The sequence below is a fragment of the Apium graveolens genome, chromosome 6 (genome assembly GCF_009905375.1).
Source record: "Apium graveolens cultivar Ventura chromosome 6, ASM990537v1, whole genome shotgun sequence".
Taxonomy (NCBI): domain Eukaryota; kingdom Viridiplantae; phylum Streptophyta; class Magnoliopsida; order Apiales; family Apiaceae; genus Apium; species Apium graveolens.
This window is the reverse complement of record NC_133652.1, coordinates 21,215,097-21,359,275: the sequence shown is the minus strand read 5'-3', so window position 1 is coordinate 21,359,275 and position 144,179 is coordinate 21,215,097. Positions and strand designations below refer to the sequence as shown.

The 144,179-nt window shown below is 35.4% G+C and overlaps 11 protein-coding genes and 1 non-coding gene across 14 annotated transcripts; 8 read left to right on the top strand and 4 right to left on the bottom strand.

Annotated features, from left to right (window-relative positions):
- Window positions 1-15,178: 15,178 nt before the first annotated feature.
- On the bottom strand, window positions 15,179-18,570 carry LOC141664738 (uncharacterized). The gene is made up of 6 exons (XM_074470692.1): window positions 18,232-18,570; window positions 17,540-18,103; window positions 16,302-16,772; window positions 16,080-16,178; window positions 15,821-15,995; window positions 15,179-15,480 (listed from the first exon to the last, which is right to left on the bottom strand). The coding sequence occupies exons 1-6, from the start codon at window positions 18,568-18,570 to the stop codon at window positions 15,179-15,181; spliced, it is 1,950 nt and encodes a 649-aa protein (XP_074326793.1).
- Window positions 18,571-20,742: 2,172 nt separating this feature from the next.
- LOC141664737 (uncharacterized) lies at window positions 20,743-21,240 on the top strand. The gene has a single exon (XM_074470691.1). The coding sequence runs from the start codon at window positions 20,743-20,745 to the stop codon at window positions 21,238-21,240; it is 498 nt and encodes a 165-aa protein (XP_074326792.1).
- Window positions 21,241-30,583: 9,343 nt separating this feature from the next.
- Window positions 30,584-30,904, top strand: LOC141664736 (uncharacterized). The gene has a single exon (XM_074470689.1). It carries the CDS (start codon window positions 30,584-30,586, stop codon window positions 30,902-30,904), a length of 321 nt encoding a protein of 106 aa, XP_074326790.1.
- A 24-nt stretch (window positions 30,905-30,928) lies between these two features.
- Window positions 30,929-32,320, top strand: LOC141664735 (uncharacterized). The gene is made up of 2 exons (XM_074470688.1): window positions 30,929-31,510; window positions 31,631-32,320. The coding sequence occupies exons 1-2, from the start codon at window positions 30,929-30,931 to the stop codon at window positions 32,318-32,320; spliced, it is 1,272 nt and encodes a 423-aa protein (XP_074326789.1).
- A 77-nt stretch (window positions 32,321-32,397) lies between these two features.
- Window positions 32,398-32,784, top strand: LOC141664734 (uncharacterized). The gene has a single exon (XM_074470687.1). The coding sequence runs from the start codon at window positions 32,398-32,400 to the stop codon at window positions 32,782-32,784; it is 387 nt and encodes a 128-aa protein (XP_074326788.1).
- A 21,961-nt stretch (window positions 32,785-54,745) lies between these two features.
- TRNAG-GCC (transfer RNA glycine (anticodon GCC)) lies at window positions 54,746-54,816 on the top strand. Its single transcript has one exon. It is a non-coding gene; the product is annotated as a tRNA-Gly (tRNA).
- A 262-nt stretch (window positions 54,817-55,078) lies between these two features.
- Window positions 55,079-59,335, bottom strand: LOC141668368 (bet1-like SNARE 1-1). Of its 2 annotated transcripts, none has more exons than XM_074475227.1 (6): window positions 59,202-59,335; window positions 58,924-59,000; window positions 56,898-57,048; window positions 55,989-56,045; window positions 55,840-55,899; window positions 55,079-55,354 (listed from the first exon to the last, which is right to left on the bottom strand). In XM_074475227.1, exons 2-6 carry the CDS (start codon window positions 58,947-58,949, stop codon window positions 55,265-55,267), a joined length of 384 nt encoding a protein of 127 aa, XP_074331328.1. In that variant the 5' UTR covers window positions 58,950-59,000; window positions 59,202-59,335; the 3' UTR covers window positions 55,079-55,264. The 2 variants fall into 2 exon arrangements, with proteins under 2 accessions (XP_074331328.1, XP_074331329.1); XM_074475228.1 differs by having other exon boundaries at window positions 58,924-58,981; window positions 59,202-59,311.
- A 565-nt stretch (window positions 59,336-59,900) lies between these two features.
- Window positions 59,901-64,111, bottom strand: LOC141668334 (uncharacterized). 2 transcript variants are annotated; one of them, XM_074475178.1, is made up of 7 exons: window positions 64,046-64,111; window positions 63,480-63,572; window positions 63,279-63,346; window positions 62,473-62,545; window positions 61,123-61,331; window positions 60,670-60,769; window positions 59,901-60,246 (listed from the first exon to the last, which is right to left on the bottom strand). In XM_074475178.1, the coding sequence occupies exons 2-7, from the start codon at window positions 63,564-63,566 to the stop codon at window positions 60,070-60,072; spliced, it is 714 nt and encodes a 237-aa protein (XP_074331279.1). In that variant the 5' UTR covers window positions 63,567-63,572; window positions 64,046-64,111; the 3' UTR covers window positions 59,901-60,069. The 2 variants fall into 2 exon arrangements, with proteins under 2 accessions (XP_074331279.1, XP_074331278.1); XM_074475177.1 differs by lacking the exon at window positions 64,046-64,111 and adding an exon at window positions 63,817-64,036.
- Window positions 64,112-66,298: 2,187 nt separating this feature from the next.
- LOC141664732 (zinc finger BED domain-containing protein RICESLEEPER 2-like) lies at window positions 66,299-69,370 on the top strand. The gene is made up of 3 exons (XM_074470686.1): window positions 66,299-66,373; window positions 66,981-67,045; window positions 67,900-69,370. Exons 1-3 carry the CDS (start codon window positions 66,299-66,301, stop codon window positions 69,368-69,370), a joined length of 1,611 nt encoding a protein of 536 aa, XP_074326787.1.
- Window positions 69,371-81,625: 12,255 nt separating this feature from the next.
- LOC141666419 (pentatricopeptide repeat-containing protein At1g06140, mitochondrial) lies at window positions 81,626-88,798 on the top strand. Its single transcript, XM_074472414.1, has 3 exons — window positions 81,626-83,834; window positions 86,091-86,176; window positions 88,233-88,798. Exon 1 carries the CDS (start codon window positions 81,626-81,628, stop codon window positions 83,480-83,482), a length of 1,857 nt encoding a protein of 618 aa, XP_074328515.1. The 3' UTR covers window positions 83,483-83,834; window positions 86,091-86,176; window positions 88,233-88,798.
- Window positions 87,722-90,158, top strand: LOC141666420 (LOB domain-containing protein 16-like). Its single transcript, XM_074472415.1, has 2 exons — window positions 87,722-88,415; window positions 88,794-90,158. Exons 1-2 carry the CDS (start codon window positions 88,128-88,130, stop codon window positions 89,172-89,174), a joined length of 669 nt encoding a protein of 222 aa, XP_074328516.1. The 5' UTR covers window positions 87,722-88,127; the 3' UTR covers window positions 89,175-90,158.
- A 187-nt stretch (window positions 90,159-90,345) lies between these two features.
- Window positions 90,346-98,731, bottom strand: LOC141666418 (microtubule-associated protein 70-2-like). Its single transcript, XM_074472413.1, has 11 exons — window positions 98,302-98,731; window positions 98,063-98,148; window positions 94,590-94,655; window positions 94,337-94,507; window positions 94,058-94,228; window positions 93,809-93,964; window positions 93,558-93,704; window positions 93,358-93,429; window positions 92,736-93,266; window positions 92,472-92,659; window positions 90,346-90,890 (listed from the first exon to the last, which is right to left on the bottom strand). Exons 1-11 carry the CDS (start codon window positions 98,537-98,539, stop codon window positions 90,851-90,853), a joined length of 1,866 nt encoding a protein of 621 aa, XP_074328514.1. The 5' UTR covers window positions 98,540-98,731; the 3' UTR covers window positions 90,346-90,850.
- Between the last annotated feature and the right edge of the window lie 45,448 nt (window positions 98,732-144,179).

Sequence of the window (144,179 nt, the reverse complement as noted above, 5' to 3'; positions counted from 1 at the left end):
ATCTGGATAAATTCGTGGTGGTCTTCATCGATGATATCTTGATATACTCTAGGAGCAGAGAGGAGCATGAGGAGCATTTACGTACTGTACTTGAAATTTTGAGGAAGAGGAAGTTGTTTGCGAAATTTTCCAAGTGTGAATTCTGGTTGGAGGAAGTGGCATTCTTGGGGCATGTTGTATCTGGTAGGGGCATTGAGTTGGATCCTGCGAAAGTCGAGGCTATTACTAATTGGCCCAGACCTAGCAATGTGACGGAGGTGAGGAGTTTCTTGGGTTTGGAAGGCTACTATAGGCGTTTTGTGGAAGGTTTCTCTTCCATAGCTTTACCATTGACTCAGCTAATGAGGAAGGGAATTAAGTTCAAGTGGAATGATGATCGTGAGAAGAGCTTTCAAGAGTTAAAGAAGAGGTTGGTGTCAACTCCAATACTTGTGTTGCCATCAGGGAGTGGAGGTTTTCAGGTGTATAGTGATGCTTCTAAGAGAGGATTGGGGTGTGTTCTTATGCAACATGGGAAAGTGATTTCTTACGCTTCTAGGCAGCTTAAACCATATGAGGTGAATTATCCTACCCATGACTTGGAGTTAGCAGCAGTGGTCTTTGCTTTGAAGATCTGGAGACACTATCTTTATGGAGAGACTTGTGACATCTTTACTGATCACAAGAGTCTCAAATACATCTTTACTCAGAAGGAGCTTAACATGAGGCAGCGGAGGTGGCTTGAACTTCTTAAGGATTATGATGCAAATATTCAGTACCATCCGGGGAAGGCGAATGTAGTGGTAGACGCTCTTAGTAGGAAGAACTTGGGGAGTGTTGCATCTCTCATTACTCAGCCGCACCTTATTTCAGATTTGGAGCGCTTGGGTGTTGAGTTGTATATTAGAGGATCAAGTGGTAGTATTGCAAATTTGAAAGTGGAACCGAATCTTGTTTCAAGGGTTAAGGAAGCTCAGAAGAGTGATACAGGTTTGGAAGCTATTAGATCCGAGGTGGCAGGTGGAAAGCAAACACAATTTCATTTCGATGATGAGGGTGTGATGTGGTTGGGTAGTAAATTGTGCGTGCCCGCAGACCCGACGATTCGTGAGGAAATTTTGAAGGAGGCTCATAGTTCTTCATTTTCTATTCATCCAGGTTCCACCAAGATGTATAGGGATTTGAAGAAGCACTTTTGGTGGAGTGGAATGAAGGGAGATATAGCAGAATTTGTGGGAAAATGTCTTACATGTCAACAAGTGAAGATAGACCATCAGAGGCCTAGTGGATTGTTGCAACAGCTAGATATACCAGTTTGGAAGTGGGAAAACATTACTATGGATTTTGTAACTCATTTGCCGAGGACTTTCAAGAAGAATGATGTTATATGGGTGGTGGTTGATAGACTCACTAAGTCCGCTCACTTCTTGCCTATTAAAGAGACTACTCCTGTTCATGAGTTGGCAGAGATTTTTCAGCGAGATATTGTTAGACTTCATGGTGTGCCGGTGTCGATAGTTTCTGACAGGGATACGAGATTTACATCGCGTTTTTGGAAGGGATTCCAGCAAGCTTGGGGTATGAGGCTTAATTTCAGTACAGCTTATCATCCGCAGACCGATGGACAGTCAGAGAGGACGATTCAGACATTGGAGGATATGTTGAGGGCTTGCGCGTTAGAGTGGACAGGTGATTGGGATAAATATTTGTATCTTGTTGAGTTTGCGTACAATAATAGTTGGCACGCGAGTATTGGTATGCCACCATTTGAGGCTTTGTATGGTAGGAGGTGTAGGGCACCATCTTGTTGGGATGAGGTTGGTGAGAGAGTCATCGAAGGGCCGGAGTTAGTTAGAATTACTAATGAGAAGGTAGAGAAAGTTAAAGAAAGTCTGAAGGAAGCTCGATCTCGTCAAAAGAGTTACGCGGACCAACATAGGAAGTTTGGGGGATTTGAGCCAGGTGATCATGTGTTCTTAAAGGTGTCGCCTTGTAAGGGTGTGAAGCGTTTTGGTATGAAGGGAAAGCTTAGTCCGAGATATGTTGGCCCTTTTGACGTTATGGAGAAAGTAGGGGAAGTATCTTATAGAGTTGCGTTGCCACCACAACTATCTCATGTGCATAATGTGTTTCATGTGTCGGTTTTGAGGGGCTACAAATATCATCCATTACATGTAGTTCAGTATCCATTACATAAGATTAAAGAGGATCTTTCTTGTGAGGAGGAAGCTGAGGCTATCTTAGCTCGAGAGGAGCGAGTTTTGAGGAAGAACACCATTCCGTTTGTGAAAGTTTTGTGGAAAAATCATTCGGAAAGAGAGGCTACTTGGGAATTAGAAGAATCTATTCGTGAGAAATATCCGCATTTGTTCGATTCAGGTACGAGTTTTAGTTTCGTTCGATTCCGGGGACGGAATCCTTTTTAAGGGGGTATATATGTAATATCCGTATTTTTATTTTAATTATTATCTATTTAATATTTGTATTAGTTAGAAATAGATTAGAATTAGTAATAATAGTAATTTTTAATACAATTTGATTTGGAATAGAATTAGTAATTATATTATTAATTAGATTAGGGATAGGATTCTATTAATTGTGGGCTTGTGGGCCTATAAATATATATATATACAAGTTATGTCCTATTCTATGTCTTTTTAATTGGAGCCGCTCTTAGAGGCTAGGGTTTGAGAAGACAAGAAGATCTTAGAAGTTTATTCTTGTGTTATTCGATTGATCAAGGTACGAGAATCGATCTTTTCTTCTTCATAATCATATCATGTTCATCTTCTTATTTGTTTGTGCTGAAATTCGTATGTGATAAAATCAGCATCTCGTATCTGTTGTAAAATCCATAACTTATTCGTTTGTACACGGAATTCATTGATTCTTGATTTTCTGGAAAGCTTGTTTCGATACCTACAACTTCCATGTTTACATATTTTGTGGAATCAGCCTCTAACTATGTGCAAATATCCATTCTTTGTGACCCTTCAGATTTATGACGTGAACAGTTTTTCATACCTTCTAAAATTCGTTATAAATCGATCTTATGTCGGAAAATTACTCATGATATCAATCTGGAAAGCTTATGAAATTCTCTTTCATTATATGGTATACCCATTATATATTTAAATTTTTAAATTGCCTAAATTGCCTTACAAATATTCTGGTCTGTTTATACTTATCAGCATAGTTGTTTCATGTTCAAAAATTCATATCTTCTTCATTATTCGTCATAAAATTATGATCTTTATAAATTATGAAACCTCTGAGAATTCTCTTTCATTGTCTAGTTATAGTCGAAGTGAGATCAGATTGTCTTTATTGTCTAAATTTGCCTTCTTTGTAATCTGTTCCTGAATAATTTCTGCTGTGATACCTGAACTTCAAAAATTCATAACTAATTCGTTATCAGTGCGTTTTTGATGAATCTTAACATTTTGGAATCCTTGTTAAATCTACTTTATTTCTCCAGTTGACCATTATTTCAAATCCTTAACTTATCTGCTGTTAAAATTCGAATTAGTATAAGTTGTTCACTTTCAATCGTATTTCAACAATCCGATTTAATGGTCCATCAGATGAGGTACGGATTTCGTCCCCTTTCTTTCAGTGCTACTCCTTTTATTATTAAATATATCTGATTCTTTCCCTTCATATTTTTATTCATTCCGTTCTTATTCGTTTGATCTCTGAAAATTATTTTAAATCTGTTCTGGAAGTTTTAAATATTTAATCTTGCGAGCTTTAAAATTATGTTTGTTAAATATCTGTTTAGAATATTTGAAATATCTGCTGCAAGTGATTCTTAAAATTGTGAAAATTATTTTATTTGAACCCTTAGAGTGAAATAGGGTATACCGAGTTAACCAGCTGTAGGGGTACTACAGCCATGTCATTGCGGCACCATTGGCATGACACTTCCATGGCAGTGTGATTGGTCATGGCGTATCCTTTTGATAGCTCAGGAGGAGAGCTTTGGCCATTGTGATATTTGTTTCAGGATACGTGGGTGCACCCAGAGTTTGATTTGTGATTTGATTCGACAGTGACGTTGTATATGCCGTACTCGTTAACTGGTTTGTTGCACACATTAGGTACCCTATGATGTGTGTATTTGTTATTTGTTTTGCTCTCGGTATGAAATATCTTAGCCCTCGTTGTTTCAGCCTGTTTTATTTAAACTTGCTGTTTTATATTAAACTGTCAAATGTTCATCTTGTTTTATGTTTTATAAATTTATTCCAATCCGTACTGGGCATTTGGCTCATGCCGTATTCTTCTTCTGGCAGGTACTTAGGGGGACTTTTGGGGCTGTGTGATGGAGCGATACCTTTGTGACAATTTCTTAGGATCTTTGGACTTCTAGCATTTATTTTAGACATTTATTATTAGAGTATTTAATTTTCTTCGCATTTATTGACTTGGATAATTTTGGAGACTTTATAATATTATATGTTGGATTTTAGTGCTCTGTTTTTTTTAGGTTTAGATTTAATAAGTAACCCCTCGTCTCATTTTGGGAAGGGGGTGTTACAGTTAGTTAAGACACGAACTCTGAGTCTTGATTCCAAAGGTAACTGAGACTTAATATATTTTAATTGTAATTTGAAATCAATATAATAATCGAGGATCCCAAACAATGGTTAACTCTGTAATGATACATTTATATTATTATTCTCTTCGAATAATACCGCATGAATTTATCTTTAAACACAGTTGTCAAATTCATTATATCCCTTATATATAATAAGAAGTAAGCACTTCTTATCCAAAAATTTGATCATATACTACCAAAATAATATGATATAATAAAAAACAGACGGTTAAAATTATATTTTATTAGAATAAATATACTTTTAATACAATCATAAAGATAAAATAATTACATTTTGTTAATATTATTCAAAAACCCATTGTAATAAAATGTATTAATACTATCCTAAATATAATATAATTAGAGATTTAACCAATTAAAACATAAATATAAAAAGATTACATTATTCTACTAATATTAAAAAATCAAATTATGATATAATTATGCAATAGATAGAATATGATTAGAATTATTTTAATACTATTCAAACACCAATTGCGATACAATGTCCTAATAAGTTGAATATGATTAGAAAGTTAACCAATTATAAATATAAAAAGATTATATTGTTTTACTAATATTCAAAAAAAGTATGAGATACAACAATATATAAAATATGATTAGAAATTATCATATATATAGTTGTAATTCAATTAGTCATCGTATATTTCTCAATATATGTATTTTTTTGCACCAATATTACAACAAGCTATTAAAATTAAAAATAATATTACAATAACGTCAGAAATAGCATATATACGAACACTAAAAAAGTTAAAATAAATTTTTAAAAAATAAAAAAATAAAAAAAAGATAAATTTAAAAAGTCGTGCATCACACAGATTATAAACTAGTATTAATAAATAAACTAATCACTTATATATATTTCAAAATTTGTTTTAGTTTCTCAATTTTAAAACTTTGATATTTGACACCCACCAAAAAACCTTTCTCTAAATTAAGAACCACAAATTTAATTATTTTCTTACCATTTATTTGTAAATATCTTGTAATATTGTTGTATTCATACTGAATGTAGATAACTGAAAACTTAATGCAACATCCCAAATCTATAAGAATCCACGTGTCACTCCAAAAAAGATGAAGATTTGGTACATATTAGTTATTGACTTGTATTTATAAAGGTTTCCAACACTTAATCTATAATTATTCTTATAGATTCAATACCACAACTGAATGTATATTAACCCAACAATTTCCCACAGGTCAGTCCGAAAAAACTAGCTATATAAAAAATCTAAACACTCTTATTTTTATCGATGTGAAATGTTACACTAATTAACATATTAAGTCGAAATACTAATTAATTGGGGTTGGAAAATATAATCTAAATAAATTAGTGAACTTAACGACGTTAATGTATTTTTAAGCAATTAACGTGGCAATACATATCTTTGTGATTTATTAAGTTACAAAGACATATTCATAAATGAACTATGATATTATAGGCCTGCAAATAGATAAGAATTACAGATACGTATGTATTGGAATTTTACTTGACAGGGAACGAGATCTAATTAGCATGACAATCGTTATGCAGTCCAGGGTCGATTAATATAATAGGCTCGAGGGATCGTTACATTTTGTACACGCATTAAAGTTGTTTGACGTCTTCAAAGTTTAATACTAATATACTCTTTATTCTTTGCCCACGGAAATCGACCCTAGGTAGAGCAATTGGCACTTGAATAAACTAGGTTTTCTGAAATTCCCATGTAAATATTCAGTAGATTTACACTGTCATTTCAACGCTAAACATTTTCCTCATGTTTTGTTCACACCAGCTACCTAGGGTTCGACTAGAATATTTGACGTTTAACTTTTTTTTTATTATGGTTTATCATGAGCGTGATGAGGTAAATATTTTAAGGTAAAAATATTTTGTTTTTACAGTGTCTTAATTTTCTTTAATATATTGAGATTTTAGAGTAATAACTTGTTATATAACATATTATCATAGCTCATGTTTGGCGGAGCACTCGATTTCTATCCTTCCATCCCAGTATTTTTCACAATTTATTTTGAACACAAAATATAAATTAATGCATAATTGTTTATGAGTCATTATCCGACCTATAAATAAATTCTCGAATAAGAGAAGTGTTAAATTAATAATATAAAATTTTGAAAATGGACTTCCTTTAATACTGGTCCCCATGATTTGATTGGCCTCATACATTTGATAGAATGAATAGTCATTTATATCCCATATATATATATATATATATAAATATATATATCCAATTAAATGTATTGATACGCATGGTACAATTCTGATGATTTGCTAGTATTATATTTATTTATAAGACAAATATGTAATCATAATTGTTTATATATATATACACATATAGAGTAAAGTTCTATGGAGTCCACCTTTAATTGGAGTCCTCGGAGTCCACCTTTAATTGGAGTCATCGGAGTTCATATATGTTCTGCAAGTAAAATATAGCTTAAAATATTGCAAAACTTATTATTTTTCGACAAACATCACTATTCTATCAAAAATCTTGTAGATTGCATACATTTTACAAGCAGAACATTGCAAAAATATATATTCTACAAAACATGTTTAGTTTGCAGAATATAAATGTTCATGTTGCAGAACATATTGCAGAACATACATATTGTACCGTAAATATATGAGATTTGCATGATTTTGTTGAAGTTATGCTATTTGTGTAACATGTTTTGCAAAATAACACGTTTTACAATATATTTTATTTGCAGAACGTAGATGGACTCCGAGGACTCCGATAAAAAGGTGGACTCCATAGAACTCAGCCCTACACATATATACATATATGGACAAAGCAATTTATACTTGATTATGAAAGTATATACGTCTCATATTACGTTATTTAATGCGTTCGTATAAATAGTAAAAATTCAATATTGTACTAGTGTGAGCATGGTTATAAAATCGGTAATCAGTACTAATCGGTTTAGGTACCGATTAGAGATTAATTTGTAAATTGAGAATTAATTATAACACAAATTAGATATATTTAAATATTTCAATAATATTTAATATATTTATCTTATTTATTATAAAATATATAATTCAAAAATAATTTATAAATTTTAATCGAATTTAAAAAAAATAGATCGGTCAAATATTTTTTAAGAATTAATCGGAATTTTTTTTAAAAATCGGGATTTTTAGAACACTGTCCGAGAGTCAGGATCAAGGTTAATTAATGTGCCATGGGATAAAACAAATGAACCTACGTCGTGTACATATAATGCTATGCAGTAGCCTCCAGGAGAAGGTGAGAGTTTTCTTTTTATTACTGTTTGATGTAGCATTTTTACTTTTTAGGCATCAAATTCATTATATTTTAAATATTTCTTTTATCTCTTGAAGATATTCTTTTTGTTTACTTCTAAATTCTAATAAGATTATGTTGCTTTATATAATTGGATATTGCTAGACAATTAAAATTGATTTGATGCATCTGAGATCATGGCTCAGCTGCCTAATTGGAATCTTTAGTTTGCCCTCCTTGTTTTCCTCCTCAGCCGACACATGATTTTATTTATTTCAAACACAATTATATTAAATTATTCATTTATATACGGGACACAACTAGCTATGGGTGATATTGACTGTGGAAGGTGATGACTCGAGCTAAAATCTGTAGAGATATATCACATTATCACCGAGGCTAAAGAGAACATCTAGGGAGTACTTGGGACAAACATGTACTACAAACCCATGTTTCAACTTCTATTTTCTTCGCGGAAGTTTCCTCTGTTAATTCCTTGGCTGTCATAATATGATAAATTTTTAAAATGGATGAGTATATTATTATAAGAAAAATTTCCTATTATCCTATTTTTTACTGACACATTTTTTTATCAATCATTTTCTACCAATTTTCAAGTAAAAGGGTCATTTCCTTATATCTTGAAATCGGTAGGAAATAATATCTATTTCTTACTAATAGTGGTTGGAAATGGTAATAGACGAACATTGTAGGGAGTAATGTTTAGAAGTTACCTTAAATCAAGAATACAAGATTAAAATATCAAAAAACTTGTTCGAGGCACGTGAGCACCACGCTATCCTTAAAACAGATTAGCCCCTTCCGTGGGTGCTTGAAGGTGATGCGGCTTCCGTATTCCAGGATATAACGAACAAAGGTAGTCTTCGGCACTACAAGACCCGTCTTCTATGAGCCGAACAAAAACTACTTTCTATCTCACAGAAACAAGAATTTAGAACTCTAAGAGGAATGCAAGAAAAATAATGCTTGTATGTATTTTTTGTGTTCAAACCAACGAGGCAATGCTTCTTTATAGGGGAATTAATAAACTTGTAACTTACAAATTATTCAATTTTGTAATATCAAAATTAATAATCAAATTAAAATCATGACATTAATATAAGAGTTACAAAAAATCAAAATACATAAGTTACAAATCAAATAAAATAAATACAAATAAATTCTTATGCAAATAATTTTCAACAAACACGACATTTTAGACAATACATTTCTTAATCGGTAGATTTTGTGTGTCTTATCTAGTACCGGTATCATGTCATTTCCTACCAACTTATAGTTTGTATCTTTGCTTTTTGTTTCTTATTTTTGTTTGGGGGAGAGAAAGAAGAAGAAATTGAGAAAAAAAAAAGAAGATATATATTCAATATATGTAAGTATAGATTAATTACAAGTTACTTAAATTATTGATTATATATTGTTCATAACGTAGGATAGCTGAGATGTTAATTCTTAAAATGTTGGATTATAAAATTATTTATGTTAGATATTAGAGATGATGTTATTGCTTAAAATGTTTATTTTAAATGGTAGATAATAAAAAGTGCTAGATATTACTTTAAGAGGGGTGTTAAAGAGTTTAAAGAGCTCGTGAGGGTAGTCTTTTTTAAATTAACGAAATATTATGTTCTTGTCATATTACTGTAGATGTCGATCGGAAATAGTCGTGATTGAATTAAACGACGTTTACAAAATAATTGTATTACACTAACATTGAAGCACAAAAATGGTGTTAATGAATTTTTAGATCTTGTAACAAAAGATTTGATTGGAGGTAAAACTTAATGTCCTTGTATTAATTGTAACAATTCATATTGATAAATTATAGATGATGTTACCTTTTACTTGTATGCCAATGAATTTTTTTTTGCCACATTATATGGACTTTTCACAGGAGGAAAGAATCATGAATGAAATCCCAACGACCACAGCGTCGTCACACCATACCAATTGGGGTAGAACCATCGATTGATATAGATAAGATGTTACGAGATGCCGCCGGTAAAGATTATTATTATTATAACTTCAATGGTAAGATGGGTACTAGTACTCATAATGTCGAACAACACCAAATAGTGATACTTTTGATTTATACCGATGTTAATGAAATTCAAAGACCCAGTCGATATAACAATAATCTAACTGATATGGAAAATGGGACAGTCTCTTATGTAAATGGGACATACCCTTTACGAATGAGATAGGTAATGAGACAGTCTCAATTAACTGCAGAATGTAAAATGCTGAAATATAAATGCAGTAATATAGAAAATAAACAATATAAAAACACCGGGAGTTTTCACTTGGTTCGGCCCTTAATCCTAGTCTATGGCCTACATCCAAGTCCCTATGTCAACTAGCATAGAGAATGTATTATATCAATTTCAATAAAAGAACTTACAATCGTTTCCTTGATTACAAATGGATAACACCTAAAGAAACTCTTTCCCTAGCAAACCTTGCTACCTAGCACACTTGTTATACCTTAGTCTTTTGACTACCTTTGTTATCCTTCTGCAATCAAGCCTTGCCACAACCCGACACAAGTTGATATGAATACATGTTACAATGTAAAGATATGAGATTTACAACTCAAACTATTATCTCGTTCAACTGGATATTCGAGTGTAGAAAAGGAGAACAAGAAATGTATTTCAGAAAAAAAATTAGACGTGTAAGCATTGGTCACACTTTTGAAATCATAAGTTGTATATATAGTAACAAGATATAACATATTTGTTTTTCAAACAAATGGATAAGATATTTTTGAAAATTATTTTATTTGAAAATGATTTGAATAAGTCATGAAAGATTAATCTGTTAGTTTGTTAAAAGAGATAAACTTGGTTAGGGATAAGTCTTGAATAAATCAAGCTCAGTTTATCAGATAAGATTTGTTTAAGATGGAGTATAAAGATATATTCAGTCAAACAAAGATATACAATAAACCGTAACTAACTCGAACTCGAGTTACACAGTCTCCTGAAATATCTGAACAAACTGCATTGCTTGTCTCGGATAAGATTGTTGATTTATCATTCTGTTTCTGAAAAGAGATCATCATCAGAAACCTAGTAGATTAACATTCTCCCCCTTTTATGATGATGACAAAGAGAACATAAAAACTCCCCATATCAAAAACACTTTAAGCCTGTAAAAGAGAGTTAGTAGCAACTGAATATACTTTGCAGTTTATTACATATTTGTGCAACAGATATATGAATGAGATAACAGATTCTTAAATGAGACACTAGAGTTATGAATGAGACTACAGATATAAAGTGAAACAATCTCAAATATTTAATGACTTAACATAACGACCCATCCAAAAACCAGGATGTCCACTTGCTATCTATGCAAAACGCATCAGTTAAACACATAACACATGAAACCAAATCATCCAAAAACCAAAGAAAGTCAAACAACCAACACAATCAAAGTCTTAAAACCAAATTAGACAACGTCTTAAAACTTAAAAACATTAAAACTTCTCCCCCTTCATCATAAAAGGGTCCTTCAATCGGAGTCATTAGAAGAAGAGAGATCCACTTGAGTCTTTCCCTTGCCCTTGCCCTTGCCTGAGGGCTTGTCCCTTGAGTGAGGATAAACCAGAGCCTTTCCATACTCAGAAAACAGCTTCTCAAAGTCATCTTGATCAGGAGCTTTGACATCTTTTTCCTTCATCCATTCAAAAATCTTCGACTTATACTTTTCTCTAGTCATTCCAAACACGGACGGAGGTGGAACTGCTAGAAGAGGAAGATGCGTCGTAATTTCCTTAAGGGTACAATCTCCAATCCAATTCTTCTTCTTATGCCAATATATTTTAGCTTTATCCTGCATGGCTGATAATTACTGTGACAAGAATTTCGTTTCTGAACCGAGTTGGAAAAACAATTTCACGAACTCTTTCCCCCAGGATTTTTTTGTTGAAACCATACCTTCTTGTAACGACCGAACTCAAGATTAATGGTCTTAGCAATTCTTTTGTTATGAGCATACAAAACAAAAAGCTTGGCATTTATACCATCAAGAGATTGACACGTGTGTGTGTTAAATAGCTCGTATGATGCTCGCTTCATACTCAATTGAGAAGTCAAGGAAGCAAGAGACTCTATTGATGCAAAATGTTGGTTCATGGATGCTAAGGCTTCAGAATTCTCATTGAGTTTGGCTAAAATGGAATTTAACAAAATATTTATGTTCTGATCAAATGGGTCTGAAGCATAGTTTGGTAATTTAGGCAGACCACCAAAATCATTCGGGGTTTCATCAAACAAAAGCTCATTAGACTCATAAACTATTATACCATCAGGGTCAAAATAGACATATTGAAAATGATCGAAATCTTATCAGAAACAACAGATGGGGTCAACACTCTAAAATACTCAAAAATTCGAGATAACAGACCGGGATAAGGAAGGTGCATAGACTCGTGCTTAGCACAATGACTCATATTGGAAATAATCAAAGAGGCCAAATCACAGGGAATCTTCTTAACAAAAACAGATAATAAGACACAATCTTGAAACGTGACCCTATCACGACCACTTTTTCCAGGGAGGACATTTGAATGAAATAAATGATACAAAAGTAAGGAAGTAGGAGTAAGATCGGATACCACAGGTTTTATAGATACTGAGATAAAGTTGTCTCCTAGAATTACCTTGAGTTGCTCTTCGTACTGAAGGCCTGGAATCTCTTCAAAAGCCTAGTGAGTCGTGAATGGACAGGGACCTTTTTCCGAGACACCGGTAAGCGTCGCGAGTAAATCGTCTTTGAAACACACAGGACTTCCTTGAACCTCATAGAAAACAATATTGTTTGAAAAAATTCTAAAATTGGCATAGCACTCCTTGACTAACTCAGGGTAGATCACATCTGGGGGCGACAGCAACGAAGCACAACCGAATGCTTCAAACAAAGACGAAACTCCAACCCGAGTGAGAAGTTCTAAATCACAGAGCCTTTCTTTTAAAATCGAATTGGACAAAACTTTGGAGCCGATCGCTTTTGCATGTCGATGAGACGAATCGTGAGATGCTCCGCTGGAAAATTCTGATTCAAATTACCAATATGGCGGCGTTTGGAGCCCGAGGCACCAGCGGTTGGGTTTTGGTGGGCTGCGGACCTCGATTGAGTATTATGGGTTGATTAGCAAGCCATTGTTATAGAAAATTTAAAGGGTTAATAGAAATAGGGTAAAATATTTAGAGGGAATGTGTGTAAGCAGTGAAGAAAATGAAAAGATTAGAACAAGAGAATATATAGAGATGAGAAGAAGAAGAGGTAGAATATGAAATGAAGTGTAGAATTAACCAAAGAAGAGGAGATGTGCAGAAATCAAAAGGCATGCATAAAAACCATTGAGAAGTGAAATGATAAGTCAGGTCTTGTCAAGAGATAATCACAATCACTTTTGCATGCACAGGGTAAAACACGAAATCATTAATAATAAAATATTTACAAAACTAAACCATACACAACAACCACACATTAATACATATAAATATATATAATAAATATGAATGAGCAAAAAGAGAATATCATTGAATAAAAAACTAGAATAAAGAAAAATAAGAAAATAAATTAAAATCACAAAATAACACACATAAAAACACGTAGTAAATTAAAAGGAACACATACTAATTCACGACGCATTATACAAAAATGAACTTTAGCTAAGGGCTTAGCGAAGATATTTGAACGCTGTTTCTCAGTAGATATGTAAATAAGTTCAATATTACCTTTAGAAACATTATCTCGTAGAAAATGGTGACGAACATTAATATGCTTCGTACGAGAATGCATGACAGGGTTTTTAGAGATATTAATTGCAGAGGTATTATCATAATAAATAGGAATATTTGAGAAAAAAATACCAAATCCTGCAATATTTCTTGCATCCACAAAATCTGAGCACAGCAATTACCAGCTTCTATGTAATTTCCTTCTGTAGTAGAAAGAGCTATAAATGTTTGCTTTTTACTATGCCATGCAACCAAACAATCACCTAAAAATTCACATGCACCACTTGTACTTTTTTATCAACCTGTGACCCTGCATAGTCAGCATCTGAAAAACCGATTAAGTCAAAGGAAGAGGAGCTTGGATAAAATAATTCCAAGTCACTCGTACCTTTCAAATATTTAAAAATATATTTAACGGCATTCAAATGAGATTCTTTAGTTTGAGACTGAAAACGAGCACATAAGCATACATTGTACATAATGTCTGGACGAGAGACAGTTAAATATAAAAGAGATCCGATCATACCTCGAAATTTAGTGACATCTACAGGTGTACCTTGTTCATCTTTTGTGAGCTTAACTAAAGTACTCATTGGTGTAGCTTTAGGTGTAACATGTTCAAGTGTAAATCGTTTGAGTAGATCTTTAATGTATTTTCCTTGGTGAATAAATATTCCTGCATTAGCTGATTAATTTGCAATCCTAAAAAAGTATTGCAGTTCACCCATTAAACTTATATCAAATTCCTTATGCATGCAGTTAGAAAACCACTTACACAAAGATTCGTTAGTAGATCCAAACACAGTGTCATTTACATAAACTTGAACTAAGAGAAAATGATCATGTTTATGAAAAATAAAGAAAGTAGGATCGAGTGTACCACGGGTGAAACCATTGTTCACAATAAATTGACTGAGACGCTCATACCAACAGCGAGGGGACTGTCTTAATCCATAGACAGATTTCTTTAGCCTATAAACATAGTTATGATACTTTTCATGAACAAAACCTAGAGGTTGCTTAACGTATACTTCTTCTTTGAGATAGCCATTTAGAAAAGCGCTCTTGACGTCTATTTGATAAAGCTCGAATTTCTTGTCAGTTGCAAAAGCCATTAGAATGCGAATAGTTTCCAATAGAGCTACTGGAGCATAAGTCTCGTCATAATCGATTCCTTCCTATTGGTTGTATCCCTGAGCAACCAAACGAGCTTTGTTCGGAATAATGTTGTCATCTTCATCCTTCTTGTTCTTGAAAACCCAACGGGTACCAATGATTTTGGCATCCTGAGGAGGTGGGACAAGTTCTCAAACGTTACAACGTTCAAACTGATTCAGTTCTTCCTGCATTGCAATTGACCAGTGCTCATCTGCAATAGCTTCTTGAGCATTCTTTGGTTCGAATTCAGCAACAAAAGCACAGAATGCACACAGATTGTGAAGTCTGCTACGAGTTGAAATTCCTTGATCTAAATCTATAAGAAGATTATTTGGAGGATGATTCTTCACTATTCTGGAAGACTTAGGAAGATAAATATTACTCACTTATTCTTCATTAGAATTATCTTCCTGGAACTGAATAGAAGTTGTCTCATTTGAATGAGACGGTTTCATTTCCGCTTGTGAAGATTTATCCGAAGGAGAAGCAGTGGATACACTTGGAGAAGTATCATGAGTCTTTGGAAAACTAGAAGAATCAACAAAATCTTGAGGAGAACCTGGAGAATCACCAGAAGACCGAAAGGGACCAGGAGAATCTTGACTGCCTGAAATGTCTGAAGGAGACTGACTCTTTTGAGAAAAAGGTTGTTTCATTTGAGAATGAGACGACAGATTTGCATCATCTTCTTCAATTTGAGAGAAATTACGAGTAGATTCATTAAAAGCAATTTTAATAGATTTTTTCCACTTTGTTCTTGTCAGGATTATAGACGCGATAAGCTTTGCTTGTAGTAGAATACTCTAAGAAAATTCCTTCTGTCGATCTTGGATCGAACTTACCTCGATTATTCTGAGTATCTAAAACAAAATATTTTGAACCAAATACTCGAAAATAACTGATGTTAGGAGTCTTTTTCTTAAGAAATTCATAAGGAGTTTTAAGAAATATAGGACGGATAAGTACTCTATTTAAAACATAACAGGAAGTGTGTAACGCTTCAGCCCAAAATTTTCTTGGAAACTTACTCTCATGGAGTAGAGTTCTAGTTGTTTCTTGTAGTGTCCGGTTCTTTCGTTCAACTACTCCATTCTGCTGAGGAGTATGAGGAGCTGAGAATTTATGAGTAATCCCTCCTGATTTGCAGAAGGTTATTAAATCCTTCTCGAATTCACCTCCATGATCGCTACGAATTGTTTTGAGCTTAAAGGAATACTTAGTCTCAAGGTTAGTAATAAGAATTTCAAACTCAACAAAAGCTTCATCTTTAGTACGTAAGAATAATACCCAAGTAAAACGAGAATAATCATCAACTATAACAAACACATAATTCTTACCACCAAGACTCATATAGCGTTTAGGACCAAAAAGATCAAAATGGAGTAACTGCAAAGGGTCGTTAGTTGATACTCGATTCTTAGCAATAAAGGAAGTTTTAACCTATTTTCCAAGCTGACATGCCGAGCAAGGTTCCAACTTCTTGTATTTAAGTTTTGGTAGACCTCGTACTAGACCATGATATGAAATCTTTCGAAGTAAATCCATGTGTACATGACCAAGACGCCTATGCCAGAAATTATCTTGAACAGTAGCAAGACATATTTCTTCGTGTTGTTCATCGAAATCTTGAACAAAAATATTTCCTTTTCTTTTAGCAACTGAAGCAAACTCGTTAGTTTTAGTACCAATATTACAAACATCTTTATCGAATTTGACTTTTTGACCAGCATCAGTAAGTTGACTTACACTAATCAGATTACATTTTAAGCCATAAACTAAACGGACGTTAATAATAGCAAACATGTCATTACCAATGATGCCTTCACCAATGATACGAACGGTGTTAGAATCACCAAATGTAACTAGACCTCCCTCTTTAGCCATAAGTGAGAGAAACTTGGTTTTATCACCGGTCATATGGTGAGAGCATCCACTATCGATTATCCATTTATTACATGGAGCATGGACCTTCAAGCATACCTGCAACAATTTTTTTATCTCTTAGGTACCCACTTAACCTTGGGTCCTTGTTGGTTAGGATCACAGATCTTATATAAATGTCTATCTTATTTCTTACACATCTGAACAATATTAACTGAGGCATGAACAGATTTATATCTAGTAGACGATCTATAAGATGAGTTAGAAGAGTGGCCCTTGATACCACATAATCTGGATTCAGAAGTAGTATGACCAGATTTGCCACAATCTCGACATTTCTCATAAGGCATCGTGTACTTCATTGGAGTTCGCTTGTAACCACCTTGAAATGCACGCTTCTTGATTGATTCACATCATAATCCTCCTTTATCAAGAGAAGATTTTTTTTGATCAAGTAAAGCATTCAGAGTTCCTTCATCATGAAAACACTTTGCTAAATCTCTTTCAAGTTGTGCCACTTTCTGCTTCAGTTCAGGAACCAAGGGGTCAGGAGCACTGTCTCTTTTGATAGTTTTTAGATCAACAGAGGCTGACTCTTTCTTTAAAGCTTCAAGACATACATCCTTCATCTCAATCTCATTCTTGAGATATTGATTTTCTTCAGAAAGCTTAGATATCTTTTCAACGAAAGATCGATTTTCAGCAGCCAAAGTTTCATCCTTCATAAGATCATCCATTTCACTGAGAACCTCACTTAATGCTTATTTTAAATAAGCATCCTTTTCTTTTAGTTTTTTAATCTGAACCTGCAAGGTTAGCACAGTCGAGGATGTAATAGAATTTACATTATATTTAACATTTTGTACCTCATCATGGTTACTAGAGCTATCTTCGAGTCCAGCAAAACATAGTTGAGCAACTTCATCATCTGAATCGATCTCGACATCAGAATCATCATAAATCCAGGTAAGTAATGCTTTCTTCTTGTTCTTGAGCTTGTAGTCGTTCTTTTTAAAATTCCCCTTTTTCTTGCATTCGAAGCATGTATCCTTGCTCGAATTAGCCTTAGTATCTTTGTTGGGATTAGATTTGAAATCCTTCTTTGGAAACTGAGACTTCATTGGCCGTTTTGATGCATTCCCTTTGTCAAGAAATTTGTGAAACTTCTTGGTCAAGAGAGCAATTTCCTCATCAAAATCATCAAGAGATTCATCTACATCTGCATTAAGTGCAAAAGTCTTTTTCCGAGGAGCATCATCTTCTTCATCATATCTGCGAAGTTGATTCTCGAATTCTTCCAATTCACTAAAGAGTGTAAGAGTGTCCATAGTAGAGAGAAGATTCGAATCATGTAGTATGGTGAGCTTAGGAGCAAATTTCTTTGGCATAGCTCTGAGAACTTTCTGATTGATTCGGATTAAGGAATAGTCCTTTCCAGAGGAGATATAGAATTCATCAAAGTTAAGAACCTTCCTTAAGCATCTTTGATACTTTCATCTCTTTCCAACCTGAAACCTTCATAGTCACTCATTAGCATACTAAGTTTGACTTCAGGTACCTTAGAAGTACCTTCATGGCTGACTTTAATAGTATCCCAGATTTGTTTAACCGTGGTACAAGCTGATACTTTACGCAACTCAGTAGCTACCATTCCATTTAAAAGTGAATTCATAGCTTTTGCATTAGAATTCATGGCATTGAATTCTTCAGGAGATAGTTCTTTGATAGACTTAGGCTTGCCTTCTTTCATTGGAACGGTAAAGCCATTTTCAACAGCACCCCACTCAAAAGCATCACGTTGGAGGAAGATTTTCATGCGGAATTTCCAGTCATTGTAATTTTCAGCACCTTGAAGCAATGGCGGGTAATTGTTTGAATACCTGTCTGGTTGGGCCATGGATCGGTAGCAAAATAAACACTAAATAGAGAATTAAATGCACCCGCTCTGATACCATTTGAAATTTAAAGCCCCAATCGATATAACAATAATCTAACTGATATGAAAAATATGACAGTCTCTTATGTAAATGAGACATACTATTTATGAATGAGACATGCAGTGAGACAGTCTCAATTAACTGCAGAATGTAAAATGCTGAAATATAAATGCAGTAGTATGGAAAATAAATAATGTAAAAATACCAGGAGTTCTCACTTGGTTCGGCCCTTAATCCTAGTCTATGGCCTATATCCAAGTCTCTATGCCAACTAGCATAAAGAATGTATTATATTAACTTCAATAAAAAAACTTATAACCTTTTTCTTGATTACAAATGGATAGCACCGAAAGAAACTCTTTCCCTAGAAAATCTTGCTACCTAGCACACCTGCTATACCTTAGTCTTCTGACTACCTTTGCTATCCTTCTGGAATCAAGTCTTGCCACAACCCGGCACAGGTTGATATAAATACACGTTATAATGTAAATATATGAAATTTACAACTCAAACTATTATCTCGTTCAACTGGATATTCGAGTGTAGAAATAGAGAACAAGAAATGTATTTCTAAAAAAAAAAATAGACGTGTAAGCATTAGTCACAGTTCTGAAATCATGAGTTGTATATATAGTCACAATATATAACAGATTTATTTTTCAAAAAAATGGATAAGATAATGTTGAAAACTGTTTTATTTGAAAATAATTTGAATAAATCCTGAAAGATTAATCTGTTAGTTTGTTAAAAGAGATAAACTTGGTTAGGGATAAGTCTTGAATAAATCAAACCCATTTTATCAGAAAGGGTTTGTTTAAGATGGCGTAGAAAGCTATATCCAGTCAAACAAAGATATACAATAAACCCTAACTAACTCGAACTCGAGTTACACAGTCTCCTGGAATGTCTGAACAAACTGCATTGCTTGTCTCGGATAAGATTGTTGATGTATCATTCTATTGCTGAAAAGAGATCATCATCAGAAACCTAGCAGATTAACAGTTAATATTTGTGGAGCTCCCATTTATTTCGAAAACAAAGACTACTTTCATCTGAACATTAATATAGTCAATTTTGTGATAAAAACAACCATCAAACCCAAAAACTTGTCAATAACTCATCTGAAGTTGGACCCGTCAACTTAAACCGATCAATTTTCAGAACAACAAAATCGACTATCTAATTTGATCGTATACACAGTCGATTTTATGTCAAAATAAATACTCACACCTACGGCACATTAGTTGGGGATAAAATATTATATGATGATCGGTTTTGTTTATAGCCTAAGTGATTGGGCAATGGCGCGTGTTTTGGGTTGCACACACGTGTTGATAAATGTGGCAGTTGGTCGAAGAATTACGTCAGCTGCCCAGACACGTGTCAGTACACATGAATCTGATCGTCAAATAAGGTCAAAGACGATATTGATGAAATCCAACCAATTTTGTCTGAAATCAACGTTAGAAAATCCGACCAACATTTACGGTCCGGTTTATACAAAACCAACCTTTTTTTATGAAAAACGACTATTTTGGTGTTCGATATTTTTTACTTTGTTTTTTCTGGTATTTCCTCTCAAAATTAACAAGTTAGATTTGGCCTAAAAATGTGAAAATTTCATTGTTCTGGTTTGTTCTTAACATTATATAGTTGGATTAGTAGTTATCACTACGCATATACCCTATCTCTCAATTGTTTTAGGATGAAATAATTTCATTTGAAACATTACCTAGAATTTCGAGAGTAATGTTTGACGGATACAAACCACCAAATTAGCAACAAATTTTTACTAAAGACAATATATATGGCTTCAACTGGATCTCCAACATTAAATTGAAACCAAAATACCGAGTATACTTTTCTCGTATATGTACACTTAATGAATGATATTGTGATAGAGTGATCCCTTTATTGCCGGCAATAGTTAAATATCGATTTGATTAAATGGACCAGGACCTTGTCTTAATGTCATTTTTCAACAAAAAATGTATATTTTAAGTGAGCTCACATAGTCTATGACTCTATGTACTTATGTGTCCATAGCTCTCTATATATATCCACAAATACAATTGTATAAGTTCTATTATATTTACCTAGACAAGGATTATTGCTTGTATAATTTTCTTGTTATGGAGTCCAACCATCATGAGTGGGTAAATTCGGGTGATCAAGAGGTTGATCAACAAGAGCTAGACTACTCCGAAGGCGTGGATCGAAGATCGTACCAGTGTGTGTTTTGTAAGAGAGGATTCACTACTGCTCAGGCCTTGGGAGGACACATGAACATCCATAGGAAAGATAGAGCCAAGACCAGGCCTACTTCCACTAATAATAAGAAGGAAGAGAATTACACGGGTCCTCGATTTTACCAGCCGATTTCAAGCTATGCACCCTGTTATGCCGCAGGCCAAAGGGCACAGATTCATTACAGAACTTTTTTTCCAGCCTCCACAAGTTCACCTGATCAACACTCGCTGCGTTCAGTTTCATTAGGAGAGGATTGTCATATGAGCTTGAGTTTGCAATACGGGACATCGAAATATGTTGATGATGTGGAGAAGATGAGAACTGGGAATGGAAATGATGGACTTGATTTGGAGCTTCGCCTTGGCCATTATGATCCCTAGCTCAAAGTAATTTCGTTTACGTTTCTACATATGTTTGTGTATATTTATTCTATATGCCAATGCAAAAAACACCATTTTGCAAACTAGCTACTTGTAAAATGGTGTGTTTTGCATTTATGCATCTCCCTATTAATTAGGAAGCAGGTTAAGGGTTTGGAGGGATGATCAAGACATGTCTATGTACGGCTAGCAAGGTAAACTTCAATTAATTTGGAGATTCGGACAAATGAACAAATTAAAGTAATATATGTAGTGATCTAGCTAAAAGCTTAGTCCGGTCACAGATTTTTTTTTGAGGTAGCTATGTTGTTTCTGCAGGGTGAAAGTGTTATAACCCTAACTATAATAAGTGTAATAATTAGGGCTGTAATTTCACTTTTATGAGATATTTCCCTTCCTTAAATTGTTTTCCTTTAATTTTTTCTTTTAAAATTGTTTCCCTTTAATACATGTCAAATATATAGTTTATGCAAATTGATGAATGCCGAATTGTATGCTGTACTTCCTTGCTACTCGAGGTACACACAACTGATAGTTTGTATTTGTATGTGTTATTTATAAATAAACCTAGCTAGGAGCTAGATCCTACTAACTATTACGAAATGAGTGGGAGAATGAAACATAAATATAGTATAAGGCACTACTTGTGTTATGGGTTATGACATCTTTTCTGTGATGTCTTGATCCAGGGAACCGTGACAAGTTAAATCAGAAAGAGGGTATAATATCCCCTAGTAGTTTGGTAGGAGTACCTCTTTGTACACGCAAATGATAATCTGACAAAACCCTAGCTAATTATGTAGATGCAATTCCTTGATTACCACTTTTTCCTGGTAATCACCTAATTAATATTCTCAAATCTTTACTCTCTTATGTTATCAATTACTCTCCTTTTATCATAATAATAAGTTCACTAGCAAGTGATAATTATAACACTATGCTACAATCTTAGGGATCATCTTCATAATTACCATTTTAATTAGCTTTAGGTAATTAATGTCTAGCTTATCCTATATATCATTTTCGTTTCTAATAATTAGCTGCCAACTCCGATACAATTCTTTATGCAAACTTCCAATTAAAAGTCTCATCACATAATCATCTTGGGTATTGCTTACATATATATAGATAGATATACTATAATTAACCACAAAGGTAGTACTCTCCTATAGACAGCGATTCTGGTTTACAATTCTGCACATAATGTTCTGCACTTTCCGTATTTTACCACTGTTTTGGATTTTTTTAAAGTACAGAATAGTTGTTCTTGCCATTCTTTACTAAAATATATTCTGTTTAGTGAAGATTTGTGATTTAGATATACTCCCTCAGTCTCATTCAATTTTATACACTTTTTTTTTATATCTCACTCAATTCTATACATTTCCAAACATACCAAAAATAATAAAATTTTATAATATAAAAATCAACTACCTCAGCTATTTTCTTCCACTAGATTGATCTCACTACTTTACCAACTTTTTACATTTTTCTTTCTCTTTCATCTCACAATCTATCAAAAGTAATATTTATTAAATATTTTTTTTGTCCTCAGTGCCCAAACCATTTGTATACAAATGGCTGGGACGGAGGGAGTATAGTTAGAACTACTGATTTAGTGCAATTCTGTAAACTAAAGTGTAAGAAAAGCAATCGCTAATTCTTGTAAGAATTCCTACACAGAAAATGCTGCTGGATTGCTCCAGCTTACCTACTGTTATAATTCTGAGTTTTGGCATGATCATACTTTGGTTCTACATGTTGCCTGCTCGCCATTCTTTGCGGCCTCGAATTACCTCAAAAACTCTCATGCATCAACCACGAGCTAAATTCAAATGACCGTTTACATACAACTACACAAATCAGTATCTATTTTAACCCAAATCACCATGATTCCGTATGTAGTTCCCATCTTAAATTATTAGGTTTCATTTGAGCATACTCTATATGTGTGTGATGAACTGATAATTATTATGAAGTAAGAGGTTATCTACAAATTCGACTGATCTAGTCCGCAAAGTTAAACGTAAACTATTAACCTTGTTTCAAAAAGTTGAGCAGTCTTCATTGAAAACTCAGTCCCTCTGCAGGCTTGGACCGCGTGTGCCGAATAGCTCAGGCTTATTGTATTTTTTTTTCCAATTATACGAATGTAATAATAATAATATTTTTTTATTGTATATTTATCTGCTTAGCTGGTCTTTGCATCTCTGGTATATGCACTATTAAAAGCTTAATTAATTGAGTGATTATGAGGTCGTGATAAATCCCAGCTGCTAATTATGAAAGCTTGCTTTAGTTAGTAAAAAGAATAGAAAAGTGACCACTTTAGATATAGGTTTTGTTGGGGATTTTAAGTGGAAATGAAGCAGAAGGCGACGCCAGGACTGCAAACTAGCTAAGTCTGTGGCCAGGTGGAGCTATATATGTAGAGGGACGAAAATGTACTATATGTCATATGGAATTAAGAAGATATGGACATTTTTATAGTTGTCATCTTTTTTAATCATTCCACCTAATCTTTAAGTGTGCACTAGAGCATAATTTGATACAGTAGTACTTGTATTTTTGTACAACTAATTGTAAACACTAACTACTGTACTAATTACGTCATGCGTTTATAATAAGACCTAGTAAATCATCGGTGTCATGTATTTTTTATTTAGTGTACTTAAATATCAAATTCAAAATCGATATGTTTAGAATTCGTGTAATATTGTGTTCGTGTACTTTCGTTTCGTGTTATTTTGTATCATTTTTTCATGTAAAACTGAAAAATAACACAAGTTTAATTTTTTAATTAAATAAATAAAAATATAAGATTTTTTGGTTAGACCATATTTATATATAATATTATAAAATGAAGAATAATTTAAAAAAAGATATGCTTATATTTATTATAAATATACATATATTTATTATAAATATACATATATTTATTATAAATATTAATATTTATTTATATCGTGTACTTTGTGTCGTGTCGTGTATTCAAAGAATAATTATAAAATCGATACTAATTCTCGACCGTATACTTTTATGTCCTGTACTAAAAAAATAAATATAAATACTAAAATTTCGTGTCATTCATACTGTGACAACATGTCCAAAATTACAGGTCTATAATTAAGACACAGAGCGTCCTCAGCCGAAGCCGGTCATGTACGGACCATTTATTTTCAGTTGATCAACGTTGATAGTTGCAAATATTAATTATTATTTTTGTAGGCTAAATAATTTCACTTATTATAATGTTAACAGTTGAAAGTTTATTGTTCTGATCCGGAAAGAATACGAATGAATAAATAAAAATAAATAGAAAGTTTATTATGGTCGGTGAAAAGTTGAAAAACACGTATATATACTATTATATTAATGATAAAATTTTAAAATTTTGGTTTTTGGTACTTCGTCACTCAATCTAGAGTCGTCAGATTAAATTGATGAGTATGGTTAAATATAACTTTAAAAATTATTATTAAAGTGATATAAAATAAATCCTACAAGCAGCATATTATTAAAATTATATAATGATAAAAACGATCATGTATTGCACGAATTATATACTATTATTTATAATTTATAAATTATTTAAAAGACATTTCAAACGGAACGTATATCTATCACATATTCAAACCTACCAAATTATAACAAACATTCACTAATAGGCCGCCTATACTTGTACACGGAGGCGAAAAAATATACACCCTCCCCGCCTAAAAATATTTCTTATTTGTGTTACACACGCACACTTTTAATTGTTAATATCTTTAATTTCGTATTAGTTTTATGCCCAAAAATTGGTATAAACAATATTCAGATTGAGATTGATAAAAATAGTCAAAATTGAGTAAGAAATGCCTAAAATTAAGGAACATTTAAAATTATCTTTCCATAAAAGATTGAAAGGCGCGCCCTATGTGATGAAGACGCGCCTTATTGAGAAAGTGGTTGATGAAAAATTGTAGACGTTCATGTGTGGGAAGGCGCGCCCTTAAAAGGAAGAAAAGGCGCGCCCTGTGAAAATGGTAGATGATTCCTAGATTGGGTCCTTCCAAGAGGCAAAACTTAGGGCGCGCCCTGAGTTGATAAAATGTTTTAGGAAGACTTCAACATGATTACTTGGACGGGCTCTATGGAAGATTCAAGGAAGATGGAGATTATTATTACTAACCTATTTGATGCAGGTACTTTATTGAGGAACTCCTTCCTGTAGCATATCTACAGGAAAGGCGGTGTCCGTGGTCAGAGACCTCCAGGGGTATGCCTGGACTGAAGGCCTCCTCCTATAGTCAATGGGTGTCCTCATTGGGGATGTTAGGTAAAATTTGGTGTGTGCTTTGGGAGCTCTGTCTCTGTAGTCAACGGGTGTCCTCGTTGGGGGAATTTGGAGTATCCTGCACTTTGCACCCAAAAGTTTGGGATCACTTGTTCTGCAATCTGGTAGGGGCTCCTTATCGGGGGACAAGGATGCGTCCAACATTTGGGGTGAACCACGGCTATACCTGCGTCCGCGGGCTAGAGAAACAGCTGGTAGCGGAGGGTTATCCTTGGTCAAGGAGATGCCTTATTCGTGAAGTCTCGAAGCCGCGGACGAGTCTTGGGCCTTTGTGGTTGGGCCTCATTGGCGGACATTCCTAAAGCTAGTAGAAGACGGTTTCCAGTAGGTTTCCTACTGGGCCTCGGGATAAGAAATCTAAGCCCATTAGGTTTCTTGTTCCCCAAGAACTACGTGGACTTGATCCCCTATAAATAGGGGTACGTAGGCAAATTGCAAGGGGTCAGAAGCGAGAGCGCAAAGGATCCACCACTAACCCTAAGCAATCTCAGCCCCCAATAATCACCACCACCAAACACTGTTCATCTTTTCCGACGAATACTGTTTATCGGATCCACCAACTACTGTTCATATTTTCGACGAAGAACCGCCATCACAGATCTTATTTCCGGCTACGAACCTCAAATTTTGTTGCTACCAAATTCCTCCGTCAACAAATTGGCGCTAGAAGGAGGGGTTAATCAAGATCTGCATCTAGGAGGAAGGATGTCTCAATATCGTGATGGAAGTTTTTATGATGGAAGTTCTGAGGAAGATTCTGATCACGGCTATGAACATGAACCCTACGTTCCGCCAATGACTGATCGTCCTACTCCGGACGTTGGGGGACAGCCGCTTGTGCTCATCAGCAACGCCGACTTGTTGGAATAACTATATTGCATGGGCGATGCTTTGAATGGTTTTGATTTAAGGTTGAGCACCGTGGAGCGACGCAAGACCAGGAGGGGTCTTCGCTGCAGCCGTGCAACTCATGCACCTGGAAAAGCACCTATGACTGATAGGGATGCCTCAGCCGGCCACGGCCGCACCGGAGGAGGGCGTGTACCGATAACCCCGCGGTGCCTGGATTATTCCAATGACACGTCCCCAATCATCGAGCTAGTGGAGGAAGATGCTGATGGTCAGGAAATTCTGCGGGCGGATAACCAGGGAGCCACCCATCCGCACCGGTCTGGACGTAGTCTCGCGGAACGCCGACAGGCGGAGTCGATGCCGGAGAATCAGCAACGGGGCTTCGCAACTTTGAAAGATCGCTTGGGGATCCGCTTGGGCGATGATGATTTAAGAATTTTGTTGCTTGAATGGCAAAAAGAAGCTGATCGTGGAGATGTGAGACCCCATGATACAATGCGTGTTCCCTTGAATTCCCAGGAAAATCAGGAGCGGCACCGCGATCATGAGAGAGCTCCTCCCCGCAGACCGCTGGATCGATATGGTCGTGGGTATGGAAGCGATCATTGGAGAAGGCCTCAATGGAGGGGAAGAGGTGGAGGCCGAGGTAGATACTTAGATGGATACCGTCGCGACAATTACCGCGGTCACCTTGATTCCCGCTGGCATAATCGAGCAGACAGCTATAAGTATGCAGAACATGATGATCACAGAGGTGTGGAAAACTATGATCGCGGTACGGCTCGAGGCCGCGGCCAGGGTCAAGAAGAAAATCAGGGGAGAAATCAAGGTCGGAACCCCAAAGTAATTGTGATACCCGAAGACGCCCAGAACACGAACCAGCAACAAGCCCCTCCGGGGGGAATCAAGTAGAGGTACCTCCACTGCAACCCCAAGGTCCGCAAACTCAAATGCAGACCATTCCGGGTGTGGGAACTTTCAATGTGGGAGATCTAAAAAGGCTACTTAACCACCTGAAAGGCAGAGTGACGGCCACAGCTGAAATTCCTTCCCCATTCTCGATGGCGGTAAGAGAGGCACAGTTAACGATCGGGTATCGCAACACTACTAGCGATCTCCGTTTCCACGGAAAATCAGATCCTGTAGAATTCCTGGGTCATTTTAATATAGAGATGGATGTGTACCAAGTCCCGGACTTGGCTCGATGTCGTCTCTTGGCGGCAACCTTCAGAGAAAGCGCCCAATAGTGGTTTCAAAAGCTCGGGAAAATGAAAGCTTGACATCGTACTTCAAAAGGTTCAACGCTGAATCTACCAGCGTGAGGGGGCATCAGACGAAGCCCTAAAAATCTTTTTGATCGCAGGATTAAGGGTTGGCTTGGATTTTTGGAAGCACTTACAAGGGAAAGACCCGGCTACTCTAGCAGATGTCTTTGCTTTGGCATAATCATTTAAAGCCATAGAACAATCTCTAGCAGAGGTACAACCGACTTCGCAGGCAAGTCAGAGAAACAAAGCAAGGAAGAGAGATAGGTCTCCAAGCCCAAGGTACAGAAGGGGCAGTCGGAGCCCAGACCGGGTGAATACCGCGAACACGAGGAGGGGATGGAGTCCTCCCTCAAACTATGACTACAGAACAAGTCATTACACGCCTTTGGTCGCATCTATCGAGCGTATCTTCAAGGTAAACAAAAATAGAGGGTTATTTAGAAAACCTGAAGCTTTATCATCATGGCAAAGCAAAGACAAGAATAAGTATTGTGAATACCATGAATTATGTGGACATAACACGCATGAGTGTCGACATTTAAAAGGTGAGATTGAAGCGCTTATCAAAGAAGGATACCTTGGTGAATGGGTAGTCAAGGAAGTAAGGAAGCACAAGGATGACAGAGCAAAGGAAGAAGAAAGGCGAGCCCCGCGCGAGTCGAACAATGATATTCTAGAGGAAAATAAATTCGTCAGGGATGGCAGCATCCGAACAATCTACGGGGGAGATCCCGGGATGGAATGCAGTACCCGAGCCTTGGCAAGATACGCTAGGGAAGCTCAGTTCAGGCCTCTCACGGACATTCATAGGGTGGAAACTCGACCGCCCAAAGTATTTAAGGGCGAGTCCATGGATATTACCTTCAGACCAGCAGATGCCCAATGGGTACATCATCCCCACAATGATGCGCTGGTTATTTCCATCCAGATCGGGACCAAAAATGTCCATAGGGCCTTCGTGGATAATGGAAGCTCGGCAAATATCCTCTACTATAGCACCTTTAAGAAGATGGGGCTACCTGATCGGGATATGTCGGGGGAAGATTCGTGGGTCTATGGCTTTTCTGGCGCAGGAGTTAGAGTCATGGGATCGATTCGGCTGCCATGTACTTTGGGGGAAAGCCCGTTGTCGGTAACAAAGATGCTCGAGTTTAAGGTCCTGAATCAGGAATCGTCCCACAACGTGTTGCTGGGACGACTTTTTCTGCGAGAAATGAGGGTTATTACTTCAATCCACCACCTAACCATCAAATTCCCAACGCCAAATGGGGTGGAGAGTATAAAGGGTTCTCAGTATGACTCTCGAGAGTGCTACAGGCAAGCTATAAGAGGCTTTAGAAAAGACTCCCACGTCGAAGATACATCAGACGATGATCAAGAAAAGAGCATTGAGCAACCGATCGAGGAAATTTGAGTCCATTATTATGTCGAACAAGAAGATGAGCGTCCCTCCGGGCTGCACCCAGCAACGTTGTTCTTGGAAGACACAATCAGAATTGAGATGTTAGAAGAACAGGAGGCCTCGAACACCATAGTCCAAGCAGATTTCAATGGTGAACGGTTAGAAGGAAGATTTGACATCTTGCAAAGCCTCGAACAGGATGAGCGTGAGGTAGATGCCCTTCTTCCTGAAGGAGCGCTCTTGCCCGCAAAACATATCAAGGAAGTTGATCCCCCTGCTATGCAAGGCGCGCCTTCTAAAGAAGTCGACGCTCCTCCTAAAGGGGACGCGCCTTCTCTACAGGACAATGAAATCCATGATTCGCCCGACCTAGATCCCCGGATACCAATGCCAATGGAGAAGATGGGGCCAGCAGAAGATACAATTGAAATCCCTGTCGATAAAAAAGATCCAAGTAAAGTTTTAAGAATAGGATCTCAATTGGCACCAAGGTTGAAGGAGGGTCTTTCGATATTTCTCTTGGCGAACCTTGATGTATTTGCATGGAACCATTCTGATATGGTAGGAATTGATCCAGAGGTAATGTGCCACCGTTTGAATATCGATCCCAAGCATAAAGGGGTTCGACAAAAACGCAGGGCCGTAAGCGGAGAGAGAGCTATAGCCTTAGCAGAGGAAGTAGAAAGGCTCTTGGACGTCGGACTAATTCGGGAATCCTTCTACCCAGAGTGGCTAGCAAACCCGGTGTTGGTAAAAAAAAACAATGGTAAATGGAGAACATGTGTGGATTTCACCGATCTGAATAAAGCGTGTCCGAAGGATAGTTTTCCCTTGCCAAGAATCGATCAGTTGGTCGACGCCACGGCGGGACATGCCTAGCTCAGCTTCATAGACGCATACTCCGAGTATAATCAAATTCTCATGTATGAGCACGACCAGGAGCACACCTCTTTTATTACTGATAGGGGACTCTATTGCTATATCGGAATGCCATTTGGTCTGATCAATGTCGGTGCCACTTATCAAAGATTGGTAAATAAAATGTTCAAGAAGCAGATTGGAAAGACGATGGAAGTATATGTGGATGATATGCTTGTAAAGTCTAAAAAGGCGGAAGATCACATCGCCGACTTAGCTGAGATGTTCCATATTTTGAGAAAGTATAAGATGAAGCTAAACCCACAGAAGTGTGTATTCGGTGTGAAATCAGGGAAATTCTTGGGATTCATGGTCAACCACCGGGGAATTGAGGCTAACCCGGCAAAAATCAAGGCTATGTTGGACATGAAATCTCCCACCAGCGTCAAACAAGTACAGAGCCTGACAGGTTGGATTGCGGCCCTAAATCGATTTGTCTCAAAGTCATCAGATAGGTGCGAAGAATTTTTCAAGGCAATCAAAGAAAGGGGGAAGGATATTCTGTGGACCCCTGAATGTGAAAAGGCTTTTCTGAAAATCAAAGAGCAGTTGTGAAATCCTCCAATGTTGGCCAAGCCAGAAGACGGAGAAACATTGATTCTTTACTTGGCGGTATCTGAATACTTCGTCAGCGTGGTGTTGGTGAAGGAAGAAGCAAGCCATCAGTGGCCCGTGTACTATGTGAGCAAAAGGTTGTTGGATGCGGAAACCAGGTATACCAACATGGAAAAACTAGTGTACAATCTTATTCTTGTGGCACGAAAGTTAAGACCATACTTTCAGGCTCACCGAATAGAAGTTCGCACCGCTTATCCGCTTCGACATATTCTGCACAAACCCGAATCGTCGGGGAGAATGTTAAAATGGGCAGTAGAGTTGGGATAATTCGATTTGGAGTATTGTCCTCGCATGGCAATAAAGGGACAAGCGCTAGCTGATTTCATACTTGAGTTTGATGCTGAAGTTGATGACAAGGCCATAGTGTTGGCGGAGCCTTCCTCGCAAGGAAATTCTCATTATGGTAAGAGGGAGGAACTCCCACACCCTTGGGGGATATTACATGTCGATGGGGCCGTGAACAATAATGGATCAGGTGCTAGGATTGTCTTGGTCACTCTGGAGGGGCACCGTTTGATGAGTGCTATCCATTTCAAGTTTTATGTCACTAACAATGATGCTGAGTATGAAGCTTTGATCAACGGTCTAAAATTAGCTCAGGAGGTGGGGGCCGTGAATCTGATAGTTCGGAGTGATTCTGAATTAGTTGTAAACCAGGCCAACGGAGGTTTCCAGGCCCGGGGACCACGGATGGAGTTATATATGAGATGCGCGCAACGCCTATTGAAAAAATTTGAAAGTGCCAGGCTAGAAAGCGTTCCGCGAGAAGAAAATAGTAATGCGGATGCTTTGGTCAAGATGGGGTCACGAATGGACAGCGTCCAACTTGGACAAATCCCTTTGGGAATCCAAGAAATCCCGAGTATTCCGGAGGTATAGGTATTTTAGACGCAAGAAGTCCTGCGAGAAGGCTAGATGACCCCCATTCATAACTATATTCAGACAGGAGCTGTACCAGAAGACAAACTACAGGCTTGACGCCTTTGGTACCAGGCTGCAAAGTATGTTGAATATGATGGGATGTTATACAAGAGAGGATTTAACCAGCCACTATTACGTTGTGTGGATATGGAAGAGGGAAATTATATTCTCAGGGAGGTGCACGAAGGGATTTGTGGCAATCACTTGGGGGGTGGTTCATTGGCATTAAAAGTACTCAAACAAGGATACTACTGGCCAACTATGAGAGAAGATGCTTTCAATTTTGTCCGGGCTTGTGATCGTTGCCAGCGATTCACTAACTATTCCAATGCCACGGCATCTACCATTACCTCATTGGCAAGTCCTTGGCCTTTTTCCATGTGGGGAATCGACCTTATTGGAGAGTTGCCCAAAGCAAAGGGGGGTGTGAAATACGCCGTGGTAGCTGTGGACTACTTTACCAAATGGGCGGAGGCTATGCCACTGGCCACGATCATGGCAAAGAAGATAAGGGATTTTGTTTTCAATTCCATAGTATGCAGGTTCGGTATCCCCTACAAACTCATCTCGGATAATGGGAAGCAGTTTGATAGTAAAGAGTTAAGGAAGCTTTGTGAGGACTTGAAAATCAAAAAGGACTTTGCCGCAGTTTATCATCCACAAAGTAATGGTCAGATGGAGGCTATAAACAAAATTATAAAACATACCTTGAAGGAAAAGTTGGAAGAGAAAAAGGAGATTGGCCAGAGGAGATGCCCATAGCCCTCTGGTCTTACAATACGACTCCTAGATCGACTACAGGGGAAACCCCAATTCTGCTAACTTATGGGTATGAGGCCATGGTTCCCATGGAGGTAGGAGCTGGATCCCTCCGGAGAGACGTGTTTGTTGAGGAAGATGCAGAAGTTAACCAGAGGCTTCACTTGGATTTGTTAGACGAAGCCCGAACGAACTCTAAATTAAAGATTTCTGCATATCAGCAGAGAATCGTAAGGTATTTTAATAAAAAGGTAAAATCCGTGTCGTTCAAGGTTGGGGATCTCGTGTTGCGAAAGGTTATGCCTAACACTAAGATAGCTCAGCACGGGGTGCTCGGAGCTAATTGGGAAGGACCGTACAAGGTCAAAGCTATACTATGGAAGGAAACCTATCGCTGGGAAGATCTGGATGGTAAACTTATTCCTCGAGCGTGGAATGCGGAACATTTACGGAAGTATTATCAGTAGGGTGTGGCTGTGTCCCCCTTATTTTCATGCTTAATTCATATGTAATAGACTAGTAGAAAATAAATTCCTCCCAGCCTAGGGGGTAGTACATGTGACTGCAAACCTTGGAACTAGCAGAAAGAAGAAAATTTTCAAATAATTACCCCATAGAGCATAGTAGCCATGGGACTGGTGTAATTTATACAATAGAGCGCATTATCAATAAAAGAAAAAAGTTACTTCAAATTGCTTTATTTGCTTGGCATGAAATTTTTTTACCAGAGGTGCGCCCTATGTTCAGGAGCGCCCTATCGAATAAATTGTTACTTCATAATCAAGATAACATAGTATGCATACATGAAAGGACGCGCCTAAAAAAATGACGACGAAGGAATAAAAGTATATGGCTAGTCAAATAAGCTAAGGGGAAAGTCCTCCAGATTAAGGCGCGCCTTTGGGCTGGCACTTAAGTAAATTATCGCAAGGGAATCGCTAATAAGAAAAAGTAATTATTTGCAAAAGAAATAAGGCGCGCCCTCATTTCTAAATGCTACGAGAAAGGAGTATATAGATCTCAATGATATGGGACAACTTCGAGATCGCATAAAAAGAAAAACACCCACAAATGTGCTAAATAAATATTCTCTAAATATCAAAGGGCGCGCCTTGTAGTAACATGAGTCTTAACGAACTGGCTAAAGATTTATGGAAACATGATATAAAGGCGCGCTTTCATGGAAGTATAAGTCTCATATTTTTGGAAAAAGAAAGTCGAAGTGCCTTAACAAATTTTATGCATACTGAAAAAGATAAAATCATAGTAAGCCATACGAAATGTCAAGGTAAAAGAGTAGCAAAAAATAAGTCATACAATTTTGCACAACATCAAAAGAGGACTGACTCCTCAGAGGTATTTGGAACATAAGTACGAATGCAGGATAAAAAATTAAATTAGGGCGCGCCCTGAGACTTCTCCGTTGAGGGTATGGTTTGAAGAGGAACAATAGGGTCGGCTTCAGGCGCGTCCTTGGGGGTTTCCTTTCGTGGCGCGCCCTCACCTTCTTCTTCCTCTAACCCAAGCTCTACCCTCCTCGCCTTGATTTCAGCAGCATGCTCCTTCTTAAATTCCACCATCTCAGCAACCGTTTCTTCCCCAAACTTCTCGAAAGTGTAATCAGGGTCATTGGCCACAAAACCAACTCTGTAGAAGTGGAAACCATTGGCAAATGCTTCATCAGCCATTTCTCTCTTCTCATCAGGCCAGCCCATTTTCTGTTCTCCTCAAGATACTCAATCCTTAAGTTGGCTCCACCAAGCTCAGTGTGGAGAGAGGTAGCCTTTTCATTGGCAATCTCCAACTGAGAAGTAAGATTGGCCACATCATCCTTGAGAAAGGAGATTTCAGAGTCCTTGGCATTGATATCCTTGGCATGCAGAAAATCCTTGTCTTTGAGGGTGTTCTTCAAAATGTTATTGTCACCCTGCAGCCTCTCTAGGCGCGCCCTCTCTTTAAGAAGCTTGTCAACCACTCGGGTGGAGTGGATGAACAATTGGCAGGATGCTTTTATAGAAGCACGAGTGGCATCTTCCAAGTCCATGGCTTGCCACTGCTCCACTTCTTCGTCTGAAACATGAAGAGAACCTATGGGGCCGAGGGAATGTAAAGCAGCAGATGAGCCCGAAGGCGCGCCCTCTGCTCTATGCCTTTTGGGCGCGCCCTGTTTATCCGTGAGGTCAATCACGGGCCTTTTCAAGACAAGAGTTGTTTGAGGAATTGGAGTTGGATTTTGGATGGATGACTGTGCTACAGGAGCATCTTTCTTTGGCTTAGGTTTGGGTTTGTCACGAGGGCGCGCCCCGAAGGATTTGGGGATTCTTGGAGGAGCCATTTATGCATAAAACATTGAACATGTTAACTAAACGTGATAGTTAGGTGTGCTGAATAAAGCAATAAATAAACGCAATTGATAAAGATAACAGTGATAAATATGTATAAAGTGCTACGCCTAGAGTGAAAGGGCGCGCCCTAAGGGGCGGAAAAATTAACCACAGTAACAGGAATTTATATCTAGTATGCTAATACAAAAGCTAACAGAAAGGAAGCTAGGACGCGCCAATTATAGAAAGGCGCGCCTTTAGACTTTGCAATGATTGAACCTGAAGGATCTTGGCCTTGAAAAGAGCTGTCTTCTGCTTCATCATCTTCTTCTTCAACATCTTCTTCACTATCTAGGTCAATGACACGGGAAACAGGGGCACCTTTTCTAAATTTTACATATTTACAGTTCGTTCCTACTTGGTCAGAAAGGATTCCGACTCGCATCAAATTGGTTCGGGTGAATAAGATCTATAAGTTCCACCTGTCAGCAGCCACTCTGAGAAGGGCTTCAGCTCATTTTTTGGGCTCGCCCTTAAGTGGTTTGGCCACTGGTCTGTCTGATAAAGTAAAAGGATGTAAAAAAAAGAGAAGAAAGAACATAGAAATAATGTAGGGAAAAGAGAAAGAAATGGTGCGCCCTTACTTGGTGACTTGTTGAATCTTATCCTTAATCTGGGAACGTCATACAAGTAAAAGAAGTTTTCCTTCCAGCCTTTTTCATTGCTGAGCTTGCCAGAGGAGAAACCTTTCTTATTATGCTGCTTGTCTACAACCAAGTAGTAGTACCCGTGGTCAGACTTTCTCAGGTTGAAAAAATAAGTGACTTCAGCCATTGAAGGTTGGGGAAAACCCAGGTCCGTGTAGAGAATGAACAGGGCCAGAATAAATTTGTAGTTGTTGGGAGAGAGTTGGAGTGGATCCACGTCGTAAAGTTCTATCACTTCCCTAAGATAGGGATGTAAAGGCGCGCCTATTCCTAAGGATACCAGCTTAGGGCTGGTTACCATCCTAGGGATTTTGAAGTTCCTCCCATAGTTGAAGATATGGGGCCGCATCATGCTTAAAGGGCGCGCCCATATGCCTTCCATATCATAAAACTACATGAGCCATCCTAGTTGCTCATCTGAACAAGCTGAGGACAGGCCTACGCAGAAAAGCTTCCCATGCTCCTTCTTGAAGCGTTTCTTCACAGCTTCATTGCATGGTTCGAATTCATCCCAATCAAAGTCTAATTCGCTGTCAGAAACTTCCCAATGTTGGAAGGGGATTGGAGAAGGTTCAGGAGAGGTGGAAAACTGGAAGGAGTCCTCATCAAAGAAATTTGCTTCATCGCGAAGTGGCGATACATTTTCTTCAGGCGCGCCCTCAGAAATAGGAGAGATGGACGTGCCCTGTGTTTGTTGTGGAGATAGGCTTGGAGAAACAGCCCTGTACGAAACTTTGGAAGGCCCAGCATCTACATTGACGCCACTCTCAACACCCCTATACCTGTCAGCGTTCAAACTCTCGAACCAGTCATCGTCGTCCAGTTCTGTACTAATTGGGGCTGGGGATCTATCCTTTTGGACTAGTTTCTGCTTCCCATGTCTACGAGATAAAGGAATGTTCTCCGTGGAAGAACTGTCTGAAGGAGCTGCCATCAAGGTACCCTTTTTAGAATCTTGAACAAGGCGCGCCACCCGGTTCAAAAATTCAGGGGTATGGTGAGCGTTTGGAGGCTGAGGATCGAAGTAAGTGTTTGGAGGCGAATAGATTCCCAAATCGATAAGGAAGTTCTTGAAAGGGTGAAAAGGAGAGGACGCGCCCTCGTCTTCCAGCTGTCAAGAAAACCAAAAAAATTGTTTAGGGCGCGCCCAATTCGAAAGAATGAGATACGAAAGTATGAAGGAAATAGAAAAAGTAGGGTAGGCGTAAGAGAAGGGTATTTCCTATGATCTATGTCAGCTTCCTTCCAAGACGAGTCATATACTAAGAAGGCGCGTCCTATCAATTATAGAATCTATAAAGACTGCTATGAAGTATGAATGTTAATGTTAGATATATTTGATAATGTCATGGCTAATATGTTTTATTTTAGCTTTCAGATCTTACGTGAACAGGATAAATCAGTACTTAACTGTTGATCAGTACTTATACTGGAAGTCAGGACTTAAGGATATCAGTACTTATATTATCAGGAGATAATCATCAGAAGATAGATATCAGAACTTAAGTACTGAAGGACAATCAGATAAGGACAGTAGCTCATTAAAGGAAAGAAGATCGAGATAAACATAAGAAGAGATATGCATGAAGAAGGAATTTCGTGAAGAATGGAATACTTGGAAGAAAAGATATCTAATTGATATATTTTAGGAAGTAGAATTATATTCCATATCAATTAGCGATTATCTTGTAACTGTGTAGTATATAAACACAGACATAGGGTTTACACTATAAGTGTTTTCATTATTAGAAAAGATTATTCATTGTAACCCTAGCAGCTCTCGTGATATTTGTTCATCACTGAGAGGTAACAGTTCCATACTGTAACAGAGTTTATTGTTTCAATAAAGTTTGTTTTCTGTTACTTAAGTTCTTAAAGTTCGATTTGAGTGTACTATACACTGTATTCACCCCCTCTACAGTGTGTGTGTGTGTGACCTAACAATTGGTATCAGAGCCTATCTGTTAACTTACATACAGTTAAAGATCCAAACATAATCATGTCAGACACAGAAACTCCAACTAAGCCTACCACAACTGAGGAACCACCAAAGACACAAATTCAGAGTCGGTATGAGACCATCAGAGTCCCCATACTGAGACCATCTGAATATCCCATATGGAAGGTAAGGATGACCATGTTCCTGGAAGCAACAGATCCAGAATACCTGGATAGAATCAAGGAAGGTCCTCACAAACCAACCAAACTCGCTGTTGCAGTTGCAGGTGAAGCAGCAATGACCGTACCAAAGGAGAAGAGTGATTATACTGCTGAGGACATAGCATCAATTGCTAAGGATGCTAAGGTACGACACTTACTGCATAGTGCCATTGATAATGTAATGTCAAACAGGGTAATCAACTGCAAGACTGCTAAGGAGATATGGGATGCTCTGGAAACAAGGTGTCAGGGAACTGACACAATTAAGAAGAACAAGAAGACAATACTCACTCAAGAGTATGAACACTTTGACTCAAAGACTAATGAGTCATTGAATGATTTATATGATAGATTTGTCAAACTTTTGAATGATTTGTCATTGGTTGATAAAGAGTATGATCTTGAAGATTCAAATCTTAAGTTCCTGTTGGCTCTTCCTGAATGCTGGGATTTGAAGGCAACGACAATAAGAGACAACTACAATCTTGATGAAACAACTCTTGACGAAATCTATGGAATGCTCAAGACTCATGAGCTGGAGATGGAACAAAGAAGCAAGAGGAAAGGAGGAAAGTCAAGGACAGTTGCTCTTAAGGCTGAAGAAGAATTCCCCAAAGCAGCTTCCTCAAAGAAAGACAAGGGTAAAGCTCTTTTCATAAAGTCTGATACTGAGTCATCAAGTTCTGAGAGTGATGATGACTCAGATTCTGAAAGCTTGCCTGAGACTGATGCTGATGAGGAGATGATGAAGCTATGTGCTCTTATGGTGAAAGGAATCACCAAGATTGCATACAGGAAGTTCAGGAAGGGAAAGAAGTTTTCCAGAAAAAGCATAAGTTCTGATAAGAAGAATTTCAGAAGATCTGAAGGCAGAGGAGATTACACCAATGTTAAATGTTATAACTGTGGTGAGAAAGGCCACATATCTCCTGACTGCAAGAAGGTAAAGGGTGACAGAGGAAAGGCTCTTGTCACAAAGCAGAAAAGCTGGACAGACACTTCAGACTCTGAAAGTGAGGAGAACTATGCATTGATGGCAAATGCTGATAAAGAAAGTGTTGAGAGCAGTTCTGAAGCTGCTGAAACAAAGGTACCTCAGACTACTTATGCTTTTCATACTGATGATATTAATGAGTTGAGAAGATATCTTAAAACCATGTTTGTCAGCTATAGAGACCAAACTTTAACATGTGAAAGATTAACTTCTGAAAATCTTGCATTTAAGAAAAGGAATGATTTCTTAGAAAAAGAGTTAGTCATGTTCCATCAAACTCAGAAGGATAGAGATGATGCTTTTTATGTAAGGGATGAAGTGCTAAAAATGAATGAATCTCTAAAAACTGAGTTAGAAAAGGAAAGAGAGATAATCAGGACTTGGACTAACTCCGGCAGAACAACTCAAAATTTGCTAAGTAGTGAAAATTGGAAAGAGGGCTTAGGTTATGGAGAGAATAAGAATGATAAAGAAACTGAAGAAATTAAGCCTGTTGTTAAGCAAAAGCCAAAGTTAAAACCTGTTAAGTTTGTAATTGTAAAGTCTGATAATGAGAAATCAGAAGTTAAAGAGGAATTAACTTCTGACAAACTAAAACAGGAAAAGACAGCTGAAGTAAACATAGGCTTAATGACAAAGAAGCAGCTTAAGCATAAGCTGAAAGATGTCAAGAATGCAAACAAGGTAAAATCACCTAGGAAAAATAGGAATGGAAAGGAAGGTGTGAATAAAAGCAATGATTATAAACCTGTTCCTGATGCTCCTAGGAAAACATATCATAACTGTGGAAGTTCTAACCATCTGGCTTCTTTTTGCAGGAAAAATAAGAATATTAACTCCTTACCTTCAAAATTAGGAGTTAAGAGTCAGTCTGTTAGATACAAACCACAAAATCCTTGTTTTCATTGTGGTAGTTTATGGCATTCCATTTATACTTGTAAGGAATATCATAGTTTGTACGATGATTATTATCAAATAAAACCTTCTTTGAAGAAAGTTTCCATTGTTCCTTCTAGTGTAAATTCTGATTCAAAGTCTGATAATGTAAATTCTGATAAGAAAAATGTTAACATAAACTCTGATGCTAAATCCGCTGCAAATGTTAACAAACTTAATAAGGCCAAAGGATCCAAGCAAGTCTGGGTCCTTAAAACTAATAATTAGTGGTCTTTGTGATTGCAGGGCAACAGGAAAAATATTCTAGTTCTGGACAGTGGATGTTCAGGACATATGACTGGAAATAAGGCCCTGCTATCAGACTTTGTGGAGAAAGCTGGCCCAAGTGTTTCTTATGGAGATGGCAACATTGGAAAAACATTGGGATATGGCAATATCAATCTTGGAAATGTCATAATTAAACAAGTAGCTCTGGTCTCAGGACTTAAACACAACCTACTGAGTATAAGTCAAATCTGTGACAGAGGTTATCATGTTGATTTCTTTGAAGAACACTGTGAAGTTGTGAGTAAATCTAAAGGCAAAGTTGTTCTGAAAGGATACAGATGTGGTAACATTTATGAAGCTAAGCTTTCAACAAGTACTGATGGCTCTGCAATCTGTCTGTTAAGTAGAGCATCAATTGAAGAAAGCTGGAATTGGCATAAGAAACTCTCTCATTTAAATTTCAACAATATAAATGAACTGGTCAAGAAAGATCTTGTGAGAGGATTGCCAAACACAGTATTTGCTCCTGATGGTCTTTGTGATTCATGTCAGAAAGCCAAACAAAGAAAATCTTCATTCAAGAGCAAGACTGATTCATCAATTCTTGAGCCTTATCATCTTATACATGTTGATTTATTTGGTCCAGTAAATGTCATGTCTATTGCAAAGAAGAAGTATGCGTTGGTCATAGTGGATGAGTTCACCAGATACACATGGGTGTATTTCTTGCACACAAAAAGTGAAACTACATCTATCTTGATTGATCATGTCAAACAGCTGGATAAAATGGTCAAAGATTCTGTGAAAATTTTAAGGAGTGATAATGGCACTGAGTTCAAGAATTTGATAATGGAAGAGTTCTGCAAAAGCCATGGAATAAAGCAGGAATTTTCTGCTCCTGGAACTCCACAGCAAAATGGACTTGTTGAAAGGAAGAATAGAACTCTCATTGAAGCTGCACGTACAATGCTTGAAGAAGCAAAGCTTCCAACCTATTTCTGGGCTGAAGCTGTGCAGACTGCTTGTTTTACTCAAAATGTAACACTCATTAACAAGCATGGAAAAACACCATATGAGATGGTGAAGAAAAAGAAGCCAAATCTGAAATATTTTCATGTATTTGGATGCAAGTGTTTTGTTCTCAAGACTCATCCTGAACAGCTATCAAAGTTTGATCTAAAAGCTGATGAAGGAATCTTTGTTGGATATCCACTTTCCACAAAAGCCTTCAGAGTCTATAATTTGAGAACAAAAGTGGTCATGGAATCTATCAATGTCTCTTTTGATGACAAGAAGATCACTGGTCTTAAAGATTTCGTTGACCATGATCAGATGAGATTTGAAAATGAAGACTCATATTCTGATACTGAAAATCCTGACAGTCTAAGTCCTGATACTGCAAACTCTGATGGATTAAACTCTGATGTTATTGAAACTGTGGTGACTACGTTAAAGGAAGATGCACCTATGCAGGGGGAGCATACTCAAGATCCTACCATATCTCAAGAAACATCCGAACATGCATGTGGCTCTTCAAGTTCTGATTCGTCAAGTTCTGATAAGCCAAGTTCTGATAGTGCTGAAAATCTAAATACTGAAGAATCCAACTCAGAAAGCATAGTTTCAGGGGGAGCATCAGAAAATGAAAATGAAGATAGCATGGATCATGGGGGAGCATCCAGTTCTAGAGAAAACCTTCCATCTGCAAGGAAGTGGACAAAATCACATACACCTGATTTGATAATTGGAAATCCTGATGCAGGTGTCAGAACTAGAATAGGTACTTCAAATGAGTGTCTTTACAATTCTTTTCTCTCTCAGACTGAGCCAAAGAAAGTGGAAGAAGCTCTTCAAGATGCTGATTGGGTGCAAGCAATGCAGGAAGAGTTGAATGAATTTGAAAGAAACAAAGTCTGGACCCTAGTACCAAGACCAAAAAATAGATCTGTTGTTGGTACAAAGTGGGTATTCAGAAATAAAACTGACAGTGATGGCATAATTACAAGGAATAAGGCAAGGCTGGTTGCAAAAGGATATTCTCAACAGGAGGGAATTGATTATGATGAAACATTTGCACCAGTTGCTAGGTTAGAAGCCATAAGGATATTTTTGGCTTATGCTGCTCACAAAAAGTTTACTGTCTTTCAAATGGATGTGAAAAGTGTTTTTCTCAATGGAGAATTGGAGGAAGAGGTATATGTTGAACAACCTCCAGGTTTTGTAGATACCAAACCTCCAGACTATGTCTACAGACTTGACAAAGCACTTTATGGACTTAAGCAAGCTCCTAGAGCATGGTATGAGACTTTAGCTCAGTTTCTTCTGAAAAGTGGATTCAACAGAGGGACAATAGACAAAACACTGTTCTACCTCAACCATGGAAAGGACTTACTTCTGGTCCAGATTTATGTTGATGATATCATTTTTGGATCTACAAATGACAAACTTTGCAAGAAGTTTGCCAAACTAATGCAGTCAAGATATCAGATGAGTATGATGGGGGAACTTAGCTATTTTCTGGGCCTTCAAGTCAAGCAGAATGAGGAAGGCACTTTTATTTGTCAAACCAAGTACACCAGAAACCTGCTAAAGAAATTTGGAATGCAAGATTGTTCAAGTGCATCCACTCCAATGGCCACTGCAACAAAATTGGATAAGGATACCGGTAAATCAGTAGATATTACTGACTACAGAGGTATGATTGGCTCTCTACTCTATCTAACTGCTAGTAGACCTGATATCATGTATGCTACCTGTCTTTGTGCAAGATTTCAAGCAGATCCAAGAGAACCTCACTTAACAGCTGTAAAAAGAATCTTTAAGTATCTTAAAGGGACAGCTGCTCTGGGATTATGGTATCCTAGAGAATCAGATTTTAATCTAATAGGTTACTCAGATGCAGATTTTGCAGGTTGCAAAATTGACAGGAAAAGCACAAGTGGAAGCTGCCAATTTCTTGGAGGCAGATTGGTTTCTTGGTACAGCAAGAAACAAAAGTCAATTTCCATATCAACTGCAGAAGCAGAGTATATTGTTGCAGGAAGCTGTTGTGCACAGATTCTTTGGATGAAGAATCAGTTACTGGATTATGGGTTAACATATTTCAAAATCCCTATTTACTGTGATAATCAAAGTGCTATTGCTATGACAGGTAATCCAGTTCAACACTCAATGACAAAGCACATCAGCATCAGGTACCACTTCATCAGGGAACATGTGGATGAAGGTACAGTGGAATTGCATTTTGTTCCCACAGATCAACAGTTGGCAGATATCTTCACAAAACTATTATGTGAAGCTACTTTTACAAGATTGGTAAATGAACTTGGAATGGTTTCAGGTTCTTTCTCTAAATCTGCTTAGACTTGTTCTGTGTTATCAGACTTTATGCTCAGTATTTACAGAATTAATCTCATTGTGTATTCTGTGCTTAATTGATAAATGTCTTTAAGTACTGACTGTTGTCTGATATATGTTTCTAAACTCTGATAAGTGATATGTCTGTTCTAGTACCTATTCAATCCTATGAGGATAACTGTGCTAGATACTGACCTAGTAGTCTTCAATAAACAAATGATTCCATGGAAGAAGTAATTATTTCAGTGAAATCTTATGACACTAGCAAATTCTGATAACTGAGCTTAGTTAAGTTCACTTTGTATATCTTATTACTAAGTCACAAATTAGAATAATGCTACTCATCTGTTAAGTTCTGATACTAGTAAAACTGCTGAATGTACTAAGTGCTGATAGACCTCTCTTATCAAAAGAAAAAGCAAAAAGATCAAAGATTAAAATCAGGTACTCCTTTGAGATCTAGAGTAAAAATGTGGAAGGGACGACCCAAGTGCATTGCTGGTATTAAGTAAATATGCATCAAAAAGCTAAATATTTTCTTGGTGACTTTTCACACTCTATGATTACTGGAGAAATACTCTGAAAATAGCATAAATTCTGATAAACAGTCGTGACTCACTTACACTGAGAAGCCACTGTAAAATAGAATTTCAAAAGATGCATAAAATTAGCACAAAACAGTTGAGGTGGACTCAAGCATAAACTCATTCTTCAGTAGGTTTCAGGACAATGACAGATCTTTAGCAAAATTTTAGTTATGCCTTATTTCTAAGATGTACTGAAGTGAATCAGACTTTACTCTTTGTCTGTTTTTAGCTTAATGCACACACTAATCACTCCATCTGAATGATGAAAATTTCTGTGGTGGTCTATGTTATTTTAGATAAACAGTCATTGTGTCATTATTGCACAAATTCTGAGGACAAGTTCTAAGTTACACGTTCTGATGATTAAGTTCTGACGTCCATAAATCAGAACTTGTATGAGTATTTACTAAGATGGGCATTCCTTTTTCGAGTTAAGAAATTATGTTCTGATGACTGTTAAGTTCTGGTATAGGTCTAAGTTCTGATTTCTCATTCTAATCCTTTACTTGGCTTATCTGTGAATAAAATTTGCTAACAGTCTCAGTTCGAACTCGAATATGTTGAAGTGGAAGATTAATAGTCACTATGATTAGGATTAATGGTATTTATACTTGAACAGTCCATTGTTTCTTGTGTCTTGTGCAGTCTAGACCATGCTTCCTCTTTCCAATGACTGTTATTCTTTTTCAAAGTCTAGGGAGACGAGGTAGAATTAATTCTACCTGTCAGCATTAAATATCTTTGCGTCTCTTGGCATTCTCTTGCCTATATAAACAGCCACTTCACATTAGTCTTCTCATCACACTTTTATCACAAATTCAGTCTTGTTTTTCATTTACTATAACAAATGGCTGAATTTGGCTGGTTCTAAAATTACGGTGATGAGACTGTGCATGTCTTTTTGAATGGAATTCCAACTCCCTACCCTATCACCAACATCCCTCACAATCTCTGGATTCAATTTCCAGAGGTTATCAAACGTGATCTGGTGGCCGTTCGAAGAGACCTTCACCTTCGTCGTATCTGTCAGCAAGAGCGAATCATACGACTCGCCATCTTGTTCGTCGAAGATAGGAAGAGGAAGATGACTTAATCTTGTCTTCTTCCTGTTCTTCTTCATCCTCAGCTTTGTCAGGCTTCTTAGCTAGGACTAAAGCTGTTGATGTTAGGATTAGGAGCTTAGGGAAAATCTTGTATAAGTACTGATGTAATTTCCATTTCATAAATGTATTGTCTTGATATATTAATGAAAGTTGTTTTTACTTCAAGATTTTATCTCTGAGTTATTTCATCTTGTGTTGATAAATCCTGATTGATATTCTGATGACCATTTAAATTTTGTTTTTATTTAAGTTCTGATTCTCTGTCAGCACTTATTCATCGAAATTATCTCGGTCATTTTTAACATGATTTATTTTCAGAATATTAATGTTGCAGTGAAAAATAATTCAATCAGTGCTAACGGTTTAAATTTTGAATTAAAACTGTTTCTCTTGATTAATGGAACGGTTTTTCCTTGAAACAAGGCAACTGGGTAAGTAATCATTCCTGTTTTCTCGAGCCCAGTAACTATCCGTTATTACTGCATGTCTGACAGGTGTCCAACGGTAATATTTTTTTGTATAAGTACAGTAGAGAGAAGATTTCTGTAATCTTTTTAATTTCTTCATCTTTTATCTCTCTTCTTACTTTTACTCTCCTTCACTTTACTTTTTCCGTTGTTTTCATACAGATATTATATCAAACACCTATCAGGCATACTTAATTCTCAATTTTTTTCACATGGCACCAAAGGATTTAATCATTGATGGAGCTAAGTTTGTTTCAAACAACTATGCTGCAATTCTTGATCATGCTGAAGCTCCATCTGAATTGCACTTTGTGCAAGATCTTCTTGCACATAGTGAGGTTGGGTACGCCTTAACTCAGCCTAAATTATTTTCAAGTCAACAAGTTCTGAGGTTCTGGAGGACTGGCATTTTTGATGATGGTGGTAACCGTGGAACTCCCAGTATTATCTTCCAAGTGGGTGATTCATCTTTTGTAGTCACTCCTGGTACAGTACGCAGGGCTTTACATCTTCCAGAGGATTGTACTTTCTCAGTTCCAGAGGACTCAGCCCTTCGGGAGTTAATGGCTGAATTGGGATATGAAAAGAGTCTGACGAAACTTGGACAGTTGAAACGGGCTAATATCAGAAGAAAATGGAGTTTCTTCTTTGATTGCATCACCAAAGCCTTTGGGAACAAATGTTCAAATTTTGATGCTATCCCAATTCTGAGTCAGCACATAGGGTATGCTATTATCCATCAAACTCATTTTGATTTTGCAACTGGAATAATTGGTTTTATTGGGGATAGGATGACAGAGGATCGAGATGTTGTTTATTTTGCTAGATTCTGTCAACTTATTTACACTTACTGTACTGATGAACCTCATTTAGTCAGCACTCAAACCCCACCTTTTAAGGTTACAAAAAGGTACTTTAATGATCTGGTAAATGCTGATACTAAGAAGAAAATGGTTAGACCATTACAGATTCCTAAGTCTGTAAAACAGATCCTGGTAAATGCTGATCCTGATACCTATAGATCTGTTTACTCTGATGTCCAACCACCTCCAACCATCCAAAATCCATCAACCTCAGTACCTACCTCTCATTCTACTCAACCTACCCTCGGAACTTATCTCAAATCCTATCTCTCCACTTCACAGACTGCTCAACCTTCTTCTTCAGCACCTACTGTGAAGTCTCCATTCTCTAAGCCAAAGAGAACAAAAACTGTTCCTCAAACACCTCAAAAGAGGAGGAGATTTACTTTGAGAGATGAATCAGATTCTGAGGAACAGCTTCCTTCTTCAGAACCTGTGGTGATTGAAGCTGAGAAAGCAACTTCTCAGAAGGATTCTGAAATTGGGGGTTCTAGGCTTCTCAAGAGGCTTAGACGTATGATAATTCCTGAAACTCCCAAGGAATCCAAATCAACAAGGAAGTACAAGAAACAGAGGGCACAAAGGCCAGTTTCAGATGATGAGGAGGAAGCAGCTAAGGAAGGGGATCAGGAATCTCTGATCTCAAAAGGCAAGGAATTTGCTCCAGTCACTTCTTCTCAATCCACTCCATCTCAGGAAGCTGTATCTGACAAGGCTAACTCCCCATCTGTGTCTCTTGTTGATCCAGGCACAAGTGTTGAAATTGATATTCAGAACTTGGTTGTGCCTGCAATTCTTTTCTTAGAAGCTCCAACAGCAAATAATCCTTTCACAACACCTGTTACTGATGCTGTTCAAACTCCAGAGTTATCAACAACACCTTCTCTGCATCAAGATGTTGATGATCAGATTTTAGGTGAGCATCAGGATATGGCTGTTGATCAGAACTTAGTCTCAGATCAGCAATTAGAGGATGTTGAAGCCTCCATTGCTACTCACACTGTTGTCTTATCAGAAGATACTGATTCTTTAAGTTCTGACGCTGCAAATGTTGGAGATACTGGTGAAGCTGCTACAACTATAGATGCTGATGAAGCAGGTCCTTCAGGACATACTCCTCCACCGACTCTTCCTAAGTCTGAACTGGTAAAGGAGTTTGTTATCAGGGATGCACCAGTGCCTTGGAGTGAAACTCCTGCAGGTCAGGAGTGGACTAAGGAATGGAACTCAGTTTCATGTGTTCCTAATGCTTTACATCTTGCTGAGCACCTGACTAAAGCTGATGAAATGTTAAATTCTGATGATTTTAAAACCCAGCTTAGAGTCACTGCATTGAGTACTAAACATCTACAAGGTCTTCATTCCAATACTCATGCCGAGCTACACAAGATTCAGGAGAACTTTATCAAACAGGAACAAGTTTGGAAAATTGATAAGAAAAAGTTCTTCCAACCTACCATTGACAGGGTTGCTTATATTGAGAAAACTCAAGAGAAACAACAAGCTCAGATTGATTAAATTCTGACAAATCAAGCTTCTCAGCAATCGCAACTTACTGAAATCCAGACCTCAGTGGAACTACTTCTCTCTATTTTATTACCTGCTGATGCCAAAAAGGGGGAGAAGGTAATTAAGTCCAAATGCACAACCAACAAGACACTGCAAGGAAAGGATGATGGAAAAGATGACCAAGGAACCTCTGGAATGGGTAGTGGTTATAGTCAAGGTAGAAGGTTTACATCAAGACAAGCTAGTCACAGAACAAGTTCTGATACTGGGAAAAGAATAAGTTATGCTGCTGGTAAAAGGATAAGTTCTGATGAACTTCTAGATCTTGATGAGGAAATGTCAAGACAGTTATTTCTTCAAGAAAATCCAGGGATGGACTTGGAAAGTTTAAAGGAAGAAGAAGCCAGACTTAAATCAGAGAAAGTCACATCTAAATCTGAAGCTTCTGGTAAAAAGTTACTTCCAAAACCTAAAGGCATTGTGATCAAAGAAAGGACACATACTGAAGCGACTTTGGCTAGATCACAACCACAGATAGATCCAAGATCCAAGGGTAAAGAAAAGGTTGGTGAACCTATCAAGCCTTATGTACCTCCTGAGGAAGAAGAAATTACTGATAAAAAAGATGATCTTGCTCTGACTACAAGAAAAGTTCTTAAAACAACCTCTGACATGGCTCAAGTTGTTCAGAGTCAAGAAATTGTAAGTTCTGATATTAAGAAGAAGCAAGTAACCTCTGACAGTGCTCAAGCTAACTTGATATCAGAAAATAGATCAAAGACACTCCTACCAGGATTCACTAAAGCAAAACAGACTCAATCTTTGAAGACTACTGCAAGTGGTTTTGAAGCAAGAGTAGTTACTGGAAAGGAAGCTAGAGATAAAACTGGATTGGGAAGTGCTGATGAAAGAAGAGTACACAACACTACCAATGATCCAACTTCCTTGAGTGAACCAGGTATTGGAGCAACTCCTGAGAGATTGAATCAACTGGAATCTGTACAGATGGTTTACCATACCTACTTGAAAGAATACATCATGTTGTATTTCATGACATATGGTAGGGTTTATCATATAAGACAAAATGCCATTCCTTTGAAGTATTTTGAAGAATTGGAGCATGTACTTTTCTTATTTCAAGTGGATGACAGAATAACAGAGACTGCTGCAAACTACTTAAAAGAACAGATTCAGAGACAGAAAAGGCTTTATTCTGTTAAGTCTGACAGCAGATATGTTCCAAAGTACAGAGATCACAATGGTGATATTGTTGATATGAAGCCTAATACTGCACAGATCAGAACGTATCTTGGTATTAAGGGACTTGAATTCAATCTTGAGTCAGAAAAAGCTTATGTCATAAGACTAGATCAGGAGTTAAGAAAAGCAAAGATTAATGATCTCAGAGCTGCAATCTTTCAAACTGGTGAAGATACTGCAGAGCTTAAAGGTGTTAAAAGGAGAATGATTGATGAACTAAGATATGCTGAGAAATGTTTGTTGAAGAACTATCTCAGAACAACTCCTGACATCAGAGAGATCAGAAAATGAAGAAGCCAAGTCGAAGATCTACAACTGCTTAAATTCTGATATTTATACAGATTGAAGTTGTTATCAGAAGTTGAAATTGGTAAAAACTTTAAGGACTGTAAGTTGTAGTTATCTAGTCTATTTCTCATGCATTTGTACTTAATGTTTTTGACATCATCAAATATCTATTAAACTTGTATATTTTGTTAATTTACAAGTTGGGGGAGATTGTTAGATATATTTGATAATGTCATGGCTAATATGTTTTATGTTTAGCTTTCAGATCTTACGTGAACAGGATAAATCAGTACTTAACTGTTGATCAGTACTTATACTGGAAGTCAGGACTTAAGGATATCAGTACTTATATTATCAGGAGATAATCATCAGAAGATAGATATCAGAACTTAAGTACTGAAGGACAATCAGATAAGGACAGTAGCTGATTAAAGGAAAGAAGATCGAGATAAACATAAGAAGAGATATGCATGAAGAAGGAATTCCGTGAAGAATGGAATACTTGGAAGAAAAGATATCTAATTGATATATTTTAGGAAGCAGAATTATATTCCATATCAATTAGCGATTATCTTGTAACTGTGTAGTATATAAACACAGACATAGGGTTTACACTATAAGTGTTATCATTATTAGAAAAGATTATTCATTGTAACCCTAGCAGCTCTCGTGATATTTGTTCATCACTGAGAGGTAACAGTTCCATACTGTAACAGATTTTATTGTTTCAATAAAGTTTGTTTTCTGTTACTTAAGTTCTTAAAGTTCGATTTGAGTGTACTATACACTGTATTCACCCCCTCTACAGTGTGTGTGTGTGACCTAACAGTTAAGCTATTGGAAGATTAGATGACAATGGCGTTGCTGAAAATAAAGAGGACGCGCCTTGTATGAATGTAAAGGTGCGCCTTATCATCAGATATATGCTTTTAATTTTAGGGATAAACGATTGAGATTCCTAGAAACATAAAATTAAAAGTTGGACCCTATGATTTTGGATCTAAAACAGCAAAAAATCGAAATTACACATATACATACACAGATACATACATCATTTTATGCACATCATCAAGAACAGAAATGGGAGATAAAAGGGTAACATGACATGCAATGTGATTTACTTAACGGAATTAAGAAATACAAGAAGCTTTTCATACCTTTTCGAATGGAGAAGAAGTTGACCGGAAAAGATTTGGAGAATGGCAACAGAGAAGGCCGGTTCTGAGCAAAATAGTTCCGCTGGGGTTGAAGCTTTTGAATAGGAAGAGAAAGTGAAAAAGGGGGGAGAGTAAAAGTAAAAGAAAGTGACTGATTGTGACTAGTATTTATAGTAAAAAGAGGAGCTGTCGAAATCAATCACGTCAATCACGATTCCCGAAGAATAAGGGTAACCATTTCAAATCATTTCAAATCCTAGGACGCGCCCTCATGAAGGCGCGCCGTATTTTGTTATCATGACAATATTGATTTGTAAAGGAAAGCTAGAAGACGGGCCTTGTTCAGGGCGCGCCCTGTAAAAAGTATTGGGAAATTTGTTTATACAGATTTTGATAAAGATGAAGAAAAATTCCAATCTCATTTTCAATGGCATATGGAATTTGGGGGGTATTTGTTATGCCCAAAAATTGGTATAAACAATATTCAGATTGACATTGATAAAAATAGTCAAAATTGAGGAAGAAATGCCTAAAATTAAGGAACATATAAGATTATCTTTTCATAAAAGATTGGAAGGTGCGCCCTATGTGATGAAGACGCGCCTTATTGAGAAAGTGGTTGATGGAAAATTGTAGTCGTTCATGTGTGGGAAGGCGCGCCCTTAAAAGGAAGAAAAGGCGCGCCCTATTACTGTGAAAATGGTAGAGGATTCCTAGATTGGGTCCTTCCAAGAGGCAAAACTTAGGGCGCGCCCTGAGTTGATAAAATATTTTAGGAAGACTTCAACATGATTACTTGGGCGGGCTCTGTGGAAGATTCAAGGAAGATGGAGATTATTATTACTAACCTATTTGATGCAGGTACTCTATTGAAGAACTCCATCCTGTAGCATATCTACAGGAAAGGCGGTGTCCGTGGTCAGAGACCTCCAGGGGTATGCCTGGACTGAAGGCCTCCTCCTGTAGTCAGTGGGTGTCCTCATTGGGGATGTGAGTTGAAATCTGGTGTGTGCTTTGGGAGCTCTGTCTCTGTAGTCAACGGGTGTCCTCGTTGGGGGAATTTGGAGTATCCTGCACTTTGCACCCAAAAGTTTGGGATCACTTGTTCTGCAATTTGGTAGGGGCTCATTATGGGGGGACAAGGATGCGTCCAACATTTGGGGTGAACCACGGCTATACCTGCGTCCGCGGACTAAAGAAACAGCTGGTAGCGGAGGGTTATCCTTGGCCAGGGAGATGCCTTATCCGTGAAGTCTCGAAGCCGCGGACGAGCCTTGGGCCTTTGTGGTTGGGCCTCATCGGCGGACATTCCTAAAGCTAGTAGAAGACGGTTTCCAGTAGGTTTCCTACTGGGCCTCGGGATAAGAAATCTAAGCCCATTAGGTTTCTTGTTCCCCAAGAAGTACGTGGGCTTGATCCCCTATAAATAGGGGTACGTTGGTAAATTGCGAGGGGTCAGAAGCGAGAGCGCAAAGGAGCCACCACTAACCCTAAGCAATCTCAGCCCCCAATAATCACCACCGCCAAACACTGTTCATCTTTTCCGACGAATATTGTTCATCGGATCCACCGATTACTGTTCATGTTTCCGACGAAGAACCGCCATCACAGATCTTGTTTCCGGCTACGAACCTCAAATTTTGTTGATACCAAATTCCTCTGTCAACATTAGTATTAAATATAAAAACTTCATTGTGTTAAAATACTCATAAATACAAATCCAACAAGATCACTCATGACTATATTTGATTTTATAGATTAGACATAAATTAGTAGTCAGTAGCTTAAAATGAATAGTGTAAAAAGTCAAAACAGAAAACGTAATATGGGACGGAGGAAATATATCTAAGGACGTATTTTTTTCTAATAAATAAGATAATTTAAAAGTATATAGAAGTACAAAATTACTACCTCGTCCCTATTTACATGTCCATTTTGTGAAGTTGACCAAAATTTTACCGAAATTTATACTTATTATATGGTTGGCAAAAATAATAAAAATTATATCATTGAAAGTGTAGTTAGTCTATTTTAAAACGTAACGTTCATATTTGAAAAATAATTAATTAATAATTTTTAATGTAAAGCCAAAAATTGATTAATTTGACTCTTAAAAAAATAAAATGGATATGTCAATAGGGACGAAGGAAGTATATATTAGAAAGACATTTTTTCAAAATAGTGCCAAAAAAAATAAACAAATAAAAACTTATTATTTTCAAAATATTTCCAAAAATAATAAAAGTAACAAATAATATAAAAATAAATTACATGCATTCGATTTTAACTAATTAACTGAGAGATAAAAGTTTCTACTCGCTTGGAGCTTTCAATTATTCGAGACCCACCCTGCATCTAAATGTGTGTCACTTTTGAGGGGCTTCATGTCATCTTGAATTTGTAATATTTGATATACGTAGTAAACGCATGGTTCTAAAAAAGAGAAATCGGAATTCAGTAGAGTTTTTATTAATTGGATAATCGGTAATTAATCAGATTATTAATCGAATATATTTAATAAAATTTTAAAAAAAAATAAATTAAATATATTAATTTAAAAAAATGCAGTGAATAATCGGATTATAACTCCGAATTAGCAGAGCATATTGAAACGATTAATCAGCTAATTAATCGGTAAAATCGACACCTTTTGCTTTTAGGATACAGAGTAGAAGTAGAATAATTAATTTAGCATATTTTATTGAGTAATTTTAAAGATGAAATGTATATGTATTTTTTTAACTAACATTTCGTCGTTGCCGTAAGTTACGGAGAGTACATGAACACCGCTTCCTTTTCTTACCACCCGCAGAGCTGGACATGACTAATTCAATTGTACTAATAGTGGTATTAGAGATTGAAAATTGGGTATGAAAAAATGATTTTAAAATGATGCGAGAGGGGTGATATGTTATTTGAGTTATTTTGATTCTTGAAATGATATGAATGTAAAGTGAATCCATTTCATAAGTACATGATAATCAATTCAAATACATCACGTGATACTTTAAAACTGTTTTGCGATCTAATTTTGGATCTTACCATTTATCTGACACTAATATGTTCAAAATACCAACAACTTAGTTCATTAACTGACGTCTGACGACAAAAAGATGAGTGGAAGAAACAGCCTGATAATTTGACATACGCATATTACTCTATATTTACTTTGTATTTTATTGTTAAAAATAGGACTTTTAACTCCAGTGTTAGTTTGATTTGCCAACAAAGTATTGATGCAGTGGTTGAATTTGTGTCTCTCTTATGAGAAGTTACGGGTTCAACTTCTCTAACGTACGTGTTTTTAACTATAAAAAAGGCTATTTTTATTTTACGAACCAAATATTTTCAGATTTAATGAAGTTTTGTCTCTATCTCCTATATTTCATTTAAAACAAACATGATATGGTAATAATAGTTATACATATCTTTAATTTTAAATATACGATTAACTATCCATTTATGTATTTATAAGAATAAGTATAACTATGTATACGAGTAAAAAAAAAATTAGTCTTATATTATAACTGGAAAACAAATATAACTATGCATTAAACTTGCATGCTCTTCATGCTTAGATTGGTTAGGCCATAAACGAACTGCTTCAAAGTTCTAAAATTTCACAAATATAGTCGGGGCGTTCACGAATTGGTTTGGTCCGAATTTTTATTTTTTCAAACCGAACCAGTAAGAACAGTTTTTTGAAAATCAAAACTAAATCAAACCAGTTAAATGTCGAGATCAAACCAAACCAGATCATAAAATAACGGATTGGTTCAGTTCCGAATCACGGTTTAAACTTAATCATTTAATTTTATTTCATTTTTGTTAAACTTACAACCAAACAGTTAATTAAGTAAATTTAATAAAATTTATTATATATCAGCATTATATATTACATATAAGTATTATATAATATATTTATAAATATTTAGTTTACATATGAATTTCATATATTTAATTTAATTTAAATAATACTAAATATATAAATTAGAGTATAACTACGACATATTAACAATTAACTCAATTTTTTATCTAAAATGTAATTTGATGTTTTTTATATAAAATACACCAACATTCACAAACCATAATTTATAATCATGTATATACTAGCATGTTACCTGAGTTTGACGGATTTTTGCACACCTCTAATCCAGTTACAAATTCAACTCATAACTACTGTATACATGCACAGATTCAGTGACACTACAAATTCAACTCATAACTACTGGGTAAATTATCCAAAGTCAACTTGGCTGGGATACACCAGCCGCAATATTACATTGCGGGCTGCCACAATATTATATTGCGGGCTGCCGTAATGTTAATGCGGCTGCTGTATCCCATCAAACGGTGGCTGGGGATCAGTTCCCTAACTATGCATATTATATATGCACAGATTCAGCGACACTAATAAGTAAAAATAAACATAATATGAATTTACTTCATGTACTAGATTAATTTAAGAACACGTATTTCATTCACAGAGCACCAGTGGTCTAGTGGTAGAATAGTACCCTGCCACGGTACAGACCCGGGTTCGATTCCCGGCTGGTGCAATTTTTTCACATGCAAGCCTTGGGTTTTCTTTGTCGCTTGTACTGGTTCTCCAACAACAGAAAAAACAGATGAAGGGACTCGTTCTTACATGGTGAAAAATAATTAACTTTTTTATTATTTCCATCATTGGTATCAAGATGCCCTATAATCAGCTGTAATATTTTGTTTGGAAAATAAACTACTAGCTGAACTGTTAAACAGTTTCTAAGATGCAAGAAACAGTAGATATACTTGCAAATTGTGATGGAACACATAATTAAATGCAGGAGAATTTGTCAATTTTTTTACGATTGAAATATATATAACTTTCCACCCACATCAAAATCTTTCCACAGACTTTTTACACAAATTCACAGTGCTGTAGCGTTTTATCGACACACACCAACAGACTCAGGTAACATGCTAATATAATTCTAAGTGACAAGCATGCTACTTTACCAAATTTTATTATCTAGTAAGATAGTATATGATCAGAAATAACACCACGAAAGATGCCACAAGTGTCAACATTTTCCGGCTTGATTTGGTCTCAAACACCTGATGAATAAGAAATGAAAACAGTATCAGCAATAAATTGACATATATACAGCATTCTAAAAATTGCCCACCTAGCCCAAGTTGAAGTGGAATAAGCTTGTAAGCAGAATTTATCAAATAAATATTCCCCAAGAAACTACATATATAAATATAAAAGCAAATGTAATATCGGTTCTTACAAGGGATCTACAGACAGTAATGCTTGAAATGATTTCATTTCTAGCAAGATTGTCAAAATTATTTTTCTTCCCCTAGTTTCATATCTTGTACACTTCAGAACATTTCAATATAAGAAATTTTTATATAATATATATGTAAACAAATAAACAAGACCGCATATTGTTATAAAAAAATAAACATGGCCATTATTGTTATAGCCGATGTATACAAATTCTAACCAAGAAGGCAAGCATATATGACTGTGAGACAAGTGTAGGGAAAAAAACTAAACCAGTAGAATATACAAATACTGCAAGGGGGCATACCATCTTGAATTTGTCCATAGTTCCCGAGAGGATACCCCTGGATGAATCCATATCATTTCCCTAAATAACAAAAATAAAATCAATACAGCACTCGATTGAGAAGCAGCATCAACATTCAAAATTGACCTTCTGAATACAACCATACTTACCATTCTGTCCAGCATGCGATTGTGACTGTCAACTTCCTCATGAATATCACCTGTCAACTGCAGAGATGACATGCATTCGCAATAGTTAGTACAAAAGGCTCATGAAACTACAAAACTACTAGCATCTAAACTTAGCTTCTACTTTCTTTCCTGCTAAATTAAAACCGCCTTCTTTTGTCACTTCACTGTACATATATTAATGTGATTTGCATGTTCTCAATACAGATTCGTTTTTCGTTCATAAGCATGATAACAAAACAATGCAATTCATATTAAACCCTCAGAAAACCCAATGATCTTTTAATTGGGCAAGCCTGCCCCGGTATCCACTATATACCACAATAATTAAATGTGTCCTTCCTACTTGAGTAAGAAGATGAAATTTGATGGCTAAGGATTATGAAAACCTTAGTGTGATGCATGATTTAGGTGCTCAATGACTTAATTTTTATCCCAATTACCAGAGAAGTAGAAACTGGTGACAACTTTACGTAGGCTACAGAGAAGATACTAATCCTTACATCTCGTACAATGAACAAAAACCATCTAAATATGCAAACCAACAAACATTCAACAAAGTTTTCAATCCTTCCTGAAAGCAGATAAAAAACTAGACTCAGTTGTTCATTGTTCTTACCTTCGAGCAAAGCGACACAATTAAAGGTACAATAACAAAGTCAGTCTAAAATAGAACAAGCACCACTTGGTATAGCAGTATCATCCTCAGTGCCATTACAGCTTACAGGAGGTTGAGGGTTCAAGCCTTATTGAAGGCAAAATGGCTGTGTGAGTGGTGTTCAATAAGCAAAAGAGATAAACTAGCAGTAGTGCAATGCAATTTTAAGTCCATATGTTCTGCACTATTCAACAGATGCAAGAAAATTACTAAAGATATCCGACTTCACCTACCCTTTTAAGCATCAGAACTCTGTCCGAAAGCCCCTCGATTGCTCTATCATTTTCATGTTCATCGATTTCGTGGGAAGAGTAAGAAGCTGCTGCCCTAATGCCACCCTCCTCAACATCGTCAAAAAGAGCAGCTCTGTTTCCACGGTAGTCCCTGCATGTGCAGATTGTCAAATTTTAACTATTGACAATATGTGTGGCAAAAAATTATTATAACTGAATATATGGTATGGCCACAAAATGTTGAAAGCACAAAATCAATGTTAAAAAATTAATTCAAGGAAAGGGGAGGAAGATGGCCACAATCACAGAACTCGGTATTGATACCGATAACACAGAAAAGAATGTCGTATTATTGATTAAATTCATAAATTAAACTTTTTTACATCTTTGACTATCAACACATCACTAACAATATATAATGCCTAGAAGTTGTTAAAAGAGATGTATGCATTATATCTCCAAATTTCTAAAGAGCAAGCAATTCTTATTTGGGGGGAGGGGGCTTATAACATATAGAAATGAATCCTAAACTTCAACTATCATGTAAAGTAGGCAACAACACTGATTATAGTCCCTGCATATCAACATATACCCGGTGGCATATCGACCCATGCATTGCATTGCTATTATCCACTACCACAATTTTCTGGATAAAATGCACAAGTATCGAGGATCAAGGGATAGCCTGTATGCCTCCACAGGATAGGTCATGGGTTCAGATCCTCATCCCCACATCTTCTATCAGAAATTATACATGTAACAATTAAAAAAGATATTGCATAGGTACTTACCACGGTATTGCATAGGTACTTGCCACAGTTCAGTTTGTGTCTTATAGTGGAAGATATATGCCAAACAAACGTGTTGGATTTAACTTGACAATTAGGACAGTGATCTTTGTCGACTGTTCACTTGTTCAAAATATTTGACTGTATAAGGACTGACACCCTAAAGGGTAAATGGGCAATAACGAAACTAATTTGAAACAAGTGACTGACATAGAAGCAGATTTGCGCTTGAGAAATGGGCAGCTCCAAAGAAACAATATGAGATGTTAATATTGACAATATAGCACATATGCAGACATGCAATTTACTGGGTAAGATAATTTAATACTTAGTTTTACATTCCATGATTGGAGTAGAAACATAGGTATCTGCTCTTTTATAAGTAGAAAACTAACAACTTCATACAGGGATGCTAGCCAATCATAATTTCCTCACATGGAAATCAAATATAACTTTGACCCCATGATAGGCATATAATGAGGTAGCAATATTGTAAGACACGGACCTTGAAAGTATTAAATTCGTTCAAACAAAAGAAAAATTATGATCAAGAGATGCACAACAAAATCTAGTAAGTCCAGGTAGATTGGGAACTAGAAACTGAAAAGCGATACTGCAATAGAAATTCGACTGGTCCCAGTGAGATAGCAAATCAAATACTTATATAAATGCATAGAAACAGATATACTACATGACCATATCAGTCCTGAATTTTTCAGCATGCCTAGTGTTATTTCCAATATTTTAATTAAGCCATAAACAACCTATATGCTGCTTCCGATCTAAGGTGCTAATTTCTTTAAACTTCTATATAATGAATAGAATTAGTCATTAGTTGAATAATTTATGATTACTCTTTTAACCTTTTGGGATCCTTGATGAGGACTTATCAGGATCACACAAAAGACCTTAAGATCCAGGTGGGGGTTTATAGAGGTACTCAAGCGACTTAATGTTGTGATAACCATGGAGGAAGTTAGTTATCCCTTAAATTTGCTAAACTCAAATCTAGCAATCCTAAATCTCGAAATAACAAATCAACAATAGACACGTAAAACCGAAAGATCTAGACGAGTTTCCAGGGGGACAATTTGCATACTAATTGAAGCTCACTCACAACAATCATATCCACATCAGAAAATACGCACACAAAAGGGAAACTGAATTAGCTCCGAACAGAGAGATCGAAAACAAGCACAGGACACAGTGTATGTTAAATTGTGTGTATATATATATACCTTCTGGAATTCATAGCTAATGACATAGGCAGCAGGTGCGGATCGGACAGCTTGATTACTGTAAGCAATATCGAAATCTAAGAAAACAAAAAGTGTAATCAATTTATATATGTGTGTGATCTAATTTAACAAAGCAGCCTATGGTTAAAGATAAATTAGGGTTTTGTAAACAAACAATTCCCTCAATACATGAATCACTAATTACTTATACAAATGAACTAACAACAATGAATTAAAATAATAATAAATAGAAACGCAAAGCGAATTGAAGACAATACCTTAGTGATTCGGGAAGATGGAGAGAGAGAGAGAGAGAGAGAGAGAGAGAGAGAGAGAGCAGCGTTACTCGTACATGAGATGCTTGTGTGTCATACAATTATGAGTACATGTGGTTTTATTTTTTTTATTTTTTTTATTTACTTTAATATACTTATCTGTTCACAAATCACAACTATTAATTTTTTCACATATCAACTTGAAATTGAACTTTGAAGTTTCTAGTCGGTATTAAATCTAATAATAAATGTATTTTAATATGTTCTACTTTTTACATGTTGCCAGCCTAGCCCAAGAACTTGAACAAAGATTCCTTCTCCGTAAGATGAAACTGTAAAAATAAAAATAACTTGTAACTCCTGTTTGTTAAATATTATTGATACATATATCAAAACGCAGTGTTAGAGATTTAAGCTGAGTCCATATCGTAACTGTAAATCTTTTTAGGATGTATTCTACATCTAAAAAATCATTGTTCTGTCAGAGTAAAAAGTTTTGCTTGTTGGCTGAATTCAATTCTTGCAGTTGTAACATTTTACAAAACAAACTTGATCACACTGAACTTCAGCCCTTATTTCTAACTCTAAATCTGTATGTTAAACAAGAATAAAGAACGATCAGGGTAGAGAAGAGCACCAAACCAAACTACCAAACAAAGTTTAAAAGCTAATCCACCTCTGAATTTACCTTGTAACAAAATATACCGCAATGCTCATCTACTTTATGCTCATTTACTTTAAGAAACTCCAATCTTACACCACAACAAATGATAATAACTAGTTCATTGATCGAACTATGTAATATACAAAAACAAATCTTGGCTTCACTTGGTAAATCATACAAACACTTTAAGCTCATTTCCTTCCTGCCTTATGTGACCCGGATAAGGAGCACTACCATAATGAAAATGCAAGTCATTGCAAAGATCGCGAGCCATGTGAAGCAAGTAGTCTTGAAACTATGGGAGTACACCTCCATTGCTCGGGTATTTGCATGACCGGTGCTGGCCAAGCTATGCTCAACAGCCTTTTCTGTGGAGTCAAGTATCTGCAGTCATATAACATCCAATCAATGAGAAATATTGCAAGTACAAATCAAGGGTACACAATTTTCAATACCCCATAAATTGATAAACATATTTACATGAAGGGATGCAGAAATAATATTAATGGATGAATTGCAACACTCATGATCAAGGAAAATGGACTATAAACAATTCTCTCTCCTAACAACCACAGTCTGAATCTTGAGAATGCTTGTCAAGTGTAGAGCACACATCAACTTCTCTAATCAGATATTAGTTGGTTTGTTACATGAATATAACTAATAGCCAATCGCCTTTACCCAAATCCCTGAAATCTTTGCCTAGATATCTACAATTTTAAAGCATAGAAATGAGTTTTAATAATAGAAGAACTTAAGGTATCAAGTTCGAATTACACAAAGCCACATGGGACACTGCTGTCTTACTTTCTCAGTATTCTTCAGCGACTGGCTCATCATTTGACTACTCTCTTTAAGTTGACGTGCCAATACAACCATCTCATCGGTCAGATCTTCCTGAAGCTTCCTATAAAGACAATAAATTAAAAAAAAAAAAGATTACAAGCATTATACTGCTACTTGTTGAAATCAAATCAATCATCATTAAAAGCTCAATTTGAATAAATGAATCTTTCAAAAAACGGTACTGCACTTTGATGACCCAAATGAATATTACAACTTTGTAAAAGGAAATCATCTCCGTCGATTTAAATCATAATTATAGCTACTTGTGCAGCAGCAAGGCATTAACCTATGGTATGTCACGAAGTAGTTAACTAAATCCTAAAAGACATTTCTAACATAAAAGCAGCCCCAATTTGTCCCTCTTTTCTCTAATTCATATAATCAGAATAATTCTTAAGGAAATTTAATATATACCTATGCTTTGCAATATGTGTCTGTGCAGCAGTGTCCAGCTTTACAGGCCCTGATTGATCAGTAACAACATTATCATGAGATCTTTCCTTGACACTTGAAGATCTTCTCCTCAGACCTTGAGAATCAAGAATATTATTCCCATCACTTTTAGGAGAACTTTCACATGAAGAAGTCTCTGTGATAGGATCTTGAGCTATTTCCGTATGAGACTGAAATTGTCCAAAGAGATATTTATTTGCAATTAACCTGAACTGTCTAATAATAAATAATGATAAAGGACATAAAATAAGCCTTAAACATATGCAGTCTGAAACATGTGAATAAAACTTGCACATAGCAGATACCAGAATTAAACTGAATATAATTTCAGCAACTCGGGAAGGAACATATGACTCTAAAAATGTGACAGGAGGGGTATATTATTAAATTAACCAATTAGTGGTCGCATTTAATGGTGCTTAAAACACTTAAACTAAATTCTTCCAACTCAGTTCCAGTGATCCCAATAATAATGCAACCAGCAAATATAACGTGTTTGTCTGTGTACATATATTGAAAGTAATGCCACAGTTTAAAACTTAACTTTGATTAGTTGACTTCTAGTCGCATTAATTCCTCTTATAACTTGCATTTAACTAGTTGGATCATGCAAGTCCAAGCTATGTTAAATTATGTAAATTATTGAGCTCGACGTTAAGTAAAGAACCGCCTAACCAAATTCACGTCAGAACATCATTAACTAATCAAGACCCTTGAGTCTGATGAAAAATAAAGCTAGCTCAGTTTATTTATACAAACATTTTAAAGCTGGACTAGTGTGGTAGGGCTTCTAATAAGATAAGGTGACACACATGTAAAGAAGTACTATTTATTAGCCCGTGTCTTGAGCATGATCAAAAATCTACCTGGACACGAACAGTTGGTCTGCCTAGATATCACCTTGTCTTAACTATAATTTAGTCAAACCAAGGGTGAGAACCAAAACGTATTAACAGAATATCCGATCATATCTATGCAACATAAATCTCTATGCACACACACAACGCCATTTGCACACAATCACTGAAGAAATACTTGGCCTAGGCTGTGCACATAACTGAAATTAGTCGTGAGAATGCTAATTCAAAATTGAAGTTCACCAAAGGCACACTACACCTTCGTAACTTCTCTAAAATAAACATTCATACCCGACTATGCTTCACTGTAGATTTTTACAATTTATTGAAGGATTTAAAAGAGTAGACTACAAAGAATATGCTTTCAACTTCAAGCCTGTCAAAAACCTCCATATATTTAAAAATAGTGTCAAAAAACCTCCATATATTATGGGAAACTGGAGTATCCACTCACCACAGGTGTAGCTAATTTGGCAGCGACTGCTTCGATCTTCTCTGAATATTCGTTCACCTTTGTCTTCGATAACCTGCTCGAAGATCACACAAAATTGGACATACATACATACATCATGTTCTAATTTCATAAATACTTTAATCCATTGGAAAATTTGATAAATTCATCCAGTTCAATTGATAGTTATCTCAAATACTTATCATAAACAAATTCTTTTCTAAAAAACTGACGTTCAAAATGTTGCAACAGCAACAGAACATGTTAGCATATTACGTTGGTAACACATATTGTGTCAATCTTCTGCCAAAAACACCTAGTTAGCTCGGCTGCTTAGGTAATTTAAGAACACTTTCACAGTGACAACTATAAAAGTACCTGCTCAGGTGATGAGGCAGTGAAAGTGGAGGAATGACTAGTGATGATGAATTAAGTAGCAGAATGGAAGGTTATGAAGTTGCAGGAGACTTATGGCCAAAGCCGAATTAAAAGAAGTAGAGATTTCAAAATTCAATTTTGGAAGGTGATAAAAACTAAATAATACTTAGATGGAAGGGGATTGAGTGAAATCCAAATTTCTTAGATTGCCAGATAGGGGTTTTGAAGCAATTCAATCATTTTAAATGAATTCTTTGTTTCAAAACAGGTCATTATGGATTTGTACAGATCACCGACTGAGTCAATTTAAACCCATTAGAGAATTAATCTACTAAATCTTACAATGTTCCATAATACAATCTATACTGGCAAGTAACATTAATTACTAGAAAAAAAAAAAGACACTTTGGAGTTTGGAATTTAATTATTACCTCGGCAATCCTTCAGGAGTTCTCTCCTCAGTTAATTGTTCCAACAATTCTCTTAAAGTTGCAACATACTGCAGAGACCATTATAAAATTCACCAACGTAAATGCAATCCAAATCTTGAATTTAGACCATCTTTACTCTACAACTAAGTTAACAATTACTACTTCCACATTTTAAAATCACTGACTCAAGCGAATACCTACATGCACAAGCTTTGCCTGGTTTTCTTGGTGAGGAGCAGCTGCAAGCAATCTACGGAGGTTAACTTCAGTCTTAGACACCACTGTCATTGTTTCCTATAGTGTTTAAAATATATGCATTAAATACTTCACTAGGGACTTCTATCGAGCTGTTAAATGACAAGAATCAAATGCCTAGGTCTTTAAAGAAATAAAATCGCATGAACTACAGTTCATCTAATTTGATTACCAAATTGAAAATTCAAAGGATCGTACAGAATTAAAAACCAAACAGAAATTCAACAACAAATCACTATTAATTCAAAAATAATAAGTAAATCGTGTGTAATCTGGGTAGTACAAGTGCGGCTCCTAGGTGCCGCATCGCGCACCGGGTGCAGTTCGGGTGTGGCGGTGCGGCTGGGTGCGAACCGGGTGCGCCACCCGGCATATCCCAGTATTTCATAGGGGGGATTCGTGGGGGATACAAGAGGGCCATTTTTTGTAATTTTTTTGTCAGAAAAACAACAAGTATTATCCCTCCCAAATCAGTTCGAACCCTAACTACCAAGCATAAGACTTAAACTTACATCGACTTGTTGTTTAACTATGTATCGATTTGTTGTTTCACTTTCTTCTCTTTCTTCAACCGCGGTATGTGTGTATAGATAGTTCGTGTATGTATATATGGCTGATGTCTGTGTTCGGCTGTTACATGGGCCCAGCCCACATGTTTGACTAAATGTTAGACTTTTTTAGAAAAAGTTATTAGTTTTAATAAAATTAATAGTTAGTTAATATATGATGATTTATTTGATTGAATTTGTAATTAACTTTGTCAATAGAAAGTTAATTTGCCGAATTTATTTGTAATTATATATAAAATTTATAATTTTAATATTTTAATATTTGCCAAATCTCCATATTTTTAATTTTGCCGAATTTGTGTATCCCCGCATCCGCACCCGTGCTTCCTAGTGTGTAATACATTTGAAGGGTTATTGGGTATGTATTACACGAACTCCACATACGGGTAGATCGCAAAGAGTTAGGTATGCAGTCTATTGTTCTTTGACTTGGGTGATTACTTACTTTGAACCTTTTTTTCTTTCATTCTTATCATTATGCTTAACATTTACAACTTCAATAGTCATGCTTTGTATATTTGAACATGCAATGTAAGTTTCATGTGAATTTCCGGAACTACTAATATTATAAAAGTTGTTTGACTTTGTTCTGCAAGCAATGTGATAGTTCAGTAGCATTCAGGTTTGGACATGATAAATCATAATCAAAACTGATCAAGTTAAGAACTGACCATTTGATTTTAGACTATATGTTTGCGGTAGGATAGATAAAATTTAGGCGGAGACTATAGAGTTAAGTTCAAATGTGAAATTTCTAAGCGAATTAATACTTCTGAGTTCTGATATAAATATATTTTGTCTTGGCGACAGAATGGGAGTCCAATTTAATAAGTATGAGCTAATACTATGATATAATTATTTTTTGTATTAGTCAAGAGTACATATTATTAATGCTAAATAGGACACTGGACCTCCCCAAATAGACCTTATGTGCTATAATTATGTGATTCAGTTTAGTTTTTTACAACTCTAAAAAGAGTTGGTATACGGATGGTTCGCCTAAAAAATAAGTATTTATCTTTCGTGTATGATACAAATAGGCAACCCGTACCTATTTGGTCAAGATAGATTTAGCCAAAATTCCTTGATTATCTGAAGATTCATATGCACAGGTTAAAGACACCTCATGCTTATTGGTCAATAAAACCAGTTCAGTCAGAGTTGATGCAATATAATACTTATCAATTTTCGTTCGAACTAAATAGGTATACTATAATACTTGTGTCACATGTATAAACTTAGATAGATACAATTAATTGCAGAGGAAAGACAAATATCAGATGATACAACATCGTAGCTTAGAAATTAATTATAAAGGAAAGACAAAAAGCTCACAGTTAGCAACAAAATGATGCAACTTTTCATATATTAATTAGTTCCATATTACGTTGATAATCTGAAAATTTACTGGACACGGGATGTACCCCGGAAAGCTCAGAATCTCCACCAGGTCTGTTGTTATTTAAACATGATCCCTTTCAATAAAAAAAATGTAGAATGTTATGATCCCTACCCCCGTATTGTTTAATTTTTATTATAGATAAGTATCTATATGTACAATTATAAATCTTTACATTTACGTGGTTCCAGGACAAACACGCCTTTAACTGGATTAAGGGACTGGAAGCAACTTCTTGTACCTATTTTTTAACTAAATACTTTCCTGATCCTATATTCAGCCTTTTGGGTCTTTGGACTTCAGAAAAGTTAAGAAAAGATCAACAGTAAAAAGTTATCTTTCACCTTTCCTAAATGCGGTTTAAAGTACGGTACAGAGGAGTAGAGAACATACCGCAAAGTGATATAAGTGGGCAGATAAGGAAATAATAAGAAATGTCACTAATATGTTTCAAAAAAAAAGGAATTATAAGTGTCAAGAAAGCTTCTATTAATGATAATGACCAATAACTGAAATGCAAGTCTAAAATAATCCAAAAAAAATTCTTCTCTAGCTCTGATAGTGACCATATTTGAGGTTACACATCCCGACACTTCCAATACAATGGATAAGTAGCTCGAAAGACGATATTGCAAATAATACATTGATATACATGGATCTAACAAAACAAATCACTAGAGTATCGCAAACGTAAAAATTTTAGAACTGGGAATGTCTTGGACCCGATTCTGGAAAGTGGATTCTGCGGTTTCAACATGTACATGATTTTTCTCACATTGACGCAAACAATCAAACATATGGTGCTCATAACTATATTAACAAATTTAGGTCTGAAAAACCTGGATTTGTGTAACGGGAACATTGTTGTTAAGGTGAATGGGTCCATACATAAAAAATGTTATCAAAACGTTTAAGATAAAATTCAAACATTGTTTAAGTTTAAATGATCGAATCAATAGGCATGTATATTAAAAAGTAGGTAGAAGAGACATAAAGATTACCTGAGAAATATGCAGTAGAGAGTAGAGAAGTTGCGGCGAGGAGAAAGCAGATCACAAAGAGAGGACAGTGCTAATTGCTGAAATACCCACGCGCCAGTGGTAGTGCCCACGCGATAAGGCGGCGTATCACACTATCGTGTCAAAACAAAAAAACGTATAGGTCAGTTAAGAACAGGGGTGGACAAAAACCGACCAAATCGAATAAACCAACCCAACCCGCCCCTTATTCCGGCCGCCGATCCGCCGAAAATCGAGGTTTAAATGGTTAAATTTTTTACAACCCGAATATATAGGGTTGGGTCAGGGTTTAATCAATTTTAACTCTAATCCAACCCAACGCAACCCGCGTATAGTTAAACTACAGGCCCAATATATTTTAGTTTTACCCCATTACATACTATTCATTTCATCCCGGTCCAATTCCAGATTTACATTCATTTAACCCAGGTCTGGGTTATAACTTATATTTCAATTTCAGTTCCGCCTCTCTCTCGCTCACTCTTCCGAGTTCCATCTTCACCTTCATACCTTCAAATTATTCAGGTACATAATTTCCCCAATCCAATTTAACTCTTTTAATTGTTTATTCATGCTTAGCTTCACTGATAGTTTTTATATATGTCATATATGTTTGTGTTTGTTAATGTTTAAATTTCATGTTTTTTTGGTTACAACGTGTCAATTATATAATTGTTTCGATTATTTGTTCAGTCGAAAAACTTGTTAATTTCGATAATTTAGGATGTTATGATATGCTTAACCTCACTCTTCGATTATAATTGAGATTATAATTGTTTTGATTTGTTTTCTCTTATTTTTATGTATAATTCTTTGTGTGTTTATTGATTTCAGCTGCATAATTGTGTATAATTAGCTTCAATAGCGGGCGTAGTATTGAATAGTATGTTAGTGAATTGTTACCTTACATGAACAGACATCTAGCTATTTGGGCTTTGCTATTATTTCTAGTCGGCATAATTGGTAGCTTACATGAGATTATTATTTGTTAATTCCTGTTATTGAGATGTTCTTTTAACTTATTTTTGTTTAATTTATTTTTAGGAGAAAGAAATGGAAACTCAAATTGATCCCCCCCTAACCACTATCCCAGAACTTTCACTACCCAATACTTCCATTGTCCCAAATAATGTCCCAACAGCCCTAAACAATGTCCCAACAGCCCCAAACAACGACCCTATGATTATCCAGGATGATTATCCTAGTACTGAACTGAAATCGCCTAAGAAAGAGATTGATGCTGAACAAAACGCTTCCAAGAAGAAACCTATCTGAATCTCGGATGTATGGGATCATTTTACTAAGATACCAGGTGGAGATCCCCAAGACCCTAGGTGCACATATAATTATTGTGTTGCGAACTATGCTTGTCACATCAGAAGAGTTGGTACTAGTAGTTTATGGGGTCATTTCAAGAAATGCAAGAAAAATCCTCACAGGTTAGCTGATAAAAAGAAAAAGGTGTTGAGCTTTCATAGGACAATAGATGGAGGGTCCAACTTATTGGCTGCTACGTTTAATAAAGTGAGGTGTCGCAATGCATTGGCAAAATTCGTGATGAAGGACGAACAAGCATTCAGAGTAGTGGAGGGTGAAGGATTTAAGGATTTTATTAATGAACTGCAGCCTAAATTTGTTGTCCCCGGTAGAATCACTATTTCTAGGGACACTTTTAACATATTTGTTAAAGAAAGAGCAAAACTGAAAGAAATTTTGACAACTGATGGTCAAAGAGTCTGCTTAACTACTGATTGTTGGACAGCGCGGACTCAAATTTCATATATGTGCATTATTGCGCACTATATAGATGCAGAATGGAAGTTGCAGAAAAGAATTATCAACTTCTGTCAAGTGGCAAACCATAAAGGCGATACAATTGGTAAACTAATCGAGTTGTGTTTGCTTGAATGGGGGATAGAAAAAGTATTCACAGTGACGATGGATAATGCATCTACCAATGATGTGGTTGCTGGTTTTGTAAGGAGGAGAATAAATGCTTGGAAAGGTGCAGTTCTTGGTGGGGAGTATCTCCATGTGAGATGCGGTGCACACATTGTTAATTTAATCGTGCATGATGGGTTAACAAAATTGCATGATTTCATAGCTGCCATCCAAAATTCAGTGAGGTATATCCGATCATCTCCACCAAGGCTGCTAAAATTTAAAGCTTGTGTGGAAAAGGAAAGAATTGAGTACAAAGGGGGACTGATTTTAGATGTGGTTACAAGGTGGAACTCAACTTATATGATGCTTGAAGTGGCACTGAAGTTTGAGAAGGCATTTGCAAGATATGAAGAGGAAGATGACAAATTTGTTCGTTATTTTATGGAAAAAGAAAATGGCAAGAAAATGATTGGACCTCCCACCTCCAATGATTGGGAATGTGCTTCTATTTTTGTGAAGTTCTTGGCTACGTTTTATGAAGTAACTTTAAAGTTCAGTGGCACATTGCAAGTAACCTCGAATAACTTTTACCATGAGATTTGTGAAATCCACTCCCAACTGGTAGAATTAGCTGATGTGAATGATCCTTTACTATCCAAAATGGTTGTTAGCATGAAGGAAAAGTACGATAAGTACTGGGGAAATGCAGATAACATAAACCCCTTACTTTTCTTGGTTGTTGTCCTGGATCCCAGGTACAAAATGAAGTATCCGAGGTACTGTTTTGACTCTGTGTATGATTCTGAATCTGCTACAAGAATTATTGTCAAGGTGGAAGGGATTTTGCAGCGCCTATTCATATGTTATGCTGATGGAAAAGAGGGTGCACATAATAAGGTTAGTGATCTAATGATCTTTGTTCTCTGTTGTGCAGAGTCTGCAGAAAATAAGGTTTTGCATATATAGTTCATTTCTTGGCTTGCATTTATATTTGTCTCATATGCCTTTAATGTTTCAAATGTTTCAAATGTTCCAACATATTTGTTAAAGAATGTAGCATCCTGATTTTCTGATTAGATGTCCAATATCATGGTTGGTTTTAGAATTTAATACAAGTGGTAAATGACGACATAAAGCAATCTTACAGACATGTAAGATGAAGGATTTTGCTCACTAATTACAGTTGCTTTCTGATGCTACGTAAAGCAATCTTATAGAATTCTTGCAGGAGATGCAGGGATAATATTCATACTCGCTCAAAGATTATATCTTTATCCCTGATAATTTTCTGATAATTTTCTGATGTTGCATATCATATTTTTTGTACCTCTCCAGCTCTCTAGTCATGTTTTTTGATATGATACATGTGTCTATTAAAAGATAAATTATGTTTATCTATATAGTTCTCAGTTTAGTTGCATATATTTATGTCAGCTTTTATAATCTAAGATAAGTAGTTTCATACGCAGAAGGTCATAACATAATCTTGGTCCCATGTACATGTAGGAATGTTAAATATGTTTGGTCAAGTGTAATAAGTTAAATTACTTCTTACAGTTTGTATTCTATATTCACTTCATTTAGACATAATGCTTAAGAATCTGATGGTTATGTGTGTTTTAGATTGTAAATTAGCTTTTGCATACATAATCATGGAGCATTACAATATGTAGTTACATGGTAATTAATCAATGTTATTTTCTTCATTCTTTTTTATTTCCTATCAAAATTCTTACATTATTAAATCCCTAAAAGAAGTCATATGTACAAGTACAACAATTTTATCCCTAACAGAATCTTAATTGTTATGTATCTGCTGGAATGTGGCAGAATTTACTAATTTTATGCATTTTTTATTTTTGGATAAAAAATGATGATCTATATATACAGACTTTACTTATTATAGATTAATGTTGCTTGTAAATGATCCAAATATTACAGAGCCTATATTTCACCTGGTTATATTTGGGTATTTTGTTATTCTATTCTACAAATATATCTTTTCTTAAAGTTGAATCCTTCCTGTAGAATATAAAAGCTGTGTTTCTAATTCTGTTAATATTTTTACATTTGTTAAAATGTAATATATTTTTATTATAGCTCAAGTATCCTATTTACATTACTGTCTGTTAATATATTAACAGGATGTTGAAGGTGATTCTCCACCAAGGGTTGTTCCCAGCAAGGAAATTCGCAGAAGGAGAATACTAGAAACTTACATGCAGCAGCAGCAAATGGACACAGCTGAAAACAAAAATGATGTTGACAAGTACTTGAGTGAAGAACCTATTAGTCCTATGACATCTTCATTCGATATACTACTATGGTGGAAAGATAACTCAAGCAGGTACAAGACTTTATCGTTGGTTGCTAGAGATGTGTTAGATATTCCGGTGTCTACGGTTGCTTCAGAATATGCGTTTAGTACTAGCGGGCGCATACTAGACCCGTTCCGTAGTTCTTTAAGCCGTAGTATGTTGGAAATGCTATTGTGCACTCAAAGTTGATTGAATGAAGGGTGTGGCGGGATAAAACCAAAGATTTTTTGGATGACAATCAGTCATATTCCTTTCTAGAAGCAGGTAAAACAAATCTGATCAATTAGTTTAACCATGTTTACTTTTCCAGTATAGTCTTGTTTAACAATGTTATCTACATTCATATTTTATTCTTTGAACCTGTAGGTAACATGGACAAGGCAGCGCAAGACACAGTCAAGATTTAAGATGACGTTTGATGTTATCTACGGATAATTCTATTAAGATTTTTTATGTTATTTGAAGTTTGAACTTTGAAACTAAGTTGCTGCTATTTATTTGTGGACTGATGTAATATTTATATTTGAACTTAATATCTATTTTGAGTATTATTGTGTTAGACTATCAGGTTATTGTTAGTTGACAACTTGTTACCAACTTACTGTGTTAGGCTGTTAGCAACTTCACATAATTTGATATTATTGTATTTGCATGTTTGAAACCCAACCCGACCCGACCCGACCCGACCCGACCCAGTGTATCGATAATAGGGTTGGGTTAAAAAAATATTTTTTTAACTTAATGGGTTAAAATTTTACAAACCGAACCTATTAGGTTGGGTCATTTTTAGGGGTCCAACCCGCCCAACCCGACCCGCGTTCACCCTAGTTAAGAAGGCTTCCGACTTCCTCAACACAGGTGTATGAGGTGGATACGCCCTAGGCAGAGTGGTATTCGTACGATGCGCTCACGTATAACACGTATCGCAAGCCAGTAAAAAGAAAGCAGTCTCTACCACACTGTACAAGGGGTATTAGTTATCCACCAAAACACTTTCTTATCATTCACCTTCTTCAACCTCAAAACAGTTACATCACTGTACACAAACAATTGTAAAACAAATCACCAATTTTTCTACAAGTGTTGTAAAATACTAATTATAATAGTATTATATCGCACTTCTGTAAAACTAAATAGAGCAGAAAGGGAGTATTATATCACACCTCTGTAAAACTAAATAGAGCAGAAAGGGAGATAAAGAGAGCTGTGTAGGGAGAAAGAAGAAGCTATATTGGTGTATCTTCATCAGTAACAAGTGAGACTATTTATAGCCAATACAAGCAACATGTTTATTAAATGAAATGTGAAATTTCTACTCCTATGAATCTATCCTTACTATTTAACTTTTGATTACATGGCAATCAACTTATAACACTCCCATTTGATTGTCATGATAGTGTGGATCATAAATTGCCTCGTTAAAACCATGTCAAAGAAAAACACAGTGGGGTAAAAACATTGGCGAAGGAAAAAGAGTACGATCTCCCCTTGGAAAAATTAATCATTCTCCGAAGTTTTGTTGTAACAAATTCTTGAGTCGACGCATTCCAATGTTATGTCGTAACTTCCCAAATTTTGAATTCGGTAATAATTTCGTGAATAAATCTGCAAGGTTGTCACATGATCGAATTTGTTGTATATCAATTTCTCCATTCTTTTGAAACTCGTGAGTGTAAAAATTTTTGGTGAAATGTGCTTCGTCATTTCTCCTTTGATATATCCTTCCTTAAGTTGATCAATGCATGCAGTGTTGTCCTCAAACATGACAGTAGGACTTCTTGTGATGTCCGGTAATCCACATGATTCTTGAATATTCTTGATGATAGACCGCAACCAAACATATTCTCTACTGGTTTCATGAATTGCAATGAGTTATGAGTGATTTATTGACGTTGCCACTGTAGTTTGCTTCGTGGATTTCCAGGAAATGGCTGCACCGTAATATGTAAATACATATCCAGTTTGTGATTTGCCAAAATGAGGATCTAACAAATATCCAGCGTCTGCATATCCGATCAACTACGATGTTGAGTTTTTCGGGAAGAATAACCCAAAATCAATCGTTTCACGAAGATAACGAAATATATGTTTTATCCCATTCCAATGTCTATCCATTGGAGCGGAGCTAAATCTAGCTAATAAATTCACAGCAAATGCAATATCTGGCCTTGTATTATTTGCAAGATACATAAGTGCACCAATTGCACCTGGATATGGAATTTCAGGACCAATAACCTCTTCATCATCTTCTCGTGGTCGAAATGGACCTTTATCAGGCTCTAAAGATCTAACCACCATCAGGGTAGTCAATGAATGAGATTTATCCATGTAAAATATGTTCAAAACCTTTTCTGTATATGTGGATTGGTGGAGGAAAATTTATGTTGACAAGTGCTCGACTTGTATCCCAAGACAATATTTTGTCCTTCCAAGATATTTCTTTTCAAACTCTGTCCTTAGGTATATGACAACATCACTAATATCCGTAGCCGTTCCTACAAGATTTAAATCATCCACATATACAACAATAATCACAAAACCAGATTGTGATTTTTTGATAAAAATACATGGAGAAATTTGGTTACTAATATACCCATTCTTTTGTAAATAACGACTTAGTCTGTTATACCACATACGACCAGATTGTTTCAATCCATACAATGATCGTTGAAGTTTAATGGAGTATATATGACGAGGTTTCCTGAACTCATCCATTTTTAACCCTTCTGGAATTTTAATAAAAATTTCACTATCAAGTGAACCATACAGGTATGCAGTAACGACGTCCATAAGACGTGTTTCCAATTTTTCTTTAGATGCCATACCTAATATAAAACGAAAAGTAATTTCATCCATCCCTGGCGAGTATGTTTCTTGATAATCAATGCCAGACCTTTGAGAAAATCCCTGTGCTACAAGTCAGGCTTTATATCCCATAATTTCATTCTTTTCATTTTGTTTTCTTATGAATACCCATTTATTCCCAACAGGGTTCACACCAATTGGTGTTTGGACAACAGGTCCAAATACTTCTCTTTTACGCAATGAATTTAATTCTGTTTGGATTGCGTCTTTCCATTTTGGCCAGTCTTTTCTTCGACGGCATTCATCCACACTTTATGGTTCAGGATCAGAATTTATGTCTACATCCAATGTTGCGGAATACACAAATACATCATCGATTATGGCTTTACTTCAATTTTATAACTTCATATCATGCATATAATTTATTGAAATTTCATGATTGTTTAATCCCGTATCTTCAGGGACTGGAATCTCTTTAGGAGATAATACCACTTCAGGGGTATTTGCTTCTTCTGGAGCATGTGCCACTTCAGGGGCAATTTTCTTTATTTTTCTTTTTCGTGGTGCAACATCTTTTGCATCGACCAGTCTACCACGCTCCAGGCATTGCTTTGAATCTGTAACCAATTCTTTTGTATCTGATTTTTGAATTGGTATATCTATTCTAGCTGGAGTATTTACTGCAGTTATATGGGATTTAGTTATATTTCTAGAATCGTTAAATGCATCAGGCATTTGGTTTGCGATATTTTGCATATGAATAATTCTTTTAACTTCTAGTTCATATTAACCGGTACGTGGATCTAGAAAATATAATCCTCATGCATTCCATGTTATGTCAGGATTAACCTTATTTGAATGTTTATCTCCCCCTAAGGAAGGAAACATAGACTCGTCGAAATGACAATCTGCATATCTTACGGTAAATAAGTCTCTAATTAGAGGCTCCAGATATCTAATTATAGATGTGGAATCAAAACCAGCGTATATGCCTACTCTTCTTTGAGCTCCCATCTTCGATCTTTGTGGTGGAGCAATCGGTACATATACAACACTTCCGAAAATTTTGATGTGAGAAATATTAGGAACATGACCAAGTACCAGTTGTAGCGGAGAATGTTGGTTGTAGGAAGTTGGTCTAATCCTAATAATATTAGCAGCATGAAGTATTGCGTGACCCAAAATAGATGTAGGTAATTTTGCTTTCAACAACAGCGGTCTTGCAATAAGTTGGAGTCTTTTGATAAAGGACTCGACTAAACCATTTTGTGTATGTACATGAGGAACTGGGTGTTCAACTGAAATTCCTACAAACATGCAATAGTCGACAAAAATTGCAGATGTGAATTCGCCGGCATTATCTAAACGAATTGACTTAATGCAATGATCTGGGAATTAGGCCCATAATTTGATTATTTGGGCAAGTAATTTTACAAAATCATCATTACGAGTTGAAAGAAGACAAGTTGAGACATCAATTAATATCAAGAAGTACCTAAATGGGCCAGATGATGGGTGTATAGGTCCACATATATCGCCTTGGATTCTTTCGAGAGAAGTTGGGCTTTCAAGCTGAACTTTAGGAGGGGATGGTCGAGTAATCAGTTTTCCAAAAGAACATGTTGAACATGGAAGGTCATTGTTGGAAAGAACTTTCAAATCTTTAAGAGGATGACCAGTAGAAATCTCTATAATATGACGCATCATAGAGACGCCAGGATGACCTAATCTTTCATGCCAAAGTGTAAAAGATTTTGGATCTATGAGTTTGGAAGCAATGACATTGTGTGACTCAATAGTTCTAATTTTCATCATATATAATCCTGAGGAAAGTGAGTAAAACTTTTCTAAGATTTTCTTGTTGCTAGGATTAGCGGAAGTTGTAACATCCCACATCGATAAGAATAGGAGTACCTGTGTCCTTTATATACAAGTCAACAACTAATTTGTACCAAATTGCTAGCTTTTTCGGACTGACCCGTGGTGGGTTGTTGGGTTCGGTATACATTCGGTTGTGGGCTTGGGTGTTATAAATGCTATCAGAGCTCTTCCTGGCCGGAAGTGCAGAGGCATTGCCTTGGTTCCGTATGTGTGTTTGTGAGATCGACGAGGACGTCGATCCTATAAGAGGGGGTGTTTGTAACATCCCACATCGATAAGAATAGGAGTATTTGTGTCCTTTGTAGATACAAGTCAACAACTAATTTTTACCAAATTGCTAGCTTTTTCGGACTAACTTGTGGTGGGTTGTTGGGTCCGGTACATATTCAGTTGTGGGCTTGGGTGTTATAAATATTTGTAACACCCCAGTCCCACATCGAGGATATTTGGGACTTATGTTCAGTTTATAAGGTGAAGTACTACTACTATGTGCACCAACAAATCATGATCTTTTGGGGGCATGTGGTGGGCTTGTCGTAATCCAAGTTGGCTGCACTCGGGACAGTATGCTTCGGCTTATTTCGGACTCATAATCGGGACTTGACCCGATTTTCGAAAAAGGCTCGGGATTTAACGCGAGTTGTCACATATGGTATCAGAGCCGACTCTCGAATGCTTGATGCGTCAAGTTGCCGGAGGTGGGGACACGAAGGCTGGTGGTATTATTCCACAACGACAAGGGGTCCGTAGGTGGGGACACGAAGCCAGCCGGTATTATCCCACAATGGCTAGAGAGGTACGATCTTGGTCCTATGGGTTGTCTGTTCGGGCCTGATGAGGACGTCATGAGTTTAAGTGGGGGAGTTTGTAACACCCCAGTCCCACATCGAGGAGATTTGGGACTTATGTTCAGTTTATAATGTGAAGTACTACTACTATGTGCACCAACAAATCATGATCTTTTGGGGGCTTGTGGTGGGCTTGTCGTAACCCAAGTTAGGTGCACTCGGGACAGTATGCTTCGGCTTATTTCGGACTCGTAATCGGGACTTGACCCCGTTTTCGAAAAAGGCTCGGGATTTGACCCGGGTTGTCACATATGGTATCAGAGTCAACTCTCGAATGCTTGATGCGTCAAGTTGCCGGAGGTGGGGACACGAAGGCTGATGGTATTATCCCACAATGACAAGAGGTCCGGAGGTGGGGACACAAAGCCAGCCGGTATTATCCCATAATGGCTAGATATGTACGATCTTGATCCTATGGGCTGTCTGTTCGGGCCTGACGAAGACGTCAGGAGTTTAAGCGGGGGAGTTTGTAGCACCCCAGTCCCACATCGGGGAGATTTGGGACTTATGTTCAGTTTATAAGGTGAAGTACTACTACTATGTGCACCAACAAATCATGATCTTTTGGGGGCCTGTGGTGGACTTGTCGTAACCCAAGTTGGCTGCACTCGGGACAATATGTTTCAGCTTATTTCAGACTCGTAATCGGGACTTGACCCGATTTTCGAAAAAGGCTCGGGATTTGATCCGGGTTGTCACAGAAGTAATAAGAAGATATTCTCTATTAGCCTCATAGGTAGTTTCGATATGAAAATTATTGAGTCAGATATCTTTAAAACTAAGAAGATTTCTAGTAGACTTACTAGAATATAATATATTTGGAATGTGTATGTGGGTACCATTAGGTAGGACGAAACTAACTTCTCCAAAACCTTCGATTATATTAGATACGCCGAAAATTGTTCCGACTTGAGCTTCGGTTTTGGTTATTTGGGTAAAATATTTTCGGTTCTGTAGAATCGTATGAGTTGTACCACAATCAACAATGCATATATCTTCAGAATCCATTCTGTATATAATTAAGAAACATAATTTATTTGATAAGAACATAACACACTACATAGTTCAAACAAAATAAAGCACACAATACACACTACTATAGTAATTATATGAAACTAATCTTCAGCCTCCCATATGGGAGTTTCATTAGGTTCATTCGGACCATTAATACTTATTCCTCCAGTTGTGTTTCTCGAGAATTCATCTATGTTATTATTGGCGAAATTTGTTTCTACCATTTTCTCTTTTGATTTTTAAGAAGATTGGTATAGCTTAACAAGATGATTTGGGGTATGACAATTACGTGTCCAGTGCCCATCCATGCCACACCTATAGCAAATATTTTCAGTTTTTCCTCCTCGTGATGCCTTTCTTTTACTCTGTAATTCAGATTGCCACTTCCGGTGACCAGAGTTTTTATATGGCCGAAAATGCCCCTGGCTCCGACCTCGTCCACGGTACTAACCTTGACCCCGTCCACCTCTATACCCTTTTCCACGTACATTACACTGGAATGACATGTTATTTACTTCAGGTAATGGGGCAGATCCTGTTGGACGGGATTGATGATTCTTAATCACCAATTCACGATTCTGTTCAGCAACGAGGAGAGTTGATCGAAGATCCCCGAACTTAGTAAATTTGTGCTCTCTTTACATCTCTGTTAAGTTGATATTGTTGGGGTGAAAAGTGGATAGTGTTTTATCGATTTTTCTTTTTTCCGTAACTTTCTCGCCACACATAATAAGCCTAGAATTTATTTTGAACAAAGCAGGGCTATATGCTCAAACACTCTTAAAATCCTGAAGTCTTAAATTAGCCCAATCATTTTCAGCTGCAGGTAGATAAACTAGTTTCTGGTGATCGAACCTATCCTTTAGATTTTCCCATAAAATAAAGGGATCCTCGACTTCTAAGTACTCAGATCTTAAATCTTCATGCATGTGGTGTCGGAGAAAAATTATAGAGGTAAAATTTTCTTCAGCCGTGGATTTATTTTATGCCTTTATTGTATCGCTTAATTTCTTTGAACCCAAGTGCAACTTTACATCTTGTACCCATGATAAATAATTATCGCCGAAAATGTCCAAGGCAACGAACGACAAGCTTGTAATATTTGTCATACTAAATCTGAATTAACACGAAAATAATTAAATTTTAATTCATCAATGTCAATATTTCATAAAATCCTAGTTAATCGGGCACGTTAACAAATACGCAATAATCAATATATATATCATTATTATAATTGATATTATAAACAGATCTATATATAAAATGACAAATGGATTTTCACCCGCCACACGGACGTCTGCGTTTGCAGGTTATCTCCGACCAATAATAAAATTAAAGTGGACAATCATGTATAAGTTAGTTAGGGGCAACAAGTTATTATTCGATAAGTATGCAATTTATAAATTAAGGTTCCCACTATACTTCGGTATTACCCAAAATTAAATGGTACCGTAAAATAATTTTAATACGCAGTGCTCCGGCCATATATATTTAAATTTTTTAGTAGAGGGTGTAACCACATCTACTTCGGTCATATATATTTAAATTATATGTAGAGGGTGTAACCACGTCTACTTCGATCATATCTATTTAAATTATATGTAGATGGTGTAATCACGTCTACTCATATATATGTATATTTAAATTAAAATTATACATTCTCAGTTTCGGCAAAGCGTCGTGCTGATAATGTGTTGTAAAATACTAACTATAACAGTATTATATCGAACCTCTGTAAAACTAAATAGAGCAGAAAGCGAGATAAAGAGAGCTGTGTAGGGAGAAAGAATAAGCTGTATTGGTGTATTTTCATTAGTAACAAGTGAGACTATTTATAGCCGATACAAGTAACATGTTTATTAAATGTATTGTGAAATTTCTACTCTTACGAATCTAACCTTATTATTTAATTTTTGACTACATGGCAATCAACTTATAATAACAAGTAGTATCTTTCTTGAATTTTGTTTAATTTCAAAGTTTGATATTTTGTATGATTTTTGTTCTGAATGGGTAAGAAGTGTAATAGCTATGAATGGAATCTTAGTGGGTTGCTGTGAGGATTATAGCGATGTTGCCGATTAGATCGATTGTGAATTCACTTTTGCATACCCAGATGTGTTTGGTGTCCTTGTATTAAAAAAGGATGTGTTTTGTGGGTGTTATAATTTATGAACTCATGTTGCTGCTACTATCTCCGTCCTAACGAATTCTATATATGCATTATTTACATGTGTTTCGAAAATTCTATAAAATATAGTTTCATAATATTTTTTGTAATTTTTTTTTATGAATAATATTTTAAACATAAAATTTTTATTCGGAAAAAAAATATTTTTTTATAAAGTTATGGAACTATATTTTTAACAAGTATTAAAAAACATGCCAAAAATTAATGTATAGAATTGAATGAGACAGATGGAGTATTGAATAAGCAGTACAAGTTCAAAAAAGAACTTCCAGATACGCCTTTATCATACGCGTGTCTCGTGAGCATTTCCAAATACGCCTTTGTCATACCCGTGTCTCGTGAGCATTTGAGTATTTTACTATTTTGATGAAGTGGAGGAAGAAAATAGGCAATCGGGGTAATTTTTCTATTCATTAAGCCTTTTTCCGGATTACCTAGTTTAGTGTTGAGTGTATTTTTTTGTGTATTTTTGTGTTAATATATTAAACCAGACCGAGATTTTATTTGTATGTCACTTTGCTCACATTAACCTATAATTGATATAGAGGTTATTTAATATATTGGTGGGATATAAAAAGGTATAAAGATTATATACGAAAATATTAAATATTACAAAATACAATAAGTAATTAAATAGTTTTGAACCATAAATAAATAAGTTCTGAATACAGTACAATTAATGAAAATGTTCTTGCACAAAGGGCTTAACATAAAACTAGCGAACATGGTTTTTTCAGGGTACTAAAAAGTTTCAAGTAAAATCACATTATTTGTATTTAGCATAGAAACATATATATGTTGTATTATAAAAAAATTGTGTTCTATTAATACCATATTATTTGGAGTTTGCATAGAAAATAATCCTAAAGTTATATTAAATGTCACATTAGAGGCAAAAAATAAATACTTTTAAATTACAAATGCAAATGCATATATTGGTGCAAATATTAAGACTCATAAGGTAATTAAGCCTTATTCTTATTAAAATTAATATTTTACCCATACATTAATATATATATTAATGCCATTTTTATTTAATGCACATGTATTAATTATATCTAATTTAATATACATGTATTAATTAGTCTACTTACTATTATATATAATAATTACTATTTTATTATTTATATTGACATTTTAAGACTTTATATTAAGAGAAAAGTTACCCTGTATTATATTTTTAATGGCAAAGTTGTAGTTTTTTTAATTAATTATGTGATTATAATAATACTCTCATGTATTTAAATTAAAAAATATTTTGTACTTATCTAAGTTACATGTGTATGTAGTTAATAGCATCAATCTCTTATATTAATTATATTTATTTTATTATAATTTTATCACCAATTGATTACATAATGTTTAGAATCATAATTTTGAGTGGATATATTCAATATACGGATTATATTCAAGAAGAAGAAATCATTGTTAATGTTATCGGACTTGAGCATGAAAAATATAAAATATTTTTTTATATTAACGGTGCTGGGAATTATTATAAGAATAACATTCGACTAAACATACGCAATAGAGATATATTGAAATTTTTGTAAATGTCAAATTAATTATAACAATGATCATTACTTGCACAGTGAAGTTATAAAACACATAATAGCTTGTCCATTAAAATACTTATATCTTATTTGATTCTCATTTTTTATATTCAATTAATATATTTACAGTATTAATAAAAATAAATTTATATCAAAATTAATGTAATAAATATCAAAATTTTATAAATAAATGAATATAATTAAACAAAGGGGGTTATTTATCACAATACATTACTGTGTCAAGACAAATGATCATATATCAAATTTATCACTAACTCAAATTTTGTTTTTGAAAAATCATTAATTCATTATTGTAAATATGCATATACATCATATATTTAAGGAATTTAATAATTATCCTAGAATATGTCCGTACCTACACGAGTTAAATAGCTCACTTTTATGCAATAAAAAAAATATTATCTTAATCCCTTATTAAATACTTACCGGGTACCTTTAAATTTTAATCTTCGAGATCGGTAATTTTTATTATTTATTAAAAGAGGCTCGTCGTGTTGGGATCTAGAAATATATTAACTTGATAAAATCATTTGTTTATTGAATGTTTATTTATTTACATTCTACCGCCGTTATTTTTTAAAAACTGCAAAATGCTGCGTTATGGAGGGAACAAAATACCCGCCTTAACTAACCGACCAACAAATTTGAAAACCCTACTCGCTTACTTCCATTTCAACAAAAATCTCACTCTAATTCAACCTCTACATGCCCAAATCATCACTACTGGCCTTCAATCCTCGTCGCTTTTTGCTTCGAAACTCGCAAATGCGTATATCGAACTGGGTTTTCTCCCAATTGCCTACAAGGTGTTTGATCAAATCACCCAGAAGAATCTTTACTCTTGGAACACTATTCTTTCAGGATACTCTAAAAAGAATCAATCATGTGATGTTTTGAGGATTTATAAGATGATGAGGAGCGATATCGATGAGATTGATAGTTATAGTTTGGTGTTTGTGATTAAAGCTTGTACTGAGTTGTTGTGTTTACGAGATGGAGAAGCGGTTCATGGGTTGGTTGTTAAGTCGGGGTTCGAGAGTGATCAGTTTGTCGTGCCTAGGCTTATTAATTTGTATATTGACATGGGGTGTTTGGATAATGCGGAGAAGGTTTTTGATGTTTGCTGTGAGAAAAATTTGGTGGTTTGGGGTTGTTTGATGAAAGGGTGTCTTAGGTTTTGTAAGGAGTTTAGAGTTTTTGAGTTGTTTCGTCGGATGAGAATGTCGGGTTTGAAAGTGGATCCGTCTTTGTTAGAAATGGTTGTTCAGGCATGTGGAAATGTGTTGGCCGGTAAAGAAGCGAAGTCGTGTCATGGTTACCTTGTTAAGAATAAGTTTTCGGGTTCTATCGTTAGCTTGCTAACATCAATTGTAGATACATATATGAAATGTGGGTTTTATGATTTAGGTGTAAAATTATTTGACCAAATACCTGAGAAGGATGTAGTTTCTTGGACTGCTATGGTTGCTGGATTTGCGAAATTAGGTAAAGGTGTAGAGGCTCTTAGCTTGTTTAGACAGATGCTCCTAGAGGCTGTGGCTCCAAATTCAGTCACATTTTCTAGTCTTATTCTTGCTTGCTCACAGATGGGGTCGTTGAAACTAGGAAAGAGTGTTTATTGTTACATGTTAAGAAATGCGATTGAGTTAGATATGGTGAACTATACCTCTTTTGTCGACATGTATGCTAAATGTGGTTCTATATTGATGGCTAGCAGAGTTTTTAATATTATGCCACATAAAACTGTTTATAGTTGGACTGCAATGATCAATGGGTTTGGAGCACATGGTATGTACTCTGAAGCAATTAATCTGTTTGACAAAATGAGATATCAGAACCAGCAACCAAACTCTGTTACTTTTGTTTCAGTTCTTTCAGCTTGTAGTCACTCGGGAAAGGTTGAAGAAGGATGGAAATATTTCAATATAATGAGTAGAGAATATGGAATAGTTGCAAAAGAGGAACACTTTGCTTGCATGGTGGATCTGTTAGGTAGGGCAGGGAGGATCTGCGAGGCTCTATCTTTGATAGATAAAATGCCTATGGACCCTGGAGCTTCTACATGGGGAGCTCTGTTAAGTGCATGTAAAATATATAAATCAGTCGAATTAGCTGAATACGTAGCTAAGAAACTCTTGCCATTAGAGACCGACAAGTCTTCTGTTTATGTTTCACTTTTTAATATATATGCTGAAGCTGAAATGTGGGATAAGGTGAAAAAGTTAAGGTTGAGATTTGGTAAGAAGGGACTCCATAAGACTGTGGGTTTTAGCTCAATTGAAGTTGATGAGAAGTTATATGTATTTACTTCTAAAACTAGGCAGGCATCTTTGTTTACAGAATTAGGGAGTGTTTGGATATCTGTGACCGAGCAAATGAGGAATTTTGGTCGTGTTCATGATATGAGTTTTGCCCTTAATGATGCAGAATACAATGTGAAGCAATAAATTTTGTTTGCTCACTGTAGCAATTCATTATCTTCTCTTCTCAATTTCTGAAAAGAAGTGGCCATCAAGAACCCATTTTTTGTTATTGATAAATTATTGTTGGACTGAAAGGAAGCTGCCTTGACATGCTTCATTTTTTCCAGGTATTATCTTATGGATGATCTGATCATGCAACTATATCGAATTAATCAGCGTGTTGGTTAGGTTGTTCTTATGTTATTCAAGGCAAGAACAAATAGATTTAGGACGTTCTGGTTGGGGAAATAAGGGGCCTCGGAATCAAAATTTAAACGATGAAATTAAAATAGGCGAAAACAAGTCTTCCACCACTGCAGACAGTATATATTTGAAGGTGATTACATTAGTATTATGTATACCTCTAGTTAAAAGATGATGTTTATGATGAATAGATTATGGAAACTTATGCTGCTGTTAAATACAAGCAAACTGTAGAATTTGATATAAAACTGACATGGATTACATATTAATATTTGTAGTTGTTAACTCACAGTCCTACAGCACAAAAGTTACATTAATTTATGAGAGAAAGCTTAAAACATAATTATATCTTCCAAAAATAAATAAATTATTTCAAGTGAGCTTATTTAATTCTACTATCATATCTGTAACGAAATGTATGTTTTAAGTTATTGTGTCTTCATTCTTATTTTTTTATTACTCGTCTTTCTATTTTTATCTTAATACTCCATGAAGCATTGCTTCGTTAGCCTTTCCCCGTTGCAGACATGAGATATCTACCCATGACTTCCTTTCTGGTGTTTAAACCCCCAGACTAGTTAAAACGCCCAGACAAACCAAATACACCATCACATTCTTTTTATTCCGAGAAAAACTGAATCTGCCCAGGAAAAGGTATTACAACCTTTCCGCTATATACTCTTTGAGACAGTTGTCTAAAACTTCCGCACTTTTGAAAAAGCATGTAAATGAAAGAAATATAGGGTATTTGTGGGGAGATTGCATGTATTTTATCGCCAATAGGTCTCCTTTTTAAAAAATTTAGGAGTTTGGGCAATTGATTGTGGTTGTTATTTCCTGTTGGTTTTCAATTTGGGATTTAACAGAAAAAGAAGAGGTAGAATTTTCAGTTAGAGAAATTTTAATGTGAAAGAAAAAAATAGACCGAGAATCTGAACCCTACCCTGTTACAGAAATTAATTATATTCTTACAGAACTTTCCTTTATTAACTGCCTGCTAATCTATAAGTGTTATATGGGTTGTTTAGTTTCTTCTTATAAATGTTTATCTGATTTGCTTCATAAATTTGATTTTGTTCAAGTTGTTCCTCTATGTCCTTCGCAAAGCCTTGTGATCCCTATTATCTCCAGAATTGTTATCAGTTATCACCATATGGTTGGTGGCTTAACTAAACCTTATGAAAGGTATGGTAAATGCTAAGAAAAAAAATATTTATTAGAAACCAAGGGGACGATCTGAGTAAGTATTCGTTTGGACTTCGGCTTTCCTACCTATCTTTCTGACCAGAAATTTTCTTCAGTTGGTTTGTTTGGTTTTTCTTCTAGTGGTTTTCTACTTTTACATGAGAGGATTTGTTTTTGCATAGTTCCTATGTATTGGTATCATGGTATGTGTTATTTTGATTTGGCCGATGGTTTCGACATTAAATCTAAATTTTCTATAATCTATATTACACGGCTTGTTTGTTGTTCTGTTATTCATTTTCGGACATAAGCAAGTGCATTGTGTACACATGTGTCAAACTATCTAGCTCAATTTCGGTGGACCTGCTTTACAGCAATTCTATTAAGCAAAATTATCCAGATTGACAATAATTTCATGTTAAAAAGAATCTTTTTGCAAAAGCTAATTTTTAAGGGTTGTTCATTTTCCCGTTATACAATTCCGGACATAAGCAAGTGCACTGTTCGGCGATTCCTATGAACTTGCCTCTGGAGCAATTCCTCTGAGCAATTTTATCTGGCCTCCTTTGTCAGTCTTGTTTCCACTGCCTTTAGTGTCTCTGTTGGCAACTGGAAGGCTTCTTGTTGTACCTTGGAGATTCTTCACGTAACCCGGGCTTCTTTAGTACTGGCTGCAAGGTTGCAGGAGCCATCAACTGTACAGTGGACCTCAAATCTTTAGTATATTAAAAGATCATGAACCCTTGCGGTATAAATTCTTTTTGTAGAAAATATTGTTTCTTTTAAATGTGGTTTCTTTATGGAAGCAAGTAGTATGTATATTTTTACTTTGTAAATGATAATTCTTACTCTAATTTAGTTTAACATGTGAAACTTTGATAGTTTGATGTCTAGATGTCCTAAAACCTTGACAAACATGCCATACTCTTTCATTTCTATTTGTGCATTGTCTGCGTATGGTTGTTCGTATGCATTCTTCAAAGAACCAATGTCTAAACTGGCATTTCTTTTAAGATATTTGGACCGTAAAGTAGGGGTAAGACCTCCTTGGCACCCCATTTGATTGCTGAAGTGCATGTACTTTGTTTTTGATAAATTTGCTTTTCGTAAAAGCTCATCTATATAACATGAACTTTGTGCGAGGGTTCTTATTTGTGTTTATACTATATTATTTATAATGGTTCTTCCATTGTTCTACATGCAGATATAGGAAGCTATGCCATGCTTGTTGGTACTGAGCATGCCTTCTTGTCCAACATATTCAACATGACTTGGACTCTTAAAGTGGAGGTAAAAAACAAACTAACTCAATTATCAAGTTACTAGCCATTTTAGCCAGCATGGTTGAGTAAAACCAAAATTCGGCTGGACAAATTTAGCTAGTTCATATCTGTTGGCTCTGCCAATTAGCAAGCCCTCAAATTTCTCCAAGATAGAAGGGGTATATCGTATCATAATGTGTTAGTATTTAGGATAAATATAAAATAAACATAATAGTATTATCTGTTCAAATTATTTTAGCGATGGGTAAGAATGATATATACATGAAAGAGGCTCTAATGAAAGTAACTGTTTCATTGTCAATTGTCAAGGGTGATGGAGCCTTTTATAGCCTCCGATGTACTTTATTTGTCGCTGGACTTTCCACCCGAGACCTCTCTCGGAAGGTTATCACAATTTTTATGGAGAATGTATATATGATCAGATACTTATGCACCAAATAAAGTTCTAAAAAAATTCATAGAGTGTAATGTTAGGGGGTATATTCTGGATTAGTTTCTCAAGTGCTTCACTTATAAGCTAATTTTTCTTTATTGTTGTGCGCTCCAAATACAAACAATATTCTACATATTAAATATTACAGTATATTTAATACAGATATAGATTAATATAAGATCAAACTCTTTAATCAAAGAGGAACAATATAACTAATTGTAAACGGGAATTTAAATACATATACGTGATGTGAATGTGTATATGAAGTATAAGATCTAAGTTAGGAAATTTCAGGCAATATAATCAAATATTTATCCTTTCGGATAAAACTTTTGAACTTAAATCTAAGCTACCGGTTGTTACAACGTCTGAACCAGCGTCTGTATATATAAAGTTATAAACACGCGTTTTTATATTCGAGCTACATCCCACTATACCAGTATGTAGCTGTTGATACTAAAAGAGGGAGCGGAGAAAAAGAGAATGCTGTAGATACACTGAAGTCTTTTATATTCAAGTTAGCTCTTCGATTTCGCAGCTCTTAGCTAAAGTCAATCTTGTTTTTGTATTGGAACTTTCTTTTTTTCTGAAAGGTTGTGTTAGTGTATTGGTATTTGATATGTTAGGTGAAACATTTTGAATAGGGAATGCTGGTGTCACAACTCCACTTATTAAACAAGACTTTTTATGAACTTTCTTTGACTTTTGCATACCTATCTTAAGTTTTACTCCCAACTAAATAAATACTGTACAAATCCTTATTTACTTATTTAAAACAGATTACTTAAATAAAAACAAGGCCGAAAGAGGGTTAAGTGCTTTTTGATTAGCAACTTCAAAGTATAAGTCGAAGACTAATCCTTTCTTATCACTTTTAATTATTCTAAATTATCTTACGGGCGTGACACCCACTGATAATTAGCCTACTTCAAAAATAGAAGTAGTAATTTAGTTGTATAAGCAATTGTTATTAGTTCTTTAAGTTTTGCCAATCAAGAATATAATACTGCTAGTAACACAAAAGGAGATGTACTAATCACAAGTCAAAGAACTTTAATGTAATCTTTAGTTTAACAAAAATTCACAAAGCAACAAACTGCAGAGGCAGCAGTTCCCAGGTACGGCGTTCGGCGGAGAACTATTTTATAAAAAGCACCAGACCAAACAAACTCCAAATTATTGAGATAACACAGTTAGTAAGGTTCCATTTTATATATGTGTTGTTGAATTGTAGATTAAGAAAGGTGGTTCATATATAAACATAATAATAGAGTAAAAAGTAAAGAAAGGCTGGTCTAAGTTCTAAAGAGATTATAAAATAGCATTAGTAGTATTATCTTCCATAAGCCATTAAGAAATGTCTCCTTAGAACCCTGCATTATATTTCTCTATGTTCCCTCATGGTAACCCCTTATAATCTCCCCACTCTGTCCCTAGACACCTGCCCACTTTGCACAATATACATTCATCACCATATTCTAGTTTGCCCGTGCGTCTTCATATTTTTCTTTTCTCTTTAATCATTATGGCAACTGCTACAGGGACTAGTTCTCCTTGTGGTGCATGCAAGTTTTTAAGGAGGAAATGTGCTACTGACTGTATTTTTGCTCCTTACTTTTGTTCTGATCAGGGCCCTGCTAGATTTGCTGCAATTCATAAAGTGTTTGGTGCTAGTAATGTTTCTAAATTGTTGTTGCATATTCCGGTGGCGGATCGGTGTGAAGCTGTTGTTACCATTGCTTATGAAGCTCAAGCAAGGATTCGAGATCCTGTTTACGGATGCGTCGCCCATATTTTTGCGTTGCAACAACAGGTTTATAGTTTATGCTTTTCTTTTCCAAACGTTTAATAAAGACTAGCTACCACAATGTTTGAATCATCTACCAAGTTGTTAGTAAGTGTATAGACTTTAGAAAGATACTAGGGTGTCTTCGGACTACAAACACACTTGTACTTCCGAGATCTTACTTGGCATATGGGGTATGTTTGGTTTGGTTTTAAATATCACAGATTTCTTCACAGTCCCGGTCATCAGGAAAATACAACATGATAAAAGTTTCTGGCAAGGAAACCTGTATATAAGTTCTTGAAATGAAACCTGAAAGAGTTTTAAGGTAGTGTTAATTACATATCAGGATGTAGATGAATTGTTAAATAATTGTTTGATTCATATTATGTGATACGCATGTAGGTGGTATACTTGCAAGCCCAACTGATGCAAGTGAAGTCTCAAATGGCACAAAGTCTCATTGATTCAAGAAATGCAGAACTTCAATGGTCTGGAAATATGTGCATGGGTGGTAATGGAATGCAGACAACCTTGCCTCCGGCGTATAACAATAACAGCAGTCACAATATAGCTAAGAATGAATATATCAACTCCGTGTCACCTCAAAGCTCACTGGAGTCAGCTGATTACGGGAATGAAGGAATGAGCATGCAAGAAATACAAAGCAAAGATGATCAATTGATGTTATTTATTCAGAATGCTATGCAGAGGCCTCCAGATAGTTTCTCACAAGCTGAATATGGCGACCTTCAATCACTAGCTCATAGAATGATGAGAAATTAACTGGCTATACTTTACTTCTTACGAACTAATGTCATGATATATGATCCATGTATGTTAATTTCCTAATGGTAGTAGATAGAGACTTTGCAGGGAGCTTCGTTTATTAGTCAGCTGCTTGCAAGTCTTGCTGCTGTGACCTGAGACCCTAAAATGGGCATTTTTTCTTGATATCACGCAATATGAAAAATTTATATTTAATCAAACTTAACAACTCTTCTTCGTATCAGAACACTGTGATTATTTTTTTTACCAAGTGAAACATCTCAGACATGAGGCCTACGCAGTCTTTGATAAAATATGGTTTTGCAGTGTACTAGATTAAATGTGTTTTTCTCAGTGCTAACTGAAAGTTGATACCTCTGAAATAACCATCAACTGGAACGATTAGAAATTAAATTAGAAATAACTCTGCGGCAACACTAGTTGAGTTCAGAACGAGATTTGGGAGAAGATCGACCTTCTTGGGTTCATGCATGTTAAATGGCAATCAAAATCAAATCATCTCGAACTATAAGTTAGCCCCTATATCACGGCACTCCATATAAAGATGAAGGAACTGTATGGCAGCAAGGCCAAGGTCAATTTGTTGCAAGTTAGAAGCCAGGATCCGTCATAGAAAACATGCATCGTCTTTTATTCTTATGTGCTTTTAACAAAACTTGGTACCTCTTGCAAGATAATTTACATCGCCTCCCGCTTTCCTAGACCATTGTAGTTCTTAGTTTAAATTTAAATTACTAAAGGTTTAGCACCATTACTGTTTTTATGTATATAAATTATTAAAATGTCACCTTGTGCTAAGAAAACTTAAATGAATCATATAGATTGCAATTCAGATAATTCATTAATAGAAACAGATACCTTTGAGCATAACACCATCACGAAAGATTCAAAGCAACCCGACAAATTTGATCAACAATATCATAAACACTGACTAAGCACACATTATCAGTAGCAAAAGTCTACAAGTATGTTTCTTGTCCAAACCCATTCTTTTAATATATTTCAAAGCTATCTAACTTCCCCTCTCGTGGACCAGCTTACAATCATACAAAACGAAAGAAAGAAGGGAACTCTTTGATACAAGCACTACTGGACAACTTTATACAAGTGTGTATAAAACAGTGCAGCGCAATAGAAACAACCAGCTGAAGAATAAAAATGCAATCACTGAATCACAGATATACTCATTTTTTACCTGATTGTGAACACACTGACAAGCCTGGGTAAACTGTATATAAAACAATTCTAGCTGCTGATTAAAAATATAGAGTATAGACTACATGCCGTTAAAAGAGAAGGGAAGACCCCAGGGTACTAAACTAACAAATAACACCAACCAGAATCCCAAGGCCTAAACAATCAACCATTTTCACAGGATAAAGTCTGGCAAATACTTAGCTTGACTTTCAACTTCCTTCTCATTTTCTTTCTTGCCAATTCTTAGTAGATGGGTACCAAATTACTATCAGAATTACACTACCTTTCACTTCCATTCAAAGCATTTTCAGTTTTTGAAAACTTTAGAAATATAGAAGAACGACCTGTAGTTGTAACACATAATCAACCACATGTATGCTAAAATACTATCTTTACAACAAAACGAAGAAAATGACCTAGTAGACAATGCCCATGCAGAACTTCTTATTTCTGCGATTAGTGATGACTGATGCACGTCACTGAGGGTTGCCTGTCAACCCACCTCCCGAGATGCTTCTGCAAATTATAAGGACTTGTTATCGGACTAGTTCCAAGATAATCCCTATCATATAAGATAAATGTGCTACGTCTTAAGCGGGTTAATTAATCAGGTGTGACATATAAGCTTATCTTCTTATTGCTTTTTGTTGATATCAATATTTGCAACTCACCTTCCCTCACACGAAACCTTATTCTCACGTATTAACCAACTCAGACAACTTAAATTTGTTCAGTGTAACGCATATAAGTTATACATATTGAAATTTTAGGATGGGCCACGAAGTGCCCTCAGCTCCATGTGGCTTAGCCCCTGCCCCACTCAATTTATAAGTTATAACAGTGTCTACATCTACAAGTGGCCTACAAATTTAAAGCTTTTAGTTCTGCTACATACGTGATTTGACTTAAATTTTAATTTATTTTTTGAAAAATGTGTTTTTGGGTTGCATAAATTAATTTTTCCATTTATTTATTAGTATGTGAACCTAGTGCTAATTTGGCATGGTGACAGGTCTTTGTATACCTCATGCTGCAGATGAAGTGCACAAACAAATGAATATAAACTACACCATCACTCCACAAAAAAAAAATCTTCATTTTATAATTTCCGCTAAATTTGAGATCAAAAGAGAGTAGTAAAGATACGTCAACACGAATATAATCTGTATAACTAAACTATATACAGACAAGCATATTTGTCTTTTTCTCTCTTTTCTTGGATATTGGAAATGCAAGTTTTAGTTTAGCAAGTTGTTCAGAAAGTCCATACTAGGTCTAAAGAATATCGAAAAGTTTTCGTGAGAGAGGTTAATGGAATGATGCACTTTAATTGGTGAATGCCTTAACCTGGTGGGAATAACTTTGAACTACAGAAATGGTGACAATGAGATGTATTTATGTATATGTAAGCATGATACAACCATGTCAACGTGCCAAATAGACTTCCGTTAGACAATTAACTGGATTAGAATAGAATTTCAACTTGTTCCAACAAATTAAGTATAATGTATGGGATACAAGTTCCATAAGATAATCATTAGCTAACCTCCTAAACCAACATAGAGTACAGAATTCAATGGATAGGATAAACACGGATCTTTAGTAAAAGCAGACTTCAAACACGTCAAAGAGTCAGAGAAACGCATTTGCATTTCCATTAATTGGTCCTAATATGAAAGTGTAAGGTAGACTCTAAATTATGTCACTCTAAATCAACTATATCTCAGTACCCAGTGGTACTGAGGCGAAACAATATTCATAAAGCTCAAGCAGTTTCACCCCAAGATCTAAATGCAGAAAAAAAAGGTACAGCATGTTCCAATATCAATTTATTCTAAGCAGGCTGAGTTGGAAGTTAGTAATTTGCTCAATTGGAGCTAGTAGTCCTAGATCTAGAGAATAGCATATATATATAAAAATTAGACTGCAAAGTGGACAAACAATGAATTGCACAAACAACAAATTGCAACCGTATAACTAACAGCTTTCTTGTGTTGGTAACCAAGAACAGCAGGGAAATGGTTCCAGTTTGCATCATTATTAAGCTTCTTTAGACGTGTATATAAGCGCACTTTTTAAGAGTACCAAACAACATACCTTCCCGGTAGTAGCTGTGAATTACTCACAGGGACTTTGACATTTCCTAATTTGTTGGCCCTACTCTCATGTTCTTTATCGACACGCATGGATGCCACCTCCTTTTCCTTGGCAGCCACCTCCCTTCTCATCTTTTTTCCCTCAACCTCCATTGCCTTTGTTAAGGTATCAACCTTCTTTCCTAACATCTGGGAATAAAATTAATGATTTCCAAAAAAATAAAAAATATTAGCACATAATAATGTCAGAGGAAGGAAGGTCAACCTCAATTGCATCATTCTTGTCTTTGAGATTTTGATCCTTCTCGTGACTAGCTTTCCTCAAAGTCACAACCTCTTTTTGTAGCAAATCATACAACACAACAGGCACAGTTTCCTCTTTTTCAGCTGCTGTGAAATCAGTGGGTTTATCATTAACATTTGTTTTCCAGGAACTATCGTGTGTCTCAGTGTTCCTAGTTTCCTCACAGTGTTGGCCATGGTTAAAACTAGGACCTGAGCCATTTAAAAGGGATTTATCCTCATCCAATGAGCGTGTACCACCATCAAACGACTTCGAAGTACCCTTTGCATGCCTCAGCATTGTGCTAGTGCCAGATGATCTCAACTGAAATGATGGTGACCTTCGAGGTAAGAATCCATTTGAGGACAATTTAGAGATGTTATCAGCTCCTCCAAATGACTGCCGACGTGACAAACCATTGCTTGTGCTTCTTCCATCTGGTATGTTCCGACTGCTAGTGTTTGGCGATCTCAGAGTCTCTTCTAGTACTTTTAGACGCAGTTGATATTTGTCCTGAAGTCGTGAAAGTAATTAGAATTAGATTGCAAGGAATAATATAATTAGTAATTTTGATATGATTTCAGAACTAACAGCAAGTTATTACTTTCAACTGAGCTTCAGATCTTGCAGCTCGTTCGGATATAGTAAGCTTGTCTCGTAACTGTTGCATTTCTCCCTGTAAAACGTTGTTTCCAATATTAGTTACAATTTACAAGTGGGAGAAACAACAAGGGCAGGTTCCACAGGAGATAGAATTAAATATAGTTTTAAAATTGAAGTTAAGACTGACATAAGTAATCATACCTGCATGAATCTTCTTTCTTCTAGCCATTGTTTTACCGGCATAACTTTGTCATTGGCATCTTTCCATTCATTAGCTACCACTACTGCTACCCTGTTTGCTGTTACTTTTGCACGTGCCAGCTCCCTGTCTAGAGTTTTTCTTTCTTCCTGTATATTAAAATGATTATATTTGCATTGACGGTCATTTATTAATATACGAACGAACATTCAGAAATTAAAATAATTGGTAAACTTTTGTATTATTTTATTACATTCATCTCTTGAACTTTTCTTTGGTATTCCCTGACAGCATTTGCAGCAGCACCTCCTGCAAGTACATCTTCTTCTAGCTCGCGAACAGTTTGAGTGAACTTTTCAACTTCAGCAACTTTTTGGCGAAGCATTCTGTCCAAGATTTTATTTTCTTCCTATTAGTCAAGCAAAAAAGATTTTTTAATTTTGATTCATAGACCAGCACAGATCACAATAACTTAATTTTAGAGGATTGACAACCACGATACCTGGCAAATTTCTATCTGCTTCATTAATTCTTGGTTCTTATTTTGCAGATCGTCCACCATAGAAGCCTTTGCTAGAGCAACTTGAACAGTTCTTTCCGCCTCCAGCAAAGCGGCCTCTTTTGATTTAGTGAGGCGATCCAAAGCTCTGTTGTCGTCCTGGAGATTTACAATCTGGAAAAGCAAGAGTATAAGCGATTCGCATATTTGCATAAGAATACACTGCATTAAAAGTATTTGGCCTGGGGAACAATGTGAAATTCGAGGACAAGAGAAGTATACCTCCTGACGAGCAAGCTTAAGCTCAGCCTCCAACGGTGCAAGGATGGCTTCAATAGGAGGCATATCATCATCCTTTTGAGCAGCATGAACCCTTCGAAGAGTGGCTTCTGCTGCAAACTGAGCGGCCATTGAGGCCTTCTTTTCATCGTTGATTTTCTTAATTTCAAGATTCTGTCACAAAAGAATTATGTTATTAATATTATCGGACGAATGAAGATATGCATTTTAATGGTACGTGAGTTTCAATCAATACTTTGCTTTCGAGAACAGATTCCGTCAACTTGAGCTTTTCGTCCACTTTTTCCAATTCTTCGCTTAGCTAAGATGCAAGAAAAATATTCAAAAAATAATAAGCTTTCTTCTTGTATCAAGAAAGAAAAAGCTCTAGAATAAAATTTAAATCGGTCAAAGGATAACATAGAAATAGAAATTGCTAAAGTTGTTAGGATATAACTGCTGACTGAATTATATCAAAAAAAAACCATACAAACATGATGGAAAAGACAAAACCTATAGAAGGGTGCAATTTCAATATAACAGACAGCTGTAGCATAGAGACATGAATTATAACTTAAAACTAAAATCGAAATTAAATGATAAAACAGCTTAACACGCGTTTTAGCAGTAGATTATTAATGTATTATTTAATTTAATTAATACGTTATTTTCTCTTTTTATGTTTGGTTGTGTGTTTTAACTGATAATGCATTTATTAAAAAAAATATTCAAGATTTGTTCAATTAATGGAGGATAATTGCATTAAAGTCATAATATTATGACGAAATAATGACCAAAATACCTCATTTTTGGGTTTCAACTACCCAGAATACCTAAAGACCCTGAACAGTGCCCAAAATACCCGTTGTACACGCATGATGGACATGCTTATTCCTATTTTTAATATTTAAACAGAACAAGCGTGCTGGACGAACAAGCGTGCTGGACATGCGTGCTCCATTTTAGTTTTTGAGGGTATACGCATTCTACGAATGCGAATGCACTACAATACAAAAACGATTATGCAATTATGTAATGCGTATTCTTTGTAAAAAAATTAAAAAACAAATGCGCATCTCCTAGATGCGTATTCCGTGGATATATTAGGTGGAACACCATGCATTTAGGCATTTTGAACAATTAAGCCCCAAAAGTGGTTATTTTGGTACGACATCCTGCTATGACACCCATGAGTAGTCAACAAATCGTGATAAACCAAATTATTTAAGAATCCTGAAAAAAAAAATCATTTAAGAAAGAAAAGCCGAGCAAACAACTAGTCACACAACATATTGTAAATTACTAAAAAAATAATTCTAATTATTGCTCCTTTGTAATTATTTTAGTATAAATAGACGTGTTAGGCTCATTGTTACACTTCTTTACTTCTGATCTTCCTTGAAACTTTTGATATAATATAAGTTCATGTTCATTTTCAGAATGAGTTCTTATATTACTTTTATCATAAAAGTACTCGGAAAGAGTAATCCATTTAAAATCGGATATATCAAAATACTAAATTTTAATTTTAATATGTATGTAAATTTTAATATTTTATAATTGATATACGACATTATTAAAGTTATTGCAGAGAATCAGCCCATCATTCAAACCACTGCTACAATCAAATCATCATAATTCTGATCTATTTTGAATTTAAATATAGCTACAGATCAGGAACTGTTTTGATTATGTAATCATATAGATTTATTATTGTTGTAAATCTCTCCTCTAATTATGCAAATACTCAGCTATATAATGTACAACATATACAACAAATAAGACAAGGAAAAACAATTTCTATATGGTATCAGCCTAGGTCTAAGACTAAGATCCTTCACTCTTCCTTTCTTCTTTTCTATCTTCATCTTTTAACTATATCTCATGGCTCCTCTTTCTGCTTCTTTTCCCTCTCAAAACACAGCTCAATTCACTAAACTCACTGAAACCAATTACTTGATATGGTTGAGACAAATTAAGCCTTACCTTCATGGTGCAAAATTATGGGGATATGTTGATGGCGACATAATTAGTTATAATATTAGTAAATCTTTTACTATTATCTCAATAATTTCTTTTTGTCAGGACTATTATCTCAACATTTAAAATGCTTAAAAATTATCTTTTTTATTAGAAACTAGTATTCACTTCAAGGCCTTCTTTTAGACCTTTACTCTCTTTTTTTAATATTTTATTCTAATCCAATTTTTTTTCGATTAATCTAATTTTTACCCCAGTTTGACCTGACAAGTACAAAACCGGGTTATGACCTGGTAGGATAAAACCAGATACATGCTAGGACCAAGTCTAAGTACTTCAAAACTTGAAATAGAACTTATCGCCAAAGAAACACATATCAATCTTCATTTTAATCTAATATATATCAATTCATAATTTCTTAATTTGAACATCTTGAGAGCTAAATCCTATCCTGTTAAAATCGGTGTGGTTCCTACTAAGTAACTTTTGCTAATTATTTAAATTAATTATTTATCTCTGAGGTGAGGATCAACCTGCCAGAGAATTTATAATAGAAAAGAAAAAATGTAGAAGAAACGTAATGTTATTTTGGCTGATGGCCCTTAATATCACAATTTAGGGGGAAAAGGCCCAAAATCTCACACGTGGTAAAATATGGCCTTTTTTATCACTCAAAATCACTTTTTTTAAATGCGTTTTAAAAAAACGCAATTGCAATTTGCGTTTTTATTAATTTTAAAATACATATTTTTATTTAAAAAATAATTATAATTTTTTTTTGAAAAACGCATATAAATCATGCGTTTATGGCATAAACGTCACTGTTTTATGCGTTATGACTTGTTAAACGCTTATTCAAAATGCATTAATCATAAAAAATCAAAGGCCCATCTCTCAGGCCCAATAAGGAAAACAACAGATTTTGTAAAAAAGTGTTAACGCATTCTTTTCTTGCGTTTCTAAGTGATAGTAAAGGCCATTTTGTTGGATTATGATATTTTAGACCATTTTCTCCCAAATTGGGGGTAATGCACTTAATATCTTATATAAAATCAAAGGAACTAAGATCTAAATTTTGAAGAGAGAAGATAGAATTTACAACGGCTAGTATGGTAGAATCCTGATTACAAATTGTAGATAGTAACATGAGCCGACAATAAATACAAAATAGAAACAAACATTAAACTAATGTTCTAAATATTTCGTGTTTCCATATAGTGTTGCACTTCGATTCATCGACATTAAACGCGTAAATGACATTGCCTTGCAAAGGCTAAATTTAGCTTCTAACATAGAACTACGTACTTGGCAATTATCTTTAACAAGGGTTGGCATTGTTCGAGGACTCCCTAGTATAGAGTTTTGTGGAGAACAATTATATAAGCATATATAATACGCATATTTATTTTATTTTTCATTATATGTAATTATAAATTTCAATTACTAAATCAAAAACTGAAGTTGCACAATTTTTTCCTTTAAAAATTTACTGGAAATTAATGAAATAGTTCAAAGTGATTATCCAAAATTATTCTATAGTAAAATCAAATTTGAAATCTTTTTTCACTCTCAGTTTCAAGTGTTAAACATTTTATAATATATAAATATAATTATTATTCTACGTTGGAATCAAATTTTATATTACAATTTTTGATAAAATTCTATAATAAAATCAATGATTATGTGCAGAACTTCGTAATATTGGCCATTCTATGCATTAGAAAACAAAAAAAAAACAGAAACACGCACCTCTTCTACTGCTTTTTCACGAAGGCGCTCCGACAATTTTAGCGCCTTTATCTCAGCTTGAGCTTCACTTAACTCTCTGTCCTTATCTGCGTGCGCGCACACACACAAAAACGACACCGTAACAAACAATACTAATGAAATTATTCAAGCCACAAAACAACATACCGTAAAACCTCTCTAAATGATTAAAAAAATCGTATTAATTTATCGATAACAAGAGATAAACATGACTCGCTCACCTCGAACTTCATTCTCTAACCGATTAAGTTCGATTTTAACCGGATCCGAGCCGTGCATCAAATTAAAAAACTCATCAGCATCTAAACTCGGTGGCCTCATCGGCGCTCGCCTCCTCGTAGCACTCCTTCCTTCTCTGAACGACGTAGACGCCGTCAACGGCACATTTTCGTTAATATGACCGGAATAAAATTCCGGCGTAACCGACAGTGAAGCTTCGTCGCCGGAAAGATCAGTCATATTGGATCTGACTCAAGCTCTCTATTCAATTACGTAACACAATATAAACAAGTTAAAATGACGCTATGCAAATAGAGATTAGGTTTACGTATGTATGATGAGTTGGGAGGTTTGTAAATGGTGAGCTTGTGTGCTGGTGGTGCTGTACAGACTGTTAATTTAAGTATGCATCGTGATTCTGAGATTTTGTCTACACTTTAGGGAGTATTTATAGTAAAATAGTGTGCCAGTAAGATTTGTTTCGGAAGAGCGTGTAAATAAATAAATAACATAAATATTCTTTTTGTTTAGACTCGTTTTGTGACTGTGGTGGTGGAGGCTTTGCCATTTTCTTTTGATGCAATTCGAGCTGATGTATTACAGGTATAATTGTAAAAATCGGTAATGGGTACTAATCGGTTTGAGTATCGATTAGGGATTAATCGGAGGGATTAATCTGAACAAAAATCGGATATATTTAAATATTTTAATAATATTTAATATATTTATCTTATTTATTATGAAATATATAATTCAAAATTAATTTATAAATATTAATAGAATTTTAAAAAATAGATCGGCCAAATATTTTTTAAGGATTAATCGGGGATTAATCGGAGATTTTTTTAAAAATCAGGGATTTTTAGAACAATGATTACAGGTCGTTTTGACTACTCCCTCTGTCTCATTAGATTCTATACATAACTTTTTGGCTGACTTTTCAATACTCGTTTAAAGTATTTCATAATATATTTTTAAATTATTTTTTTAAAATTAAAGTTTTATGTATAAATTTTTATTCAAAAAAAATTGAAAAAAATATTATGAAATTATATTTTATAGAAGTATCGAAATACGTGCAAACAGTGCATGTATATATCCCAATGGAACGGAGGGAGTAACACTTTTGTGTCTTGTTTCTATACATATATTTCATTTTAAATCCTGATTTTGATCGAATCATTTGTTTGATAATTAGTAAGAATATGAAATTTGTTCAAATCCAAAATAATTATAGAACAACTTTAATTTTTCCCAAAAATTTTATGACAAAAAAAAACTTCTCGAGAAATTTTTTCTCGAGAATTCTAGAGATTTTTTTTAGGAAAAACTTTTCCCTAAAAAATATTTTGAAAAATTTTACCGAGAATTTTTCCCAAGAAACGTTTTCCGATATTTTTTTATCGTGGTAAACCGGCAGCCGCTATCCTTTGGATGCGTACTGGGTAAAGCCCACGGGTTCACGCAGTAACCTGCAAATCACGTGAACCAAAATTAAACTGCACTTAAGCGACAGACTCCTATAATCATAAATTCTCCTCTCCTCTCGTAGAATTAGAATATTTGACCAAGAGGATAATTATCCCCTGTTTAACCAACTTTTGCGGGCTCCGATAATTTTTTCACGGGAAATTTTTCTCGTGATTTTTTTCCTGAGAAACTTTGCTCGTGAAATTTTTTCACAGAAATTTTTTCCTAATAACTTTTTCTCATAATTTTTTTCGAGAGAAATTTTTCTATGTAATTTTTTCCAAAGAATTTTATCTCGAAAATTTTTCCCGATAAATTTTTCTTGGGAATTTTTTTTTCAGGAATTTTTTTCCAAGATTTTTTTCTCATCAATTTTTTCCCAAATATTTTTTCTCGAAATTTTTTTCCCGTTAATTTTTTCTCGCAAAAAATTTCCCGAGAAACATTTTTCGAGAATTTTTTCCTCAGGTATTTTTCTAAGGAATTTTCCCAAAAAAAAAACTTTTTCGGGAAATTTTTCTGAGAAACTTTTCTCGGAATATTTCCCCCCCTAATTTTTCTCAAAATTTTTTTCCGGGAGAAATAACTATCGAGAATTTTTTCTAGAGAGACTTTTCCCGATGACTTTTTCTCGAAAAAATTTTCCCCAAGAAACAATTCTTGGGACTTTTTTCTCGGAAATGTTTTTCGATAAACATTTCTTTGGAATTTTATTTCCAATATTTTTTTCTCGGTAACGTTTCTCAAGAATTTTTTTCTTTGAGAAATTTTACCCTAAAAAATATTTACCAAAAACATTTTTCGTGAAAACCTTTTCCACATGAAATTATTTATCGCAAGAATTTCCTAGAACGGAAAATTTCCAGGAAAATGTTTCTTAGGAACTTTTTTACCAATAAGTTTTCAAAAAAAAAAATTCTCAGCAATTTATCGTGATATATATATATATATTTAAAATTAATATTTCAATTCTCCGTCATAAATATTAAAAAATATATATTTTAAATATTAGAATAATGCTAAAAATAAAGTTTTGATATTCAATTTCTTAAGTTTCCAAACAAAAAATTGAAACTGAAATTCTATATTTCAAATTAAAGAATTGAAATTTCGAATTTAAAATGAAATTAATATTTTCAAATACTATCTTTGATATTTTTTAATTTTGGAGGGCATAAAAAAAGCTTATGTAACAGTGTAAATTTTGTAAAAAGAAGAATAGGAAATGTGTAAGAAAATTAGGATTTGTGGAAAATGATCAACACTAGTGTAAACGGCTGGTGTTCTGAAAGTTAATCACTGATTAATCATATTTCGGTAGGAAAATAAATTGGTTAATCGAAAATTGGGTCAAATATTATTTTTTTCAAAATTGGTTCTGAAAAATTGTATTAATTGGTTAAAAATAGGGTTAATCGGTTAAAAATCGGCCTCATTGGTAAAGAGAAATTAAAAATTAAAAAAGTAACAATTTCCAAAATATTAAAAAAATATATTATTTTCGTATACATAATAACTATTTTAAATAATTAGATAATCAACTTTCTTAATTTTTCATCTCAAATTAACCTCAATTCATGATCTTAAAAATTATATTTACTTTGAAAATATTACATATTTTAAAAATTATTTGCATATATACATAACAATTGTATATGTATAATCATAATAAATAAAATTAAATATATTAATATTTATATAATATATATATATGTGTGTGTGTGTGTGACGGGCCCAAAATGTCACTATTTCAATAAAAAAATGTTCAAAATGACACTTTTGAAAATTGTGACCCAAAATATCATTCCATAACGGACTATCGTGTAGCATTTTGAAACTAAGACAAGATGTTAGGTATGAATGCAACACAGAGGGGGGTGAATGTGTTTTGACTTAAATGTTTGATTTTGATCGACCTTGGCTTTAGCAGTTGGTTATTATCAATGATTTAATAGAATAGATGTTAAACATAAATAACTGTGCGAATATGTAAAATAAAGATATTCAAAACTCACTTAATTTTGTATTAAAAATCGAGCAGTGTTTTGCTACGAAATTTCTAAGTTCTTGTTTTAGAACTTAGCTTCTTTCTTGAGAGAGAGCACACAATTTTCTATCTCGATTGTTATCTTTTTTTAACTAGAGGACCAGTGTTAACTTTATAACTCAGTCAACTACTGGTTTACACAGTATGTAATAAATATGCTATTAGCTTTTCTAAACTGTCATTTGTCATTTCTATTTATAGAAAAACAAATCTTCCATTTCTGGCTTAGCATATCTTTAGCATCCCGTGTTTACTTTAATCGCCTCTGTCAGTTAATCTTTGTCATTGATCTTGCGCATCTCTCAAGCTGCTTTTTGTAGACTTGTCAATCCAGCTGTGTGAATTGTTTGTTGATTTGCAACTTTGAATATTAAACTGTTCTGCAATTCTGTACTTAGAGAAATTTCTTCACTTCGAGATCTTCAATTGAGCTGTAGAGAACTCGACATCTCGATAGGCATGTTGACTTGTTTTTATCTTTGAAACTTCATTATTGACTTGACTTATCGACAACTCTGAGTTCTCTAGTGAATTTTGGTTTATCGATAACTCAGAGTTCTCTAATGGACTTTGGCTTATCGATAACTCAGAGTTCTCTAATGAATGTATACTTGTCGATATCTCTGAGTTCTCGAATGGGTATCTGACTTATCGATTTCTCCAATAGCATTTTCTGAGTTCTCGATAGACAATTCTTGAGTTCTCGATAGGTCCTTCTGAGTTCTCGATAGGTCTTTCTGAGTTCTCGAATGACTTCTCTATAACACTAATTCTGTGATTTGTAGAGATCTTGACTTAGAATGTTTTTCACCAAACATATTTATTCAACTCCAAGCTTTTTCATAATTCTTCTGAGGCATGACCTTCTTGATCTTCTTCCAGATAGAATTCTTAGGCTTGACACTGTTTAGGGAAAAATGCTCCAATCTGCTCCATTTACATTTTACAGACATTAAGTGTTACAAGTATGAATTACAGATTAAGGTTATAATACAACTAATCTTAGGGTTGTCAGTATGACTTAGTCTTGTTATGATACATGCATGTCGTACACAACAATCTCCCCCAATTTGTGAGAAGATTGCTTATCACAAATTCATGCATGTTAACAAGACTAACCCCAAGTTAAATAATGAAAACAAAACAATACAAAAGCTCATACAACACTTGTACATTGAACATTTGATAATTTACAATAATTAAATAAAGACTGAGCTGTCTGATCCTTTCTCAATTATGTTCTTAATCTGCACAAGTATTTCCAATTCTTCTAGGAAGGGGGTGTCAGTTAGAGCCTCTATTAGTTTCAGCAAATTTGGCTTAGGATAACTTGCTAACATCCTTATCCTGTATCTTGACAAAGAACCAGCTTTTACATTCAGAAATTTTCCATCTTTTGATATTCTGCTCTTGCCTGCTGCCTTCAACTCTTCTGATCTTCTGATAAACTCAGATCATAGATGTTGATGACATTATTAGTTCCAGTAATCTTTGACATCATCTATTATATATTACAATCTCCCCCAACTTGTTCATTATGAAATTATGCACAAGTTCTGATTGATGATGTCAAAACTTTATCCAAGTACAGAAACCAAAACCAATTTCCCATCAGGTCTTCTTTTGTTGAGTTGCATTTAGATTTATTCAGCATCCTTTAGCTGTTTTGACATTTAGATATATTCTCCCCCTTTTTGATATTATCTTCAGGAAGAAAGACCCGGCTAAATGCACATTGTTCAAGCTGCTGTCATTGTCCATTTGGAACACTGTCTGCAGCTTCAAGATTCACTGAGATTCATGGTGATGAGTTTATCAAAAAATAGAAGTTTCACTTAGATCTGCAGAAAAAGTCTGTTAGTGATAAAAGTCCTAAGCTATCTGTTCTTTTGAATAAGTAGTCTCGCCAATTCTCACTACACTAGTCTCATGACTTTTGAGAGTCAGAGTTCCCTCACAAGGATTACTAAATTCATACATTCATCTACCTCTCCTTTTGCCAAGAAGGATCCTGCCTCTCTTATTCTTTGTTTTTCACTCAATCTTTTCTCTTATCCTCACATGAAAGGCTCAAATGTTGTTTGATCTACATAAATACGAGGTGGCTGAGAAGAGGTAATATGTGATCATATGATTAGAGGAAGACCGTATAGGGCTAATCATACTCATTTCACCAAAAAAAATGAGTGCATAAGCATCTATGACTAGGGTCACAGTTTGACTCACAGATTGCTCTGTGGTTGTGACAGTGTGTTGTCCACCACATGTAGTGGGAACCTCCATTTGAATTGGAGAGGATTTGACTGGGTTACTGTCATGTACACCAGCCTCAAACCTTTGTGCACCTTGCAGAGCACTGTCACATAAATGTGATAAGATTGCCCTTCTTATGACATTGTCATAGGCAATTATTTTTCTAGCTTTGACTGCTAAGGTAGCTTCTGCTAGAGTTATGAGGGGAGTTGTTCCTTCTTGAGGAACCTCCAATTGAATTGGAGAGGATTTAGATAACTCCCCCTTAGGAGTACTACTCTCAAACCTTTCAGTCTGTGAAGACTGTTTGTGCACATGAAGGTGCAAGAGAAACACTCATAAAATATTCAATAAACTGATAAACTTTCATGTTTGGTGGATTCTTTTCTCAAACAACAGAACAATCTGAAGATCATCATGAAATTGCTGTCCTTTTGTAAAACAGGTGGCTTTTAAGAGTCACCTGAGTGGGATTGTGTTTGAGTTTGTGTTTGTGTTGTTGTGCCTGGGTAAACCACAGTTTGGTTTTGAAGTGTTTTAGCTGCAGTTTTAGCACTAATACTTGTGAATTGATGATTTGAATTCCCTGTTGATGTCTTCTATTAGACCTGTAATGCATTGAACAACTGTATCTCTTTGGAGTTTTATTAGACAAATACATTGTAAGATATTTTAGTTGCAAGCATTATTACAGAGAAGATAAAATTTAATATAGATATAAGCACATAGTAATTATTACACAAACAAGAGATTTCAAGACAGGAATCAGAACTTTCAGACAAGAATCATAACTTTCATTAAAAATGGAAACATAGTACATTAAGACATAGATTTAACAAGTAAATCCTAATCCTAACTACTCTAATATGACAATGATTGAGTATCTAATATTTTTAAACTAATTTCTTAAAATTTATGGATGTACCATAATTTATTTTTTTCCCCAATTTTTCAGGGTTAAATAATTTTATTTTGGATTTTAGAAATATTAAAAGTTTGAATAAAAGAGACATATAATTATATAATTTTTAACATTTTAGGGTTCATCGATCCCCGTTTGGTTTTTAAGAATATTTAAAAAACTAATAAAAGTTGGAGTGATTTAGGTTTCATGGTTTAGGGCCTTTAGCATAAATCCCAGTTAAATCTATGATTTAGGGTCCTAGCAAACAAAAACATAAACTTTAAATTAAATAATTTTAAATTTTTAAAGTGAAATTTAATTTAATAATTTTTAATATTTTAGGTTCACAAATTCCTTTTTGGGGTTTATAAACAATTTAGAACAATTTATTATTATTTTAGGGTTTAGCAATTTTTTATTTGAGTTTAAAATTATTTATTTTAAAAAAAATTGTGCAAAACGCTAAATGAAGTAATATATTGGGGACAAAATGTTACATGGTATATTGTTTTGGTGCCAAAACACTAAATTATGGCGGATTAAAAATTAAAAAAAATAAATAAATCAAAGCACACAACGCTACATGATGTAGCGTGTGGCGTGGTTTAAAAAAAAAAGATACATAATGTTATCCAAACGTTGCAGAATATAACGTCTTGAAATGATATTTTAAACCATAATTTCTAAAAGTGACATTTAACATCATTTTTCATCCCAGAGTAACATTTAATGCCAACCCAATTTTTGAGGGGGGCGAAAAAGCTTATGTAACAATGCATATTTTGTAAAAAAAAATAGCAAATGTGTAAGAAAATCAGGATTTGCATAAAAGGATCAACATTAGTGTCATTGCTCGATGTCGTTAAAGTCAGAAATTAATCGAGATTAATCGTTGATTAATAACAGTTCGGTATAAAAATAAATTTTTAAAAAATTGGGTCATAAATAAGTTTTTATAAAAATCTTTTCGGAAAAAATAAAATTAATCGGTCAAAAATCGGTTTAATCGATTAAAAATCGGCCTCATTGGTAAAAAAATAAAAAATATATATAAATTTTAAAATTTTAAAATTATTAATTTGTAGAATATTAAATAAAAATGATTCTCGTATACATAATTACTATTTTAAATGATAAAATAATCAACTTTCTTAATTTTTCATCCCAAATTAACCTCAATTCATAATCTTAAGAATTATAGTTACTTTAATAATATTACATATTTTTAATATTTATTTGTATAAATCTATACTATATTATAATAGATGAAATATTAAAAATTTTATTGTCGGTACATATTTTTTGGTACACGCAGATTTTACCAAATTACCCTTATTTAAAAGTTTTATTAGCCTTAATAATATATTTAAAATAGGAAAAAACAAAAAAAACAACTATAAAACACGTTATCTTTTCTATTTATTCCGGTTAAAACAACTATAACACGTTATCTATTCTATTTATTCCGGTTAAAACTTCTCCAAATATGGCGGGGAAGTCTATTTTATAAAGTAAAATAATAATAATAACATTTATATATTTATATTATATTACAATAAACAAACATTGCAAGTTTAGACGGTTGATCGGTCAGTCATTTTAATTTCGATAGATATTGAAGTCAAATTCATATATAAATTCAAATTCATATCCAACTATATATTATTCTAATCGATATTAAAGGCAACCTCTTTTTTCAAATAAATTTTAATTCATATTAAGGTCAACCCCCACCAATTTGAATTTTAACTAATCTCGAACTCTATATTATTTTAATCGATATTTAAGTTAACTTGTTATACCAATTTAAATTATGATTCATATCGAGGTCTAAATTATTTAACTTAATATTGAAATAAACTTATTCTACTAAATTTATTTTTATTTAACTAAATTCTAAAATGATATATACTATAATAATCAATTTAATTATTATTATTCTAAAATAATCTACACTTTTCATTTGAGTTAAAATTAAATTATATTCTTCAACTGGGTTAAAATAAAATTTAAAACAAACTAATATAGTTAGTTGGATTTGATTGGTATAATGTGTCTCGAGCTAAAATAAAGTAACAAATAATATTTATCCTTCTAATAAAATTATGCTATTGAACCGGGTTAAAATAAAATAAATATATTATTCATCGAGGCTAAAAGCACATTATACAGTTGATCCAAAATAAAATAAAATCAAAATTAAAATATAATTCGACTAACTTAAATAAAATCCTTCCGAGCTAAAACAAAATTATCATATTGATCCGGATTTAAAAAAATTATAGTGATTTGATCAGTGTAATGGATCTTGGGTTAAGATAAAATATTGTAAACTATTAATTTAAAGTTGAAGAGAAGTTAATATCAGAGTAAACATAATTTGTATATTATTGATCTCAACTAACTTAACTTTTAATTAAAAAAATTGTGATCAAAAGCAGAAATATGAATAAAATATATCATTGAATGAGTAATATTACTTTTTCACATACCTCTTCTGAAAAAAGTCATGAACATAGATTAATATATTTATCATTAAATTATATCATTTAGAAATAATAAATAAAAATTTAAGAATTAAATTCAGATTAAAATTTTAAAAAATCATGTAATATTATAAAAAGTATGTGCATCGCACATATTTTTAGATAGTATATAATATATATATATAATTAGAATAATTAAAATTTCATATATTGAAATTTATATATATATCATATTAAATTATTTCTGATTAATTCCTCATTACCTAGTTAATTCATGAACGATATTTAATCGGACTATTAACATTATTGTCCCGTCTTATACCTGTTTCGTTTTGAAACTTGGAGGCTCATTTAAAAATATCATCTAAAGTGTAGATACTAGTTAGAATATCTACAAGGGAATTATCAATGGAAGTTGTCAACATCGAGTTATCAAAATAATTATAATATATATTCGTACGTTATTTTTCTTCAATATTACTTATGACACCTGATAGCTATAGGCCCAATAAGGCCCAACGAACGAAAACCCATTAAGCTTTAGAGTCATTGGGCTGAAGGCCCACACAGCTATTAAGGCTGAAGCCCAATACTCCACTCTACCGTTGGGAATCTTCATGGCTCAAAACACCCTCATTTCACTCCTCCAACGTTCGTCCGTATTTCTTGCGTAACGAACGAGCATTTATTACGAGTTTGGGTATAAATACCCATGTAATGTAAGAAACACACAATTGAACACACATACCCTCACAACACTCTACATTCTTGTATTTCCAAAAAACCCACTTTACATCTAAATTACAGATTCTCACACCGGAGGTGAATCGGGGGGAAAATTTCTAACATTTTCTTCCTTTTCAGGTCATAACCGAAAGACGTTCTTGACCCGTTGAAGGCTGTTCTTCAAACCGAAGGAATATGGGAATAACATATGGCGCCGTATATGGCAAAATATGATAATTGTAACGAGATATTGAGAAGATGACAAACCCAACCCACGAACAATCACCACCACCTGGTTTCACTCCTCGCGACGGGGGACAAACATTTTCCTTGGTTGACGTTGATTGAGTCATCAAGTTGACACCCGAAGAAGAAGCCTCACTTCTAAAGATCCTGGAAACAAATTAGATGCATAGAAGGGCAATGCAAAAGAAAATGAATATGCCAAAAAGGAGGAAGAGGCCAGGGCGAAGCAAAAAGAGGCCGATGCTCTGCGATTAAAAGCTGTACAACTCCATGTTAGATAATGAATACAACACAGAGGGGGGTGAATTTGTTTTGGATATTTTTAAACTTTTTAAGCTTTTTAAATTATTTTGGATATGGTGAATAAAGCAATTCAACCTGTAGAGATATAGTGTTTAAAACAGAATTGATAAACATGCACATAAACACAATATCTTCAAAACTCACATAATTTTATATTAAAATCAAGTATGTCTTACTACAAATTTTTGGGTTCTTTGTTGATAAAGAACTCAGCTTCTTTCTTGAGAGCGTTACAAGAAAATTTAAATTTGTTTGTTGCTATTAAAAACAAGGGACTAGTGTTTACTTTATAGATTATTAAACACATATTTTACACAACATGCAATAACATGTACTAAATCCTACTTTAAATTATCTAAAGCTTTCCAATTCTGGCTTGGAATATCTTTATAAATCGTGCATGTCTGTGACTTTTCTTTGTCAGTTAATCTTGGCCTTTGATCTTGTAATCTTCAAGCTGCTTTTGTAGACTTTTCAAATCAGTGATTGATTTATCTGTTGATTGATAATCTTGGATCTTTAACTGGTCTGCATTTTATACTTGAGGTTTATATCGATATCTCCAGTTTGAACTATAGAGAACTGACATCTCGATAGGTATAATGGCTTATCGAGATCTCTTAATTCTCTACAAGTGTTTTGACTTTTCGAGGTCTCTGAGTTCCCTATAAGTGAACTTGGTTTGTCGAGGTCTCCAAATTTTTGCATGTAGAATTGACTTGTCGATATCTCTAAGATCTATAAAGGCATTTTGACTTGTCGATATCTCTGAGATCTCTAATGAGAAAATTGACTTGTCGATATCTCCAATCTTCATATTTTTATTTCGATTTATCGATATTTATGAGATCTCTAATGAGAAAATTAACTTGTCCATATCTCCAATATTCATATCTTCATTTTGACTTGACGATATCTCTGAGTTCTCTAATACAGAAATGACTTGTCGATATCTACAATTTTCATGTCTTCATTTGGCTTGTCGATATCTCTGAGATTTCTCTATAAGCTATTTTGGACTTCTCGATAAGTCATTCTGGAGTTCTCGAATGACTTCTCTATATAACTTGATCTATGACTTGTAGATATCTTGACTTAGAATATTTTTCCTACAACAGATTTATTCAACTTCAAGCTTCTTCACAATTTCTGTTAGGTCCTAATGTGTTTGTAGAAGGGGGGGTTGAATACAAACTATACCGAATAATCAAATTTAGTGCGGAATAAAAATTGAAACACAATTCAAGTTAAATAAGAATATTATTAAACTTGAAAGGTGTTACAACAACGGTATCGATTACAAGGGATTAATCTCAAATTAATTATCACAAATCTAGAATAAATTCGATATGAACTTTTTCTATTTTTGCATTAAAAAGAATCAAATGCTAAACGCAATTTGAGATTAAGTTCTAGGGATTTTGATCCGCTAGATAGTTACACAAGAACAAGAGAATGATTTCTAGTTGTTTGAATTTAACTTTAAAACTAGAAATTGATGATCTTGAAGTTTGCAGTTGAAGATGGAATGTTTTCTGCGGCTGCTTTTCTTTTCTGTTCTTGAGTGTATTTTTGGATGATATTTGACTTCTGCTGCTTCTGTTCTTTTATAATTCATTCAACAGACCTACTTGAACTGGCAACACAATCTGTTAATTGGCATGACAATCGGCAAGACAATTGATTGAACTGGCAAGACTATCGGCAAGACAATTGGTTGAACTAGCATGACTATCGGCAAGACAATTGATTGAACTAGCATGACAATCTGTTGAACTAGTAGAACTTTCGGTATAACAATCTTTTTAAACTGGCATGACTTTCGGTATGACAATCTGATTGTCATACCAGTTCATTTGATTGTCATGCTGAATTAATATTGAATATAAATTCAAAATCAATTCTGAAAATTCCTAATATTAATTCTGAATTAATCAATCAATTAATTCAATTAATAAATAAAATAATCTTTGCAGTTATAATTTATTTTCTTAATTAAATTATATGACTTAATTAATTAATAGAGAATTAATACTACTCTTGAACAACAACCCATCTTCTGAAAATCACTGAAAATTATGAATCAATTCCACCACTTCAATGTTGACACTCGATGTACTGTCTGGTTCATGAATGACTAACTTCCATGACGTTTCTTCATGTCTTGACTTTGATACTTGATTTTCTTCAGATTAAATCCTTGTAATTAATTGATACCCTGACAAGATCTCTGTCACTTGATTAAATCCACAATCTTGATTTATATCACTGAGGCTTGATCAATTTCTTGAACTTCTTCCAGTGAAGTAATTCCTCAAGTCTGTAGATGAACCTTGTTTCTGAATCCTTTGACGGATGTTACTTTGTGAGATCTCTTTGACGGTAGATCCATTATTTACTTGTTACATTCTTATTTGAGTTGAGTTAAATCCTCGAATAAACAAATAGCCTATGACATATGCCTTACAATCTCCCCCTATTTGTTTGTTAGACAATAACTACAAATACCTAGAGGATAACTCAAATAACAAATAAGAAAAAGATGTAAACAAAAATGCAAAGTAAATAACAGAAAAGTTCTGAATAACATTTGACATTTTCCAGATTCCAAATAGATGTTCCTCTAGACTGAACATATCTTCAAGTAGTTTCATCTTCTTTTGCACAACCACATTTCCTGTTGAGAAGCGCATATCTCTCTTGCTTCTCCCCCTATGAGAATCAACTGATTAAAGAAAATCACCTTCGTTTACCACATCTCCCGTACAATAGGATCCGCAGATAAAAACCAATGGTACTCCCCTTTTGGAAAACAGCTTCTTCTCTTACTAGAAAATCACCTTTTATTTACCACCTCTCCCGTACAATAGGATTCGTAGTTACAAACAACAATGGTGTGGTGTAGTGTACATATGTAGGATCTTTTTCTTCCTCCCTGCTATTTCTCCCCCTTAGTTGAGGAATCCTCTAAACTATTACTTAAGCTTTTATCTCCCCCTTAGAGAAGGAATGTATGCCGTTGTCTGAAGGAGTTCTCATGTTTCACTTGGTTGAAAAAGAAATAACAAGTAATTTCTCTTTCTTCCTCACTGTGAGTGTGTGATTCTGTTTAGTGTACCTCACATGTGTTTCACTCTTCTCTCCACTCGTGTTTACACTCATCCTCACAAGTGTATCACTCCTCTCAAAGCTCCAACATTCAGTTGTACCTGCAAGGAAAATCACCTTAGCCATCCTTAAGGAGGTCACAGGTGGTGCAATGGGAGTTCATAAATCCCCATCCTTGTTAAACTCGTCAGATGAATCTGAGTCATAATCTACAAGTTGCTAGTTTCCCTTTTAGGGTTCCAGATTTGAATTCTGGGAAGGTAAACAATGATCCAACGAATTTAGCATAAAGATCAAAATTCCCTTCTAATGTCTGTGAAGACATTTCCTTGTGACTCATCAGGTAATATCTGAATCATTGTCAGCAAGTTGTCGATCTGCACCTATGTCAGATCCACCATCCGCAGATGCATCCGGGGGATTTAAGCCTGGGGAGGTAGACACTGACCACTGACATATGGCTTTTGGATCAGTATCATCTCCTAACACCTGTAAAGGCAATTGGTCCATTAAAGAACCTTGAACAATCGACTCTGACCTTAAAATGGTCGAAACTCTTGTTTCCGTCAACTCATCCTTTGTGTTTGTAACCTTTCCTTGTGCATCAAGAATTGTTTATGTTTGAAGTGGTGACACTACATCGGATACCCTGGCCGACAGGCAAATTTCAATAGACGCACCCTGTTGAGAGAATGAATCTAGTAACTATTTTTGAGCCTTTTCAGCCATTACATCTTTTTGAGAAGATGTATGGGGGCTAGCAGTTGTCTCGGTTTAAATACTACTCATCTTTGTAGGAGACAAAGCTGCTGGGTTGACTTCAGAACCTTCCTTATGTGGTGCACTAAGGCACTATCTCCCTCACGCTCATTCATACTTCATTTAGTGGTAAGAGAGTGTTGGTTGGTTCTGTTTCTGTGTTTGTCTTTACAATCTGGGATAGAAATTGTGGGTTTTCAACCTCATGACTGTCAATGAAAGAAAGCCATTGGAGACTGAACCTGTATCACAGAACATATGGCAATAGAGAGATAAATGTACTTAAGATCTATAATGAATGAAAATTATACATTTAATATTTTGAGAGAAATGATGTACAATAGTGATTGCAAAAGATTTTAATGAAATAAGAAATCACTAATGTAGAAAGAAGTTTGATTTTCTCCTAAAACTCACTGCACATGTAAAACAATATGTTTGTGCCTAGTGATAAGAGAGTTATTAATATGATGACTCTACTAGTTCATATTAAACTATAACTTCGGTTAGAGTGCCATACCATATCCTTGACGATTGCTTGAGTAGTACACTAGTTCATACCAACCTGAAGTGAGATTGTGAAGAAGATGAAATTACACCTAGAGGGGGGTGAATAGGTGATTATGGCTAATTAGGATTACTTTTAAATTTTACCCGATAATAGCTTACTGAGATTTTATCAACTGAACTATAATCTGACAATGATAGTAAGCTGAGATGACTAAATGCAATACAGAAAATAATGTGCAGGAAAGTAAATAGAACACACAAGAATTTTAGCCAGGTTCGACCCCTAAGCCCCTATGGTCTACGTCCTGGTCCCTTACCAACTTGGTAAGAGAATATACTATTGATCAATGAAGGTTACAACTACAAGATACAACAATATATCTCCCTTTATCCCAGCTGCTGATAATGGCTTGCTGAAACCCTGTTTAAGAACCTGCTCTCTAAGTACTATACTACCCCGTAGTACAAACTCCTCTAGCAAGTACCACTAAACCCTTGTTTCCCTTAGCCAACTTATCCAGCAACTAATCAATACAATTTGAACAATACAAATCAATGATAAAGATTACAACTCAAACTATAAACTCTCTCTAAGATAAAAACACATGTATATAATTAGAGCTCGAGAGTATTTTAGAAACAATAAAGATCAGGAGTTGTATGTGTTCTTGCTTGCAAATTCATCAGTCATAAAACTGCAAGAAACCACATATATAACCACACATTAATGTTTGAAACATTCTCAACAACTTACAACAGCTAGAATCCAATTCTACCGTTTATGATCGTTGGGATGGTTTCCAACGTTCATGTGTAAGTTAGGTAGAAGAGAAAGAAAGATGTCCAACGTACATAAAATATCTCTTCTATTTTGTAGAGGATAAAACATTTTAATCAGAAGATAGAAGAAAGAGTTTGAAAGAGAAACAAACTCCTATTCTTTAGGAAATCAATTTGAATAAGTAAAAACGTTTTATAAATGAGCTCTCTATATATCATGCACGTATATTATATTAGAGAAGTCCTTACAACTGATATATATGAAGATCCTATAAAATCTCCATGAAATTCGACTTCCTTGTTGAATCTGGACTGTGCATTTTGGTTTGCTGTTATTCTGACACTGTTGATCATAGCTTGCTGAAATAGATTACTGTCTTATGACAACTTGTTGTCATGATACTTAAACAGCAATGACATTAAGCTGTTATATCCTGCAAACATTCTCAAATAACAACATGATGGCTTGCTGTGTTGTGATCATCAAAACTAAGGAGTTACAATCTCCCCCTTTTTGATGATTACACACATTTAGGAGAATTATAAAACTCCCCCAAAATTTATTCATATCTCAAAATATAAATTAAAACTTAAGACATCACAATCAGCATAATAAACTTCAAAATGCAAAAACAACTTAACAGATTTCAAATACCAGTAACATCAGCATAAACAAGTCTTAAACCAAAACATTCATCAACAAGTTTTACCACACCAAATAAACAGATAAACATCAAATCAAGTACCAGATGCAACAAGTCTTAACAAAAATACAGATACTTCAACAAAAACTAAATCAAGTTATTCAGAAACTAAGTACTTAAAAGAAATTAAATTCTCCTAAGTTCTCCCTCTTATATCATCAAAAACAGATTAGTCTTCATGAGCAGAATTGACAGCTGCATCCTCTTTTGGTGAAAGAAACTCATCTTGCTTCTCCTGTTGTTCCAAGTCTTCAGCAGCATCCACAAGATCATCCAAGCCAGTGTCTAAATCTGCATTTGACTGAGAAGCTGAAGGTTTCTGAGCAGACATGAAGTTCAACAAAATATCCTTTAAACCCTTAACCTCTGTCTTGAGCTGGTTGATTTGCTCAGTAGTGGCAGCAACATGACCAAAAAACAAGATATTATCATCTTGAATACCTTTTAACAGCTGCATCATCTCAGCAGTTGGAGTAAAAGATGAAGGCCCGGCTACAGCAGGAGACTCAGGAACAATGGTAGGCAAAATCCTAACTAACTCTCCATTGTCAATTTGTAAATTTGACTGAGCTAACACTTTAGCATCCAAAACTTCTTTAACACTCACCTTAACAGCACTCTTAAGTTCAATCTTAAAGAATTCAAATACCTTGGTAAGCATTAAACCATAAGGAAGTCCAATCTTTTTCTGATTAACAGTAGCAATCATATTCTTTAAAACCAGATTTGACAGATCAAAAGCCCTACCAGCTAGAAACATAGAAACCAGAGTAACATCTTGACAACTAAAGGTTGATTTATTCCCACCCCTAGGACAAACATTAGCCCTACAGATTTTAAACAACAAATGTGCCATAGGAGATACTTGAGTAGTGGAAGGGGGCTGAGGGTTTTCTTTTAGATATATTTGATAATGTCATGGCTAATATGATTTATGTTTAGTTTTCAGATCTTACTTAACAGGACAAATCAGTACTTAACTGGGAATCAGTACATATACTGGAAGTCAGGACTTAAGGATATCAGTACTTATATTATCAGGAGATAATCATCAGAAGTTAGATATCAGAACTTAAGTGCTGAAGGACGTTCAGATAAGGAAAGTAGCTGATTAAAGGAAAGAAGATCAAGATAAACATAAGAAGAGATATGCATGAAGAAGGAGTTCCGTGAAGAATGGAATACTTGGAAGAAAAGATATCTGATTGATATATTTTAGGAAGCAAAATTATATTCCATATCAATTAACGATTATCTTGTAACTGTGTAATATATAAACACAGACATAGGGTTTACACTATAAGTGTTATCATATTCGAGAAGATTATTCATTGTAACCCTAACAGCTCTCGTGATATTTGTTCATCACTGAGAGGTAACAGTTCCATACTGTAACAAAGTTTATTGTTTCAATAAAGTTTGTTTTCTGTTACTTGAGATATTAAAGTTCGATTTGATTGTAATTTACACTGTATTCACCCCCTCTACAGTGTGTGTGACCTAACAAGTGGTATCAGAGCAGATCTGTTAACACACATACAGATAAAGATCCAAACACAATCATGTTCGACACAGAAACTCCAACTAAGCCTACCAAAACTGAAGAACCTTCAAAGACACAAATCCAAAGTCGGTATGAAACCATTAGAGTTCCCATACTGAGACCATCTGAATATGCCATATAGAAGGTGAGGATGACCATGTTTCTGGAAGCTACAGATCCAGAATATCTTGATAGAATCAAGGAAGGGCCTCACAAACCAACCAAGCTCGCTGTTACAGTTGCAGGTGAGGCAACAAAGACTGTTCCAAAGGAAAAGAGTGATTATACTGCTGAAGATATCGCATCAATTGCTAAAGATGCTAAGGTACGACACTTACTGTATAGTGCCATTGATAATGTAATGTCAAACAGGGTAATTAACTGCAAGACTGCTAAGGAGATATGAGATGCTCTGGAAACAAGGTGTCAGGGAACCGACACAATTAAGAAGAACAGGAAGACAATACTCACTCAAGAGTATGAACACTTTGATTCAAAGGCTATTGAATCATTGACTGATTTATATGATAGATTTATCAAACTCTTGAATGATCTGTCACTGGTTAATAAGGAGTATGATCTTGAAGATTCAAATCTTAAATTCCTATTAGCTCTTCCTGAATGTTGGGATTTGAAGGCAACAACAATAAGAGACAACTACAGTCTTGATGAAACAACTCTTGATGAAATTTATGGAATGCTCAAGACTCATGAACTTGAGATGGAACAAAGAAGCAAGAGGAAAGGAGGAAAGTCAAGGACAGTTGCTCTTAAGGCTGAAGAAGAATCCCCCAAAGCAGCTTCCTCAAGGAAAGACAAGGGTAAAGCTCTTTTTACAAAGTCTGATACTAAGTCATCAAGTTTTGAAACTAATGATGACTCAGATTCTGAAAGCTTGCCTGAGACTGATGCTGATGAGGAGATGATGAAGCTGTGTGCTCTTATGGTGAAAAGAATCACAAAGATTGCATACAGAAAGTTCAGGAAGGGAAAGAAGTTTTCCAGGAAAGGCACAAGTTCTGATAAGAAGAATTTCAGAAGATCTGAAGGCAGAGGAGGAAAGTCTGACAGAAGAGATTATACCAATGTTAAATGCTATAATTGTGGTGAGAAAGGCCACATATCTCTTGATTGCAAGAAAGTGAAGGGTGACAAAGGCAAGGCTCTTGTCACAAAGCAGAAAAGCTGGATAGACACCTCAGACTCTGAAAGTGAGGAGAACTATGCATTGATGGCAAATGCTGATAAAGAAAGTGCTGAGAGCAGTTCTGAAGCTGCTGAAACAAAGGTACCTCAGACTACTTATGCTTTTCATACTGATGATATTAATGAATTGAGAAGATATCTTAAAACCATGTTTGTTAGTTATAGAGATCAAACCTTAACATGTGAAAGATTAACTTCTGAAAATCTTGCTTTTAAGAAAAGAAATGATAGAGATGATGCTTTTTATGTTAGGGATGAAGTGCTAAAAATGAATGAATCTCTAAAAATTGAGTTAGAAAAGGAAAAAGAGATAATCAGGACTTGGACTAACTCTGGCTGAACAACTCAAAATTTGCTAAGTAGTGAAAATTAGAAAGAGGGCTTAGGTTATGAAGAGGATAAGAATGATAAAGGAACTGAAGAAATTAAGTCTGTTGTTAAGCAAAAGCCAATGTTAAAACCTGTTAAGTTTGTAACTGTAAAGTCTGATAATGAGAAATCGGGAGTTAAAGAGGAATTAACTTCTGACAAACTAAAACAGGAAAAGACAGCCGAGGTAAACATAGGCTTAATGACAAAGAAGCAGCTTAAGCATAAGCTGAAAGATGTTAAGAATGTAAACAAGGTAAAATCACCTAGGAAAAATAGGAATAGAAAGAAAGGTGTGAATAAAAGCAATGATTATAAACCTGTTCCTGATGCTCCTAGGAAAACATGTCATAACTGTGGAAGTTCTAACCATCTGGCTTCTTTTTGCAGGAAGAATAAGAACATTAACTCCCTACCTTCAAAATCAGGAGTTAAGAGTCAGTCTGTTAGATATAAACCACAGAATCCTTGTTTTCATTGTGGTAGTTTATGGCATTCCATTTATACTTGTAAGGAATATCATAGCTTGTACTATGATTATTATCAATTAAAACCTTCTTTGAAGAAAGTTTCCATTGTTCCTTCTAGTGTAAATTCTGATTCAAAGTCTGATAGTGTAAGTTCTGATAAGAAAAATGTTAACATAAACTCTGACGCTAAATCCGCTGCAAATGTTAACAAACTTGATAAGGCCAAAGGATCCAAGCAAGTCTGGGTCCTTAAAACTAATCATTAGTGGTCTTTGTGATTGCAGGGCAACAGGAAAAATATTCTAGTTCTGGACAGTGGATGTTCAGGACATATGACTGGAAATAAAGCCCTGCTATCAGACTTTATGGAGAAAGCTGGCCCAAGTGTTTCTTATGGAGATGGCAATATTGGAAAAACATTGGGATATGGCAATATCAATCTTGGGAATGTCATCATTAAAGAAGTAGCTCTGGTCTCAGGACTTAAACATAATCTGCTGAGTATAAGTCAAATTTGTGACAGAGGTTATCATGTTGATTTCTTTGAAGAACACTGTGAAATTGTGAGTAAATCTAAAGGCAAAGTTGTTCTGAAAGTGTTAGGTCACACACACACTGTAGAGGGGGTGAATACAGTGTATAGTACACTCAAATCGAACTTTAAGAACTTAAGTAACAGAAAACAAACTTTATTGAAACAATAAACTCTGTTACTGTATGGAACTGTTACCTCTCAGTGATGAACAAATATCACGAGAGCTGCTAGGGTTACAATGAATAATCTTCTCTAATAATGATAACTCTTTTAGTGTAAACCCTATGTCTGTGTTTATATACTACACAGTTACAAGATAACACTAATTGATATGGAATATAATTCCGCTTCCTAAAATATATCAATCAGATATCTTTTCTTCCAAGTATTCCATTCTTTACGGAATTCCTTCTTCATGCATATCTCTTCTTATGTTTATCTTGATCTTCTTTCCTTTAATCAGCTACTGTCCTTATCTGATTATCCTTCAACACTTAAGTTCTGATATCTATCTTCTGATGATTATCTCCTGATAACATAAGTACTGATATCCTTAAGTCCTGACTTCCAGTATAAGTACTGATCAACAGTTAAGTACTGATTTATCCTGTTCAAGTAAGATCTGAAAGCTAAACATAAAACATATTAGTCATGACATTATCAAATATATCTAACAATCTCCCCCAACTTGTAAATTAACATAATATACAAGTTTAACAGATATTTGATGTTGTAAAAAACATTAAGTACAAATGCATGAGAATTAGACTAGATAACTACAACTTACAGTCCTTAAAACTTTTACCAATTTCAACTTCTGATAACAACTTCAGTCTGTATAAATATCAGAATTTAAGCATTTGTAGATCTTCGACTTGGCTTCATCATTTTCTGATCTCTCTGATGTCAGGAGTTGTTCTGAGATAGTTCTTCAACAAACATTTCTCAGCATATCTTAGTTCATCAATCATTCTCCTTTTACCATCTTTAAGCTCTGCAGTATCTTCACCAGTTTGAAAGATTGCAGCTCTGAGATCATTGATCTTTGCTTTTCTCAACTCCTGATCTAGTCTTATGACATAAGCTTTGTCAGACTCCAGATTGAATTCAAGTCCCTTAATACCAAGATATGTTCTGATCTGTGCAGTATTAGGCCTCATATCAACAATATCACCATTGTGATCTCTGTACTTTGGAACATATATGCTGTCAAACTTAACAGAATAAAGCCTTTTCTGTCATTAAATCTGTTCTTTTAAGTAGTTTGCAGCAGTCTCTGTTATTCTGTCATCCACTTGAAGTAAGAAAAGTACATGCTCCAAATCTTCAAAATACTTCAAGGAATGGCATTTTGTCTTATATGATAAACCCTACCATCTGTCATGAAATACAACATGATGTATTATTTCAAGTAGGTATGGTAAACCATCTGTACATATTCCAGTTGATTCAATCTCTCAGGAGTTGCTCCAATACCTGGTTCACTCAAGGAAGTTGGATCATTGGTAGTGTTGTGTACTCTTCTTTCATCAGCACTTCCCAATCCAGTTTTATCTCTAGCTTCCTTTCTAGTAACTACTCTTGCTTCAAAACCACTTGCAGTAGTCTTCAAAGATTGAGTCTGTTTTGCTTTAGTGAATCCTGGTAAGAGTGTCTTTGATCTATTTTCTGATATCAAGTTAACTTGAGCTCTGTCAGAGGTTACTTGCTTCTTCTGAATATCAGAACTTACAATTTCTTGACTCTGAACAACTTGAGCCATGTCAGAGGTTGTTTTAAGAACTTTTCTTGAAGTCAGAGCAAGATCATCCTTTTCATCAGTAATTTCTTCTTCCTCAGGAGGTACATAAACCTTGATAAGTTCACCAACCTTTTCTTTACCCTTGGATCTTGGATCTATCTGTGGTTGTGATCTAGCCAACGTTGCTTCAGTATGTGTCCTTTCTTTGATCACAATGCCTTTGAGTTTTGGAAGTGAATTTTTACCAGAAGCTTCAGATTTAGATGTGACTTTCTCTGATTTAAGTTTAGCTTCTTCTTCCTTTAAACTTTCCAAGTCCATTCCAGGATTTTCTTGAAGAAATAACTGTCTTGACATTTCCTCATCAAGATCTAGAAGTTCATCAGAACTTATCCTTTTACCAGCAGCAGAACTTATTCTTTTCCCAGTATCAGAACTTGTCCAGTGACTAACTTGTCTTGATGTAAACCTTCTACCTTGACTATGACCGCTACCCATTCCAGAGTATCCTTGATCATCATTTCCATCATCCTTTCCTTGCAGTGTCTTGTTAGTGTTGCATTTGAACTTTATTACCTTCTCCCCCTTTTTGGCATCAGCAGGTAGTAAAAGAGAGATAAGTAATTCCACTGAGGATTGGATTTTAGTAAGTTGTGATTGCTGAGAAGCTTGATTTATCAGAATGTCATCAATCTGAGCTTGTTGTTTCTCTTGAGTGTTCTCAATATAAGCAATCCTGTCAATGGTAGGTTGAAAGAACTTTTTCTTATCAATTTTCCAAACTTGTTCTTGTTTGATAAAGTTCTCCTGAATCTTGTATAGCTCTGCATGAGTAGTTGAATGAAGACCTTGTAGATGTTTAATACTCAATGCAGTGACTCTAAGCTGGGTTTTTAAATCATCAGAATTTATCATTTCATCAGCTTTAGTCAAATGCTCAGCAAGATGTATTGCAGTTGGAACACATGAAACTGAGTTCCATTCCTTAGTCCACTCCTGACCTGCAGGAGTTTCACTCCAAGGTACTGGTGCAGCCCCGGTAACAAACTTCTGTACCAGTTCAGACTTAGGAAGAGTCTGTTGAGGAGTATGTCCTGAAGGACCTGCTTCATCAGCATCTACAGTTGGAGCAGCATCACCAGTATCTCCAGCATTTGCAGCATCAGAACTTAAAGAATCAGTATCTTCTGATAAGACAACAGTGTGAGTAGCAATGGAGGCTTCAGCATCCTCTAATTGCTGATCTGATACTAAGTTCTGATCAACAGCCATATCCTGATGCTCACCTAAAGTCTGATCATCAGCATCTTGATGCAGAGAAGGTGTTGTTGATAACTCTGGAGTTTGAACATCATCAGTAACAGGTGTTGTGGAAGGATTATTTGCTGTTGGAGCTTCTAAGAGAAATACTTCAGACACAACCAAGTGTTGAACATCAATATCAGCACTTGTGCCTGGATCAACAAGAGACACAGATGGTGAGTTAGCCTTGTCAGATACAGCTTCCTGAGATGGAGTGGATGGAGAAGAAGTGACTGGAGCAAATTCCTTGTCTTGTGAGATCAGAGATTCCTGATCCTCTTCCTTAGCTGCTTCCTCTTCATCATCTGAAACTGGCCTTTGTGCCCTCTGTTTCTTGTACTTCCTTGTTGATTTGGATTACTTGGGAGTTTCAGGAACTATCATTCGTCTAAGCCTCTTGAGAAGCCTAGAACCCCCAATTTCAGAATCCTTCCGAGAAATCTCTTTCCCAGCTTCAGAAACAACAGGTTCTCTAGAAGAAACCTATTCTTCAGAATCAGATTCATCTCTCAATACAATCCTCCTTCTCTTTTGAGATGTTTGAGGAACATTCTTTGTCCTCTTTGGCTTGGAAGATGAAGGCTTCACAGTAGGTGCTGAAGATGAAGGTTGAGCAGTCTGTGAAGTGGAGAGATAGGATTTGAGATATGTTCTGAGGGTAGGTTGAGTAGAATGAGAGGTAGGTACTGAGGTTGATGGATTTTGGGTGTTTGAAGTTGGTTGGACATCAGAGTAAACAGATCTATAAGTATCAGGATCAGCATTTACCAGGATCTGTTTTACAGACTTAGGAATCTGTAATGGTCTAACCACTTTTTTCTTAGTATCAACATTTACCAGGTCATTAAAGTATCGTTTTGCAACCTTAAAAGGTGGGGTTTGAGTGCTGACTAAATGAGGTTCATCAGTACAGTAAGTGTAAATAAGTTGACAGAATCTAGCAAAATAAACAACATCTCGATCCTCTGTCATCCTATCCCCAATAAAACCAATTATTCCAGTTGCAAAATCAAAATGAGTTTGATTGATAATTGCATACCCGATGTGCTGACTCAGAATTGGGATAGCATCAAAATTTAAATATTTGTTCCCAAAAGCTTTGGTGATGCAATCAAAGAAGAAACTCCATTCTCTTCTGATATTAGCCCATTTCAACTGTCCAAGTTTCGTCAGACTCTTTTCATATCCCAATTCAGCCATTAACTCCCGAAGGGCTAAGTCCTCTAGAATTGAGAAAGTACAATCTTCTGGAAGATGTAAAGCCCTGCGTACTGTACCAGGAGTGACTATAAAGGATGAATCACCCACTTGGAAGATAATACTGGGAGTTCCACGTTGACCACCATCATCAAAAAGTCCAGTCCTCCAAAACCTCAGAACTTGTTGGCTTGAAAAGAATTCAGGCTGTGTTAATGCATACCCAACCTCACTATGTGCAAGAAGATCTTGCACAAAGTGCAAGTCAGACGGAGCTTCAGTGTGATCAAGAACTGCAGCATAGTTGTTGGGGACAAACTTAGCTCCATCAATGATTAAATCCTTTGGTGCCATGTGAAAAAAAAAATGAGATTCAAGTATGCCTGTTAGGTGTTTGAGATAATGTCTGTATGAAAAACCAACGTGAGAAAGAAAGAGAAAGAGAGTAAAAGTAAGGAGAGAGATAAAATATAAAGAAAATAAAAGATTAAAGAAATCTTCTCTCCGTTGTACTTATACTCTGAACAAAAATGTTACCGTTGGACACCTGTCAGACATGCAGTAATAACAGACAGTTACTGGGCTCGAGAAAACATGAATCATTACTTACCCAGTTGCCTAGTTTCAAGGAAAAACCGTTCCATTTATCAAGAGAAACAGTTTTAATTCAAAATTTAAACCGTTAGCACTGATTGAATTATTTTTCACTGCATCATTGATATTCTGAAAATACATCACATGAAAATGACCAAGATAAATTAGATAAGTAAGTGCTGAAAATGAATCAGAACTTAATATAAAACAAAATTTATATGATCATCAGAATATCAATCATGATTTATCAACACAAGATAAAATAACTCAGAGACAAAATCTTGAAGTAAAAATAACTTTCATTAATATATCAAGACAATACATTTATGAAATGGAAATTACATCAATACTTATACAAGATTTTCCCTAAGCTTCTAAACCTAACATCAACAGCCTTAGTCCTAGCTAAGAAGCCTTACAAAGCTGATGATGAAGAAAAACAGGAAGAAGACGAGATTAAGTCATCTTCTTCTTCCTACTCTCGATAAACAGAATGGCGAGTCGGATGATTCGCTCTTGCTGGCGGAGAGCTTCCAGCCTTTCCTCCTCCAATCGCTCCAGATGGCGATGGTAGTCCATATAGAAGCACAGAAGGTGTGTCAGTACCTCCTGTGGGACAGAGTCCCATATCTCCTCAGGAATGGCTGTGACATGCCATTCCTGCTGCCACTCGGCACAGCTTAGCTCCATATTGAAGTTTTGGTAGTTCAAAAACATGTTGTATCTGACCATTGTGTTTTTGAAAGAAGAAGTATGAAGATAAGTGTGTGAGAAGAATTTGATGGAAAGACTGATGTGAAGTGGCTGCATATATAGGCAAGAGAATGCCAGGAGACGCAAAGAAATTGAATGCTGACAGGTAGAATTAATTCTACCTCTTCTCCCTAGACTTTGAAAAAAAAATAACATTCATTGGAAAGAGGAATCATGGTTTAAAACACACAAGAAACAAGAAACAGTGGACTGTCCAAGTACGAATACCATTAATCTTAATCATAGTGACTATTAATCTTCCACTTCAACATATTCTAGTTCGAACTGAGACTGTTATCAAATTTTATTCACAGATAAGCCAAGTAAAGGATTAGACTGAGAAATCAGAACTTAGACCTATACCAGAACTTAACAGTCATCAGAACATAATTTCTTAACTCGAAAAAGGAATGCCCATCTTAGTAAATCCTTATACAAGTTCTGAGTTATAGACTTCAGAACTTAATCATCAGAACGTGTAACTAGAACTTGTCCTCAGAATTTGTGCAATAATGACACAATGACTGTTTATCTAAAATAAACAGTAGAGGGGGTGAATACAGTGTATAGTACACTCAAATCGAACTTTAAGAACTTAAGTAACAGAAAACAAACTTTATTGAAACAATAAACTCTATTACAGTATGGAACTGTTACCTCTCAGTGATGAACAAATATCACGAGAGCTGCTAGGGTTACAATGAATAATCTTCTCTAATAATGATAACTCTTTTAGTGTAAACCCTATGTCTGTGTTTATATACTACACAGTTACAAGATAATCGCTAATTGATATGGAATATAATTCTGCTTCCTAAAATATATCAATCAGATATCTTTTCCTCCAAGTATTCCATTCTTTACGGAATTCCTTCTTCATGCATATCTCTTCTTATGTTTATCTTGATCTTCTTTCCTTTAATCAGCTACTGTCCTTATCTGACTGTCCTTCAGCACTTAAGTTCTGATATCTATCTTCTGATGATTATCTCCTGATAACATAAGTACTGATATCCTTAAGTCCTGACTTCCAGTATAAGTACTGATCAACAGTTAAGTACTGATTTATCATGTTCAAGTAAGATCTTAAAGCTAAACATAAAACATATTAGCCATGACATTATCAAATATATCTAATAGAAAGGATACAGGCGTGGTAACATTTATGAAGCTAAGCTTTCAACAAGTACTGATGGTTCTGCAATCTGTCTGATGAGTAGAGCATCAATTGAAGAAAGATGGAATTGGCACAAGAAACTCTCTCATTTAAATTTCAACAATATAAATGAACTAGTCAAGAAAGATCTTGTGAGAGGACTGCCAAAGTCAGTATTTGCTCCTGATGGACTCTGTGATTCTTGTCAGAAGGCCAAACAAAGAAAATCTTCATTCAAGAGCAAAACTGAATCATCAATTCTTGAGCCTTATCATCTACTACATGTTAATCTATTTGGTCCAGTGAATGTCATGTCTATTGCAAAGAAGAAATATGTGTTGGTCATAGTGGATGAGTTCACCAGATACACATGGGTGTATTTCTTGTACACAAAAAGTGAAACTGCATCTATCTTGATTGATTATGTTAAACATCTGGATAAATTGGTCAAAGATTCTGTGAAAACCTTAAGGAGTGATAATGACACTGAGTTCAAGAATTTGATAATGGAAGAGTTCTGCAAAAACCATGGAATTAAGCGGGAATTTTCTGCCCCTGGAACTCCACAGCAAAATGGAGTTGTTGAAAGGAAGAATAGAACTCTCATTGAAGCTGCATGTACAATGCTTGAAGAAGCAAAGCTTCCAACCTATTTCTGGGCTGTAGCTGTGCAGACTGCTTGTTTTACTCAAAATGCAACACTCATTAACAAGCATGGAAAAACACCATATGAGATGGTGAAGAAAAAGAAGCCAAATCTGAAGTACTTTCATGTATTTTGATGCAAGTGTTTTGTTCTCAAGACTCATCCTGAACAGCTATCCAAGTTTGATCTAAAAGCTGATGAAGGAATCTTTGTTGGATATCCACTTTCCACAAAAGCCTTCAGAGTCTATAATTTAAGAACAAAAGTGGTCATGGAATCTATCAATGTCTCCTTTGATGACAAGAAGATTACGGGTCTTGAAGATTTTATTGATCATGATCAGCTGAGATTTGAAAATGAAGACTCAAATTCTGGCACTGAAAATCCTGACAGTCTAAGTCCTGATACTGTAAGCTCTGATGGATTAAACTCTGGTGTTATTGAAACTGTGGTGACTACGCCAAAGGAAGATGCACCTATGCAGGGGGAGCATACTCAAAATCTTACCACATCTCAAGAAACATCAGAACTTACATCTGGCTCTTCAAGTTCTGATTCGTCAAGTTCTGATAAGCCAAGTTCTGATAGTGCTGAAAATCTAAATTCTGAAGAATCCAACTCAGAGAGCATAGTTTCAGGGGGAGCATCAGAAAATGAAAATGAAGACAGCATGGAACATGGGGGAGCATCTAGTTCTAGAGAAAACCTTCCATCTATAAAGAAGTGGACAAAATCACATACACCTGATTTGATAATTGGAAATCCTGATGCAGGTGCCAGAACTAGAACAGGTACTTCAAACGAATGTCTTTACAATTCTTTTCTCTCTCAGACTGAGCCAAAGAAAGTGGAAGAAGCTCTTCAAGATGCAGATTGGGTGCAAGCAATGCAGGAAGAGTTAAATGAATTTGAAAGAAACAAAGTCTGGACCCTAGTGCCAAGACCAAAGAATAGATCTGTTGTTGGTACAAAGTGGGTATTCAGAAACAAAACTGACAGTGATGGCATAATTACAAGGAATAAGGCAAGGCTGGTTGCAAAAGGAAATTCTCAACATGAGGGAATTGATTATGATGAAACATTTGCACCAGTTGCTAGGTTAGAAGCCATAAGGATATTTTTGGCTTATGCTGCTTATAAAAAGTTTACTGTCTTTCAAATGGATGTGAAAAGTGCTTTTCTCAATGGAGAATTGGAGGAGGAAGTATATGTTGAACAACCTCCAGGCTTTGTAGACTCCAAACATCCAGATTATGTCTACAGGCTTGATAAAGCACTTTATGGACTTAAGCAAGCTCCTAGAGCATGGTATGAGACTTTAGCTCAGTTTCTTCTGGAAAGTGGATTCAACAGAGGAACAATAGACAAAACACTGTTCTACCTCAACCATGGAAAGGACTTACTTCTGGTCCATATTTATGTTGATGATATCATTTTTGGGTCTACAAATGACAGACTTTGCAAGAAGTTTGCCAAACTGATACAGTCAAGGTATCAAATGAGTATGATGGGGGAACTTAGCTATTTTTTGGGCCTTCAAGTCAAGCAGAATGAAGAAGGCACTTTTATTTGTCAAACTAAGTACACCAGAAACTTGCTGAAGAAATTTGGAATGCAAGATTGTTCAAGTGCATCCACTCCCTTGGCCACTGCAACAAAACTGGATAAGGATACTGGTAAATCAGTAGATATTACTGATTACAGAGGTATGATTGGCTCTCTACTCTATCTAACTGCTAGTAGACCTGATATCATGTATGCTACCTGTCTTTGTGCAAGATTTCAAGCAGATCCAAGAGAACCTCACTTAACAGCTGTGAAAAGAATTTTCAAGTATCTTAAAGGAGCAGCTGATCTGGGATTGTGGTATCCTAGAGAATCAGATTTTAAACTAATAGGTTACTCAGATGCAGATTTTGCAGGTTGCAAAATTGACAGGAAAAGCACAAGTGGAAGCTGCCAATTTCTTTGAGGCAGATTGGTTTCTTGGTTCAACAAGAAACAAAAGTCAATTTCCACATCAACTGCAGAAGCAGAGTATATTGCTGCAGGAAGCTGTTGTGCACAGATTCTTTGGATGAAGAATCAGTTACTGGATTATGAGTTAACATATTTCAAAATCCCTATTTACTATGATAATCAAAGTGCTATTGCTATGACAGGTAATCCAGTTCAACACTCTATGACAAAGTACATCAACATCAGGTACCACTAGAGGTGGCCATTCGATCGGGCCGTACGGGCCGGGCCGAATAATATCCGGGCTGGTTTGATTAGAGCTTAATTCGTGAACGGACCGTTATGAAGTGCGGGCCGTGCCGGTTCGGGTCGAATAACGAGAAAAGTGAATCGTGAACAGACCGCGAATTGAACGAATAATACGGTCAATTGAGAAGAGCCATACATGTGCGAATTATTCACGGTTATTCGGTCGAATAATACTCTTTATAAGAAGAGTACGAGTTGCTGACAGAGACAGAGTGAGTGACAGACCAGTTGAGCAATTTATTGGTTTTTTTAATGACTTAGCAGTTAGCACATAGCACAGTTAACTGAATTTGCAATTCATTTATGTTTGTTTATTCATTCTCTGTCCAATCTTTTTCTTCTTATGTACACCTTCTTTAACTTGGATTAATTTATTGTCATAAATTAACTGATTGATGTAACTAATTAATAGAAAATTAAATCAATTTCTTGATCCGGGTCTCCAAAAAAATTGTGTTAATTTTCTTTCCCGAATTTGTAAAACTTTAAAATAAAATAAGGAAAAGTGGACGGTACCTCTATAAATTTTATTAATTCAAAAAAATGTTACAATTGACAAATTCTAAAAATACATGGCAAAAATATTTTATTAACTATTCAAATTCTTCTTCTTCTTGTGGATCGTTCGCTGACGTGCCCGATTCCGATGAAGTGTCCATCATCATCCAAGTATCCTCTTCACCGTCCGAGTCATCTTTTTTCTTCCCTTGTTGTCTCTTTGCCGCTTGATCCCAATCCTTTTTGCAAACACATATCTTGACCACATCCGGTGCAAGACTTGATCTCTTCTCGTCCAACACTCTTCTACCGGCACTGAAAGCGGACTCGGAAGCAATGGTAGAGGCGGGAACTACTAAAATGTCCCTTGCAATTTTAGCTAATACCGGAAATTGGTTCTCATGATTCTTCCACCACGTTAGTATTGAAAAATCCTCATCAAACTCATAGTTATATGAAAAAAACTCTATAATCATGCTAAATGAAGTTGTAGGTGTAGATGCATTTTCGGGAATTCTACCCTTTTGTTTTTTAGTTAGGATACCAAGCAATGTGGGATTAAACCTACTAGACTGACTAGTCTTAGGTGGTATAATATTTTGAGTTCTAGGAGTATATAGATCTATAAGACGGTGTAACAAGTCTAAACAATTTTGAACATAAAGCACGTGATTATATGAAACTCCTAATACCGAGTAATAATGTTCTAACATATTTTCTAAACCTTCTTTTCTAACACCGGGATCAATAAGACATGCAACACCATAAATAAAAGGAAATTCGGTAAAATATTCTATCCACTTTTTTTTCATATCAACAATAATTGCACCAAAACAATTATCTTCTTCATATGCTTTTAAAGTAGTAATAATATTAACACACTCAATAATAACAAGATGTACATTTGGCTCGTAAACGTAAGAAAATATCTTAGTACCACGTGCATAACAATCAAGCAAATCTCTTACCCTAATTGCCAAGTCCCATTCATTTTCGGTAATAAGTCTATCCTCCACTTGATTTCTTGGATCAGAATTATATAACTCGGTGATAACTACCTTATATTTAATTGCCTCACGTATTAATTTATAAGTCGAACTCCATCTCGTGGGACAATCAATTCCCCACTTTTTGGGTATTAATCCGTTTTCTCTACACAATTTTTTATATTGTCTCTTTAATGTGTGTGCGATACGTAGATACTTAATTATTTTTCTAATAGGTGCTAAAAATTCGGTTATTTGTTGAATACCCTTTTGAGCCGATAAGTTGATTATGTGTGCACAACATCTAACATGCAAGAAAAGACCATCTAAAGTAGTAGGAATATCTTGTGCAATATAGTAAATAGCTTTATCATTTGCCGAAGCATTATCTAAAGAAATAGTAAACACCTTGTGTTGCAAATTAAATTCGTTAATTGTTTCGACTATTCGTGTCTTTATGTTATAACCCGTGTGTGACTCGTCCATAACATCAAAGGCAATTATTCGTTTTTGTAAAAAATAATCGGAATCAATCCAATGAACGGTAACACAAATAAAAGGCTCACCGCAACTCGAACTCCAACAATCACTAGTTAAAGAAACCATGCCATCATAATCACGAAAAAATTCAATTAATTGTGCTCGTTGAATATAATATTGTTTTTGTGTGTGACGTTTTAGCGTGTTCCTAGGAATTCTTTTAAATGCCGGATTTATTGATTCTTTCATCATGTGCTCTAAATTCGGACTCTCACCATGAGAAAAAGGTAACTCGTCTAGTGTAACATAAGTAGCAAAAGACTCGATAATTTTATCTCTACTATAGTGGAAAGGCATACCTCCACCGGGAGTCGATGTCACGAAACCACCAATTTGTGTTTGTTGCGGTGATTGTCCACGTGCCTCTCCACTTTCGTGACTTTGTTTAGAAATTCCGTGATTAACTTTCAAGTGTCGATCAAGTGTACCCGTACCGGCCCCTTTAGAGTGAAGAAAAGGAGATTGATTTCGGCCACTTTGAATACAAAGCAAACAAAAACATTTAAATCTGTTGGGTTCTTCCGTTGCTTGTCTCGAAAAATAATTCCAAACGTGCGAGGATTGTCTCGAAGAAGTACAAGTGGTTCCTGCATATTTTTAATATAAAAAAATTAACAAAATATTCGAATACAGAAACTCACAAATAAGGGGATAAAATATTAAGTGAGTCATAAAATATTAATGAACAATCTTTATAAATACGCCCTTAGATCTCAGTTACCCAAACACTTGCAATTGCAATTTGCAAATAAATAAAAACCTATTTCAAAACAGATTTAAAAAAACAAAAATTCATAGATTTTTTACCAGTTTCGGGTCGGGGGGGTCGCATCGTATGTGCTTGACTCGATCCTTGAGATGATTGTGTGCCCCTTCCTTCTTCCATTTGCTCGAATATGCTTGCCTGATTTTTTTTCGGTTTCGCCAGAATATTTCGCCGGAAAATTGGCTTCTTCAGATTGTACCGTGTGATTGTGAATTTGTGACTTGTTTGTGATTGTTGTGAGTTGTGAACTTGTGATTTGAATGTGTGAAACTGTGAATGTGAGTTGTGAGTTGCCAACTTGCAGTTGCAACTTGCAGGCTTGCAGCAGTTGTTTGCGAATTGTGATGTAACAATAGTTGCAGCAGTTGCAATTATTTATAGGTAACAATAGCTGAAGAACGTTAGATGACCGTTGTGTTGTTGTCGTTGGAGAGCAGAACAGCAAGGAGGCAGGGAGGCAGGTGACCGTTGAAGCTTGGAGGCGCGTGCACTGCAGGCGAGAGGCGGGTAACGATTAACCGCGGGCCGGTTAACCGCGAATTAACCGGTTATGGTGCTGTTGGTTCGTGGCGAATTAACCGGTTCGGGCCGGTTCGGTTCCGGGCCGGTTCCGGTTTTTGACAATTTTATTCATATTCAGTTCGTATAACTTCACGGTTTGTGCGAATAATTAACCGTTCGTCTGGCGTGCCGAATAAGACGAATTTCAACGATCCGAATTGTGAACGGGCCGAGCCAAACCGCTCGTTTGGCCAGCTCTAGGTACCACTTCATAAGGGAACATGTGGATGAAGGTATAGTGGAATTGCACTTTGTTCCAACAGATCAACAACTAGCAGATATCTTCACAAAACCATTGTGTGAAGCCACTTTTACAAGATTGGTAAATGAACTTGGAATGGTTTCAGGTTCTTTCTCTAAATCTGCCTAGTCTTGTTCTGTTTTATCAAACTTTATGATCAGTATTTACAGAATTTAATCTCTTTGTGAATTATGTGATTAATTGATAAATGTGTTTAAGTACTGACTGTTGTCTGATATATGTTTCTAAACTCTGATAAGTGATATGTCTGTTAAAGTAACTATTCAATCCTATGAGGATAACTGTGCTAGATGCTGACCTAGTAGTCTTCAATAAACAAAGGATCCCATATAGGAAGTAATTATTTATGTGGAAATCTATTGACACAAGCAAAGTCTGATAATTGAGCTTAGTTGAGTTTACTTTGTCTATCTTATTACTAAGTCACAAATTAGAATAATGCTACTCATCTGTTAAGTTCTGATACTAGTAAATCTGCTGAATGCACTAAGTGCTGATAAACCTCACTTATCAAAAGAAAAAGCAAAAGGATCAAAGAATAAAATCAGGTACTCCTTTGAGATCTAGAGTAAAAATGTGGAAGGGACGACCCAAGTGCATTGCTGGTATTAAGTAAATATGTATTAGAAAAGCAAAATATTTTCTTGGTGACTTTTCACACTCTATGATTACTGGAGAAATACTCTGATAATAGCATAAATTCTGATAAGCAGTCGTGACTCACTTACACTGAGAAGCCACTGTAAAATGGAATTCAAAAAGATGCATAAAATTAGCACACAATAATTGAGGTGAACTCTAGCATGAACTCATTCAACAGTAGGTTACAGAATAATGACAGCTCTTTAGCAAAGTTTTAGTTATGCCTTATTTCTAAGATGTACTGAAGTGAATTAGACTTTACTCTTTGTCTGATATTTAGCTTAATGCACACACTAATCACTCCATATGAATGATGAAAATTACTGTGGTGGTCTATGTTCTTTTAGATAAACAGTCATTGTGTCATTTTGCACAAATTCTGAGGACAAGTTCTGATTGCATGTTCTGCTAATTAAGTTCTGAAGAATATAACTCAGAACTTGTATGAGGACTTACTCATATAGGCATTCCTTTTTTGAGTTAAGAAATTATGTTCTGATGACTGTTAAGTTATGATATAAGTCTAAGTTCTGATATTAAAGTCTAATTCTTTACATGACTTATCTATGGATAAAATTTGATAACAGTCTCGGTTCAAACTAGAATATGTTGAAGTGGAATATTAATAGTCACTATGGTTAGGGTTAATGGTATTCGTACTTAAACAGTCAACTTTTACTTGCTTCTTGTGCGCATTAAACCATGTTTTCTCTTTCCAATGAATGTTTTTCTTTTTCCAAGTCTGGGGAGACGAGGTAGAATTAATTCTACCTGTCAATATTAAATTTCTTTGCGTCTCCTGGCATTCTCCTGCCTATATAAGCAACCACTTCACATCAGCCTTCCCATCAAATCTTTTCTCACAAACTTACCTTCATACTTTTTCTATCAAAAACACCATGGTCAGATACAACATGTTTTTGAACTACGAAACCTTCAATATGGAGCTCAGCTGTGCCGATTGGCAGCAGGAATGGCACGTCACGGCCATTCCTGATGAGATATGGGACTCTGTCTCACAGGAGGTACTCACCCACCTCCTATTCTTCTATATGGACTACCATCGCCATCTGGAGCGATTGGAGGAGGAAAGGCTGGAAGCTCTCCGCCAGCAAGAGCGAATCATTCGACTCGCCATTCTGTTTGTCGAGAGTAGAAAGAAGAAATAATTTATTTTCTTCTTCCTGTTTTTCTTCATCATCAGCCTTGCCCTGCTTCTTGAGCAAGGACTAAGGCTGTTGATGTTAGGTTTAGCAGCTTAGGGAAATCTTGTATAAATTCTGATGTAATTTCAATTTCATGAATGTATTCACTTGATATATTAATGGAATTTATTTTTGTTTCAAGATTTTGTCTCTAAGTTATTTTGTAATGCATTGATAAATCCTGATAACTATTCATATTCTGATGACCATATAAATTCTGTTTTAATTTAAGTTCTGATTTTCCTTAATCAGTACTTACTTACCCGATTTATCTTGGTCATTTTCACTTGTTTTATTTTCAGAATATTAATGATGCAGTGAAAAATAATTAAATCAGTGGGAACGGTTTCAATTTTGAATTAAAACTGTTTCACCTTGATTAATGGAATATCTGGGTAAGTGGAACGGTTTTTCCTTGAAAAACTGCAAGTGGGTAAGTAATTATTACTGTTTTCTCGCGCCCAGTAACTATCCGTTATTACTGCATGTCTGACAGGTGTCCAACGGTAACATTTTTTTTCAGAGTATAAGTACGACAGAGAGAGGATTTTTTTAATCTTTTATTTCCTTTCATATTTTTTCTCTCTACTTGCTTTTACTTTCTCTCTCTCTCTCTCTCTCTCTCTTCTTCTCTCGTTGGTTTTTCATACAGACATTTTATCAAACACCTACCAGGCACTCTTCAATATCAACTTTTCACATGGCACCTAAGGACATAATCTTCAATGGAGCAAAGTTTGCTCCTAATAAATTCTTTGCTATACTTCACACATCAGAGGCACCCTCTGAACTTCATTTCATTCAGGATTTTCTCACTAGTTCTGATATTGGGTACGCTCTAACTGAGCCTGAATCAGTCTCTGGAGTTCAAGTACTGGAGTTCTGGAGGAGTGGAATATATGATGATGGTGGTGCTCAAGGGTCCCCGAGTATTATTTTTTCATCAGGGGACAATGAGTATGTTGTGACTTTGTCTACGGTTCGACAAGCACTGCAGCTACTTGAGAACTGTGTTTATTCTACTGTTGACGAACCATTCTTCAGAACATGATGGCCAGTCTAGGATATGAGGGAACATTGGAAAAGCTTGGCAAGTTGAAGAGATCTTTCATAAGGAGGGAATGGAGTTTCTTCTTTGACTGCATTACCAAGGCTTTTGCTAACAAATGCTCAAATTTTGATGCAATTCCCATATTCAGCCAACAAATCGGGTATGCTCTTATAAATCAAACTGATTGTGATTATGCAAGTGCTGTCTTAGGTTTTATTGGGGATAGGATGACAGAAGATCGAAATACTGTATATTTTGCCAGATTTTGTCAGCTTATTCATAGGTTCTGTTGTAATAAGCCCCAAAGTTTTGGTGATTTAATTCCATCCTTTAGACTAGCTAAAAGAGCTTTCACTGATTTATTATCTACTGATAATAAGAAGGTTGTGTTAAGACCCCTCTTAATACCTTTATCTGTCAAACAAACATTAATCACCTATGACCCTGTTAAGTACACTGCACTTTATCCTGATGTTCAACCATCAGAACCTCATCCCTCAGTATCTACTGTGAAGTCTTCATCTTCCAAACCTAAGAGGACAAAGACTGTTCCTCAAACACCTCAAAAGAGAAGAAGGATTGCCTTGAGAGATGAATCTGATACTGAGGACCAGGTTCCTTCTTCAGAACCTGTTGTAAAAGAAGCTGAGAAAGTGACTTCTCAGAAGGATTCTGGAATTGGGGGATCTAGGCTTCTCAAGAGGCCTAGAAGAATGACAGTTTCTGAAACTCCCATGGAATCCAAATCTTCAAAGAGATACAAGAAACAGAGGGCAAATAGGCCAGTTTCAGATGATGAAGAGGAAGCAGCTAAGGAAGGGGATCAGGAATCTCTGATCTCACAAGAAAAGGAATTTGCTAAAGTCACTTCTTCTCCATCAACTCCATCTCAGGAAGCTGTTTCTGAAAAGGTCAACACATCCTCTGTATCTCCTGTTGATCCAGGCACAAGTGCTGATATTGATGTTCAAAACTTGGTTGTGCCTGAAGTAATTCTCTTAGAAGCTCCAACAACAACTAATCCTTCACCAACACCTGTTACTGATGTTGTTCAAACTCCAGAGTTATCCACAATACCTTCTCTGCATCAAGATGCTGATGATCAGACTTTAGGTGAGCATCAAGATATGGCTGTTGATCAGAACTTAGAACCAAATCAGCAATTAGAGGATGCTGAAGCCTCCATTGCTACTCACACTGTTGTTTTATCAGAGGATACTGATTCTGTAAGTTCTGATGCTGCAAAGGCTGGAGATACTGGTGATGCTGCTCCAACTGCAGATGCTGAAGAAGCAGGTCCTTCAGGACATGCTCCTCAACAGACTATTCTTAAGTCTAAACTGGTTAAGAAGTTTGTTACCAGAGAAGAACCAGCGCCTTGGAGTGAAACTCCTGCAGGACGGGAGTGGACTAAGGAATGGAACTCAGTTTCCTGTGTTCCAAATGAGATTCATCTTGCTGAGCACTTGACTAAAGCTGATGAAATATTAAATTCTGATGATTTCAAAACCCAGCTTAGAATCACTGCATTGAGTACTAGACATCTACAAGGTCTTCATTCAACTACTCATGCAGAGCTACACAAGATTCAGGAAGAATTTATTAAGCAAGGAGAAGTGTGGAAACTTGACAAGAAAAGGTTCTTCCAACCTACCTTTGACAGGATTGCTGCTATTGAGAAGACTCAAGAAAAACAACAAGCTCAGATTAATGATATTTTGACAACTCAAGCTTCTCAGCAATCTCAACTTACTGAAATCCAATCCTCAGTGGAATTGCTTGTCTCTCTCCTATTACCCGCTGATGCCAAAAAGGGGGAGAAAGTAATTAAGTCCAAATACAAGACTGACAAGACACTGAAAGGGAAGGATGATGGAAAAGATGATCAAGGAAGCTCTGGAATGGGTAGAGGTCATAGTCAAGGTAGAGGATTCACATCAAGAAAAGCTGAAATCACAAGTCAAAGGACAAGTTCTGATACTGGGAAAAGAATAAGTTCTGCTACTGGTAAAAGAATAAGTTCTGGTGAACTTTTAGATCTTGATGAGGAAATGTCAAGACAGTTATTTCTTCTAGAAAATCCAGGAATGGACTTGGAGAGTTTAATGGAAGAAGAAGCCAGGCTTAAATCATAGAAAGTCACATCTAAATCTGAAGCTTCTGGTAAAAAGCCACTTTCAAAACTCAAAGGTATTGTGATCAAAGAAAGGACACATTCTTAAGCAACATTGGTTAGATCACAACCACAGATAGATCCAAGATCCAAGGGTAAAGAAAAGGTTAGTGAACCTATCAAGGTTTATGTGCCTCCTGAGGATGAAGAAATTACTGATGAAAAGGATAATCTTGCTCTGACTTCAAGAAAAGTTCTTAAAACAACCTCTGACATGACTCAAGTTGTTCAGAGTCAAGAAGCTGTAAGTTCTGATATTTTGAAGAAGCAAGTAACCTCTGACACAGCTCAAGTTAACTTGATATCAGAAGTTAGACCCAAGACACTCCTACCAGGATTCACTAAAGCAAAACAGACTCAACCTTTAAAGACTGCTGCAAGTGGTTTTGAAGCAAGAGTAGTTACTGGAAAGGAAGCAAGAGATAAAACTGGATTGGAAAGTGCTGATGAAAGAAGAATACAGAACACTACCAATGATCCAACTTCCTTGAGTGAACCAGGTATTGGAGCAACTCCTGAGAGATTGAATCAACTGGAATCTGTACAAATGGTTTACCATACCTATTTGAAAGAATACATTTTGTTGTACTTCATGACAGATGGTAGGGTTTATCATATAAGACAAAATGCCATTCCATTGAAGTATTTTGAAGAATTGGAGCATGTACTATTCTTACTTCAAGTGGATGACAGAATAACAGGAACTGCTGCAAACTATTTGAAGGATCAGATTCAGAGACAGAAAAGGCTTTATTCTGTTAAGTTTGACAGCACATACGTTCCAAAGTACAGAGATCACAAGGATGATATAGTTGAAATGAAGCCCAACACTGCTAAAATTATAACTACCTTTCTAGGTTACAGGGCTGTGGAATTCAATCTTGAGTCTGATAAAGCTTATTTGATCAGACTGGATCAGGATATAAGAAAAATAAAGATTAATAATCTCAGGGCTGCAATCTTTCAAATTGGTGAAGATACTGCAGAGCTTAAAGATGCTAAAAGGAGAATGATTGATGAACTTAGATATGCTGAGAGATGTTTGTTGAAGAACTATCTCAGAACAACTCCTGACATCAGAGAGATCAGAAGATGAAGCCAAGTCGAAGATCTACAACTGCTTAAATTCTGATATTTGTACAGACTGAAGTTGTTATCAGAAGTTAAATATTGGTAAAGCTTTAAGGACTGTAAATTGTAGTTATTAAGTCTAATTCTCATGCATTTGTACTTAATATTTTTGACATCATCAAATATCTGTTAAACTTGTATATTATGCTAATTTACAAGTTGGGGGAGATTGTTAGATATATTTGATAATGTCATGGCTAATATGATTTATGTTTAGTTTTCAGATCTTACTTAACAGGACAAATCAGTACTTAACTGGGAATTAGTACTTATACTGGAAGTCAGGACTTAAGGATATCAGTACTTATATTATCAGGAGATAATCATCAGAAGTTAGATATCAGAACTTAAGTGCTGAAGGACGTTCAGATAAGGAAAGTAGCTGATTAAAGGAAAGAAGATCAAGATAAACATAAGAAGAGATATGCATGAAGAAGGAGTTCCGTGAAGAATGGAATACTTGGAAGAAAAGATATCTGATTGATATATTTTAGGAAGCAGAATTATATTCCATATCAATTAGCGATTATCTTGTAACTGTGTAATATATAAACACAGACATAGGGTTTACACTATAAGTGTTATCATATTCGAGAAGATTATTCATTGTAACCCTAGCAGCTCTCGTGATATTTGTTCATCACTGAGAGGTAACATTTCCATACTGTAACAAAGTTTATTGTTTCAATAAAGTTTGTTTTCTGTTACTTGAGATATTAAAGTTCGATTTGATTGTAATTTACACTGTATTCACCCCCTCTACAGTGTGTGTGACCTAACACTTTCTTCAATATTATCAGCAGATCCTAATAACAACTTAAACTGATCCATCACAGAGAAATTAGGGAATGACACATAACCTTTTCCAGTAAAAATATCAATCTCAGAGGGATTCTCAAACTTGATAATAGAACTTAAAATGGGAGGGTTAATCCAAATTTTCTTCTCATGTACAGTGGTAATACAGTTCCCATACTTATCTTCAATCAAATTAGCATAAAATTCACGAATTAAATCAGGATAGTAGACCTTAGGCATTTCGACGATAAAAGAATCCATACCTAAATTCTGAAATAAAAGTAAGGCTCCGGAGTTTTGAAAAAGCTTACCAACAATCGGGATACCAGGGATAATAGGACGAACATCCAAAGCATTTTCAGTGAATCGTTATTGGAGATCAGGAGAATCAAACGCCAAAGATTGCTTGAGTTTCTTTGAATCAGGGGTGTGAGAGACTTCTTCATCGCTCTCGTGACCCAAATCGACCACTGTAGTATCCATCTTCGAGGAAGTACGCTTGCCCAGAATACCAGAATTTCTAGTAGCATGAACCATATTGAGTGGAACTGAACTGGTGATCTTGATGGATCGAAGCGGTGGTAGATAGAGAAAGCTGAGTCGCGGTGTGAAATAAAACCCTAACTCATGCTCTTTTAATGATATTTAAGGGAGAGTTTAGGATAAAAAATTAAAAACAAATTATACATATCCTAAAATCTAACACTTATCATTAAAATAGTTTAAATCTATCTAAAACACCACATTTAGCATTTTTATCATTTAACAATTAAATTAGCAAATCATGCAAATATTTAAACATAATTAAACAGATAATGACATATAAAACAAAATTGATCACAAAAATATCATTTAAATAACCAATCATAGTAAGCTAACATGAAAGATAATAGTAAGCCAACATTACCAAATTTCCAAATATAGCTTGCCATTATACACTGCACATGCCAAGTTCCCTTCGAATGGTAGAAAATCTTGCTTCGCCAAGGGGTTTTGTAAAGATATCTGCCAATTGATATTCATTAGGTACAAAAACTAATTCAATCTTACCTTTGGCAGCATTATCTCTCAAGAAATGGTGACGAACATCAATATGCTTTGTTCTTGAGTGATTAACCGGATTCTTTGATATGTTGATGGTGCTAGTGTTGTCACAATAGATTGGAACTTTTCCACACTTGATTCCAAAATCTCGTAGAGTCTGAATCATTCACAAAATTTGAGAGCAACAACTACCAGCTGCCAAATACTCACCTTATGTTGTGGATAATGCAACTGAAGTTTATTTCTTACTTTGCCAAGATACGGGACTTTGTCCTAAGTATGTACAAACACCACTTGTGCTCTTTCTATCAGTTTGACAACCTGCATAGTCAGCATCACTATACCCCACAAGATCAAATATGCTTGTAATAGGATAAAATAACCCAAGATTAATAGTCCCACTTAAATATCGAAATATTCTTTTAACTGCATTTAAGTGTGATTCCTTAGGTTTAGCTTGAAAACGAGCACAAACACATACACTATACATAATATCTGGCCGAGAAGCAGTAAGATATAAAAGACTACCAATCATACCTCTATACTTCTTGATATCAACATCTTTACCTTTTTCATCTGATGTCAGCTTGCTGTTTTAATTCATTGGAGTAGATTTCGGCTTGACATTGTCAAAACCAAATCTGGTCAGCAAATTCTTGACATATTTTGATTGATGCACATAAATTCCATCTTTAGATTGTTTGATTTGGAGCCCCAAGAAATAATTGAGCTCACCCATCATGCTCATGTCAAATTCACTGCTCATACACTTAGAAAACCACTCACACATAGAATCATTAGTGGATCCAAAGATTATATCATCTACATATATCTGGACAATAAAAATATCATTACCATTTTACTTAGTAAATAAAGTAGGATCAATTTTACCTCGAATGAAGCCATTTTTGATCAAAAACTTACTAAGCCTCTTGTACCAAGCCCTTGGTGCTTGCTTTAAGCCATATAATGCATTCTTGAGCTTGTAAACATAGTCCGGATGTTGTTCATGTTCAAAACCAGGGGGTTGCTTGACATAAACTTCCTCTTCCAGAAATCCATTAAGAAAATCACATTTGACGTCCATTTGATGTAGCTTGATCTTCTTGTAGCATGCATAAGCAAGAAGCATCCTAATTGATTCCAATCTAGCTACTAGAGCATAAGTTTGATCAAAGTCATTGCCTTCTTATTGGTTGTACCCTTGTGCCACGAGCCTTGTTTTATTTCGAGTAACAATACCAAATTCATCCACTTTATTCTTGAAAATCCTTTTTGTACCAATGATTGAAGCACCCTTTGGTGGCTTGACCAGTTCCCAAACATCACATCGTTCGAATTGATTGAGTTCTTCTTGCATAGCCGTGATCCAATTTTCATCTTCAAGTGCTTCTTTAACATTCTTGGGTTCTTCTTGAGCTAAAAATGCAGCATAAGCACAGAAATTTGCAGTGCCTTTTCTTGTCTTGAGACCATCAGAAATATCACCAATGACCTGTTCTGGAGGGTGATTCTTCACTGTCCGTGTAGCTTTTGGCAATGAATGCTTTGCAATATCTTCATGTGAGGTCTTCCTTATCTTAGATGAAGGAGCTAAGTCTTCACCATCATAGATTGGCATTTTATCCTTTGCTTTATTTCCTTTAGGACCATCAAGAGTCATCTTTGCCATTTTTACAATTGCATCATCAACTGGAGTAGAAGTTTCTGCTTGCTAATTTCCTGAGGCAGTTTCAATTTCAGCTTGCTATTTTCCAGAATCAGTCTCTGTTTCAGCTTGCTGTTTTGGAGTAGCCTTCTCTATTTTAGCTTGACCTGCATCATCTTCCTCGTCTCTTGGAAGATCATTGTTAGGTTCTTGAAAAGTAACATCTATAGATTCCTCAACAATATGCTTAGACAAATTATAAACTCTATAGGTTTTACTATTCATAGAATAACCAAGAAAAATAGCTTCATAAGATTTAGCATCGAATTTACCATCATTACCAACTGTCTTGAGCACAAAACACTTTGAGCCAAAGATTCTGAAGTAACTGATGTTGGGCCTCTTTTTCTTGAGCAGTTCATATGGAGTCTTATCCAAAATAGGTCTTATCAATACTCTATTCAGAACATAGCATGTTGTGTTTACTGCTTCTGCCCAACAACTTCTAGGTAACTTGCTTTCTTGAAACAATGTCCTTGTTGTCTCTTGCAGTGACCTATTCTTGCATTCCACCACACCATTTTGTTGTGGAGTCCTTGGAGCCGAGAATTCATGTGATATTCCTCTTTCTTCACAATAAGTAACAAAGTCTTTTTGGAATTCACCACCTCGATCACTCCTTATTCCTACAAGCTTTGTATTGAGCTTATTCTCAAGTAACTTAATTAGTTTCTCAAACTCATTAAAAGCAGCATCTTTAGTTCTAAGAAATAATACTCATGTAAAACGAGAATAATCATCAATAATTACAAAACCATATTGCTTACCTCCTATACTTTTATAAGCTTCTGGACCAAATAAGTCTAAATGTAAAAGTTCTAAGGGTTTCGAAGTAGATACCATTTTCTTTGCTTTGTGAGTAATTCTAATTTGCTTGCCTAATTGGCATGTCGAACACACCTCAGTCTTGACATACTTGATTTTGGGTAAACCTCTGACTAGCTTCTTCTTTGAAAGCTTGTTAAGCAGGTCCATGTGAGCATGACCCAATCTTCTATGCCAAACATAAGGATCAGCGTCTATTGCAGCAAGACAGCAAGCTGTTTTCTGCAACTCAAAGTCCAAAATATATATATTTCCTTCCCTTCTAGCAACTAGGGGGACTTTGTTAGTACTAATAGTAATAATACACTTATCAATACCAAAGTTAACAGTATGACCATCATCATATAACTGACTTATGCTAAGCAGATTATATTTAAGGCCTTTAACATATTGAACTTTATCAATTGAAATGTGTTTATTACCTATTTTACCTTTTCCAAGGATTTGAAGAGTTTTGTTATCGCCAATAGTCACTCTTCCACCCTTTTTCATCTGAAGACTCAAGAATTGTGCTTTTTCTCCACTCATATGTCTAGTACATTCGCTATCTAAAATCCATTGAGTTGATTTGACTCGAGCGGCAAGACACATCTACAAAACAAATAAAACAACTCAACCTTTTGGTACCTAAAGTTTGTTGGGTCCGACATGGTTAGCAGATAAAACATATAAAACATGTAAATTAGATTTCTTTATCCATTTTTGGATAAATCTAGGTGATTTAACTCTATCAGCCTGATGATAGTAAGCTGTCTTTGTTCTGCCAATCTGACCATAGTAAGTTGTTTTCTGTTTGTTTCCTCCATGGTATGATGTCTGTCCATTCTGAACTCTGCAATGCTTTTCAAAATGCCCTTTCTTTCCACATCTGTTGCATATCTTCCAAGGCATATCATAATCATAGGGTATGCCATATTTTCCTTCATATTTTAGAGCTTTGTCCTTCTTGTTGGCATTCATTCCAAGTCCTTCTCTGACCAATGGAATATTTGTGTTGTTCATCATTGATTTGAGACTTTCTTCTCCTTGAACAAACGATCCCATGCCCCTTTTCAGATCCACAACTTCCTTTGTGAGCAGATCAATCTTTTCAGCTTGCTGATTTATGATTTCAGCTTGCTGAGATGGTTCTTTTGCTTGATTTGAAGGTGTTGCATCTATTGATTCTCTGAGTTTGAACAGCTCCAAACATTCATCCCTTGCTTCAATCTCCTTCTTTAACTCTGTGATCTCCATTAATTGAGTCTTGTTTCTTTTGAGGAGAATTTTGTTGAAGTTTTCCACATGACTAACTCTAGCTTGAAGATCCTTGATTTCAGCCTCTTTGTCAGCTTGTGTAGGTACCTTCTTGTCAATCCAAGTATCCACTTTGCTCATCAAATCTTGAAGCATAGTCTTGAGATAATTATTCTTCTCTTTTAGATTGCTATTTTCAGCTTTAAGAGAATAATATTCTCCCATAGATACATTCTCACATTCCTGCATAATTAGTGGTTCCAAAATAATATTTTCAGAAGATAAATTATATTTACAAGAGTTTACCTCACTCTGATCTTCTTCTGAATCACTTTCTAGGTAGCCACTTTCTGAATTTCCTCGAACAGAATCTTCATC

Bases quoted from the DNA above. Each gene is read 5' to 3' on its own strand.
- LOC141666420 (XM_074472415.1), top strand. From the start codon at position 88,128: ATGGCAACTGCTACAGGGACTAGTTCTCCTTGTGGTGCATGCAAGTTT. The intron at 88,416-88,793 runs GTTTATAGTTTA...ATACGCATGTAG, and splicing joins TTTTTGCGTTGCAACAACAG to GTGGTATACTTGCAAGCCCA.
- LOC141664737 (XM_074470691.1), top strand. From the start codon at position 20,743: ATGGAGTCCAACCATCATGAGTGGGTAAATTCGGGTGATCAAGAGGTT.
- LOC141664736 (XM_074470689.1), top strand. From the start codon at position 30,584: ATGTTGGCCAAGCCAGAAGACGGAGAAACATTGATTCTTTACTTGGCG.
- LOC141668334 (XM_074475177.1), bottom strand. From the start codon at position 63,954: ATGGCCCTCTTGTATCCCCCACGAATCCCCCCTATGAAATACTGGGAT. The intron at 62,546-63,278 runs GTAATAATTAAA...ATCTTCGAGCAG, and splicing joins ACTCCTGAAGGATTGCCGAG to GTTATCGAAGACAAAGGTGA. The intron at 60,770-61,122 runs GTATATATTAAA...TTGTCTTTATAG, and splicing joins ACACATATTGCAAAGCATAG to GAAGCTTCAGGAAGATCTGA.
- LOC141664735 (XM_074470688.1), top strand. From the start codon at position 30,929: ATGGCAATAAAGGGACAAGCGCTAGCTGATTTCATACTTGAGTTTGAT. The intron at 31,511-31,630 runs GTATAGGTATTT...CTTTGGTACCAG, and splicing joins AAATCCCGAGTATTCCGGAG to GCTGCAAAGTATGTTGAATA.
- LOC141666419 (XM_074472414.1), top strand. From the start codon at position 81,626: ATGCTGCGTTATGGAGGGAACAAAATACCCGCCTTAACTAACCGACCA.
- LOC141664732 (XM_074470686.1), top strand. From the start codon at position 66,299: ATGGTGCTCATAACTATATTAACAAATTTAGGTCTGAAAAACCTGGAT. The intron at 66,374-66,980 runs GTGAATGGGTCC...TTTCAATTTCAG, and splicing joins ACGGGAACATTGTTGTTAAG to TTCCGCCTCTCTCTCGCTCA. The intron at 67,046-67,899 runs GTACATAATTTC...TTGTCACATCAG, and splicing joins CATACCTTCAAATTATTCAG to AAGAGTTGGTACTAGTAGTT.
- LOC141664738 (XM_074470692.1), bottom strand. From the start codon at position 18,570: ATGGCCCAACCAGACAGGTATTCAAACAATTACCCGCCATTGCTTCAA. The intron at 18,104-18,231 runs GTACCTGAAGTC...TCCTCTGGAAAG, and splicing joins GCCATGAAGGTACTTCTAAG to GACTATTCCTTAATCCGAAT. The intron at 15,996-16,079 runs GTATTATTCTTA...TATTCCTTTAAG, and splicing joins ATTATTCTCGTTTTACTTGG to CTCAAAACAATTCGTAGCGA.
- LOC141664734 (XM_074470687.1), top strand. From the start codon at position 32,398: ATGGTTCCCATGGAGGTAGGAGCTGGATCCCTCCGGAGAGACGTGTTT.
- LOC141668368 (XM_074475227.1), bottom strand. From the start codon at position 58,949: ATGTCATTAGCTATGAATTCCAGAAG. The intron at 55,900-55,988 runs GTAAGTATGGTT...TTTGTTATTTAG, and splicing joins ATCGCATGCTGGACAGAATG to GGAAATGATATGGATTCATC. The intron at 55,355-55,839 runs GTATGCCCCCTT...CTTATTCATCAG, and splicing joins CTATGGACAAATTCAAGATG to GTGTTTGAGACCAAATCAAG.
- LOC141666418 (XM_074472413.1), bottom strand. From the start codon at position 98,539: ATGACTGATCTTTCCGGCGACGAAGCTTCACTGTCGGTTACGCCGGAA. The intron at 98,149-98,301 runs GTGAGCGAGTCA...GCGCGCACGCAG, and splicing joins GTTAGAGAATGAAGTTCGAG to ATAAGGACAGAGAGTTAAGT. The intron at 94,229-94,336 runs GTATACTTCTCT...TTGCTTTTCCAG, and splicing joins TTAAGCTTGCTCGTCAGGAG to ATTGTAAATCTCCAGGACGA.